At 40.8% G+C, this 101,318-nt stretch overlaps 7 protein-coding genes across 10 annotated transcripts; 3 read left to right on the forward strand and 4 right to left on the reverse strand.

Moving 5' to 3' along the window:
- Window positions 1–11,992: 11,992 nt before the first annotated feature.
- Window positions 11,993–21,733, forward strand: slc5a1 (solute carrier family 5 member 1). The gene is made up of 15 exons (XM_033647395.2): window positions 11,993–12,210; window positions 12,738–12,809; window positions 13,178–13,282; window positions 13,514–13,573; window positions 14,455–14,559; window positions 14,660–14,765; window positions 15,161–15,241; window positions 15,338–15,546; window positions 16,528–16,663; window positions 16,769–16,876; window positions 16,982–17,132; window positions 17,223–17,391; window positions 19,336–19,551; window positions 19,656–19,761; window positions 19,848–21,733. Exons 1-15 carry the CDS (start codon window positions 12,073–12,075, stop codon window positions 20,060–20,062), a joined length of 1,977 nt encoding a protein of 658 aa, XP_033503286.1. The 5' UTR covers window positions 11,993–12,072; the 3' UTR covers window positions 20,063–21,733.
- Window positions 21,734–25,521: 3,788 nt separating this feature from the next.
- On the forward strand, window positions 25,522–40,042 carry rnf208 (ring finger protein 208). Of its 3 annotated transcripts, XM_078161848.1 has the most exons (5): window positions 25,522–25,633; window positions 25,703–25,798; window positions 27,359–27,497; window positions 27,594–27,775; window positions 37,808–40,042. In XM_078161848.1, exon 5 carries the CDS (start codon window positions 38,892–38,894, stop codon window positions 39,666–39,668), a length of 777 nt encoding a protein of 258 aa, XP_078017974.1. In that variant the 5' UTR covers window positions 25,522–25,633; window positions 25,703–25,798; window positions 27,359–27,497; window positions 27,594–27,775; window positions 37,808–38,891; the 3' UTR covers window positions 39,669–40,042. The 3 variants fall into 3 exon arrangements, with proteins under 3 accessions (XP_078017974.1, XP_078017975.1, XP_078017973.1); XM_078161849.1 differs by lacking the exon at window positions 27,359–27,497; XM_078161847.1 differs by lacking the exons at window positions 25,522–25,633; window positions 25,703–25,798; window positions 27,359–27,497; window positions 27,594–27,775 and adding an exon at window positions 30,013–30,801.
- A 1,275-nt stretch (window positions 40,043–41,317) lies between these two features.
- On the reverse strand, window positions 41,318–46,616 carry LOC117270031 (uncharacterized). 2 transcript variants are annotated; one of them, XM_033647443.2, is made up of 6 exons: window positions 45,887–46,616; window positions 42,938–43,090; window positions 42,562–42,745; window positions 42,354–42,436; window positions 42,115–42,212; window positions 41,318–41,815 (listed from the first exon to the last, which is right to left on the reverse strand). In XM_033647443.2, exons 1-6 carry the CDS (start codon window positions 46,535–46,537, stop codon window positions 41,728–41,730), a joined length of 1,257 nt encoding a protein of 418 aa, XP_033503334.1. In that variant the 5' UTR covers window positions 46,538–46,616; the 3' UTR covers window positions 41,318–41,727. The 2 variants fall into 2 exon arrangements, with proteins under 2 accessions (XP_033503334.1, XP_033503333.1); XM_033647442.2 differs by having other exon boundaries at window positions 42,929–43,090.
- A 2,781-nt stretch (window positions 46,617–49,397) lies between these two features.
- On the forward strand, window positions 49,398–55,926 carry cimip2b (ciliary microtubule inner protein 2B). Its single transcript, XM_033645985.2, has 6 exons — window positions 49,398–49,496; window positions 50,911–51,119; window positions 51,864–52,018; window positions 52,456–52,582; window positions 54,223–54,435; window positions 54,506–55,926. Exons 1-6 carry the CDS (start codon window positions 49,432–49,434, stop codon window positions 54,592–54,594), a joined length of 858 nt encoding a protein of 285 aa, XP_033501876.2. The 5' UTR covers window positions 49,398–49,431; the 3' UTR covers window positions 54,595–55,926.
- Window positions 54,712–72,271, reverse strand: LOC117269163 (AP-4 complex accessory subunit RUSC2). The gene is made up of 10 exons (XM_033645983.2): window positions 72,011–72,271; window positions 65,518–66,919; window positions 63,751–64,045; window positions 62,628–63,629; window positions 60,295–60,371; window positions 59,975–60,149; window positions 59,780–59,885; window positions 59,626–59,672; window positions 58,085–58,760; window positions 54,712–57,951 (listed from the first exon to the last, which is right to left on the reverse strand). The coding sequence occupies exons 2-10, from the start codon at window positions 66,862–66,864 to the stop codon at window positions 57,840–57,842; spliced, it is 3,837 nt and encodes a 1,278-aa protein (XP_033501874.2). The 5' UTR covers window positions 66,865–66,919; window positions 72,011–72,271; the 3' UTR covers window positions 54,712–57,839.
- A 3,625-nt stretch (window positions 72,272–75,896) lies between these two features.
- LOC117270104 (liver-expressed antimicrobial peptide 2) lies at window positions 75,897–78,231 on the reverse strand. Its single transcript, XM_033647558.2, has 3 exons — window positions 78,075–78,231; window positions 77,805–77,944; window positions 75,897–76,352 (listed from the first exon to the last, which is right to left on the reverse strand). The coding sequence occupies exons 1-3, from the start codon at window positions 78,138–78,140 to the stop codon at window positions 76,319–76,321; spliced, it is 240 nt and encodes a 79-aa protein (XP_033503449.1). The 5' UTR covers window positions 78,141–78,231; the 3' UTR covers window positions 75,897–76,318.
- Window positions 78,232–79,806: 1,575 nt separating this feature from the next.
- On the reverse strand, window positions 79,807–100,246 carry scarb2c (scavenger receptor class B, member 2c). Its single transcript, XM_033647115.2, has 12 exons — window positions 99,989–100,246; window positions 98,507–98,664; window positions 94,024–94,168; window positions 93,526–93,717; window positions 93,313–93,404; window positions 91,801–91,920; window positions 88,094–88,272; window positions 87,818–87,936; window positions 84,342–84,415; window positions 83,972–84,023; window positions 83,650–83,802; window positions 79,807–81,537 (listed from the first exon to the last, which is right to left on the reverse strand). The coding sequence occupies exons 1-12, from the start codon at window positions 100,109–100,111 to the stop codon at window positions 81,499–81,501; spliced, it is 1,446 nt and encodes a 481-aa protein (XP_033503006.2). The 5' UTR covers window positions 100,112–100,246; the 3' UTR covers window positions 79,807–81,498.
- Window positions 100,247–101,318: the final 1,072 nt, after the last annotated feature.

Below are 101,318 nucleotides of genomic sequence, written 5' to 3' on the forward strand. Positions count from 1 at the left end.
TTCAGTAATGATTCCAACAATTGTGCCTGCTGAGTATGAAAAAACAAGTACAAATGTCAGTCACATCTGTGACAAATTTGAGACGACACAGTTGATGCATCCGAGGAGCCTTAGGAAATTTCTGCACGTGAGTGAAGATTTTATCATACAAAAAGCAGAGGACATGAACTTAGTTCAAAATTTAAATTATGTACTATGAATGTGAACTGGTCTATTTTAATCTGTGTGAACTGAACTGTGAGCTAAATCCTGTAAAGTGTGAACATGCACAAAGGTGATGGTTGCATTGTTATCTTTATAACCCCAATTCAAAATACCATCAGAAATTTGCCATGGTAGAATAAAAAAACTGGAATCTAAAGAAATGTATTGGCTACTTGTCACCAGATAGTGTTTCTTCTACTGTAAAGGCCCTACCTGGGGATCAGGCAATAATCAAACATTCACACTTTCAATCTTTTAATGGTAGCGCACTACCACATCAGAGTCTCTCCCAGCACATAATAGGAAAAAGGTATGGTACACCCTTGACTTGGTCACCACTCTTCTCTGGACCACTCTGAAAAGTTCATCTGAGCTACAATCCCCACCGCTGAGCACCTTATTTACCTCAGCATTCAGCAATTTTCACCTGTTCTCTCCGCGCCACTGATCAATTTTCTACCACTCCACCAATTTTCCACCATTCCCTGCAGGCGCCACTCAGGTCAGAGGTCAGTTTATGCACAAAACAACATGTTCCAGTCAGTTTATCTTATAATTTCATTTTCAGTACCTCCTTATTGAAATGCTACTTTCAAATGTCTCTCAGTCACTTGTACAGAGGAGATCAAATCCACAGTCGAAGGCATTTTTCAAGCCACAATGTCACACATTCATTGGTTCCAGCTTCTCTACAAAACTACATACATATGAATTCGGGTCTGTCAGACAAACAAAACACGACAGGCAATTGTCTCTTTTTCTGTCAATTTATAAACCAAACAATTCATAGATTAATCGAGACATTAATCAAAAGATTAGTAATACATTAAGGCATCCAGACACCACAAAAGCCCCAGGTTCACTGTGCCAATTGGTCTGTTGTAATTTAACTAACAGTAAAAAGGCCTTTCTCACAGCAGTCATTTTGACATGTCGCAGCAGGGAAATCACATGTGTAACTAATAACATTAATGATGGCTACATTCCATTTCAGTGAGTCCAGGTATTCTGCACGCTCACTCACATGGCTAGGTTTACTGGGACACCATTGTTAAGTTGTTGTTAAAAGTATTAGTTCCACCTGTGCTTTTCCTGCTATATGACAACTCAAAACATCTGCTGCTTGTCTGGGAGTCTGCAACACTAAAACACAATATTAACTGAAATAAACGGGCCTTAAAATGGCTCCTGCGTTATCACCTCATCTTAATATTTTAGCTGGTGTAATTTTGTGCTCATATGGCATATGTTCCTGCTTAATTTTGTGCTTAATCAAATTGCCACACATTAATTGATACATGGCAAACATGGGGTCAGGCGGGACTACTGATTAAATGGACTGATTGGATTCCTAAGTTCAAGAAAAATTGTAATTAAGCTGCCATGTAAAGTCTGTTGTTTCCACTGACAGGTACTTGATGGCGACAGGGTATGGGCAATCTACAGAGAGTGGAAGGAATTGGGGGGGAGGAATTGGGGGGGTCATGCTTGCAGCTGGGCCCCATTAATGTGGTCATGCAATTTTTGCAAATTGTCCTTACATGTAAAATTGTCAAAGATTACAATGTAATAACACCATGGGGTAATATTTTACAACTTGCACTGAGCTGAATAATTTTCTACTCAAATACATCTTTTCTGGTTAAATGATTAAATCAACTAATGAAGTGTTCTAGAAAAATATAATACACTTTGACTTTTATTTCTCTTTGTTTAATATTGTGATAACAACACTCCTTTGATGAAAACAAGGAAAAACATATCAAATATATCTTTACATATTTCATGAGTTGGTCGACTGATTCTCTTATTGTGGCTTCAAATACTTTTCAAAAGGTGAAAAGGTTTTGCATATTTCAGGCTTCTCTCTACAGTCGACAAAGTCCTAGAGTTCCCCAGATGTTTTGTTGTAATCCAGAGATCAACACTGATCAGATTGTGGCCAGAAATCTTTGACCGATGTAATAATATTGATCTACTCTTAAGGTACCCTCAGCCTAAATGTTCAGCAAGTGTGAAAGGCTAAACTCAACACAGATGTCTTACAACATGACAAACAAGCATTATGTAGGTGGTTGTTAAAAAAAGACATCTGTCCTTATTAGGGCCTGGTATCCGGTATCGACCGAAACAGAACCAAGGTGAATCGTAACTTCTCAAGTTAAACCATACCTGCATTTGGTCCTTTTTTGTTCCCAGATCTATTACTTAAATAACTATTTGTATGGTTTTGCCCACAGCCGATCACCAATTAAGCATCCTTTGATTCAAGGCTATGTGTGTTTGTCAGTTTGAGTTGGCAGTTTGGCATGCTGAGATGCCACCAAAATGTTCAAAATATGGTGGCACATTATGCAACTTAATGTTCCCATTTAAATTATGCGTAGCAAATGAGGAAGAAAAGAAGTAGGTATCGAAGGAAGTACTCTGTTGGTATCAGTATCACATTGACGGTACTGGTTTTGGACTGGTATCACAATTTTTTAAATGATACCCCGCCCTAGTGCTCATGCACCACTTAAAGTAGAGTTTTAATTTCTACATTTCAACAAACAACATGTAGCACACAGCTTAATAATGAGAAACAAAGTTAAGAGCAGCTACATGTAAGCTTGCCAAGGTACAGGTTACTTTAGCAGAGATTACATATCACTGGTAGGAAATCTGATATGAAAAGTCAAAGAGTTCAATTGGCAGGTGATAAGCAAGCTTGGGTACATAAATGAAATATACATTTTAGACTCAGGAGTAAATCCAAGAGAACCACTGCCATCATTAAAGCGTTGTTTCATGAAAATAATTTGCTTTGTATGTGATATATCCTACAGAAAATAGAAAAAGGTTGAAGATGACGGGGCCTTAAAAGCAGGAGACAGAGAAAAAAGTTCCTGGAGTTCAGACAAGACAGAAATTAGTTTAACATGTTTAACAGACTGAATGAGACTGACTTCCTATATATGATCTCCTGTCTGTGATGGAAGGGTCACTTCTGTTCTCACATCTGTAGCTTTAATCTGATTTAATCAATGTGTTCTCCATTTAAATGCCTTTTAAATGCCCATTAAAATCTGAAATGTGTAGTGGGCAACCATTTCCAGCAAGTAAAAAAAAAAATCTGCTTAACTGCACTGCAACGTAAGCCACCTGCACAGCAAAACAGCTAACAGGAAAAATAGCAAGTCTAACATCTAGCTTGCACCAAGATGGAGTCAGTGGAGACCAAACAGCTAAATAACTGCTGTTAGCCCCAGCTTGGATGCTACTATCACACTGTGTAAGTTGAAGTTGAGTGTTGTTAAATCTTACCTTTATGTATTGTCCTTGTTAATTACAGCTAGTAGACTCCAGGTTTCAGTCAGTATTTCATCCATGAGCTCTCCTGTCAGGTTTCTTCTTGGCAACAGGAAGCTTTTCTTCTAGTGTTAGCATTAGCATCCTCTAAGCTAACGTGACGTTCTGTGGACGCCATGTTTCTTGACCCACTTAACCGTTGACCTCTGTATTTCTGCCACAGCAAGATTTCAGATGATGTTTTCTACCTTTTTCTACTCTCCAGAAATTAATTTCCCTCATTGCAGCAAAACTAAAGTGAGCAGAACAAACTCCTGTACGTTAAACTGCATTTAATGACCACATTTTAGGCTAATTAGCGGACAAATTACAACTGGACGGATGAAAACTCGTTAGCCTAGCAACATTAAAGCTACACCCGTCCCTGAGTTTAACCGGCTCACTCGCGCCATCTGCTGGTGTAAAAGGGAACGACAGGCAGATTGAAAACGGTTTCAGGGCAGAAAAGGTAATGTCACACCATGGTATGGTGTTTAAAATGGACTGCCTACACACTTTATGATTCACAGCCGTCAACACAGCCACTTATGACAATTTATATGTTAGATATTAACCAGTGCCACACTAAATCTGACACTGAGTTGCTGCCTAACACTGCACCAGCTGAGAGGTAGCCTTTGGCCTACTGTTTTAAAATACATAAAGAAATATAGTTAATGGACTAAGGCAACATTTATAAATATAGATTCCTATCTAAGTGTGAAATGTAATATCATTTTTGTGTTACCATGCTTTTTCAGTTTCCTCTCCCTCACATCACAGTGATGCACCATTTCTGCAGTGTTGTACTACCGTGCCACCTTGTGGCCAACATATCCTTTAAAGTGTGTTTTTTATGGGTTTCTGTTGTTAAACTTTGACTTTTTACACATCTTAAGACAGAAGGTTGTCCTGACATATTGACAGTTAAACCTAAAACAAGATGTGTGTCTTCATAGTTTGTATTTGACTGACAAAACTCTTAAAAAATCTCTTTGCATGCTGTACTTAACATGTTTTGTTATGAATAAATTTGCTACCTCAATCTTGATAGCCTTGCCGATATCAAAGCAAATCAGTAAGACTTTTTTCACAGCAGACATTTTGACTTTTTATAGCAGGGGAGGCACAGGTGGAACCAATAACGTTAACGATGGCCAGTCCAGCAATTTTCAAGGCAGCAATTACGATTATACTCGTTACAGCTGTGTTTGACAAGTCAAAATGGGTGCCATGAAAAGGCCCTCAGAACCACAGCGCTAAGGCGCTGTTTCCTTCCTTTTCTGTTACCCTCATTAATGCTGAGGGTAAGTGCCTGTTAATTGATGAAATAGATGAGGGTCAACACGTGCAAGTCCCCAGCTCCCATGTTTTAGCTCACGTGAACACTAGTGTGATCAAATGGAGGGGGGGTTGTGGTTTTAAAGGACAGGGGAGCCTCACCTATGATGACTGCCATGGGGCCATGTGCAGGCTCCAGCTAATCTTCTTAAAACACTCCCCTTCACCCTTCCCTGTATGGCATGAACAGCTAACCATGGCTGAAAAATCCACGGTCTTTGTCACCCCCGCCAAACACTAAATCAGTGATAGTTTGTTATCACAGGTGTCACTAAAGTCAAGGATATTCAAGTATATTCTGATCATATTCTACAGTATCTATGAGTGCCTATAAGGTTTTTTTCACAGCAGACATTTTGAGACATTGTAGGAAAAGTACTTAACCATGTCTCTCTCAGGTGTCCAAGTAAGTCATGACAGTGTGACAATGAACCAGCATGCACAATACTATGACCCTGACACTGAAGTTTTTCAAAGCATCACACAGCATTTTTCATTTGATGTCTTTTTATTTAAAGCAGCTGTTTTCTATTAATGTGTTATGAAAGTCAGCAGACTTGCACAGACTTTAAACTTGCCAGAAAAAAGTAATCCACCCTGGCTGACATGTTTTTTGTTGTTATTAATGGTTCTCTGTGAGATCAGGTGATCATGAGATGATGCTGGAAACAGACAAACAAGCAAACTTGGATGGTATGAAAATGATAATGTAAATTTGTTAGCTTTGTGCCCTGATTTTAACAGTTTATTTAAAGGATTTAGGGACACCTCTTTTCAGAAATAGTATGTAATATTCATAACTATGTTCTCATTTGTTTATAATCACGTGAAACTAAAAACTGTTGTTTTCGCTACCTTAGAATGAGCCGTCTATATCCACATGTGGAGCCGGTCCTCTTCAAAGGCGTCTGCCATGTTGTTCTACAGTAGCTCAGGACAGCCATTTGCATTTTTGTGCTTTTGCGTCATCCACTGTAGTTCTCCTACATGCTTGGCACACAAGGGAAGTCAAGTGCCACTTAATCCTACATAATCGACCTTTAACACAGAACTATGGACTAAGTACACTGTCATCTGTATAAGTCAGGTCTCTCAATATGCAGAATGTGTAGGCGACGGGACAAGACTTTGGTATTGGAAGTGTTCTGGTGGTTTGTAGTCCGAGTAGTATTGACCAATCACATTTGAACAGCAGGTAAACAGTCAGCGTAGAGAAGTAGAATGCATTTGCTAAAAAGCAATCACAACTGATGACAAGTTAGCTTTATATTAGCTGTTTTTTTTTAAATTGATGTGCATTCACGTGCAGATATCTGTTCATAGAGATTAGCTGAAATTACCAGTACATGGAAGAAGAAGTCTTGGCCCGGATGTTTGCTGGCTACACCGGATCAGCCGGAACTATTGAGTAGATATAGCTGCAGCTGAAGAAAGTGCAGGACCTGCCCACCAATTAACCGACTCTCCCACCATACCTACAAGCTCAGCCCCCTTCACTCCTTAGTTCAGAAGCAGAAGCCTTGAAGAAAATGCTAAGTTAGTGTTTTGCTAGCTATGAAGTGTTAAGTTAAAAGAGAGGAGGTTAAGTTTGGGTGTAGGGTTAGGGTAAAGGTTACATCTTGTCACTTATTAGGTGAATCACAACTTCATGTATTATGAATAAAGTAGATGAGTAAAGTGGATTATTGCTGCATTGTGCTGTAGCATGGGGTCAAATAAATGTCTCGTTGGTGGGTTTGTCTTATAGGGTACTGGTATTGGGTGCAGTTTGGAGGGGCCTGTCGTGTAGGCTTTAAATGGCTGTGGCTACAGCTACACATGGCTCCGAAATATTGGCCCTCGCCCTCAGAGGCTTTATTATCATCAGAAAACAGCCGATGGGCTCTTAGATTGAGCACAATGTGAAGCACTCACCACTGGTGTTGAAGTCACAAGATATTTACTGTCCATAAGTCTGTTTTTTATTTTCAGTCGTCTCTGAAAATGCTGAATTCTCCTCTGATCATAGATATGTAGACACAGGGCAAAGTTTATGAGACCCAGTTGTGTTTGTGTTGACCACAAGACACTCAATCACTGCTCTGTTTGCCAAAGACAACTGCAGTATTTTCCCACACAATGGAGACTTCTATGTGTGACTCCTGCGAGAGATCAATTTCTCGCACTAATCAGCAGGGTTTGTTTGTGGTCTCGCTGCCCTGAGATGTGATCGGAGTGTGTGCAGTGTGTTTATGTTTTATAGTCCTTTCCTGAGTTATGATCAGATTTCAGTCTTGGTGAACATAGAAATAAACTGGGCCACACAAAAATTAAATAAGTTGGAGAAAATCTTGACCTGTCTGGAGATGTAAGAAGTCCGAAGGCTCCTCTCAGGTTTAAAATCAGGACTGAAATCAGCGGGTGTGACCGAGCCTTAATCCCCACAGAGCGTTGGCCTCATTCCAGTGATTGATTCTCATTCAAGTGAATATTGATTGTCCCCATTTAGAAATTTCAAGCAGCCATTTGTAACAGTACCAGTCTGATAACTCCCCCATCTCACTCCCTTACAGCTCTTCCTCTCCAGGGTGTTACATGTCTGTAGGAGGCTGTGGTGGTCACTGTAATCATTCGCTGTTTTTTCATAAGAATTCAACTGTTTTGATGTGAAACATTAACACAATAGAAATCACACGTTTATGTTTTGGCTCCCTTTTCACTCTGATTATTGAATAAATCTAAAACAGTAAGTGTTTAATTTGATGCCGCCCCTGCCTTCCTCTTCTGATCGGGAAATAATGAACACTTTGTTATTATATTTTGTAATTCATAATGATTATAATTCTGCAGCACTGTATTGGAAGTTCATCAGTTCATCAACATTTTATATTGCAAGACATTTGCAGACCTGGAAAGAAAATAAGTAACATCTGATTATTAACAGTGATCATTAAATAAAAGTTTTAAATGTTAAGCATAACCTACAAAATGTGTCGTTTTAAATATAAATCCTAAATTTTCTTGTTTATTACACACACAGAATTTATATGTGTACTATACAGTTTATCATAAATCATCTTACCTTTATGCCAGACCGTTTTTTAATTTCCTCTCCTCCTTTCTCCTCTGCTTCATGCCCAAAGCAGCAGCTGTGACAGAGCACTATAACCTTGGGCATGGATGTCAGCCTTACAGTGATAGATAAAGCTGCGAGCGGCAAATTACTGGGTCGAGGCAGTCCGGAAACACTGGGACATAAGTGGTGAAAGATGACGCAAACGTTGAAGGTAGGGCCGCCGTATGAAATGTGGTGCAAATTGGATTTTGTGCAGCTGGGTTACCGCTAGATCTTCTAGAAGAGTTTAAATGAACTCATCTGTACGCTGAGTTGCGAGACTGTTAGGTACACCTAATGCATTTCAATAAAACATCCTTCAATAAAGCAATCACTGCTCACTGAGTGCAAATTAAATGTTTTTTTTTCAAGTGATGATTGCTCAAGGCCTTTTAATTACAGGATTTGATTACTTAATTACTTTCTTAATCAAATTAGGTTATAATTAGAGTGAGATGCACTTACTATAAGGTCATTGTAGAACAGCTACAGCTGGGTTTAAACCTTGATGGATGTTTTCTATGTCTTGAACCTGTAACCACACAGTTTATTACAGGTAATGTCCTGTGTCTCACAGCTTATTTCCCCAGTCTATCATTACATCATTGCTACACAACCGAAAAACCTTCACAAATGGGGAAAAAAAAGTAACATACTTACTATTGCTCTCATAAAAAGTGTGTTGTTGTTGTTGTTGTTGTTGTTGTTGACCATTTTGTAAAAGTACTGAAAATGTAGACATAAAGGTTGCTTTTCTGTTCAAGACTAAGCCAGAGCCCACTGCATGCCACCCCAAAGACACATCCAGACCGTCAACCTCCAGTCAAGTTGAAGCTGGGTGTAGCTATGCTGGGAATTACCTTACATCACCAAACTGTATAAGGTAATAGCAGTGACAACAGTGTGAACTGTCCCACCCTAACCAGAGAGTGAGGGAGCTGTCGATTATGCATAGTCTTTAGAAGAGGTCTCATTAGGTAACATAAGTGAACACACCTGTGTGGGTGGATTTTGTATAAGGTTTGTCTCTCAGACGTGAGGAACAAACAGTAATAGGAGACGTTCCCAGCTCTTTTACTTAAGTAAAAGCAGCAATATATCAGTGTAGACATACTTTGTTTTAAATAAAAGCCCTATGTTCAAAATTTACTTAAAGGGCCATTTCACCCCAGAATCATACATATTGTTCTTCTCTTACCTGTTGTGCTATTTATCAGTCTAGATTGTTTTGGTGTGAGTTGCAGAGTGTTGGATATATCAGCTGCAGAGATGTCTGCCCTCTCTGAAATATAATGGAACTAGATGGCACTTAAAGCACCAAAATAATACATTTGGAACTATTTTTTTCCTGCCAACAGTATCACCATGAACAGGGAAGCGTGCATCTACTGCTAGCTCACCTTGCACCACTGATCTTGCTAATGTTACAGCTCAACCAAGGAGGATGCCATTAATGTTTACATCTTGCACTGTCCTGAGCATGTGCCTCTCATCTGTGAGTAGATGCTTCCCTCTGCACAATGATAGGGTTGGCAGGTGTAGTTTGGTGGAAAGAAAATAGTTCCTAAATGAAACTGCTCACAACAAGGTCTGTGGATTATTTTGAGCAGGCATGTCCAAAGTCTGGCACAGTCGTTGCCAGTGGACCAATTGAAAACGTCCCACAGCCCCGCACAATATTAGTTAATTATGCAAGATCACTTTGCATTTTTTTCCCCTACATCTCCCAATGGCAGAACTATCATACAGTTTGTAGACATGCATCAAGTAGGAACTATGCAGGTGGAACTGATGTGTTTAATAAGCAGAGCAAACAGAAGGGTAACCTCACAGCAGAAATGTCCTGCTTGGCAGCAGACATAGCCACGGCAAAGAAGCATAAAGCCAGTCATGAGGACCACTGCTTCTAGGAGCTGTGAAGGTTGAACACATTTTAACTGAAAGATGAAATAAGAAAAAAATTTAATCCATATTTTTTGTAACCCGTAATGATAAAATTGGCTGGCCCCCAGGTATTTTCACATTATCTTATCTGGCCCTCATTCAGAAAAGTTTGGACAACCCTGAGCTTGAGTAACTGGGTCATGATTTCTGTAAAGAGACATTGCTGTTGAGTTTTTCAAATGTACTTTTTTGGCACTTTGAGCACCACAACCCGAGTGCCATCTAGTTCCATTATACTGGAGAGAAGGCAGACATCTTTATGGCTGATATCTCCAACACTCAGGAACTCACACCAAAACGATCTAGATTGATAAATAGCACTACAGGTGAGAGGAAAAATCATATTTTTGACTTTAAGCAAAAATACAAAAATAGTAGGGTAAAATAACACCTATCATAAGTACCAAGTACTGTATGATATATTATTGGATATAATTATTGATGCATTATTGTGTACATCTGCATCACTATAATGTTGCAGCTGGTCAAGGTGGGGCTAATTCTTATTACTTACTGGGTAGTTTGTGAATTTTCCCTCAAGGATCAATAAAGTTTTATCATAGTGCATCATACGTTATGTCTTGATTATATTTCGAATGATTTTTCTGAATCTACAAAGTAACTAACCTATCAAATAAATGTAGTAAATATTTGAATTTATCCTGAATTGTATTGACGTCCTAAGTTCTATAAAACAAGAATACCCAATTAAAGCACAAGGAGCTTGAAATTGTACCTGAGTAAAAATATTTAGATATTTTTCACCATTGGGAACCAAACTTTTTAAACAATCTGTTCCTCATTTGTATGAGCTCATAGTCGCCTGAATCCTGGATTAGTTTCACTGTCCTGTAGAGACACCTTGTGGCTTCTCATAATACTTTCTTTATATTTTTTATACATTGATGTCCTTTAATTTTCCAAAAATCATGCCTTTTTAGAGGTAGTTTACCACAATGACACCTGTATCAGCTAATGATCCTATGTTTTCAGTCTCTGTTGTTCTTCAAACATTCGCCTTTAGACTAATAATTAACACACACATCACATAAACAGTCACGTCCTCTCTGTGGGTGGGGTGAAGTCGGGGTTAAGTGCCTTTTATTTGTACTAGGCTTACAGTAAATGAGAAAATAGTTCCTTGTTGATGGAGCTATTTGGAGATCAAATGAGATTTTGCAAGATTAATAATAATATTTACAGTCACTCGTTTGTGCCTCTCCCTGGATTACTCTGCTTTTGTATGAACATAAATGGCCAAAAACGTCCTCTGATACTCTACTTATGAGTGAGGTGTGTCATCAATAGCTGCGCTGCTCGGAGAGTCCTGTTGTACTTATTGACAGAGGTGAGCTCAGTGTGAGGGAGCAGTGAGAGGACTACGTGACAAACATACAGTACATCTGGTTTTTATAAGGAAGCAGCAGTTGTGGAAGAAGTCTTTTATTTTAATACCACAGTGAGGAAATTTAGTTATGAGTAAAGCCCTACATTGAAGATTTCACTTCACAAGTACAAATGTATTAACAGCAAAATGCCCTTAAAGTATTAAAGTAAAAGTACTTGTTGGGCCCTTTAAGAGAGTTCTATCATTATATACATGATTGGATTATTATTATTGATGCTTGAACACATAGGTTTAATGCCGCAGCTGGTGGAGTACATTTTCACTACTTTATAAGTTCATGGTTTAATCCATAGAACAGTATTAGAGTTTGGTTTTGGATGGTGTTATTTGTCCATGTGTGTGTTCAAATTAAGTTGAAGTGAGTTGAATTTAGTTGCAGTGCTGATTTAGTCAGTCCTTTGTTTTAAAGGAACACCTGTTTCTTCACTTGTGGTATTTCCTTGTGGGTTGATCATTAACAACATGTTTTTAATCACCTGAAAGGTTACACATTTTAACACATTTATTTTCACAAATATGTGTCAGCAAAGTTTATTTGCGCATCCAGATACACTTGAAATCAAGCACAATATTTGGTCATTTATTAGACAAACACAATCTCCCCTGCCCAGCCCCCCAGTTTTCCCACACTCTCTCTCACACACACACAAACACACCTCAGCCAAAGGTACATAAGTGTCTGTGCAGGTGCTTCACTCAGAGAGGAGCGACTCCAGCGACACTCCTTGTCTCCGTTAACCCTTCCAGCAAAATGTCTCGGGACTATTTTGGATTCTCCTATATAAGGAGCAATGCAAGAAACAGCACGGCCACCGTGGCTCTTAACAACCCAGCTGATATCGCCGTTATTGTGATCTATTTTTTGGTTGTCTTGGCTGTCGGAGTATGGGTGAGTCATCTTTCAGTTTGCCATTCTTTAAATCCCTCTTCCCTGTGAATAGTTAACTTCTCACCAGTTCTATAGTTGTTGTATATAAGAAAAAGAGGAGCCTGTCTGAGCTGCAAGAGAAAATCTAACAATGATTTAAATGTTTTTAGATGTTTGGGAATCCAAGATAATGATAATAATTTACATACTTAATTAAGACATTTTAGCACCTTTACAGCAGCATTTTGTAGGAAATTATACACAATGGAGTGAGTCATATTGTGCAATCACAGCATCTCACTCAGCAGCCTGGGTCGCAGTATTTCATAGCAGATCAAAGTATTTTTATGAATGCATATGAGGAGTAATTTTATTGTCACACTACTGAGTTGTATGCAGTGATTTTATCAGTCACTCTTACAGCAGCTATATATGAAATAAAATGTAATCATTCACAAATACACACCGACGTTTGAAATTAAGTGTGTTGCTGTTTTGCACTAATGCATTTATGGATTTTCTTAAAATGTGCCCGTCTCCCGTTGCAGGCTATGGTCCGCACAAACCGAGCCACTGTCGGTGGCTTCTTCCTGGCAGGGAGGAGTATGGTGTGGTGGCCGGTGGGTATCTTATTGCTGTGAATAAGACAGAAAGTTTCTTTAATGCTTATTGAATGAAGATCTGTCTTGTGGGGAATTACGGCCGAAAGACTGATAAGTTTTTATTGTTTTGTGCTGGTTTAAAATATGAATCAAAGTGGAATCATTTGTGTAATATCAGGAATTATTAGGGTAATAAGGTGTGTAAATCATTTTTCCTTATCTATTTCACTGGTGACATGACATGGCATAAAAAACAGCTGTCTGGAAACTTCTTTGATATCTGTTCAAAGCTGCTCTCATTATCAAATGCACTTGAAAAAAAAGTTGTGGCAATTCTCAAAATGATCCATGCATGTTATTTATAAGTATAATAATGCACTCCACAGATCGGAGCATCGCTGTTTGCCAGCAACATTGGCAGCGGCCACTTTGTCGGGCTCGCTGGGACTGCTGCAGCTGCAGGCATCGCCATCGGTGGCTTTGAATGGAATGTGAGTAATTACGCCATTATCACTTCTTACATAAATGTATTTCTTACCTGTGACAGATATCAGTTATCTGTGTCAGGTGAGCTGATAAGTGTCGCTTATCTGGTGAGTTTTACCCTGCAGTGGATGGAAGGAAACAGAACAACGACAGAGGTTATAGTTATAGGGACATTTTGAGTTAACAGTGGCATTAATTATTAATTGGTTGTGTCCTTGTATGTTTGTGTGTTTCAGGCTCTTATAGTGGTCGTCATTCTGGGATGGCTCTTTGTGCCGATCTACATCAAAGCTGGGGTAAACAGAACACACAGTCTTTAAATATTAATATCTCTATCCAAATATGCATTCATAACCAATCTAACTTATAGTCAGAGGTGGAACTAAGCAAGTTACTAGAAAGTCTCAAGTTTCGCACTCAAGTCCCAAGTCAAGACTGAAAAGTCCCAAATCCTACACTTTGAGTTTTGAGTCCTAAAACAAGTCATAATGCGTCCAAGTCAAGTTGCAAGTCTTTTTTGATTTTGTCAAGTCCAGTCTGAAGTCACTAAATTAGTAACTTGAATCTGACTTGAATCCACACCTCTGCTTACCCTCCTGGGACCTGAACTTTTGTTTGGTATATTTAATTTCTCTTGATATTTGGGATCAGTAGGACCTGAGACGACAATAAAGTACTTCCTAATTAACAGTGTCTTCACTTGTTACTGTTGCTAAAATTGGTCAAATTTGTTGCCATATCAAACTACAAACATTATTAACCATGGATAAACAAGTTTCAACCATAAAATCTGATCAGGTTTTGGGCCTTGTCCACTTTTGTGTCAGGATCAGCTGCAAAGTGACTTACATGGATTAGTGTGTTGTGCTCTTACTACCACTAGATGGCACAAAAAAAGCGTCAGCGAATAAGAACAACAGGTCTAAGTTATGCAAAATAAAGTATAAGGTCAAGTAAACCCAAAATGTGATGTCCTGATATGAGGACAAAGGGTCTCAGGAGGATATATCTATACGTTTCAGTCAGTGAGTTCCTAATATATATTGTATCTTTAAAGGCAGAGTTTCTTTTTCCTGCAAAAATGAAAGTGGGAGGTCAGAAAAAAAAGTAACATTAGAGAGCAAAAGTAAGTAAAACAAACACAAGTAAAAATCTAATTGATCATGGATGTGTTCAGGTGGTCACCATGCCCGAGTACCTGAAGAAGAGGTTTGGAGGACAGCGTATCCGCATCTATCTCTCTGTGCTGTCCCTCTTCCTGTATGTTTTCACCAAGATCTCAGTAAGTCCCCACGTGTTAACCCTCACTGCGATGTCCTCTGTGTCAACATTGTACCAGTATTATTGATCGAAATGATGTGTTTTCTCCTCTCTCCTCTCAGGCAGACATGTTCTCTGGCGCCATTTTTATCAATCAGGCTCTTGGGCTGAACATCTACCTTGCTGTTGTCATGCTGCTAATGATAACTGCGCTGTACACCGTCACAGGTCTGTCCTCATGCGATGCTTTCACCTTCTTTTCCACTTAACTCACAGATCACTCATAAACTAAGGCAAGAAGTCTTATCTACCTTACAGTATGAGACGATTCACAACTGGGGGTAAAGTCTTCTGGGGTCCATATGTGGAGATGTACATACACAGACACTCTTTCCTCCTGGATGACTTATCAGTGGTGTGTTATTGCGGTTAATTACCCGTGAACTGTGATAAGCAGGAAACGGCCTTCTGTTGCTGTTTTGTAATAAGGCATACACACCTAAACTTTAGCTTTACAGACTCTAAAACACTGAATTAGGTCATGTGCACACTTTTGATTTTATTCTCTCCAATAGGTTCAGTTATGCACATTAGAGGTGATATATTGTGTTGATGTATTTCAGGTGGACTGGCTGCAGTGATTTACACAGACACGTTACAGACCATTATCATGGTTGTTGGATCATTCATCCTTATGGGCTTTGGTAATATGGTATTTTCCTTTTTTTTAACCTCATTCATTGTGACAAAAGCTGTAAAAAATGCCTGTAAATTAAATTAACTTTGACACATGTCCTCAGCTTTCCACGAGGTGGGAGGTTATGAGAGCTTCCAGCAGCGCTACATGGAAGCCATCCCTTCCATAACGACCAACATCACTGCGGACTGCTACGAGCCTCGGGCTGACTCCTTCCATATTTTTAGGGACGCCATTACAGGAGACCTGCCGTGGCCTGGCCTTGTGTTTGGACTCACCATTCAGGCCACCTGGTACTGGTGCTCAGATCAGGTCCGTCAAGCACAATTGGCATTTGAATGACCCTCATGGTTACACAAACACACACAGAGACACATTCAATTGATTCCCAACACATTTGTACACACATTTACAAGCCTTTATCTTCCTGTTTTTGCCAGACTCACTCATGCGGTCTGAGGCGGCCTGCTGTGAGAGGAAAGACATGCTTTTAGTTAATACACTTTCAGAGACTGAGATAAGATTAACAGGCAGACTGTTGCTGGATCGCTGTGGAGATGCTAATTGAAATGTTGACATCCAGCACAAAGATAAACACATTATAGTCTTTATTTCTGCTCAGTTAACAGGGGAGAATACTTACTAGCAAGGGTCAATTTTGCTTTGTTGGCTTAAAGGGACAGTTCACCCCAAAATCAAAAATTTCTCTTCTACCTGTGGTGCTATTTTTCAGCCTAGACTGTTAAAAGACAGTAGCTCCCGTATAAAACTGCTCACAACAAGGTCTGTGGATTATTTTGAGGTGATTTCTGATGATTTCTGGAAAAAGACATTGCTGTTGAGTTTTTCAAATGTCTTTTTTTGGTGCTCTGAGTACCACAAGCCAGATTTGGCCTTAGTCATTAGTTCAAGGTCCACACAGTTTAATATATTCAGCGTCATACTTGAGTTTGGGCATGTCGTTGAGCTAGTTTGCTGTCTCTGTCAAGTAGCTGTCCGTGAGTCACTCACTCTACAGCAGGAGACTGCACTTAAAAAATAAAAGCTCTGTGCCAGCAATTCACTGTACTTCAAAAAAAGTGTGTTTTTGTGCAAACTTGACACGTTAAGGAGTCACTTGTGGTCCATTCAGAATGGCTTCATGACCCACTTTTGGTCCGGACCCACCGCTTGGGAAGCACTGGTTTAGAGTCCACTATAACCTGTTTTTACATACATTTAGCCACCCTGTTAACTGATTGTATGATGGCAGACCTGACCTTTTCTCATCTGTGACATGCTGTTTTTCTGTAGGTAATTGTCCAGCGTTGTCTCTCCGCCAAAAATTTATCTCACGTTAAGGCAGGCTGCATCTTGTGTGGCTACCTGAAGCTGCTGCCCATGTTCCTCATGGTTTTCCCCGGGATGATCAGCAGGATCCTGTATGCTGGTGAGTGCTACTATTGTAGCTCGTGCACATCTTACCACTGACATATTGGTGGATTTCATTATTTATTTATTTAACATCCTGCTGATCTCATTCATTTTATTCTAGATGAGGTGGCATGTGTGGACCCGGAAGAATGTGAGAAATACTGTGGTGCCAGTGTGGGCTGCACCAACATCGCTTATCCAAAACTGGTGGTGGATCTCATGCCCAACGGTGGGTGGCTAAAGGCCTCTGTCTTGTGAGCTGAGAATGCAAATGGCAGCCTCATTTCACAAAGTTACCTTCCCCCATTTTAATCTGTTATCCTATTTATTGTAGGTCTACGAGGTCTCATGCTGTCGGTGATGCTGGCCTCTCTGATGAGCTCACTCACCTCCATCTTCAACAGTTCCAGCACTCTCTTCACAATGGACATCTACACTAAGATTCGCAGCTCAGCAAGTGAAAGGGAACTCATGATTGCTGGCAGGTAAATCACACTGGTGTTCAGTTTGATATGATTTCTGATGATGAGAGAATTCCTACCAGCCTCACTGCCACTGTCTTTGCCTGTGTCTAGACTGTTCATTTTGGTCCTAATTGGTGTGAGCATAGCATGGATCCCAGTGGTGCAGTCGGCCCAGAGCGGTCAGCTCTTTGACTACATCCAGTCCATCACCAGCTACCTCACACCACCTGTTGCAGCTGTCTTCATGCTCGCCATCTTCTGCAAACGTGTCAATGAGAGTGTGAGTTTCCCCTTAAGTCTTTAATTCAGTTCATTTCAACATTTCAAATCAGTGCAGTCTACTGCCTGTTCCACAGACACAAGACTAAGAGTCTGCAGCCAGCCTGGCAGCTGGCAAGATGCATGTTCAACATCTTGGTTTAGTGTATTAGCATGCTAATTAGCACAATTCACACCTGAGGTACAGCAGAGGCCAATGAAAACTTAACTACTAGATGTTTTTCCCTGATGATGGCACTAGCTGAAAAGTCTAGGGAGCTCAAACGTGATTACAGTTCACCCTGAGGGGGACATGAATGTGTGCACCAATAGATATCTCACCCAAAACCACCAATGTAAACCTCATGGTGGTGCTAGAGATGAAGTCAGGCGATCACCAACGTCATTTGGATTCATGCTCTGAGCACCAAATTTCATGGCACTTAATCTGATACTTAGCGAGATATTTCAGTCTTGACCAAAGAGGTGGGTTAACTTACAAACCAACAGACGTTGCCACCCATAGAGTCTCTAGTGTGGATAAAAAGGCTGTGTGGTCAAATGCAGTCCATTATAAAGATCTTAAGTAATTACTATCCAAAGGTCTTTAGTGACACCTTTTTACTGCTTGCTCTGACTTCTTGTGTAAGTGGTTGTCTTCTGACCATAAAGCAGTTGAGTAACCTGGACATGTGACCAGAGGAAGGGTGGCTGGGCTCAGAACACTTTTGTTTAAAAGGTGGCGTGAGCATGGACCCCCCCCCCCCCCCCCCCCCCCGTTGATATGGTTCCTACTCTCATGTCACATTGTTTTAAGCAAAACACAGAAGTTATGCACACCATCAGCTGATCTGTGTCAGTCATCAGCCGATTCATACGATTATAAGTCACAGTCACATAAGCCAGTACCTTTAAAACCATTCTAACATCCCCTTCAGCCTCAAATGGAGCGACAGCGTTGCCAGGTGGGAAATGTAGGATTATCATACCAGAGACTCAAAATTATCGTATTTTGAGGAAATTATCGTACACCCGTCATAACCAAAATAACAAGCCTACTGATGCGCTATAGGCAAATGTAGTCACTCTAGTGTTTACTTTTTTGGTTTACTTTTTTGTCATAGAGAAACATGATAACAGACAAGAAAATAAAGAGTGATCTGGCTTCACTTAGTCTCCTCTAGTGTTGTGGGGTGGACGCAGCTGACCATCCAGCCAATCGTGCTCGTTGTTCAGAGACAAACGTCACCCGCATGTCTCGCTAAGCAAAGCGCGATTGGCTAAAAACATGTCACATGGGAAGAAATGTCTTCAGGGTTCACAAAAAAACTCTGGTATACTGATTACAACCACACATTCACGAAATGGTCAAATTATCATACATTTAGCCTTTTTTGGGATTATTGATCGTACATCATACAGAGGGCACTTTGCGCTGCATTTTTAATGTATGAAAAGTGCTTTACAAATAAAGTTTGAAGTTTGAAATTATCGTACAAATATGATAATTATCGTACACCTGGCAACGCTGTGGAGCAACACCTGCAAGCTAGTCCAGGCAGTCAACTCGAGCCGCACTGATTCATACATACAGGTCATACATCACTCCATATGTCATCAACAAAACACACCCTCCCAATGTGGCGGTCTAAGCTGCAAAATCTAGAGTCTAGAGGCCAAAGTCTAACTATGTTCTGTTGTTGAAATAAACATTTAAAACGTGAGTTGTCTGACTGAACTGTACTTTGTGTGTGGTGCTAGCAAATGTTAGCATGCTAACACACCTAAACTAAGACGGCAACCATAGTGAACATTACACTGAGTAAAAACTAGCATTGTCATTGTGAACACGTTGCCATGCTAGTGCTAGCGTGTAGCTCAAAGCACCACTCTGCTGCTAGCATGGCTGTAGTCTTGATAATACGTAATTAATATACTGATAGTTTTACCTATCTTCTTTCCTCAGGGTGCATTTTACGGCCTCATGATTGGCCTGCTTATCGGCCTGTCCAGGATGATAGCTGAGTTTGCATTTGGGACAGGCAGCTGCGTTGAACCCAGTAACTGTCCAACCATCATATGTGGAGTCCACTACCTCTACTTCTCCATCATCCTGTTTGTTATCTCGTGTGTCTGCATCCTGGGAATCTCCCTCATGACCAAACCCATCGACGACAAGCATGTACGAGGCCGGATAAATTATTTATCTCCCTAACATAACTGGAAGACACTGCAAATACCAACTTTATAAATAATTTGCTTCACCCCCTGTGTTGTGTTGTTTAGTTGTATCGACTGTGCTGGAGCCTGAGGAACTGTACAGAGGAGAGGGTTGACCTGGAACAGGACGATTGGGTTGACAACACTGAGTCCAACAATATGGACATAGAGGGTAATCAGCAGAAATACAGTTTAAACACATATAGATGCATTTACTTTAGTAGATTTTCCTCATCGCCTTTGTCTCCTCCGTCACAGAGCCCGACGAGGAGCCAGGCTTGTGCAAGAGGGCGGTGATGTGTTTCTGCGGCCTGGAGCAGAAAAAAGCCCCCAAGCTGAGCAAAGAGGAGGAGGCGGAGCTGCAGAAGAAGCTCACAGACACCACAGAGGTGCCGCTATGGAGGAACATCGTCAATGCCAACGCCCTTATCCTCCTCTGTGTGGCTGTCTTCTTTCACGGTTTTTACGGTTAAAGAAACCACAGTCGCTCTCAGAATTTATATTTAAGTGACAGGGGTTTATATGAATGTAATTCATGACCACATAAACTATTGCCCACAAAATAACAGACAAGAGACCTCTCTATACTGTATCATTATTACTGTATGTAAGATATGTGTGGCTACTGAACTTCTCCAGGACATAAAATATATTTTTGTAAAGTATTTGCCTGTCTAAAACTCTTAAAAATATGTCACTACTGTGCACACATCTGGCATAACATTTGTTAATGTACATAATCTTTAATTTTTATTATTTGTGCAGCTGAAGTAAACCAGTAAACCTTACTGTAACATATAAACAGTGTTGGGGAAGCGACTTGCAAGTTACTAATTACTGCACACTGGAAGAAGTTGAACCACAGCAAAGCTACCCTAGGGAGAAATGTAGTTTTGGTAATTAAAGCTACTTAGAGATCAAATACTCGTCTATTCATGGGAACCTTTGCTTTGGTTTTGTACACAATATCCATCAGTCAAACACCTGCCTTTCAGAAGCAGGTCTCGGTGTGGGTACTGCATCAAGCAGGATGACTCAGTTTTCCAGGTAACTTCTAAAAAATAGCATCCAACAGCTTCTTTGAACATTTGTTAGCAGTCATCAGTACTCTTAACACCTAATTCAAGTTTAGTTTTATAAATCTGTCAAGGCATGCCTTCACAGCTTACAGTAGAGAAACAGTTGTAAAATAAAAATCATTCTGTCCCTTTTATGGCCTAAAAATGTTTGTAGTTTCAGTAGTTAACTACAGAAAAACAATAATATAACTAAACAGCGAGTGTAATTATGTGTAGTAACACGTAATACACTTAAAACATGTCAGTATTATGCATAAATATTCACATCTGTTGTCCTGAGTGACCCTGTGCACAGTTGCAGATCTTCCAATGATATCTATCAGCTCTCTTACTTGTCTTTACTGTTGCTGTTTATGGTTGTAAGCACGATGACAGAGGGCAAGAGTGACTCTGTAAATCTAAACAGCTCATGAATGGAGCTGGACCTTGAAAGAGTGCACTCACGCTGCTCTTAGTAGCAGAAATATAATATTTAATTTGTGCTAACACACATAAAATAATCAGAATGCTTTTAGTTAATGTAGTAATGTGTGACCATCTTATCTGATTCAGTTCAGCTACAGTACTTCTACTCATGCAGCTGCTGATATATAAATGCTTCTTTATTGTGTCATGGACTTTCTAGTTTACATCCAAGTGACAAGAAAGTGAATTTAGTCATTTTTTAATACAGAATACTGCCTTAAATCATAAAAGAGAGATATCACATGTTAAACAAAATATGTAGCTTACCTTTAATTAAAAAATATGTGGGTTTCTGAGAGGATTTTAAAATTCCTGGTAATTGCTACTGTTTACTACCTCATCCTACATACGCCTTGTTTTTCTCACAACATGTGCTCAAAGTCCACAAGTGCTGTAACTTCTCACATCTCTGCACCTTACTGTATGTTGTTTTAGGTGTTAATGAATAAAAACACCTCAGGGAAGAGGGGTTGTAAATGACTCAGAGCACTGTTTGACTCTCTTTGCTTCCCTCTAGTGGTTCACTGTGAACATGTCAAAATCATTGGTTTGCTGTTTATTTTACTGCGACATTAAATTCCTGATAAAAATCTGCTCTCACTGGGGCTGCATTGTGTTTTGTATGTACCCAGTAAAGTCATTCTGAATACCAAACACGCATGATCACTTCTTAATGTACCGTAAGTCATTCCCATTGTGACACACCTATCTTGCTCTTATCACCGACTCTGTGGTTAATGTGCACTAATGTAGGCCTTGAATATGTGCGTGATGAATGATTTATGAGCTCTGCCTTGAACTTGCATGCTTTTGTCCCTGCCTAATTCTCTAGAAGCTGCATACGACTTTATATCAGCTCGAATCAAACCTCTGGCAGTGATCCTGTTGGCCTGTATAGTGACTAAGTGCAACAAACCACAGTCAAAGGTCAATACGGAGGCTCGTCTTGCTCTTAGCAGTCAGACGAGGCATTTTTCTTTCAGCGGTGAAACCCAAACGCCATCTGTCAGCCACCGTTACCCACAACGATGAGTCATGAAGACATGACATGTTTGGAATTCTTTGAAAACTGCAACCACGACTGAGTCGATTGTGACAGATACGGACAGCCAGAAGAAGAAGAGCCTAAATAGAATGAGAGTGCTGATCCCATTTTTGTTCAGATTATAAGTCATATTATATTTTTTGAGGAAGACATAGTTATGTGTTACTTTTTTTCATTTATGGTTTCTAGGTTTTGTTAACCCAGGCTGTTCTCTAAGCAGTAAGTCACCGTGTTAACTGGAGTCTGAGACATAGGTATGGCTTTCCACTCCACAGGGGCCACCATAGCCAGCTGAGTTTCAACATGTAACGTCTTTCAAAATATGGCATCCAAAAGCATTCTCAATATGGGATGGAAATAAGAGTAAAGAACAAATCAGTAATAAGTAACCAGAGTGTTTAATTCACATATATGGGGCAGCTGTGGGTCAGAAGGTAGAGTGGTCACCTACCAGTAACAAGGCTGATGTTTCAATCCCAGGGCCCTGAATCTACGCGTCAAAGTGTCTGTACTGTTTATCTGATGAGTAGGCGGCCTCGGCTGAATGTGTGTGAATGGTATTGTCACCCTGTGTCATAAACTAGAGCTTCATTTCCATCATGTAAAAAAGCATCAGTGCACAGAGCATGAGAAGATGGCTGCAACACAGTGGCCCCCTAGTGGCACAAAAGCCTCATTACACAGACAACATTACTCCAGGACTGCAGATGACCAGACAAGACAAACTTTAAATGGCTTTAACCTTTCTATTGTACAAGCTATTTAGGTTGCAGTCAATTGGACTTTGAAGGACATATCAGCCATCACACCTCAGGTCCAATAGTCCATAAATAATAGTCGCATACAGTGCATTTACTGCAACTGTGCAGTGGTGTTCACTCCAGCACTTTCTTTGAAGTGCCTGGCCACTTGTTTCAAACTAATAGGAGGCAGCATTTCACCTCCAAGCCAACTAGTGCAAGCTCTCTTAGCTTTTTTAGTCTAGTAGATAAGCAAAATAAAATCACAGATGTCAAGAAAGAAAATATTCCTCCAGCTATTTTTCTGTATTAAACATAAAAGCATAGTATAACAAGGATAGGCGTCAAGATTTGTTTAAATTCCTACCCTGCCTTTGTTCTGTAACTTTTTCGTTATGTAATTAGACGAGTTTTGCCTCTTTTTGGGTGGCAGGATGGAAAATTGTCATCCTCCACATTGTCGTGTGTCAGAATGACAATGACAATGAAAGACAGTTGGAGAACAATAGGATGTAGGCTCTACAGGATGATTTTTTCCTTGGCAACTACCAAATGAGGTGGCACTGTGGTGCAGTGGTTAGTTTTGTCGTTTCACAGCAAGACAGTTCCCTTCTGTGCGGAGTTTGCATGTTCTCCCCATGCCAAAGACATGCAGGTTAATTGGTGACTCTAATTTGTCCTTAGGTGTGAATGTGAGTGTGCATGGTTGTCTGTTTCTATGTGTCAGCCCTGTGATAGTCTGTCCAGGGTGTACTCTGCCTCTCACCTCAGCTGGGATAGGCTCCAGCATACCCATGACCCCTAACAGGATAAGTGGTTACAGAAAATGAATGAATGGATGCATATAGGTGCCATAATAGGAGAAAAATCTTCCCAGGGGAGCATGTCCGCAGACCCCCGTATAGGTTTGGGCCGAGCCCCGAATGTGTCCACCGTCTGGCTCCACCCCGATTATATATAACTAATGCTTCCTCAATGACAACGCATGATTTCTTGTCCTCCTCAGTCTGGCAGCTGTCTCACAGGTGGAGCACAAATCAGGGCTTGTTGAGGGAAGTGTGCCTCGGGGCATGTTGGGCCGTCTGTGCATGTGACAGGTCTTATTGTCCCAACAGCTACAATTACAGGGCTCTTCAGTTCCTTACAGCTTCCTCTGAACTGCACTTCACCTCTTTTGACAGCACTAAGAAAATTCTTAGGAAACAACTCCAAAGGCATTGACTTCACTAGACCTCTTACACATAGCTCATGGCCAACTGAGTTCACACTGCCATAAACCTCCCACACACACACACATTGTTGTAATGTTTTAGTCTACTGACATTTGTTCATGAGAACAGCATTCTTAAGCTAACAAACATTTTGCACTGCAAAAAATGCTTTTCATATATTTACAAGGTGAAAACCTGGCGTTTCCACAAGTTGTTCACCAGTATTTTTGCTCATATCCATGGGATTATAATGATCTAGATGAATAGAGAAAACCTGAGGTCCTCCTCTTGTGCTATGTAGTTGGATTCAAATATTAAAACACTACTATAGGTCACAACTGGTGAGGTCTATTTGATCCACAGTGCCACAGCTGGGTGGTAATAGATACTGGGGCAATATAGGCTCTGATTGTTAATGACTTCTGAGGACCTAAAAGGTGACACAAGAAGAACTACTATCTGGGATTGTGATGAATAGGATCTCAAATCATCACTTTTAAATGGAAATTGTAGAATCAGGCAATCCATGTTTTAAACTGTTTTAAATGTCCTTTTATATTAAACTGCCTTGTCTGTTGCATGTCCATTATGTCTGTTTTCATGTGAAGCACCCAGTGCTTCTAATGCCCTTATTGTAAAACACTAAAGTTTATGATGATGATTACTAATGACAGATTGATAATTTATAATGGCACTGCACATTTAAGAATTGGAGCTGTACATATAAAGGGCATGATAAAAGAAAAACAAAATGAACATATCCATCAGCCATGACTTTAAATCTGATGGTACAAAAATTGATTTATGTGTTTTCTTTCATTACTACTTCTTCAAGAAGAATTAATGCTTCTGAAAATATATTTTGTTAATCATCTTCTTGCTGTAAACAATTATGCACACATAAACACACAGCTTTCTGCCATTGTTCAACAAGTTTTTGTTATTTCAGTGTTATTTTCATTTTCCGTACTTCTGTGTACTTCAGAATGCTGTACCTTTGAAACAAAGTCTGATGACAATCGTAGAGTTGCTACTAATATTGTCATGCAACTGTGGGTCAAATCTCATCAACGCAAGGGGCAGATCAGCTGACTTTATGAGAGTTTTAGTAATATTTTTTTTTATTAATAGAGGATTTTTGTTTTTTTCAGGAGAGTGACTTTGACTGATGCTTCATAAACAGTGAGCCAACTTCTTGAAAATTAGGCTGCTCTTATTTCTTGCTAAAAGTGTAATTCCAGTACGTTAGCAAAGCAATGTTGCATCACATCTGACTTCAGTTACCTTGCGCAGCTCCTTTAAAACCACCTTTGAGCAACTTCAGAACCACATGTTGCCTGAGGAAACACAGAAGGAGATATTGTGGTTTAAAGAGCAGTTAGTCTGATGTGACACTTTGGGGTATTTACCAACCACCATCAGCTAGCTTAGCATCAGCCCTGGCTGCATGCAGCCACAGAGGTCCTGTCCTCACCATGAAGTCTCCAAGTCAGAACAAAAGCAGGTGAATAATTAAACGTAGTTAAAACAACTTTGGACTTTTAGAGTGTGAATATTTCTTCTTTTTTTCCAGAGGCAAGCTGCTTCTTCACGTCAACCTGCATCTCTGACCAGTGTCTGACTGAGCCCACACAGAGGAAACTGACATCAGGGCTCCATCTAATTCCTGGTAAGACTGCAAAACTGAATATGACCCCACAATTCAAAGGTAATGCAGCATCACTGAGAATAGTTTCTAAAGTGTAGTGACTTTCCCTATTTAGCAATTAAATGCAGAATACAATTATAACACTATAATGTGGGGGAGACTGGGGGCTGTTGTAACAGTTTTTGCTTTTGATGTCATAACTACAAAACATCTTGAACTATTTGGATGCAATTTTGATAAAACTAAATCTGCGTTCTACTTGTACACAGTATTAAAACAATTGGTTTTAAAAACAACAACAACAACAACAACAACAGAAAACAGATTGTGCAGGTGAGATGAAAAACTCCTTAAAGGGTTATAAGTTATCTCACCTAAATGTTCAATAAAACAAAAAGACAAAGATTTAAAATTGCCTTTAAAAAACTTGTTAACAGTCATAAAAAGTTTTTACAAATCATATTAGCATCACAATATTGCCTCCATGTGCAAGAGCGATTATTAGCCTATATAAATACCCTACCAAGAACCACAATAAACTCCCAAGAATAAAGATAAAGTTTAAACAATTTATATCCATTTGGAAATTAATTTCAGTTTAATTAAAACAGTATAATCAATCATATCATTATACAAATATAAAAACATCAGTTAGTCCATTGGCAGGCAAAGAGGGACATGTTTCATCTGCAGCTCAACAGTCAAAGTACTGGACATTTATTACCAAACTGCAAATGAACAACCTAGCTAACAATAAAACATTATTTGCTTTCAGTTACATGTTGTACATGTGTTATGATAATATAAATCAATAATTCAGTAATAAAGAAACAATTAGGAATTAACTTGTTCAGAAGAAAAGCAATAAAATATTGTATGACATTGTAAAATAATAATAAAATGTACAAATTAACATTCTAATCAAACTAGGGATGCACCGATTTTGAAATTCTGGGCCGATGCTGATACCAATGTTTAAAATAACAATTTCGCCAGAAGCCACTCTGATGTTTTTATATTAGTGTTTCTTTTGTTATTGTTGTTATTTATTCTTCTTTTGTGCCAGGGAAACACAGAAATCTACACTATAAAAAAAGAACAGTTTTAAAGTCATTCAGTCCTTCATTTCACTACTTTTGAATGAGCACAAATTCAATATTACACATTAATGAAACAACCTTTAACATAATCTTCTTTCACATGGAAAACATCTTTAAAAAATAAGCTAAAAGCCTTTTTACTATATATGATACATCATAATTCCCTCTCTAATATCTATTTTATAGTGCTGTGAAGACACCAACAAATGTCTCCTTCAAACAGCTGGATTTGTTCAAGTTTCTCTCATAAAGCTACATTTTACAAGAATACAATGAACACATCATGAGAACGTTACAATTTACCTTCGCCTAATACTCATTTTTACTGAATAGACCTTGAACGCTTCACAATGTAAATCAATGCAACCCCTGTTTATGATTCGTTGGGTCCACCTGCTGCTTAGAGGTAACGATAACTAGCTCTCCTCCTGCTGATTTCAACGTGGATTTACTGTTGTTTTCATGTTATTTGTCTCCACAGACACTCCTCTCAGTAGTGTAATGTTAGATGAGTGGGCAACAAAGAGATTTTGTCGAGTGTTTTAGTGTTTTGGGGTTCACGTGACATCAGACCACGACGCCAAAGAAAGGCCTCTCTATCATGCAGTAGGCTTTGCTATGTATGTATGTTGTTGTGGTCTTATGTAATATCTCAAATTAATAGTAAAAAAAAATAGTAAAAGATAAACATTTTGGGTTTATTTTCTTCCCCCAAGTGTGGCACCTCCTATGGATGAAGACGCCCTTAGCATTCGGGTGTGCTGCCTATGCCACAGGCCGACACTGTTCACATGTTCTGAGCACCGCTCTGCAGGGAGAAAGTCCTGTGTTTGGTGACCCATCCACCACCCCAACCTGCATCCTCGTGGGGACTGCTTCCTTCTCTACTCCTGTCAAGGTATTGGTCACATGATTACAGCCCTCCAAAATACATGGCTAATGCAGAAATCACTGCCTCATAATTACAAGGGATATGTACGAATTGCGGTGCATTACTTTTTGCATTGAGCCCACACTGTAACTAACTGCACTCCCTGAAGAAATATGATCATATTTTTGGAAAAACGAAACAGTGATTCCAGAGAGAAGCAGACAGAGGGGTCTACAGTCTGTGTTTGAAGGATATATCCAGGATGTCAAACTGACTCAGCAGCAACAACAGGTTAAAAAGACAAAGATAGTTAGAAGCTAAAGCCAAACTATAGGCTACAGGTCATAGTGTAAAAGTGAACCACCACATCACTGCTGATCGCCACACAAGACAATGAATATAAAGGGAAACTTTGCTGATACTGAACCAGCTGTGTGGCATCACAGTGTGTGCAGATGAACGGTGTTTGGCCCTTCACTCGTTCCTGTACAGCAGGGTCGGCCTTTTTTTCACTGTTATAATCATTAAGAAGCAAAAGCAGCATGTGTATACATTCAGTAGGCTATATCTTCAGTAGCTAGCTAGCTAACCCTACACTTTTCAGGGTTTGATTTTGGTTTTGGAACAGGGAAGAAACGTATATCTTTTTCCACCTTCTTCAGGTAACGAGTATCATTAATACACGATGTGCCCCAGGCACAACATTTAGCTCCAAATCCACAAAACCAGCCTGAAAATGAAGGATATCTGGAACAACTGCATTAGAGTCAATGGAGCACAGCTGTGTTGTTGTCGGACCCAATGCTACGCTATGATTGGGTGGGACTTAGCGAAGGGTCAATTAACCCTAGTCTACCCTACTTGTAAGCAGCTATAAGGACATTTTTAAGTGCTTGCTGATGTGCAGTGTTCATCAGCAGCAATTAAAATATTGCTACAACTGTCTTTATATTCTTATTCAGTATCTGCTGCACCAGCCTCCACTTGTGTGCCCACAGGAGGAGTTTTAGCTGCAGTAGTTTCTGACAAACACATTATTATATGAATAAATTAACACATACATTTGCTCACAGCTACAATATAGCATGTAATAAACCATTTATCAGTTTTTATATACTGCTTATTAATGCTAAACAGGGGGACTTAAAGTGTTGTCATAATCCCTCATGTAAAGAAAAACATGACTAATATCATGAATATTTAATGTTAAAGAGAAGTATTTGTTGTTTCCTAGGAAGGGGTGCTGGGTAAGAGAAATGAGAGATACTACAAGATACCAGAGAAGTGAACACCAGACATCCTCTGAGTTTGAGGAACTCATATTGCGACAATGACGGGTTGAGCACATACTGTGAGTCTTCCTCAAACTTCTCACAGAGGAGCAAGTGTATACAGCGCTCACAACTAAGGCCCCTTCAAACAGGAGCTATGTGGCATTCAGATTATCTCCCATTACATTATGCATTCAATGCCCACATTACATAAGCATAACCCTCTTACACTGATTGAAAAATCGCATCATGTTTTTTTCCACTTTGATCTGAGGATTATTTATCGGTCAGCATGAAGGCTCCAGCAGATACTAAACTTATTAGGATCCTCGTTATGCAACATCGCTGAATGAGCAGATCTGTGGCAGGAGCTTACACGATGCTGCTTTCAAGTTTCTGGGTGAGCTTATAGAAACTCAGCAGAGTCACTTGTAATGTAGCCTTTTTTTTTTTTCTTTGAGCGTTGAGGGGAAATGAATACAAATGGCACCTCTGGGTTGCGACGCTGTCAACATTGTTGTTTGTGGAAATCCATTTCTGCAAACATGAGTGAGATACATGTGCCTGATGTTGAATATGATGGATCTGTTTTCCAAAAAAAAAAAAAACAACCTCCCAGTCAGCAACCTAAGAGACTATTAATATAATATATGAGTGGATTTATGTTCTTTTTTGCCTTGTCAGATTTGCTGCACTCCTTTAGATTAGATGTATTTGCACCAGCGGCCTATATTTCCTGTAGCTGCTGTGCTTAACCGTGTGTGTGTGTGTGTGCATGCCTCCTTCACATTTATGCTCACCTTATGCAAACATGCTCATATCTGAGACGTCCGTGTGCATGTTTGTGTATAAATGAGCATATGTGTGTGTGTGCATGTATGTTTAGACGTGGGGGGTGTGGGGGTGGGTATAACGGTGTTACCGTTCCTCATTGGCTGAAATATTTTCTCTGGCAACTAGAAAACGTGATCCTGCCTGCAGAGGCACTGCAGTGTGTGCTGCAGCGAGAGAGAGCAGCGAGAGAGACAGAGAGGGAGTGTGTGTGTGTGTTTGTGTGTGTGTGTTTGAGAGAGAGCGAAAGAGAGACAGAAGGGGGTGGGCAGGCAAAACAAGCCACATGCATAAGGAGGGAGCCAGAGGCACAGAGACAGAGAGGGAGAGTGTGTGAGTGTGTGCATCATGTATGTGTGAAAACACTGCGCATGTGTGACTGTGAGGCGCACTGAGCGGAGCAGACGGAGACGGAGAAAGAGGAGTAATGAGCGGCAGCTGAGGCAGAAGGAGAGATAACAGCACAGGAGAGGGAAAGAAGGAGACGAGAGGTTCACCTGGAGAACAGAAGAGAAACACAGGAAGAGAAGAGCGCAGAAGCTTCACTGCACAGAATAAGCTGAATAATTTGAGGTTTAGGAAGAGGGATGGAGAAGGAGAGACCAGAGGGAGATGCTCAGCGACAGCTCGGAGGAGAAGGGGTAGGAGAGTGAAGGACAAAAGGTACCAGAGAGGAGAGGAGAAGAGGAACAAGGGATGCGGAGCTCGACGAAAGCAGCCCGAGACATGACGCATCCACCTTGCAACAGCTTCCTCCATCTTACACCTCCTCCCTCCACTGCTGCTCGCTGTTCATCCTGCTAGAATCGAATGGGCAGGGGAGAGCATCCTCCCCCCGAACAAAGAGACCGAGCGGTTTATCTTCAGAGAGCAGTATCAGCAACGTCGACGGCAACGGCTGGAGCGGGAGGCGAGAAAGGACTGGAACAAGACAAGTGCGCAGTCACACAGGTGAGGATGAGAAACGGCTTTGCGTCTGCATCCTGAGGTTTTCTGTTTGTTTTTATATCCTGCATCTGTGTGATGTGTGTGTTCCGGATCTGTGAGGTGTGGTTGCTCGATGTCGGGTTTCATACTAATGCTCTTTTCTTTCTAGCTTTCTTTGTGCGAGACAGAGGTGGTCACTGCCTTTTGTTACGTTAAGCTGGGATTTACATGGTTGTTGCATCATGGCCGTCCATTTTGCAGACGCACACATGGATGCATGAATGGAGACGCACAGATATGCCCACAGACACACACCTGCACGCCTGCGTATCTGCATTGAACACAAACAGAGACTGTGATGATGTGTGAGTTTGGGTGTAGATGGTATCTTCAGGGTGTCATGTCTCCAGCGGTTATGACATTTGACAGACCTCTGCACAGACAGACAGCAGGGGGGGGGTCGGAGGAAGGGGGGGACGGGATGTGATAGGGACAGGGCAGGAACGGCCTGTTCTGTAGCTGTCAGCAGCATCAAGGCATCTCCATATTGGCCATACATCGGCGCTGCAGTGCGAGTGCTGGGTACACCATGCTGCGATTGCATAACTGCTGCTCCCAAAGCACCCCTCCCACATGCTAAAGCCGCTCCATCTCGCACGGTCCAAATGTGTTGGCCACCTTGCCTCTGCCTCACAGTAGCTCACACAACATCAACAACGCCATCCACCTTAACCTCTGTGCTGAGGCAGCCTCCTTAAAAAGAAAAAAAATCAATCACCCTCATCAATCAAGTCTGCTGTTATCGAAGAGCCGGACATTTGCTGAACCCTTTCCCTTATAAATCTTCCATGAGGTCTGTGTCAGGCAGAGCGATGATGGTTATTGCTTTTTAGTTTTCTGCCCGTGTGCAGCTCTGCCATGTTGCTGTGGGAGACACGGAACAAAGAGCACTTGGCTGTAATGAATTGTGAGGCAAAATGGCCGATGTCTGCCATGAATGACGGCGGGCTGAATTATTAAAAACAACACCTCCCTACATACTCACTAAGCACTTTCTGAACATGCGAAAAACCCAAACATCACACTGCCATCATACAGTAGCCTATGGAATAACTGCATGTAACCGCAGCTCGATGGATCGACTGTAAATATAATAATTATAGCCACACCAACATCATGTCTGCACCTGAATCCTGGGAAAACATGTCCAAATGTATTTAAATCCTGCCATTTGAATCATGTCATGTTAACCTACTGTATGTTACATGTGAAAGAAATACATGTTGTTTGAGAATTGGAAGCAAAACCCCATTGAGTTAAACATGTAATTAAAAAAATACACACATATTTGGCTGTAAAAGACAAATAGAAAACTGTAGGAACATAAAAATAAGCAAAACTCAGCGTCATCTGCATCTATATAGCACCACACATACATCTTTCAAATTGTATAATCTGCCACAGGAGCAAATCTTCCCATATTCAAATCATTCACAATATTTCACTGACTCCTCCGATTTCCTGAGAGAAGCTGCAGCCAGCAAACATACAGTAAATCTGGGGATTTGTCCTCAGATCACGCTAAGGTCACAACGTGTTATGCAATCAAAATACAAGCACAATATCCCACGCAGCAGGTCCGAGGAGAGATGTGCCTCTTTTTTTTTTTTTTTTCACCAGCCGAGGCATGAATGTGGATACGCATCTCAACATAGCTGGCATACCTGACATACTGCTGGTGTGTGTGGTGTTGGGGCACAAAGACCCGGACCGTCTGCTCTGTCCAGACCGAGAGACTGCTCGTATGGATGGATGGATGGATGGATGGATGGAGAGATAGGTTTTCATTGAGAGAAAAGGCGGTGGGATGGGCAGGGTCTCTATGACTCATTCAGAACATGGTGCCCTTCCCGTGCTCTCCGGTCTGCACAGGTGGATTCTATCAGTGTGATCATGATGACCTGAGTGTGTGTGTGTGTGTGTGTGTGGGGGGTGGGGGGGCGGGGGTTTGGGGGGGGGGGGGGGGGGGGGGGTAGTGTGAGAGGATAGGAATGTTCTTGGCGTGTGGAGCTGTCTCTCTCTTCAGGTGTGTGTTTGTGTCGGTTTAATCTGGACTGATAGGAGACACATTTAAAAATATTCCTGTTCGAGGCTCCTATCTGTTTGTTATCTGTTTGTTTGTGCGTCTGCTTGAATGTAGAGAATGGTGCCCAGTATGTGATGGGAAGTCGTCTGAGGGTGAGAATGTTCTAGGATGTGTGTGTGTGTGTGTGTGTGTGTGTGTGTGTGTGTGTGAGAGGGAGACTTTATTTGGTGTATGCAGCTCTGTGTGTGTTTAATGCAACGAGGAATGTGCTGCCGAGACGAACTCCTCCGACATCCCTGTGGTCAGCTCTCCTCTTCCTCCTCCTGCCTGTGATGACGAGGTCAAATGCCTGCCATGATTTCATTAGTGTAATAATTCCTCTGCAGGGAGAGGAGCCAGTGTTATGCATGCACACACACACATCCACACAGTCAATGTGAAGACTGTGGGAGAGCTGCAGCACCGTGTTAATATGGTGTCCGGGTCAGAGATGAGCTCCTTACGTAACAGGAGAGGGCTCTGTCGATTAGGAGGAGGCTGCTGCGCCAACACCAGCCCATCAGCAGGCAGCCTGCATCAGTTATCAGCCCTTTTCATAGCACTGTCACCAAATTAGAGGGTAATTTTAGCTGCTTCATCTCCCCCAGGCTCAAAGGCTCCTCGTACAGCCTGGTTGCTTTATCAACTCGACCCCTGCTCACTGCCAGGCAGACGCGCTCACACAAGCTGTTTATATCCACAAACAGTGTCTAGACATGTAATATCTGAGATGATTTTTGAATACTGGTATTATGTGAGAGTTTGAAGACATTTTATCGTTTTTTTTAACACAGACATAAAATAAACAGACACTTTGATCCCTTAAATTAGTGTGTATTCTGCAGTTGATGTAATGGCGACACTGGTTCTGGAGTACCTCCACACATCTGTACTCGTACTTCTCATTATTTATTTGCCCATGTATACACTACAATTCAGATATATCTGCAATAAGCTAATGTCAGCAGATGTATCATCCTGACAGATTCATCTGTCTCACTTTAATTCAAACCATCATTTGTATAGTTTTAATACAATTCAAAATCCAGGCCTGAAGTGGGGCAAGACGGTAGGAAGAAAATCAAATATGAAGCTATTTTTGACCAAATATGTTGATATCAATATTTCAACGATGTTGTAGGATTGACTATCGGTGCTTTGACAAAATATTTACACAATGACATTTTTGATAAATAATTGTTAGTAATGTGACTATAATGACTAAGAGGGTAAAGGCAAACAATTACATCCCTTTGCTGTAATATAGCCTTCAAAACCAGGAAAAGACAATAATATTACAGTATCCAAAATCTAAGATGATGTCTAGTGTCATATCATGATATTAATATAATATTCATGGCTATATTGCCCAGCCCTGACCTGAAGCCACACTCCTGTACTTATATAAGCATGTATAGGGCTGGGAAACATTGTTGTATACTTTAGTACCATGTACGTTATATTTCAAAATTCTTTGATGAATTTTAGGAGAAATATCAGCATGTTAAAATTTCAATAAATTATTTTGATGAATACAAACATGATTTCCAACATGTTTTTATTTAACAAAAGCCAGAAATCTTAAATGTTTTCCAAAGACAAGCAAAACTAAAGGATAAACAGCAAAAGCAAAATTGTGATTTAAATCGCTGAATATCTGATTATAGAATGTTCACTCTAGGATTATTTAATTTAATTTAACTTTATTTTATTTTATTTTATTTTATGTTGTTTACCAATTCTCACTGTGCATTTCTACTACTCCTCCATTATCCTTCTGACTACTCCTGGCTTTTAAAAGGGGTCTCTGGGATGGGATGAAATTGGATTGGCCAAAGTGGGTTCTCTTTGTAAATAAACATACCAACTGATTTCTAATTGTACTACGAATCACTTTTTTTTCAATAAAATATTTCATTAATAAGTAAACAAGACTAAGAATCTAATCAGGAACTCAATACCAACATTTGGCACTTAATAGTTTTAGATACATCATGTCATGAACAACAACATTATTATATTGTGTGTATTGCTTTTCATATGTCCAAGTTAATGATTAAAAGGAATGAAAACATACATGCTAACAAAACTATTAGCTAAATGTTTCTGTGTAGAATATTTCTTCATATAATACAAAACAGTGGAACACAGTTAAGTACATTAAATATCATTCTTTATATCTTCATATAATTCTCATGTGTTTTGGCACATATCTGCCATGTTTGTGAATAATATAAATATTGAACAGTTATCAGAATATTGGAATATAGGAAAAAAGGTCTTTTTCTGATCCTACAGGCTGAGTTATCATTACGTAACATACATTTTCTAGGATTTTGTAATCATTTTTCTTCTTGCTGTTGATGCCCGCACTCGTAGGTCCATCATATACACAGTCATGATGATTGTTTCTTAGAAATATTTTTGCATAATCATCTTCTAAAAGCTCCTAAATATATCACTATCTGTATGAAAGGTGTTTGAATGCATACTGCGAGTGCAAGAGGATGAGAGCGAAACAGAAGCTATTTTGGGAGAAGTGTTGCAGCGCTGCAGAGCTGGACGAGCACATTTGGTGCGATCGCGAGTGATTCTGGCTAACAGCTCTGTGTGTTTGAGTGGGGCTGAACAAATATGTCAACAGACTCATTGAGAAAGGATAAAGGGGAAAAACAAATGTCTGCCTGCTTGCCCAACATGGCTTGCTGCATCACGTGGGCCAAAGCACTTCCGCCTGTTAGGTACATCTCTCTCATTCAGTGTGAATCTTCAGCAGGGGGTTGGGGGCAGGAAACCACTGAGAAGTGAATAGATAAACAAACCATAAATAGAAACCAGGACCAGCACTGTGCTCTCTCTCCTTTCTTTCTCTCCCTCTCTTCTTCGCCATGTAGGTCACCTCCTCTGCACAGTTTTTTTTTCCTCTCTAATGAATCATCACTGTTGACAGCCGTGGAGAGAATGAGAGATGTGTCATCCTCCCTCCTCTGCTGGTTGGCAGCTATTGTTTTGGTCAAGCTTAAAAGCTCTGAACGTACACTTGTTCTTTTTCAGAAACCCACACACAGTATGACACAAACCCTCAATGCAGAGTGGAACCTGTTCCCACGCGTGTTAGAGTCTAGCTGACGCAACTCACCAAGATGTGACAGGAAGCAGAGAGCATGACAAGAGCAGGACCGCAACATGTGTCACAGTCATCTGCTCTGACCAGACTGCGTGGCGACCTTTGGCTTTTAATTACCTGTCTGTTGCACTACTGGTTTTGTGCATCTTAAAGCACTCTTTACCCTCTATTAGTAATGATTTTACCACGTCTTTAAAGGGTTTAAATGTTTCTGGTGTTAGCTGTTCACACTGCTGTGGTCGGGGGTGCAGGGGAGCTCATATACTCATGACCTCAGTGTTTCTATAATCCCCCTTGAAACATACACTAATAATCTTCACTACACTAAGTGAAACAAATCTGTGTGCTAATACATGATAAATAAATATATTTTCAGACAACCTACATAATGATAAAAGCTCAAATGGATAAATAAATATCATACATCATATTGTATATACACTCAGTGGCCATTTTATCTGATACACCTGTACAACCTAATGCAGGCCAATACAACAGCTCTGCCCCAACATCTGGGGTCTCATTTATAAAACAGTGCGTCGCCAGTTTCCATCTCCAAAATGTTCCGAAGCGTGGCTCAAAGTTTCTTTCATCAAGTCTGAGGTTTTTTGGGGTTTTTTTTTATCTATCACAACTTCTGCGTAGGAAGTGGCGTATGCCTCTTTCAGGCCTTGTTTTGTGCATACACAGTGGGCTACAGATCACAGTGTAAAAGTGAACCACCACATCACTGCTGATCGCTACAGAAGACAATGGATATAAAGGGAGACTTTGCTGATATTCAACCAGCTGTGTGGCATCACAGTGTGTGCAGATGAACCGTGTTTGTCTTTCCCCTGTGCCGTGTTGTTGTCGGACCCTTGTCGGAGCGGGCCAATGTTATGCTCGGATTGAACGGATCACTTAACACATCTAGCCTTGACAATAACTGAACATTAAAGGCATCATATGTATTGTGCTGTCTTATGTGGTGTGTGGTGCGTCTGTCATTGTTATTTTATGTCTACCTGCCTGGGGACAACAGCTGCCAAAAAACTATCAGCTAACTGTGCTGCAGTTAATTTTAATTGTGTGCTATCCCTGCAAAGATAAACAATATTATCAACAGATGAACAGATGATCAACAGAAAACTGAAAACAATTTTAAGAGCCAATTAATTAATAATTTATGAAACAAAAAATGCAGAATATTTGTTTTTACTAAAAAAAAAATATATATTTTAAATTAATGAAAGTGGTCATTAGTTGCTACCCTGAAAAGCACATCATTTAGGTGTTCTGAATTACACTCACCTCAGACAAGAGATGCACAAACAGCTTTGTCATCGGGCCTAAACACACAAACATAATCTTCCGACTTTGTAGCATGCCGATTGTGTTCAGTCAAATGAAAGGCGTGCTCTGTGCTGTGCCCTGGTGCATGTGGCAGCATGACAATGATCTCACCCTTTAAAGAAACACCTTTGGGCCGAGGCCAGGATGCAAAGGTGACAGCCTCCGTCATTGGATAAACACAAAGACACCAATCTTCATATGGCTACAGTAGATTCTTTCAAAGTCAGTCATACACTGGAAGATTATTGTGTCAGAGTCAAACAGATAATATACTTTGTATGAACACAATGAAAGGGAGTGCACCTACCTGCCTTTTCAACAGTGATTTATTCATTGGTTTATGTATTTGTGAGAAGCTGATGTTGTCCTACCCACTTGTATTCCATCTTAAATGTTATGAAGATTCACTAAATCTTATGCCTATGTCTTTATTGTGTTGACAGGTAGATGGACCAAAGGAATCCTGAGGGCACGTTATGAGTCCGAGACACTGAAATAAGGGAGACAAGCACAGAGGCATCTTTCAGACTGTTATCACTTCTTCTGCTCAGTTGGGAGGACTAATCTGAAAATAAAAAAAAACCCTCCACTCCCACCTCTGAGGAATTCAGGAGCCTTGGAGCTTGAAGGAGTCATTCCAACAGCTTTCTGGAGCATTATAGGAAACCTCCCCAAAAAAAGACTTCCTCCCTGTTTCTTATCAACAATCCACTGAGAGGGTCAAACAGGGTCGCCTGGCCAAACTGGACCAAGAGCAGAGAGAAAGACTGGAGCTTGCTCTTTCTCTCTCACGCACTCGAGTCGATGTGTAACACACCCGCAGCCAAAAACAGGAAGTAAAGCGGGCGTCTAAGTGAGAACCACGTGTGAAGGCTAGTTTGAGAAGGCAATGGGTTTTCTTGGCAGGCCATAGGATATAGTTTAAGACAATACCTCTTGGACTTCTCTGAACTGCCTGAACTCAATTCCCCCCTCTACGCTGTGAATGCAGAAATCTACCAACCTGTACTGTATGTGTAAATGTGAGCATCTGTGTGCATATGAGATTATTTATTAGTGTCATCACTGAGTGAGAACATATCTTTGTGCTAAACTGTCCTTGTGTGTGAATATACATTTCTGCAAATAGCCATCAGAGACAGCACAGGAACAGAAACATCAGCATACGTGAGTGAAAACAACAAAAAAACTACCTTTAAGTAGTCAACACTGGTCGCATACGGTAAGCTGGACTGTTAAATCATCTGTACATATCAGCAGTGACAGAATAAGAGCTTCAGATTGTGGTGCTCTGGCTGAGCTCCTCTATCTGTCTTCCCCTCATAAAGACTCAGGCTGACAGAAGCGCCCACCAGGTGGGGGATCTCTGAGGGAAACATGGAGGCAACCATCCGTCCTCATGTCCCCTCGAATGGCTGACTTCAGAGAAAGAGCCTAATCTTTTTCCCCGTGCCCAGAACCAGGCAGGGGTGTCCAGTGCTGATTAGAGCCACAGCCCCTCTCTCTTCCACCTCCAAAAACGTGCGAATGTCCTGCCTCAGGCGTCAGCCCGTCACCATCCCCATGGACACCGTCAAGATCATCCAGTCGGAGAAGTTCCCCAGAGAGTGCCCTGTGCCCGTCACCCAGCCGCGCTACGCCCCACCCCCCAGAGTGGCTTGGGATGGCGGAGGTGAAGGCGAGATCATCGTCAACCAGGCCTGCAGTGACCTGACCCTGGACATCACAGGGTCCCCCCGGCCTATGGTGTCCCCCTCGGCCCCCGTGATGCGCAGGGAGCAGAGCTTCCTGGCGCAGCGCAAAACCAGTGCCAACGAAATCTGCTACCACCAGTTCCACTACAAGATGGAAGACGTCATAGTCAACCAGTACGTGCTGCGCTCCTCCTCCACCTCCTCCTCCACTTCCTCCTCCTCCTCCTCGGGACCCGTGATGCCCTGCGAGCCCCTGGACTGCCCCACCTGCGGCCACACCTACAACTTCGCCGGCAAGCGTCCGCGCATCCTCTCCTGCCTGCACTCGGTGTGTGAGGAGTGCCTGCAGATCCTCTACGAGTCCTGCCCCAAGTACAAGTTCATCTCCTGCCCCACGTGCAGGCGCGAGACAGTGCTGTTCACTGACTATGGCCTGGCTGCTCTGGCCATCAACACCAGCATCCTGAGCCGCTTGCCCTCTGACCCTAACGGGCCAGTGCAGTGGGGCGGGGACGCCGACCGCAGCTGCTACCAGACTGTGCGCCAATACTGCCAGTCAGCCTGCACCTGCCAGATCGCCAACCCCTTGTCCTCCTGTGGCATCATGTAGACAAGTGGGGACACTGCAGACACCCCCCCCCCCCCCCCCCCCCCCCCCCCCCCCCACCACCACCACTCTTTTTGTCTATAAGCTATACCCTCTTTGCCAACTCCCTCTCTCACACACACATACAGTAAATAAATCCCTCCACAGATGTTATCTCTATATATTTAATAGCACAGATGGATGCTATGTGGGACTTATGGATGCCGGTGGTTCAATAAATAGTAAATAAATGTATTTTATGTATGGACTGGAATCCTATTCACCCTCTCTCGTTTGGTTGGACGTGTTTGTCATTGACATCTCTTTACATGGGAATGCCAGGGGAGGTCTATCCCCCCAACCTAGGTGAATAAAGATTAAATAAATGATAAAAGTAACTCTGTGTGGCCTGCACTTGTTATCTGTCAAGCAAGGGCATAGGCTTTTTTTTAACCACTAGAGGTTGGTTGGAGTGAGGGGGCAGGGGGTCTGACATATATGAAACTGGGGCCATTGAGGTCCACCAGCAAAAATTTGAGTATCAAATACCAAATTTCCTGCATTCTAGTGATGCTTTATGCACCAATTTGTGCCTTATCTGTATCAGTTTACCATGTAAATGTCTTGAATTTTGTCAAAATAAAAGTCCTCTGCTACTTTCATGTTTTTATTGAGGGGGATAAATGCATATGATTTAAATATTGACAGGACGTGTCCCCTGCGTCCCCCCTAAAATCTACACCTTCAGGATTCAGTTGCAGAATTATGGCTTTCTCTTATTTAGACTAGTGCACTATAAAGCTGCCTTGTTTTCTGCCTTGATTATAGAATTTAAGGGAATAGTTAATGGATTAATTAGACTTTTGATGGGTTTTCTATCCCTTCATTTACACCCTATTTTTGCAGTTAAGATGAAAATTCAGAACTGGCTTTGATGCTTAGAAAAAAATCCCTTTTCTCGGTTTTTGATTCTTTGAAGATATTTTTACCCCCCACAAACCCCTTAATTTATGTAGAAAACCCACTAAAATTATTTAAGATAACCCATTAATTTATCTGTTAATTTACTGCAAACTAAAACAGTTACTTAAGTGATTAGTCAACTGAACATCTTATCATCAGGAATTTTGAGACGTACTTCACCTTAGGCTGTGGAAAGCTATTGGACATTTTAAAGACCAGTTGTGTCAAACTCATTTTAGTTCATCGACCACTTACAGCCCAACTTGATCTCAAGTGGACCGGGCCAATAAAACCATTACATAGTAACCTCTAAAATAACAACAGCTCAATTTTTTCCCTTTCTTTTTGTGTCAAGAAGTACAAGAACATTCTGTAAACTTTCATCCATTCATAAAACAGATGAACAACCTGAGATGTTTTAAGAAAAATAATGACCCGATTGGACCAAAACCGGCTCACCAGAGGGTCCAATCCGTGTTGTTTGACATTTTGATTGATAAGATTAATTGTTGCTGCCCCAATTAAGACTTACTTGCCTCATTTGGGGTACAGATATATTTTTATTTTTAGCAGGAAAGGCGACACTTGCAGAAAGTGTGCGGTGCAGCCATATCAGATTTTTATTTCATACTGTATGTAGACATACAGCATTGGGGTATTTGGTGGATATGAAGCATCTTTGTTGCAGAAAAACACGAAGACAAAGTGAATAAGAATGTCAGAAGGTTATATTTACATTATATTACATGTATAGTGTGATATACTGAACAGCGCATACCCGTATTCTTCACCAATTTGCAGCATTTTACAGATACAAATATGATGCTTGTAAAATGAAATCAAGCTTTGTAGTGCTATGACATGACATGACATGACAGAGAAATCCCATTCTCCATCACATTGCTATATAGAACATCATATCGTCAGTATAAAAAATATAGGCAAGTATACAGCAGATAGAATAAATACACATGGCAGATTGCTTCATCCCGTGAGCTGAATAGGGAGTCAGTTTGAAAGCAGCAGCGACAGTGCTCAGACCTTTAAAGGAGAGCTTCCTCCTCTTCAGAACTGAAACCAAAAATGTCCCAAGCATCTCAACAGACACGCTGTGGTCCGTTCACACAGGCTGAGTTTTCCTCCTCCACTTGAACAGCTGGCTCAGCCGCCGTCGGGCCGAGTTTCTCTCAAATGACTGCATCTGTTGGCTGTACAGATAAAAAATTCATCAAACACAGCTGAAGCGAGCCACTGTAGAAAGCTGGAAGCAGCATGTAAGTCGAGTTTCATGAAAAAAAGGAGACAAAATGTTCGAGAGGAACAGGCTGAGAATGAACTCCCACCAAAAGCCTCTTCATCTACTGTGCATTAGCTCTGGACCACTGCGTCAGTGTGTGGCCGGCTGCCATGTTGGAGCAGCACACACAATTCCTCAGAGCATCACGCATCATATGAGATTAATAACACTGCCCCCTTAGAGGTTACAGCTAGAAATGCAATGTCTCACCCCTTCTCATCTTTCAATCCAGAGTCCTGTTTCGACCAAGACCCAAATTTTAACCTCCAGTTCTTGTTTTTTTTATGCGTCGCCTCTTTTCCAGACTCCTGAGAAGACAAAATTAAATATTTGTGAACCAAAATAGTTGAATATTATGAGGTTGAAAAATAACAGTTACAGTTTATTTATTCTTTATCTGTGTTTATTACTTTAGTACAAATTCATTGTTGTATTTGAGTGTATTCTACCTGCTTTTCATATTCTTCCTCTACCTCCTCCATCAGGTCAGTTGTACTCATATGCTGCCCTCTGCAGTCTGCATCCAAATTTCCTGCACCAAGCACACACACATAATCACATAGCTGCAGTGCACACAATTTTTTTTATGACTTGCAAAAAACTTCCGTATAAGAATATCTTAAATATGCAAAACCACAAAAGGATTCTGTGACTCACTTAAATGCATTTTTGAAAGATTTGTGTCTGAAGCTGATCTCTGCCGAAAATGTCCGTAATGAAATTCTTTCTGCTGTTGGGGTACACTGGAAGTCTGCTCCTCACTTTCTGTATTTCCAAGACTCTGACAGGAAGTTAGATCCTCCTCAGCAGCATCAGAGTCACCCTGACAAGTGTCGGGAGCCTGAAAGAGAGTCAAGTGATGGGGAAAACACTGTCAGCGCGGTTTGAACCCTCAGGCAGCAGGAAGACATCTTGTCATCACCAGTTTGACAAGCGTATGTCATGTTTATGAACCCAGTGTAGTGTGGAAAATGTGACAACATCTTAATTGCCTTTCAAAGACGTGACACATGAATGTCTTCACCTGGCTCACCTCCATGTCTTCATGCTCCTGCAGGGTATCCATCTCCATCTGTAACGCTCGGCTGTGCATCTGTTCTCTGGCAATTTTCTCTAACATTTGGCACACGTCCTCCAGGTAGCGAAGCCCGGGACTCATTCCTGTCCTCGCCTCCTCACCAAGGTCCTGCACACATCATTGGGCACGAAGAGCTTGATACAATGACAATGCAGTGAACAATGCAGTGTGTTTAGTTTAGTTTAGTGTCTTCACTGCTGCTTTTCAAACACTCTGAAAGCATTTGAGAAGCAAAATTAAGCACATCAACAAGTTAACATTGTGAGCATGTTAGCATGCTGAAGTTAGCATTTAGCTCAAAGCAAACCAATGCCTCTGAGTACAGACTCACAGACAGCGGTGCCCCCAGAATGGGCCGCTAAAAATCTTGGGGTGACACACCAAAAGTCATACGTGAATTTCAGGAATTCTGTTACGCTATTGGAGATTGTGGACTCATTGAAAACAATGTCAAAATGGAGAGTTAAGGAATCACTTCCTGATATACTTTGTTTTCTCATTTTACAGTTAATATGATTAATTATCTGATGTGTATAAACTGAAATCAGTGCATTTTGAGTTCCACAACAATCCTGTTTTAATGTGTTATGTATCTATACACGTTGACTCATTGTTCCACAAGGCTCCTTCTCCTTAAAAATAACAATAATAACTTTAATTGTAGAGCACTTTCTGAGCTGCTTTCTAAGGTAAAGAAAATACAAAACAAAAGTGCCACTAATAAAACATAAGCATATACATACACCTACACCAACATATACACTTTAACACATATACCTATAAGCATGCATACATACACACATAGCTGCATACATACACACACTCCCATACACACAATAAGTCTATCATCTTTCAGGAGAGGCCATTCTCTAAAAGTAAGTCTTCAGATGAGATTTAAAGACGTGAACAGAGTCAGCTGATCTGATGCTCAGTGTGAGGCTGTTCCAAAGCCGAGGAGCAAGAACTGAAAAGGCTCGATCACCCTTTGTCTTTAACCTGGACTCTGGAACAGTTAGAAGACCCAGACTAGCAGACCTGAGGGGCCTGTTTGGGCGGTACGGTGTGGGAAGCTCAGTTATATACTCTGGTGACAGATCATTGAGAGCCTTGTATGTGATTAAAAGAACTTTGAAAATGGATTCTGAAAGAGACTGTAAGCCAATGCAGGGAGGCCAAAATAGATGTGATGTGAGGATCATTTTGTTTTGGTTAAAAGTCTAGCTGCTGAAGATTTGGAGCTGAAGTATAGTGCAAAAACAACATCTATAAAGCTTTAATTTGAAGGACCAACAAAACATTTACTGGGAACAAGCCTTCTCAAGTTTATGGGGAGACCTATAACCCCCTTTTTATTCAGATATCTTAAGGATGAGAGTTCAAGTTTGAAATTGGCTGTGCCTGTGCTATGTTAATAGCTTGTACCATTGAATGCCTTAGCTTGTCTAGTTTCACAAGATACCATTAACTTTACATTAGTTTAAAAAAAAAGATGAGGCCACAGCCTCTTAAAGACAGTAATATGGGCCTCTGGTTATTTTTGCCAGTGGAGGGCAGTGGGGGGCCCTTAACTGTATCAGAGAGGGCTCCCTGTAGAGCACCACTGCTAACAGAGTGAGGCTGTAGATTCGCAGTGATTTTGATGAATTTGGTATGCAACACAAGATTTTTTTTAATTGTCAGTTGATCAGTTCAATATTTTTTCAATGAATCATCTGCTAAATGTCAAAAAATAGTGGAAAAATACTCATCACGGTCCTTGTTTTTAAATTAAATATTTTGTCAAAGAAATTCAGTTTATAATTATAACCATTTTCTATAATTCACATTGATCAACGAACTTCATTCAGCACGAACTGGAGAAGAATAGAAATGAACAGAACAGAGTTAAAGATGAGTAATATGTCAATATAATATCAAAATTATAATGACAATAAACATTTTATGAGAGTTTGGTACTAATAATATCAGAATATGAACTAAAGCAATGTTACAAAGTTGGTCTTTCCCATGAACCCTGAGATGGACTTCGAGTCAGAATACACAGATTTAGCTGCCTGACTGACTCTTTCATTTGCCATTCATGCATCTGCATATATATGCCATGAACTTTTTACTGGGATAATAAAAGTATAATTACATTAATTACAAAAGTATATAATGACATAATTATGTTTACTTGGCATCGTACATCCTTTCAGTGTTGCATTTGTCAAAGCTTTTTAAATCTGGCCCTCATACAAGGAAACAAACAGAGTGCACACACACCCACAGCCTAAAAAAACACCGTGGACATAATTAGACACAAACAGCACAATTAATCCTGTTGATTCTACACCTCTGTGTCATGCCAGCATGACCTGATTTTCACACTAACTTCATGGCAGATGTGAAGAGGAAAATTCAAACTATTTTGTTTCTATCATTTGTTTAACAATATGTCTGTCACATGCAGCAAAATCCCCACAGACTGCCCAGCTTCCCCTGCACGCTTGCATCCATTCCTCTCGTGACTGTGGGCGTAAAGTCACCTGGGCAGACTGGTTTACGATCCCTCACACCGCAGACGAGCGCATGAAAGAGATCCTGTATGAGTAATGACATGCCTGTCCTACTTTGAATTTGAGAGCGACTTGGTGAAACGTGTGTTGCAACCCTCGCACTAAGGTTAAAGTAGAGGCCTCGTTACACTCCTGGGGCTTTCTTTCAGGCTTTCCTCTTACACTCAGGAGCCTGGGCTGTGCAAGACCGTACATGTTACAGTGAAACTTATGTCATCCTGAAACTAGACCAGGAAAAACAGAAACCGATATCAAACAAAGTGTAAAGTGTTTTTATCTCTTCTGTTTTTAAAGGATTTTTAGAAATTTGAAGAAAGCTTGGTTTGTGTCATAATCAGTATCTCACCTCTGATCTCATCTGGGCCAGCTGCATGCCAGAACCCACTGACATAGGCCGTCTGCACGTATCTGACATCTGTCTCAAGAGCACTGATGGATGGTCTGTCCGCCTGAGGATAAAACTCTCTGACCTTTGACCCCTCACTAACTCTGATGTGTGCCTTTTGGGCAAAAAAGGTGCTCGAGGACGTCTCCTGAGCACCTCCTCCACTGTAAGGGGCTCTGGGTTTTTCTTTTGACGTAGAGAGTCTGTCTTCTGCAGCGCTTGCTCCACTTTTAAGTGCAAGGCCGTTGAGTCCTCCTGAAGTCTGCTGGGAAGCAACTGTGGTGAGGAAGACGGAGGAGGGGAAGGCACAGGAGAGGAGAGGACAGGAGACTGTGATGTTGAAGCTGGAGTGAGTCCTTCTCGTTCTGGTGTGAAAGCCTCCATTTCTGCGTTGTCTGTTGAGATGGAGCATGGTGTAGGAGGGAAGGACATTACAGAGCTGGCTGTCTCCACTCCAGAGTCCACCGATTCTGAGCGCAGGTTTGTCCCCACATCGGAGGAAGGTGTAGGAAGGTCTTCATCATTATTTCTGACCCATTCTGGTTCCAAACACAGGTCTCCATCAGACACCCAAGCCTCCATTAGATTCCCAAAGCTCTTGTATAGATTCATGTCCCCTCTGTCCTCATGAAATGCAGCAGGAGAATGAGCAAGACACCGGCTCAGTCGTCGGCTGAGGTGAAGTGGTGAAGTAGAATTCAAAACATCCCCTCTGATCCGCCTCTGCTCCTTCACCACGCCTCTCCCCATCATCTGTCCTGTCAGAGCGCGGAGCTGCGTGTTCATACCTGCTCCTTCCTGTCACTAAATCCTGGGAAAAAGGGTGACTCATCTGTTATTTGAAATGTTTAATTTGTCCCCACACCTGTAAGAAATCCAAGACATAACAAGAACAAGCCATGACATGGACTCATAGATTTCACCTGCGTATTTACAGGCAGTACTTATGAATAAAACAACATATAAACTTCAGTTATATAGTGCTTTTCAGATTGAGTAAAACAAAGGAACACTCATACAAAATGTTTCCCACAAGCTGAGATGGAAACAAAACTCCCCTCTACATGCCTTAACATACCTGACCCAGTCATTCATGAGTGTGAGCACATATGAGATGCGTAATACAATATGTTAAAATTCCTCAGTGGATATACAGCGTTATGGTATGTGTGTGAAACAGTAAACGCCGTTTCGTCATTTCAACAAACCAAGATTTATCTGAGAGCGGAGGAATGTGTAGAGTGGACACTCCTGTCTGCAGATATGATCTACATTCCCCAGGTGAACACAGCGGCAGCATCTGATCAGACACACTGGATCATTCACAATCCTGGAAACAAAACACAAGAGTTATTTTGAGCCGGTGCCCACAGTCATGTCTATTGTTGTCCTGATGAAAGTTAACTGTGACTGAACTGCCCCTCCAACAGTTACTTATGTGCTCATTTTTCTGTACTTTTCCATAGAAAGGCCGACGTCCATGCTCACATGTACACAGATCTATACCAGATTACATTATTCGTCTGCCAGTTTGATACATAAGATGACTATTCTACCTGGGATACATCCAATGTGTCCATGTCCACAACAGTGCTTACACACTATGTCTTATCCCCTGATATTTTTCATTTGTTTGTATATAAGTAAAACAGAAAAAGCCTCATCCCACTCAATAACCAACTTAATAACTATCCCGCAGGATTGCCATAGTGTTTACCTGCACCTTTGTCAGATAAGATAAGTGTGGGATAGGTCCAGATTTCAGGTCACAGACGTCATCCTTGGTATAAGTTCTACAGTAGAATTGATAATTGAATAACACATGGTCAATGTTTTATGGACTTTAAAGGTAGGATTAAGTGGCATCTATGGTGAGACTGCAGAACTAAAATTTCTCCTGGGTGCTAAGTGTATACGATTTGAAAACACGAATGGCACTATTTAGAGCAGTGTTTCCCAAGTGGTCCAGCCACAGGGTCCAGATTCCTCCTTAGTCATTAGTTCAAGGTCCACACAGTTTAAGACATTCAGCATCATGCTTGTGTTTGGCCATGTCATCAAGCTAGTTTGCTGTCTCTGTCAAGTCGCAGTCTGTTTGTCACTCACTCTACAGCAGGAAACAGCACTTTATAATAAAAGGTCTGTGCTGGAAATTCACTGTACTTAAAAATAAAGTGTGTTTTTTACAAACACGTTTGCAAGTCACTTGCAGTCCACTCGGAACGAACCTGTGACCCACTTTTGGACCAGGACCCCCCAGTTGGGAGCCACTGATCTAGAGCCAGTGTTTGGTTTGTCTGTTCTGCAACATGGCAGACTTCATGGAAGAGCCCCTGCTCCGTGTGTTTATATAAACACCTCACTCTGAGGTACTGAAAACATTCTTATTTTCAGGTGATTATAAACTAATGGAAATATAATTATGAAAATGATATACCATTTCTGCCAATAGATGCCCCTCAATCCTACATGCTGTACCTTTAATATGTTTAAAATCTGACTTCCTTTTAGCAAACAAATTGATAAATTCAATTCCATTCAGTTTCACTGATAAAGCCCAAAATTTCAAATCACAATTTGCCTCAGAGGGCTTTACAGCATACAGTAAAATACACTCACAGCAGATAAGGAAAAACTCCCCCCAAAAAAGTCTTCAACAGGGAAGAAAACTGTAGTAACCTCAGGAAGAACAGCAGAGGAGGGATCCGTCTTCCAGGACAGATAGATGTACAATACATGTTGTGTGTGCAGAACAGATCAACATGATCTGAAGAGAGATAAATGCAGAGGTGATTCATTTCCCACAGATTTATTGTTATCATTTTGTTTCTGGCAGGATGTAGAAGGTTTTGAAACAGTGTGCTTTCAGTACTTCCCTACAGGGACACACTCAGTGATATATCTATTTATTTATTTAAGTATGTTTCTTCATATATATTGTGTCAGTGTTTTTACTCGACCTCAGCTTTTTTCAGCATCCTTCATTTTTAATTCCCTCATGTTTATTGGTGACTGTAAACATTCCTCCTCCCCCTCCTCCTCCTCCTCCTCATACTGTTAGAGAAAACAGATGAAGTCGCTAGGGGGCGTCGTTGAGCATTTCTCAAGAATGTCTATAAAAGTCACTTAATACAGGAAGAATCTCACCCCTCTTTATAACACAATACATCAGAAAAATACAAGAGTAGACTATATAATTTTTTTTTTTTTAGTTTGTCACATAGTACTAAAAGCTGAGAACAGACTGACAACAGAACAGTGACTGATATATTTTTATAAGTACTGTAAGTGTGATTCTGTGTTCTCTAACAAAAATACCCTACTATTGTTTACATAATAGTAGCCTGTAACAGAAAACAATAGTGCCTCTGTCCTTCCAGAAAAAGTTTGAGTGCACACATCAGTTTAATGACACTGAGCTCCATCAGTGTGTTTGTGTGTGATTCCCTGTAGCAACCAGCAAACACCGCGCTCTGCACAGCGACCTGCTGCTACACTGGGTCAACATGGAGAAATACGCCCCGAAGTTCAGCAAAGTTCTGCTCACACCTGATCCACATTATATACCGGGGTGAGTATATGTCTCGATACGAAATATCCTTTTAATACAGAAGATAAAATAATAGCAGGAGTGCGCAGGGTGTAATGGCTGCATGGGCTTCTTAATACTGTTAAATTATTAGTTCAGTTCGTAGGAGGAACACATGTCAAATATAATGTAATGTAATGCAATGTGAAATTATAATAAAGTTATTTTATTTATTTATGTCTTAGTTTTGTCAGAGTAGTGTTAAAGGGACAGTTCACTCCAAAATCAAAAATACATATTATTCCTCTTACCTGTAGTGCTATTTAGTAACCTTAATTGTTTGGTGTGAGAGTGTTGGAGATATCCGCCATTGAGATGTCTGCTTTCTCTCTAACATAATGAAATGAAGTGCCAAAAAAAATAAAATAAAATAAAATAAAATAATGGAAACAATTTTTTTTAAAGAATTTAAAAAAAAAAAAAAAAGTGAAAAAAAAATCAAAAAAGGAAAACAATGAAATAAAATTTGAAAAAAATTGTAAATAAAAAACCACAACAACAGAAAAACAAAACAGAACTCATGCCCCATTTACTCAAGATAATCCACAGACTTTGTTATAAGCAGTTTCATGTAGGAACTATTTTCTCTCTACCAAACTACTCCAAGTCTATGCAGAAAGAAGCATGTTAATCATGGACAAGAGGCTGATGCTTGTAAACATTAATGGCGTCCTCCTCAGCTGAGCTGTAACGTTAGCTAGCTCAGTGGTGCTAGGTGAGCTAGCAGTAGATGCACGCTTCCTTCTGCACAGTGATACTGTTCGCAGGTTTGGTAGAAAGAAAATAGTTCCTACATGAAACTGCTCACAACAAGGTCTGTGGATTATCTTGAGTAACCAGGTTATGATTTCTGGAAAGAGACATTGCTGTTGAGTTTTTCAGGTGTCATTTTTTGGCACATTAAACACCACAAGCTGAGTGCCATCTAGTTCTATTATTTTGGAGAGAAGGCAGACATCTATATGGCTGATACTTTCAACACTTAGCAACTCACACCAAAACAATCTAGACTGATAAATAGTACTACTGGTAAGAGGAAAATCACTGGGTTGTTGGTAGCATAGTGGATAGTGCTGGCGCCCCATGTACAGAGGTGATGCCTTGACGCAGTGGTCACAGGTTTGAGTCTGGCTTGCAACCATTTACTGCATGTCACCCCCCGCTCTCTCTTTCACTCCATTTCACTCTGTCCTATACATTAAAGGCAAAAAAAGCCAGAAAAAATAATCTTTAAAAAAAAAAAGAAAAGAGGAAAATCATGTGCCTTTGATTTTTGGGTAAACAGTCTCTTTAAATCTAAGCCATATAACATGCAGTCGTATTTGCTGGTGTTAATGTATGTATGGAATAAAGTGTTCCTGTTAGTTTTGTTTACCCCAGACTCTATTGTGTTCAGGTATGCAGGGTATTGTCCGCAGCTGAAGTTCAACGTGGGGAAGTCTTACGGCCAGCTCACAGCCGAGCTGCTGACCAGTCCTCAGGTGCAACACTCCAGTCATCTGGTCCTCCACACGGGTCACGTCCCCTCCACAGAGTCAGATGCTGGTCTGACACTGAGAAGCTTCTCTGACAGTAACTTGAAGAAGATGATACCAGGATACACAGGTAGGTATCACACACACACACTAACACACAGGGGTCAACAAAGTAACTAAACACCTTGGTGAAAATATTTCATACTGGGGACAAATTTGGGAACATTTATAAAGACAAGTTGTTTATGACCTAGTTATGATGACTAAATGATAACAGCAGCGTCAGTTATCATTGAAATCTGCCTTTAAATGTGAGTTTTCACAGCACAATAACATGAGACCTTGAGAACATGAAAATAATCTGTGTCCATCTGCTAAATTATTAAACATAAATGACCAGTTAAGTGGAACAGTGTTGAAAATCAAGATAACATACACCAAACGGCCATATTCATAGCATTGTCTGCAGTGGCAATTTTAAAGATAAAGGAATTTTTAAAGTCTTTATGTTGATTTTTGAAAAGTATCTGGCTGAAAAATAAATCCCTCACATGCAGCTTGTACACATCTATGTGCAGAGCATTTTAAAGGGTCAGTTCACCCAAATTACAAAAGAAAAATTAAATTTTCTCTCAGAATATCACACCATTTGGACTTCTTTTGGTTTTATTTGTTCTGTGGATCAACAATTGGTGGTGTTGGTGATATCTTTTTGAAAATAGAGCAGACAAACACAATCTATTTACCTCCATTTTTTGGGATGGAGGCAGAAATCTCAAAAACTGAGCACATAAAATCAAGACTATCGTCATGACTAAACACTGCTAAAAATGTGGCTGACCTGATGCTTTTACGTCACTTGTTGCTGTTTCAGGCTTCATTCCAAAAAGTCAGAACCACTTTGCCTGCAGCTACTCTGAAACATGTCGTAAAGCGCTGACTGAGTTTTACCAGGACAGGTGTGCGAAGATGCAACGGCAATCAACAGACCTGCCAGCTGTTGTCAACTACACCAACCAACAGTTTGAAGTAACTCTCTCTCTGTTACACACACACATGCCCCGGCTGTACCACTCTCTCTGTCTCTTTCTCTTTCTATTGCCCACACACACTCACACATGTTGACATGGCACCTTTGAACAGGTTCACTCTTGTTTAATTATCCATGGTGGAACTCCAGTGTCAGCTCACTGTAATATAATCCACCCTGACAAAGACTGAGAGGCAGCACTGGTCAGCTCTCACAGGAGGACCGACCACAGATTCACCTATTGTGTCCCTGAGATTCACCATAAATAACCTATTCACTTACTTACTGGTATAATTTTTACTGGAAGCTGTGTTACATATTGTAATGTAGAATTTGTGTTACCTTTATAAACTCCCCAAACATGTTTGTCATGTGATAATTGTATGAACTCTGAGTCATGCATGTTTGAATGGTTTCCTGTTATCATCTGACCCAGAGACCAAGACCCCCCTTGACACCAATCTCCAACAAAGTGTTCTCCTACAGGCCCTTGAAGTCCTTCACCCCCACTGCAAGACCATATTTCATGGATGATGACAACCCACACAAGTACTTCATCTCAGGTACAACAGAGAGGACTTTAACAGGTGTTGTTAAAAATGCATCAAGCTTAAAACCTTAAAAGCAGACTTTTTGGGGGCAGGGTAAGACTTATGAACACAACATATCAACTTTGAAGTTCATATGGCAAACTTATCACATCAAGCAACTGGCTATTTCATCAAGCAGATATGTGAAAGAGTAAAGGAGGGAAATATCTGGCTCTTCATCTGCTAACTTTGTCTGCCGTGTGTGCTGAGCAGGTAGAGCTGCGGTGCCAAATCCAGCTGGCTCTGCGGCCAAAAACCACAATATGAGAGCAGTAAAACTGAACCAGTATAGAATGCTGTGGGCTGAAAAGTGAAACCATGAACCGAAAGACGCTAAAATGCTCTGTAGAGCTGCGAGAAGTGCCACTAAAAAGATATCTCTCTGTGGGCTCATCACCACAAATGGCTGCTTTCACATTTGCACCTTTGTTAATATAAACTGATTGATTATTTAGCCACTTTAAAGCTGCATTAATGAATTTTTGGCCCACAGGGGTCAGAAAAGCTCCATAATAAGATGACAGATACACAGTACTGAAATATGATCGACCAATAATGGCTAACATTTCAGTAAACAATTAACATGTCCATTGTACAGAGAGCAATAGTAGCCTATCTTAGCATTTGATTAATGTTTCTGTCCACCTGGCAAATACAGCAAGTAAGATTATGTCAAATTTATCTGGGTCTTTGTCTGCTAGATGTCTGACTTTACTCTCCAGGTGTTGTATACTGTCTGCTTTTTGGTGCTGAGCAGCAGTGTTGTGTACGTTCACACATCACAAGAGCTAGCTCAAAGTTCAGTTCACATGGATTAAAATAAATAAGTTCATGTTTATAGTTCACAATATCAATTTTGAATTAAGTTTACAGTCCCATAAACCATTTGTTTTCAATTAAAAAAAATCTTGTGATCATAATTTACTTGAAGATAATTCCCAATACTGGTCAGATGCTTCAACTCAGTAAGTCATTTCAAATTAATTGCTCAATTCTGACATTCAGACTTAATTTTCCAGACCTGGTCAGCACAATTTTGTGAGATTTTTCCATTGTAATCTGTTCTGATTTGTTCATAAAACTCCCTAAAATAACCCTATGAACTGGCTTCAGTTGTGTTGTCTGAATTGCGTATTGCACTGGCTATGCAGGTGTTGTGCTGAAGTCTGTTCCCCCGTAAAATAGTGTTTCCCTCATGTTAAAATGCATAGCGCCCCCCTCTGTGTTCGGGTAAAAGGAAAAGGTTTGGTTCAGCTTTGGGCAGCGGGAAACACATTGCTGGGCAAGCAATCTTCAAATCATGACAGGCATGCAGGGTGCCGTAAATCTTTGGGTTCTGTAAAACACAGTGTGCGCGCATGGTTAACTGTTTTGAACGGGTACATTCAGTTCACTGTTCACCAAAAACCTGAACACGTGCTGCTGAACACAGTGTATTTTTAGAGCACATTTGCTAAAAACGGCTGCTTGCTGCAGCTGGAAAAGCAACCAGGTGGACTGCCAGAACATGTATACAATACTGATACCAGCTTTTATACCTTTTTTCTTTTGCACACCATGCCAAAGGATTTACACAATACTCCAGCAGCTCACTGAGTGATGTCTTTGTACAGGTTTTACAGGGCATGTGCCAAAATCTCGATTCCTAATTGGCAAAGGTTTCCCCATCACTACAAACCAAGCATTGATCCAATTTGGGAAGCAGCGGCGGACTGACCCCATGTCCCAAGGAAACCCAGTGAGGGAGGACAGTACAGTATCTGCCATGCCCACAATCTATCCATCAAATAGGGGCATGGTGCCATCATTCACAGGTCACATCCCAGGTCAGTGTTAGCAACACATTTGCTTTATGTTTAGCTATTTTACAAAAGTTAACTCTACATTGTCCCACAGGATACCAGTTCATGTATGGACGTACCTATGGTCAACTTTCCCAAAATGCACTGGAAAAAAGTGGCATCAAGAGGATCCTTCAGTCATAAAACCATCAAAAGAAATGATCATTACTGGCAAGATGAGGTTGTAAGATAAGTCATATCTGAGTAGGAAGTCCTCACATTGACATGAAACACATGAATAAACATTTGTGTTGTTCACTGTTGGCATAAGAAGAAGTCTTTATTGACAGACTTTGATTGTCACTGGGCATCAGAGGAAGCATTCAGAGGTTATGGTTAAAATGATGCTGGGTGAAATAATTACACAGACCTCACATTATTGCAGTACAATAAAAATTCTGTATCAACACATCTCCTTTTGTTCCTCCCTCCAATCTAACCACCAGTCTATCGAAATGTAGGTCTACCTGACACACACTGAAATACCTGAAACAGCCACAAGATGGCTTATATTTGTGCAACTTAACAAATCTCACTGGAAGACATATCACTGCATATACCAAACAACTCTACACATTTCAAAGTTCATCGCCAGAAAAATTCCAAAACCCGACTCTACAGCTATAAAAACATTAAGTTAAGAGATCTAGTACTGAAGCACCTACTGTATGTTTGTTACCTCATGCACCTACAGAAAACCATGCTGGGGATTTGCTCAAGAAAGCCGATTACTGGAAACAAAACATCACCGAGAATCCACAAGGCTGGTGTAGTGTCATATTTGGCACTAGTAAGAGTGGACTGCTTCTATTTTTCCACCTACAGATGAAGGTACAGCTATGGAGAGAATGACAGTGAAATATGAGAAATGAACAAGTTTTGCACCACGAGAATGTCCAACAGTCTAAAGCAGGTCAATATTCACATTTTATGATTGATATTCGCCTACAGGAAATATAGAGGAACGTTATTCCAGAGTGCAATTGCAAATGGAGGAAGTGGCCCTCATTCATCAAGAGCTCAGGATTTACTGTGGAGCTGACTCAGCCTCTTCTGATCGCATTCAAGCTTTATCTCACGACTAATATGACCACACATTACAAAAGTACACTGATGAAACAACAACCAAGGGACATTTTAAGATCAGGAGGCAGTCACACCAGGAGCCTGTTGCACCAGCTGTTCGAAAGTTCAGACTACACCCATTTATAACATAGTTTAAGTGTTTATTTAATGTGGTTTAAGTGTTAATTTATGTCTCACTAAATTAAAATATGTTGCACCTCAAAATCTAGTTCTTACATACAGAGTTACTGCAATATTTATGGCGCGTTCCAGGCAACCTGTAACTCGTGTTTTTACAACCTTCTACCCGTGAAAGTGCACTGGAATGGCAATCAAACCCGTAACTTACCACCCGTGAACTCGTACCGGAGCGATGTACTCCCAGTTACGCTTTCTGACGTCACACAGCCCTCTAAACCAATTACCTTACTCCTCCAAACAACAGGCACCCCCATGGATGCGGTGTTGATGCAGGTGATACATGTTGAGAAATAGACATAAAATAACCCTAATGTTAACGCATTATTGGCAGCTGGTTTCCAGTGCAAGAATAAATCAATACAAAATACGTTTCCAAACACACAGATAACATAAAATAAAAAGTATAATAGCATCTGTGACCTTATGCACTGTTTCTCTTCCTCTGTTTTGCTCAAATGAGGAAGGAACTGGTACCTTTGGTAACAGAAGTGATCATAAACAAACATAAACCCCACATGGTCCGCCATGTTGCTTTGAGACTTTGGCGTGACTTGCCTGGAATGCTATGAATTTGTGAATCATGACTTGAAGCGGTGACTTACGGGCTCAGAAACTTGCCTGGAACGCAGCATTAGACCCAGTAACTTCTAGGTGTTATTGTAGCGTTAGCTAACGCAACCAACTGAGAAAGTTAACGTTAGCTTGCGAGCATATGATCTGTTTAGGTTAAAATGTCAAAGATAATATGAAATATGGTTGAAATATCTGAAAGCTGTTTAATAATGAGGTCATCTGGGAAGATTTTAAATGACATTTAAACAGAATACCTTAACATAACAAAAAGTTATGCCATAGAAATAGAATATGTAAAAATAGATTAGCATTAGCATTATATTTTCCCCTCATTATAAACTATCTAAATATTATATTTAACACAAACTCTATACACTTATTTCTCCATGTACAGATATATAAAATAGAATTGGGCCCTCCTAACATCTACAGTGAATGGCAGTTAGATATAATATTAGATTGGATGTTAAAATTGTTATTTTTGGCAGTTATGCTAGTTTGTGATGCTACAGCAACTTTCTGTTTACAGAGTTGATTGGACAGCCGTTGTCCTTGTACACACTTAAGTTTTACAAATTAGTTTAAATGATGCAACCTTATTTATTTAGAAACTAGCTGATCCTAAGAACCTCAAAAGGAATCACAAAACTAATGGCTGATTTACGGAGGGGCACCTGACACTTTTAATGAGTGTCGCTTGACAGAAATGACCTATTTTTGATGGAAAAGTTTCCACTAATGTCGTGTACCTGGAGGATTTTGTTATGTCACACATACTCATATTTTGTCCTGCAGTTTTATTAGGTAGTCACATTGCGTCACATTTATTCACCCTGTAGCTCCCTTGTTTGGTTCAATGGATGCACTGACCACCTCCTTTTCTTGCACTCTTGTTTTCTCCTCAGTAGAAGTGAGTTTGAAATCTCTGCCTTGGGCACCCAGTGGCTTAGTGGGTAGAGCAGGCATCCCATATCTGAAGGCAATGTCTTTGCTGCAGCAGCCACTGGTTTGTTGCATGTCATCCTCTCTCTCTCCCTCTTTCATGCTTAAACTGTCCTATCCAATAAAGGCAAGAAGCCAAAAATAATGTTTAAAAAATAAATCTCTTCCATTTCAATTAACTAAAAAATACAAAAAGAAACAAAGCAGGACAAATATAGATACAAAACAAACAGCTGTCAGAAGAATCTATTTCCAGATTGGGATGACACAAGCCGGCTGGAGGACAGCGTCTGGTTACCACGGAGACAGCTGAAACCTTCCACCAAAGCATAAATTCCAAATGCCGCATGGCTCTTTAATTTCTGTCGAGCAACACTCCTCAAAAGTGTCAAGCACCCTGCCATCAATTAGGCTTTAGTAACGGATTTATGAATAGCTGGTGCAACACAAAGCGTGATGAATGCGGGCCATTGCCAGGCAGTTAATCCTGTATTTTATGTGCTTTCTGATCAGTTCAGCACTATGTGTTAATTATCATGCAGTTAAGACTTTTTGTTTTTACAGTAAATGAGCTCCACTCAGTCCTCCACCCACAGAGGGTTCAGTTTTCAGCAGTCCTTGTTAGTATGCACTCCTCCGAGCTTCATCGCCCTGATGGATTGAGCCAACAGTCCGAGTTGCGATCTGTCAAAATGCAGCCACTGTGATGGTCGCCTGTACCTATGAAAGCAATGATATAGAGGTATTGGTATAGAGTAGGGAGATACAAGGTCAGTCTTTGATGGATCTAGATCCCAAATCAGCCAAAGAGTAGTGAAATCAAACAATAAAATCTGTACTTGCTGGTTCTTACCTTTTGGTTTGTGCTCCAATGTGACTCTGAGATACTGTCTCTGTCCGGGTGGGCATATCAGCTGCTCCAAACAGTTTGGCCCAGCGCAGCCCACCCTGACATGGACTCTCAGCCTGGACACAAGTGGACGCAGTTGGGGTCTCATTGTCTTTCTCTCCCTTCCTCTCTTCTTGCCTGCTGTCCATACTTATTTGAGACCAAGTATCTCCATAATTATGGCTACAGTCCTCCCCTTCAACCACACCATCCATAAGGTCAGGCTCTGTCGGCCACCACTCTGGAATAGGAGCTAACAATGGACTCCTGTTCGTCTGCATCCCTCCGCAATCCTGCTTGACACAGTTCTGAGAAGTGGGAGACTCTTGGTGATGCAGACCTGTGTGGTGTGAAATCTTAGTTTGCTGACTGCTGTGGCTGCTGTCTGCCTTTTTGTCTGCTTGCAGTAGTGGCCAGCTGGTCACTAGGAGGGCTGAGCACGGCGGAGGTGGAGAAACACCCTCTTCCTCCAAACACAGCTGTCTGTTAAGTAACAGTCGGGGCTCCAGGAGCAAGTTGAGGTCGAAGGGCAACACGGAGAGCGGCTGCAGCAGAAGTAGCAGCTCCTGAAACAAGGGCTGACACTGACCCAGTGACATGGACAGGAAGCCCCAAGAATGGTAGTATGTTGTCACCACATCTGTGGAGACAGTAACGAGCGTGAACACATACACTGTACAGATCCAAAACATATGCAATAACTTGTTGGTTAAAGGTGCTGCAGGCCGACATCACATTCAGAGCATTATCATTAGCAGCCATTTATTATGGACAGATATAGTGGTGTAATGGTGTCCTGAGCAGAGAAGGAAGTCACACTCCTTCTGTGTGTGTTGTGATCTGAGCTTCTTTGCTACATGTGTATGTTATACCCTTTTCCACTACCACTTTTGGTTGCGCCGAGTCAAGCCATGCTGCACAGATCTGTTTTTCCATTATCAGTTCAGATAACTCCAGGCCGGAGATGGACCAAAAGTCTGCTCGTCCTAAAGCGGGTAGCGGTGACATCTTGCCCACAACAGCCAACTCCCGATGACCCCCCCTCTTGAAACAAGCCATGTGTGTTGCAAAACTTTACTCACTTCTCTCTCCAGGAGGTCAGAGAGACAGGCGTTTGTAAAAATCTCTGTGTGTTGTGTAGAAAGGAATCATGTGATCTATCAGCTGACTCCCTTCCATCAATCAGCTGCTCTATCAGTCGATTGGTTGTCGGAGATCAGCTGATGTAGCTGGGATGTGAGCTGAGCTTGAAATGGTGTCCTGTCTGAACTAACGCTATGCTCAGTTTTTGCTGAGATGATTTGCTAATTAGCACTAGCATTAGACAAACCAATATTTTGACCCTGTAAAGGAGCATGAATATTTGTCCTTAAGTTCATGACAGTCCATTCAATAGATCTTGAGGTACTTGAGTATAGAACAAAGTGAGCGACCAACTGACTGACTCAAATTGCAATTTGGCATTTTGCCATGTTGCTAGAACAATAAATTGACTGTGCGCTCACCTTTTTGACTCTGAAGGTGACTGAGCCAGAATTCCAAAGCTCTCAAGCTGAAAAAGAGCAAATACCCAACAAAAGGTAAATTACTATACAGTATGGGCAGAACTTTTATAAGCATTCTTTATCATCATAAACATGATCAAAGGTAGTCCTTTACTTCAGCAGGCCCATGATGAAGGCTCTCAGTCTCATGCAGTGGTTGGTGAGCTGCGGACACTGTCTGATTTTGGAGACGAGGCTATAAAGGACCCTGGTGGATGGACCTGTTGTAGACAGAGAACAAAAAGAGTTAATTAAAGAGCCCACAACAAAGCCCATGCATTCATGACACAATCACTCCAGTTACATTTACCAATCCTAGTAGAGACCTCCACCACACTCCAGGAGTGGTTGCGGCGCTGCCCTATAATGAAATCCAGCTTGTGATCCCGCAGACCGTCCTCTAAAATATTCTGGATCGCTGGACACAAATGTTCCAGCACCAGACCAGCGATCGTGGGGCTGCGGGAGCTGTTACCCAGACGCATCTGTGGCAGAAGGAAAAGAAATGTGATACAGTGTATTTCCTGCTGACACAAGTTATTTGACTCCAGAATGTAAATAATTTCAGTCTGGCACTTTTCCATTGTGACACATCTTTCAAGCTGCTCAGCTCAGCTGCCAAACGCATACCTTTTCTTCAGGGTCTCTGCTGCTGCCAAAATGAGCCATGATCAAATCCACCACCCTGCTCACAGACCTCAGCAAGCCTACAGAGGAAAGAGGTTGGACCAGTTGTAATTAATGCTTCATGCATTGTTTGGGCACGTATAAAACACTGATGTTTTCATATGTACAATACATGTTACATTGTAAATCCCATCTTAAGTCATTTTAGTGCTTTATTCACAAAAAAAAACACAGAATCTGCTTGTGTGTTGGTATAATTCTAACTAACCTGTTTCCTGTACAGTAGTGATGGGTGGACTTATTATTTATACATGTAAACACACTGAACCTTTCCAAACTTTGAGCTTACTTTAAGTTACAGTATATGCCATTCGACAGCTGGTGCTGTCCACCTCACAAAACTTCTGTTCAATGCATTCCCATTAATAAAGATAAAATATTAATCGTAATGCACTGATTCAGCATCCCACTTGTATGTCGGTAGGTTATGTAAACAGAAGGATGTTACTGAAATGACACTGACCAACAATGTGTCGTTCTGTGTGGGGCAAGTAGCAGAGGTCCCAGTTATTCATGTGGTGTCGGAATAAAAATTAGTTCCCTTGTTGTACACTGCTCAAAATAATTAAGGGAACACTTAAATCACACATCAGATCTTGATGAATGTATTCTTCAAGTTTAAACTCGTTACTAATGTACATTGTGAGCACAGGTCCCACTAGAGGGCGTTGGGCCCTCATGCCACCCTCATGGAGCCTGTTTCTGACAGCGTGGTCAGAAACATGCACACCAGTAGCCTGCTGGAGGTCATTTTGTACGGCTCTGGCAGTGCTTCTCCTGTTCCTCCTCTCACAAAGGAGCAGATAACAGTCCTGCTGCTGTGTTGATGCCCTTCTACGGCCCTGTCCAGCTCTCCTCATGTAACAGCCGGTCTCCTAGTGTCTCCTCCATGCCCTTGAGAGTGTGCTGGGAGACACAGCAAACCCTCTTGTGACAGCACATGTGGAGGAGCTGGACTACCTGTGCAACCTGATTGGGCTGCAGGTACCACCTCATGCTATCAGTAGTGACAAGGACACAAGCAGAAGACAAAACTAGAGAAGAATCAGTCAGGAAGGATGAGGAGAGAGCAACTGTCTGTGGCCACCACATGTAAAATGGACAGATTGATATCCCTTAAGTTTAACTGACTTGGTGTTAGACTGTGACAATAAAGTGTTCCCTTAAATTTTTTGAGCAGTGTAAATACCTTGCTGTTTGAACTCGAGTCCTACTCAATTGCTTCTTGTTAAGTCATCATAGCAGGCAGCGTAAACAGTACCCTGCGATAACAGCAAGTGGGCGAGTGGGAAATGTCTGGGATTCATGAGTGCTAGAAGGTTCATCAGGCTGACCCGATACAAACCAGACACTAAAAAGACCTGTTCCTAAAGATCAGATTGTTTATTTTTGCCTATCCTCACAGTACAAATTGTGTCTTGATTTTATTATTCTGTTGCAGTGATTTCTCTTCTTATGTCTGTCTTGTCATTTATGGAAAATTCTTTAAACATTTGCGTTGGAAACAGGCTGAACAGATGTTACTGCACTGTCAGATGTTTTACTTGTCTTAGACTCAATGATGAACAGACTCAGAGATAAGACTTTCACCTCACTAACTGGGTCAGTGCATAGAAATATGAGAGATTTCTTTCAGGGTTCATTATCATCATTGCCAGAATGCAAATGTGACAGTGAGCTGAAGATGAAAGAGTCCATTTTAGCAGCAGTTCTCATTGACTTGCCTCCCCCTGCCTTTCTTTCTTCATCTCACACCAACTAGCCTCTGCAAATGTCACGGTAAATTCTTTATGCATGTTGATGCTGCCTGCAGTGCTGCACCTCACTGACTGTACACCACAGTGTCTCCACTGATTATCCATCACAAAAGGCTTATATCTATACTATCAGATTTGCAGCCAGTGGCCCGTATGGTAAAACAAAATGATTAGGTGTGTTGTAAATCATTAGCACTGTTTCTACTGCATCATTCTCCTTCTTGGAGCTCGCAGTCACACACACATAGGCTACAGAGCAGAAGGCTCAGCCAATCCCGTACAGGGAGAGTTAAAAATAGGTCATGTTTGAGAGGAAGCCCCTTCGGGGTATTGAAGGCACTGCTGCAGCACAGAGAGTTTGTATTGCTGCTCTCAACAGCTCAGCTCTGGATAGACAATCCAATCAAGGAGGATTCCTGTCATTATTGTGACTGGGTCATGTTTTTTTACTCCATTCAGATTTCAGTGTGTATACAGTATTTAACATGTTTTACACACAGTAATATTCATTATCCTCACCTCTCCTCTGAAGATGGCTGATAGACATAGACTCATAAGACGTATCTGGTGAGAGGCAGAACTCTGTGGGTGGCTTGTCACTCAGTATCAGAGATTCACTGTGTTGACTCTGACTCGGCTTCCCACTGAGCACTGCAGACTCCTGGATTTGCAGCCCAGAAGCAGCCAATGAAAGCAGAGAACTCAAAGACGAGAGAGGAGCTACGGAGGAGAGGGCAGCTGTGAAACTACCATGAAAAAAGCCAGAGTCAGCTGCAGGTGCAGCTTGGTACTGAGGGAGCTTTTTTTCTGGTTGTACAGTAGTGGGAGGAGACAGGGACACCTGCAGGTTTGGGTGATTGGTGTCAGTGGTTAGGAGTAAAGTGGGGGGTGTATGAGAGAATACTGGAGGGTAGGGGGTGTGGGACTTCTTGGGAGTTTTGGGCTCACTGTTGGCATGACCCTGCGCAGGGGTGAAGTTAATAAGGTCCTGGTAGGTGGGAATTTTAACAAGGTTGGACTGAGCTGAAATCAGATTTGAAAAAGTGTTAGTCAGAATTTTGCCTGAGTAGGGGCTTGTTTTATCTTGCTCCTGGGCCAGTCTGGGCTTTGGGCTGATGTGCATTGGATCCAGTCTGCTTTTTGATGCACAGGGACTTGGACGTCCGTGGCCTCTGCTGGACTGGCTCCATGCACGTCTGCGGCTGAAGCACTCTGGACTCGGCGTGCAGGTGGAGCAGGTGTCCGAGCTCGAAGGAGCCTCCAGGAAGATGGGGCAGTGATTGCCCATTGGGGATGGCTGAAGATTAGAAAAGCACTGACTGCTTTTGCCCTTGAATTTGAGGCCTGGTTGGGAGCTACCAGACTTGTTGCTCTTCTGATTCATGTACTGCTCTAGAAGACAGCCCAGGTGCTGGGTCTGGGGTTTGCCTGCAGGGACCAGAACGAAGGGCTGGATGGGCAGCGAGGTTGGTCTTTGGGCCTTACTGTAGCGCACCACTGCATTTTCCAATGAGCACGCTCCTGAGATAACGGTAGAGGATAAGGAAAATGAAGGAAAAGATGTTAAATTCACTTTCATTTTTTCTGTTATTGTATCTAAAACACCGACAAATAAACAAACAACTCTTATCCATTGCTTTACCCTTCTCAGTAGCATCAGTATCACAGTGCTCCTGGTGCAGAATCACAGATGGCTGTGTGGACGCAGTGCTTGTGCCTTGGCATTTGCTGCTATGTGGGCTACACTGGCTGGGGCACAGCGAACAGGGCGTGTGGGAGAGGTTTTGGATGCTGTCTGTATGTTTCTTCCTGCAGAGGGCTTGCTCAGTGGAGGTGGAGGCAACTTGGTAATCATAGGTCTGAAACTGAGAGCATTCAAACTCGGCGCTGTACTGAGCAGAAGAGAACCTTTTTTCCTTTTGTTGGTCCTCTTTCTCCTGGTGGAGATGCAGAAAAGACAGAGCTGCTTAAACAACCAAATCACATGCATTTTTACACAAGATGCTGAAAGCACTGTCTAATAACGGTGTTTATACTGTAACTGGTGGCTGCAATCATTTACTAATTCTTTATACATCTGTTTTAAGTCATGTGGTAAATCATTAATTAATACTTTCTCAAACTATCAATTGATTTTATTATTTTTCATTCCTCCCTTACTATTTACACCCAGTTGTTTTGGGGGTTTCTTTTGTATTTATCTGGAATAGGTGCATTATTATTATTATTGTTATTAGCTTTTTAAAATTTTTTGCTCCTTACACACACAATCATGCACATAAACACACACACACACACACCACATTTAACAAATTTACCTAAATTTGACTGTAACTGCGAGATAATAATAATTGACTTATTATTATTTCATTCTTTTGTTGCTGTTGTTGTTTGTTATGCTATATATATTTTCTATGTCTGTCCTTGAGTATTTTCTCCTGTTCCTATCATTGTTGTACCTGTTTTACGCATTTTTTTTTTGTACCAATAATAAATTAAATTAAATCTCCCTTAATGATGACCCATCAAGTCAGCAGTAGTAACTGTCGTTCATCAAAATGTTCCACAGGCTATTAAATCTGCAGAGAAGCCTTATAAGTCTCTACTAAATGGATTTTGGACTGGGAGAAACACGAGTCAAAAGATTTTTTACCCAGGTGCTCTAATAAATGGCTTATTATTATCTTTACATTTTAAGTATGTGATTTATTGACTATCAGAGGTATACTATGCAGGATTTTCCAGTTACTGTTTGTAAAAACACTCATCAGCAAAAGTGAAAGTTAAGGCCAACCCAAGGTAAAATATCATTTGGTGATTTGCCTCGCCCACCTGAGTGCTGTGGGGGTACATGCCCATAAACGTCCAAAATACAGGAAACATAGGTAGAGCAGAGTCTCTGTAGACATATACACCACCACACACACCACCACAGTGGGTCATAAGTGATGATTGAGAGGGATTAATTCTGTATCAGTGCACTGTTTTTTTAGGGTAATCATGCATAGTATATCTTTAATAAAACATAAAATGTAGGAGAAAGTGGTACTCAGATGTTCAAAGCCTGTAGGAATGGTTATGTTCCCTCTTCAGGCTACAATACAGTGCCTTTGTTGTGCCATTGTTCATGAGCTAAGACAAAAAGCCTTATTTCAGATTTGTGACTATGCATTTTTCAGATTATCTTATATGGTTTTAAATAGTTTATATTGCTCGGGAAGTAGGAAAATTTTACTAACCTAAATGTTGGAGATACATAGTTTTCATTGGACAGCAATAACCCTATTTTTTTAAACCCTTACGCATTGTGATTCTGCATTTTTCCCTATCAGAGTGATGTTTAATATCCTAGCTGGCCTAAGTCATTTAATTCAGTACTAAGAGAAGAGTTGTTTTTGTGCAACATTACCATCTTGACTTCTTTGTCTTGTCCTTCTTTCTCATGATCAACACTGAGGTGCTCAGACGGAGGGAAGGGGCTACTCCTGCACTGACCCTCAGTGCAGCTGGTGAGGCTGGACCAGGCCGGGCTGGGCGACTGGGAGGACAGGTCACAAGTCACAAGCTTGTAATACTTCTGGTTGGTCCCTATGGCCAGTGTGGCCTGGCTCTGGAGACAGGCAGCCAAGTCTGACACCTCCAGCGAGGAGAGACCCGGGGGTAGCGGCTCCAGGGAGTAAAGATTGCAGTTAGAGTCGAGGCCCTGAGGAGACCAGCAGGAGGCTGAGGGTGTCGTGTCAACTTCCTCTTTAGGGGGGGAGTTCACTGTCATGTCGTCATGTTGGAGGTCCTCGGCTGGAGTCTGAGGAACAGGTTGCAGGCTGAGGAACACAGATCCCTCAGGTGACTGAGCGGGGTGAACTGCAGGACTGCTGAGGTCATGAGGCGTGGCGGGGTTGTTGCTCCTGTTATAGATAGTGCAGAAGTTAACCAAGACGCCGTCGGAGCTGTTACAGGAAGAGTCGCTCACGTACTCTGTGTGATTGTTGGAGAACAGCTCTGGGGAACATTTGTGTTGGCTGTGGATGCAGCAGGACATGTTATCCTTCAGTCTGTCTGCATCCTGCTCTCCATAAGCCATCACCAGGATGCCAGGTTTGATCACATGACAGCACTGGCATTCAGTCTGCACTGAGTCTGGGTGATGAGGCTGGTTAGAGAGCCACTCTCGGTCACTCTCAGTACTCAACATGGTGCCTTCATGGCCCCATTCACCATCCATGTACCCATGGGACATTGTATGATTCCTGGTACCATTACTCAGAGGCCAGTTGGTGTTTCCATGCAACACAAAAGATGAGTCCTCATGATATCTGTGTAGATTATCTCCATCACTATCCTCATCTTCCTCATCCTCATCAAGCTCTGTATTGGGGAGAAATGAGTTGTGTGAGCGCAGACTGTCTCTAGCTCCAGAGCTTTCCTTCTTCAGATGGGAACTCGTCTCCTCTGGTGATGAATTGGAGTCGTACCTCCCGCTGCTGTCGCTGCCCCCCTCCTCCTCAGCTCGGTCCTCGTTGAGACTACCGTAGCTGCTGGAAAAATGTCTCTGACCACCTTTGAAGGCATGCTCTTGGTTCAGAGAGTCTTGCTCTGGGAGTGACACAGCTCGGGTCAAGCCCACTGAGCACAGCCGGCCAGGCCTCTTGGCCGAACTGCACAGGGCCTGGACAGGAAGTTGCCAGGTGGGAAGCTGGACCACAGGGAAGTGGCACGCTATCAGGGTGTCCCCTGAGAGGCTGGACGCTCCAATCATACTGCTGAATCAGGCTGGCGCATGGAAACTGTCCCCATGTTCCTTAAACTAAATCCTGAAATAATAAAATAAAATAAAATCACTTATAAGTACAATGAATCTGCTTTCAGTGTGTTATCCATGGTGTACAAACACATTCATGATGATGCACTGGAATGCATAGAAGAGCAGAATGGCAGATTAAATGAGTGGATATAAAAATATGTGAAACAATCAATTGCCCAATGTTCCTGCACACAGTGTGGTTGTCAAGGGTGATGAAAAATGCACTGAACATGAGTATAATGGTAATTAGAAAATGCATTAAATCAGTCACAAGTATTATGGCTTCTACAACACATTTCCTGAGGCTCATTAGACAAAGCAGTAAAAACTATTCATATCATTACGTTGGATGGAAAATAATTAGATTCTATAAGGGATACTGTAAGGGAAGACTTTAGATGGAAAGACTTTAAGGAACATTTCACCCTTCAAATGATCATTTATATGTCGGTGACTCACCCTGTGTTACGTTGAATTTGGGACACAATTAACCATTTGATTTTCTTGTGTACCTTCATGTTGAACAAAAAAAATTCAAAAAACTCTCGATGAACTGAATTTAAAGGGGGCTGCATCTGCATTAAACTGTAGTAAAATTACACCAAAACATCCGTTTACAACACACAACTCATGCTGTATAATCCAAGTCTCATTTATCCAGTCATAGTTTTTTTAATGGCGGCCCCCCATGACTTAAATTCATCATCATCTCTCTCACTCTCAGATTCTGGAACGTTAGCTCTTCTTCATTTGCCAACATTCATGTCATGTCACTATCTTGGCTTCCTCTTCGGAGCCTTTGTGCTCCACTGTCTCGGAGGTTTCCTCTGATCATGGCTACGCCTGGATTGTGGGTCATAGTTGTGCGACTGCCATGGTCCTGCCTGATGCCTCCTACTGCTGCTATTATTATCAGTCATACTTTACTATTATTAGTGTGATTATTATTATCACATACATGTACTATTATATATTAATATATACTTACAACATATATGCTTCCAAAATACTATTATTATGATATTATGAGTAAAATTACTGTTATTGTAGCTACTGTCAGCAGCACTGTGGTGCAGTGGTTAGCACTGTTGCTAAACGGGAGGGTTCCTAGTTCAAACCCAGGGTGGGGTGCCAGGATGGAGTTGAATTGGTGATTCTAAATTGGCCGTAGGTGTGAATATGAGCATGAATGGTTTTCTGTCTCTATGTGTCAGCCCTGTGATAATCTGGTGACCTGTCCAGGGTGTACCCTGCCTCTCACCCAATGTCAGCTGGGATAGGCTCCAGCACAACCACGACCCCCAACAGGATAAGCGGTTATGGTGGAAAATGAATGATTGAAAGTAACTATTGCCATTACTGTTTGCTCTGCATTTCTGTCTGTCTCTGTCTCTCTCTATGTATTTGATGTATATCATTTTGTCATATGGATTTATTATGTTGATCTGTTCTGTACAACATCTATTGCACGTCTGTCCGTCCTGGAAGAGGGATTCCTCCTCAGTTGCTCTTCCTGAGGTTTCTACCATTTTATTTACCCCATTAAAGGTTTTTTGGGGGAGTTTTTCCTTATCCCCTGTGAGGGTCCAATGGACAGAGGGATGTTGTATGCTGTAAAGCCCTCTGAGGCAAACTGTGAGGTGTGATATTGGGCTTTATATATAAAATTGAATTGAACTGAATCAATAATGTTCGCCTTTTTGGATTCTTCGTTCACCTTGGAGGCATGTGAGAAAAACAAAGTTTTCTTCATGAATTTAACATAACATGAGTTATTATCATACAAATCATCATCTGGGGGGTGAAGTGTCCCTTTAAGTGCAGGCCTGGCCCTATGAGCAAAGGTATCATCATGGACCATCATGGCATTTAAGCGATAATGTTCTCAGTGTTGCACAGTTGGACCATGGGGACATGTTTTAATGCTTCATGTAAATGTAATCAGTATAGCTTTTATGCTTGTTGTTGGTGTTTGCATATGAAGTGTTTAGATGTTTATCTCCCTCTGGATCCGCCTCTTTATTTTTGGACTCAATGACCCTCCCAGCTGTAATGCTGTGACAGGCTTAAAGCACCAGGGACCTCATTACAGATTTTAGTGGCTAGTAAAAAAGAAGTGCATCTTTAATTCTGGGGTAAAAGCATCCCTACAGACTAGAAAAAGATAAAAACATGAAACACAACTGCAGGCTACTGCTGTCAGTCTGCTTCCTCACTCCACACCACTGGTCCTCCAGTCAAAGTCCTACCGTGCTGTCTGCTTCTGGCCCTCAGCAGAGCCTACCCTCCATAATTCAGTCAACCGTTAATAAACTCCTCCTCTCGCTGCCTGGGCCAACCACAGTCTCTCACAGTTACTCAGCTGCTCTGTAACTAGGGCAGCTGCACTGCAGAGATGCTCCGCTGGCACTGCTAAGAGTAAATACATTTTCACATCAGTTTAGTTAATTCAATGTGCTCTACATCCTCATTTAGCGTCTGATTTTACAGACATCTATACACAGGAGGCAGCATGACAGTGATCATTATCCCTCGCTGAAACACAACCACGAGGACTACAGCCAAGTCAAAATAAAAGTAATTACAAAGCACATAAAATATTTAAACCCCGGAGTGTGGATGACATTCAACCACAAAATCATTTATTGAAGTTATTAGTAATAATTAATGTTGCTAGGATACAACCACACACACATTTCATGAGATCTGCAGTCTTGTAGTCTTGGTGCTCTGTGGTGAATTTAAACTAGACTGAAAACCATGTTCAGACAATTCAATATTTAAGACGCAACATCCTCAGTCTTCAGACACAGTTCGGGGGCATTATGTCACACATCAGGCAGCCATCCGTTCAGAGGCATCACATTGTTGTGCTACTGTCTGGATGCAACGTGTGTAAACAAACAACATCTGTTGCAGATGACCATGAGGAGGTAATCCTCTTTATCATCAAATCGCAATGATAAACAACATCCTTACCATGGCAACGATTAGGAAATATGCTCAGAGATAGAAACATCAATGTGATGGAAATAAAAAGTGGATGTGGCCTTGCTGTGAACCTTTCTTTAGCGCCCCTATTTTTGTCTACAAAAGCATTTTAGAGGACTTATAATTCTGTCCTTCAACACCAGAGACAGGTTTTTATTATGGTAAACTCAAATACTGCATATATTCCACACAGTCAGACTATTTCTACTCTAGTATTTCCGGGTATAACCTAAATAAATTGCACTATAACAGCAAAAAAACCTAAAACAGCAGATTATTGTTTGGCACCTGGTTAAATAACTGCACAGTAAAAGCTCAGGAGGTAGCGCAGGTTGGCCCGAAATCATGGTTAGTGTCTTGTCCTTGAGCAAGAAGCTGAATTTTCAATGGCTCCTAGTGTATCTGTAGGTGTTTGCATGAAACCGATTTTTACTTTGCTCCAAAAAGACATGATAAACAACATCACACATTTCTGTGGAGGAAGTGCTGTTGACAGAATCCTTTTAAATCACTACGTTGACGTTTGATTGTCAAGATTATTGTCTGTGATAATGTGATAGGAGGGAATATAACACTGGAGCTTATTTTCAACAGTTCAATAGTTCAATACAGCAGGAAAGTAGGCCAAAGTGACTGACTAGTCGTCTGCAGGGGACTAACAATTTCATTGCAAAGCGGATATGTCTCTCGTGAATTATGGCCACTGCTGGAGGAGGTCCCCTAACATGAAGCTCCGTCTTCTGGGCACTGAGATGGCTGTGATTAACTGATTTCACTGGAAATGTCTGTCAGGTCAAGTCAGTGTCTGCGTGGTTCTGTGAAAGCAAAGAGTCTGAGGCCCACTCTTGTTGTTTTTTGGTTGGACGCAGAATCAGATCATGATGCTGCTTGTTATCAGTGATGTCTCTGATAATGAGACTTCGTTACAGCTCAGCAAAGTTTCAGTATAAGAACTCAATAACAATATAACATCTGCGACCTGCATTTAAAGAGTAAAAGATGGATGTAGAGAGAGTAAGGTCAAAGATGGGGGCTGACTGCACTGCACTATGTAGCCAGGTACCTAGTCCGGGGACAATTAAAGGAAAAACACGTATGAAACAGTGTAGAAACATTAATTGCTTTCATGAATCAGGGTCACTGAGTGTTTTGGTGAGTATGATAACGACATAAATCAAGGGCGTAGGTTTCGTTTCAGCATTGAGGGTGTGGGACACATATGAAACAGAGGGGTCCTTTGTCAAAAAATGAGAGCGTCAAACACTTGTCTTTTTGCATTTTTCTATCAATTTCTGCATTTTCTGCATCAATTTATGGTGTAAATGTCCTTAATTTTTTCAAAATAAAAGTCCTCTGCAACCTTCATGTTTCTACTCAGGTGGGCAAATGCACTTTTTTTTTTAAATATTGAGTGAGACATGTCCCCTGTATCTTCCCTGAAATCTACACCTATGATGTAAAACAGTCACCAGATCTTAACACCTATGGAATATTTTGGCATGTGTAAGACAATGCTCTCCAGTTATATAATATAAACTTTCATCTTTAAATCTATTTAGTGATGTCTGTGATTGTCTCCAATGCTATATGCCCTGCTTGTTTTTCTTTCTATCTGCTGTATTCTCACTTGATCTCAGTAAGACTGCCTGATTACAGTAAATAAATGTTGTTTATATAAATGAAGGGATGTGGTTCATCCCTCTAATACACTTCCACAGACTTGGCAGGGAGCACTCAAGCTGTTCTGGAGGCTTGTGGTGGACCACAAAGACACTTGATGTTGGTTTTGCCTTCAATCTCCTCACCCATCTGCATGTGTGTGTTGGTGTTCATAATGAAAATGAAATATTTAAAGTGGCTGAATTAGGACATGCAGACAATCAGACATGCACACGTGCCAAAAGAGCCACCCATGACAGAAGTAGCATCTCCCTCTCTCAGGAACACACACACTATCACACACACATGCAGACTTAAAGCACAAATAGGACAGAAGATCAGAATCAATACAGATGAATTATTGACTTCAAAGTAGACAGAGCTCATGAAAAGACACGCGCTCGTGCACCACCAGCCAGCCTCCTCATCTCCTTTTAATATTATCACCTACTTGATAGGAGTGCTCAGCCAAAGGTGATGTCCATCCTCCTCTTCCAGGTGATTTCAATAGGTTAGATCCAATATCAGACAATTCTTAATAAATATAACGCGAGTCCTCGACGCACCTCTGACGTCAAATGTGCTCTGGAAAGCCAATATTTAATATGAAATATAATATTAATATAAAACTAAAGCCTTACATCGGGGTTTTATAACTCTATTGCAGCGTAATGTGAAGCCGGTCCGACATTGAGGTCCGGACAGATACAGCTGTCCCCACGCCGCCGCTTCAGCACCGCTCAGCCTGACGAAGATGTGACGTCACGCGGACTTTAACCAATGAAGAGGGAGAAGCGGCTGCCACTCAAAGCATCCAAGACTCCGAGTAGGAAAAGAGTTCATTATAAAGGCCTGTGGTTTTTTTTCTTCTTCTTTTCAAAGTATGATAAAAATAGACATCAGGAGCAGGCTGGTAACCAGTGTTGGCACAGTGACTGGAATTATGATTTTCTATTTTATAATGATGAGACACAAATATGAGATATTAAATCATAATTTTGACGTATAGAAAAAACATGATTATAATTCATTCGGCTATCAAATCAAGGGGAGACACCACAGGTTAACATTATTCTTTAAATGTACTGGTTAATTTGGAGATTTTGGGCCATTTTGCTTCCATAAGATGTTCTTTAGAGTACTGTAAGGAAAAAGTCCACACAATACACATTCAGGTGTTTGGTTTAAAATATGAATTTTACAATACATATCTAGGCTTTTGCTCAAAACGAGTTCTTTTTTTCCTCACAATTTGGGCCAGGTGCACAAACATACACCATATCCTGAAGGTTTTTACTGAGGAGTTTGATTGTGTCATTTATATTTATACAGTACAGGCCAAAAGTTTGGACACACCTTCTCATTCAATGCGTTTTCTTTATTTTCATGACTATTTACATTGTAGATTCTCACTGAAGGCATCAAAACTATGAATGAACACATGTGGAGTTATATACTTAACAAAAAAAGGTGAAATAACTGAAAACATGTTTTATATTCTAGTTTCTTCAAAATAGCCACCCTTTGCTCTGATTACTGCTTTGCACACTCTTGGCATTCTCTCCATGAGCTTCAAGAGGTAGTCACCTGAAATGGTTTTCCAACAGTCTTGAAGGAGTTCCCAGAGGTGTTTAGCACTTGTTGGCCCCTTTGCCTTCACTCTGCGGTCCAGCTCACCCCAAACCATCTGGATTGGGTTCAGGTCCGGTGACTGTGGAGGCCAGGTCATCTGCCGCAGCACTCCATCACTCTCCTTCTTGGTCAAATAGCCCTTACACAGCCTGGAGGTGTGTTTGGGGTCATTGTCCTGTTGAAACATAAATGATCGTCCAACTAAACGCAAACCGGATGGGATGGCATGTCGCTGCAGGATGCTGTGGTAGCCATGCTGGTTCAGTGTGCCTTCAATTTTGAATAAATCCCCAACAGTGTCACCAGCAAAACACCCCCACACCATCACACCTCCTCCTCCATGCTTCACAGTGGGAACCAGGCATGTGGAATCCATCCGTTCACCTTTTCTGCGTCTCACAAAGACACGGCGGTTGGAACCAAAGATCTCAAATTTGGACTCATCAGACCAAAGCACAGATTTCCACTGGTCTAATGTCCATTCCTTGTGTTTCTTGGCCCAAACAAATCTCTTCTGCTTGTTGCCTCTCCTTAGCAGTGGTTTCCTAGCAGCTATTTGACCATGAAGGCCTGATTGGCGCAGTCTCCTCTTAACAGTTGTTCTAGAGATGGGTCTGCTGCTAGAACTCTGTGTGGCATTCATCTGGTCTCTGATCTGAGCTGCTGTTAACTTGCCATTTCTGAGGCTGGTGACTCGGATGAACTTATCCTCAGAAGCAGAGGTGACTCTTGGTCTTCCTTTCCTGGGTCGGTCCTCATGTGTGCCAGTTTGGTTGTAGCGCTTGATGGTTTTTGCGACTCCACTTGGGGACACATTTAAAGTTTTTGCAATTTTCCGGACTGACTGACCTTCATTTCTTAAAGTAATGATGGCCACTGGTTTTTCTTTAGTTAGCTGATTGGTTCTTGCCATAATATGAATTTTAACAGTTGTCCAATAGGGCTGTCGGCTGTGTATTAACCTGACTTCTGCACAACACAACTGATGGTCCCAACCCCATTGATAAAGCAAGAAATTCCACTAATTAACCCTGATAAGGCACACCTGTGAAGTGGAAACCATTTCAGGTGACTACCTCTTGAAGCTCATGGAGAGAATGCCAAGAGTGTGCAAAGCAGTAATCAGAGCAAAGGGTGGCTATTTTGAAGAAACTAGAATATAAAACATGTTTTCAGTTATTTCACCTTTTTTTGTTAAGTACATAACTCCACATGTGTTCATTCATAGTTTTGATGCCTTCAGTGAGAATCTACAATGTAAATAGTCATGAAAATAAAGAAAACGCATTGAATGAGAAGGTGTGTCCAAACTTTTGGCCTGTACTGTATATATATTAAAAATTAAATATTATATATGTATTTTATTTTATTCGTTATGGACGTTGGCTTTTTATTTTTATTTTATTTTATTTCATTTTATTTTTATTTTGTTTGTTATGGATCTTGACTTTTTTTTATCTTTGTTTTATTTCATTTCATTTTACTTTATTTTATTTATTTATCTATTTGTTTATTTATTATGGAATAAAGAAAATAATTTAAATTGATAATGCCACATTTGCATATGTAAATATACAATTTCAGAATACTTGTAGGCTAAAACAAAATAATTGTCTTAGATGCTGAAGTTTCATGGTGATTTCTAGTGGTTAAAAGTTTTACCCTATTCACTTGTAGTGTCATTCTATAACATCATGGCCATATTATTTATGAAAGATCCCATTTCTAACTTCTCATCCTTATTATTATTTAAAATAAGTCTCATTTTAGATCATTATCAACATCAGAAAATAGAATTGTAAGAATAAATCATCGTCAAATCAATAAGAAATAATTTTAGCGTGCTTGTAGAACTATTCAGTGCAAGTGTTTAATCGTGAGACAATGGTGCATTAAGTATATAAAGATTAGTTTGTAAAAAAAACACAGTTAGTTGGTCATATCACAAATGTGCTGTTGCCATATTCATCTCACTAAACCTGGCTCAGCTCGTCCTCCAGTGGTTAAAATGATGCATGCATCCTCAAGGGCGGTTGTGCAATATGTGTCATGTGGTAACCTCTATAATATATACTGTCAGTAACCATAATCCGCATGGTGGTAATGCTGGTTTGTGGGTATCAGAAAAAGAAACTCCCAGTGACACAACACACCAGGTTTGTCTCTTCTTTCATAACATTTGGGTGGTTGCAATAAGGTCTGACAGTTAACCAACCTCAACATGTAATGCAGAGCATCAAACTCATGCGTGCATGTATTCCAGCATGGTAAGAGAGAGGAGGCTTCACTAAGTCTGCCATGTTTAGGTGCTGGCCTGAGCCACAAGCATCAGCACAGCAGTGGGCAGGTATCATATAGGTTTATGCATATTTTTTTTATATTTGATGGTACTTCATCACAAGAGCTTTTGATGGAAAACAGCAATAAAAATGCAATAATTCAAAACATGTAAAAGCAGCAAGGAAAAGCTTGTCCCTTGGTCAGTGAGGAGTTGGGAATCACTGCATCGCCACCTTGTGGTATGTGGTCCTTGGTGATTGAATACAGAAATATTTTATTTGAATTTAAAAAAAAAAAAAAAAATCCCATTCATTTTTTTTTTTAAAACAGCCAATATCTTCTTCCATTGCATTAAACGAGAAGGAACTGTGAAGAAAATTTTAATTTGTTCTGAACTTGCTGACAAACAAAATGTGGGCAATACAACCTCTTATAAAAAGTATATTTAAACAACTACATTCTTTACAGTATGTACAAATAAATATATAATAACAGCATGAACCAATAAACTCAGAGCATCTCATAAACTTTGCATGAATATTTATATTTTCTTATTAAAACATGTTACATAGCCTGTCTGATGTGCTGTGTTATAGACAAACTAGATCATAAAAATCAATGTCGCTTTAGATGGAGCCGTTTGATTGTTCATGCAGCATTTACAGCTCTGTTTTGCTGCAGTGCAGTGCCAGATCAGATTACTTTAACTGACTGCCTGATAAAGTGCCAGCAGGTCAAGCCAGGATACCACAGCAGTAATTTCATAATTTTGAGTCGGGTCGCTTTGGTCCATGAGGTGGATGTTTGCTCTGTCACCCTGATGGATTGTTTTGTTTGTGTGTCCTCTTCAGGTGGAGTTCCTGAAGGAGCAGATATTTTTCCTGCAAAGATAAAGAACAGCTTCATTATTTATCTTAGTATACTTTCTGACTGTCTGTGAACACTGTGAAAGGGAACATTAAGTCTGTTTGATATCACAGAATGTCATTTGAAGGAACTTTTCTGGTTTCACATTAATGACAATTCACTTAAAGGAACAGTGTGTCAGATTTTAGGGGGATTTAGTGGCATCTAGTGGCAAGGACTGCAGATTGCAGCCAGCTGAAACTTCTCTCAGTTGGAATTCCTTCAATATTAATTGTTCAGGAGGTTTTATCTGAAGCTGAAATATCCATGGAGCTCTCTTCCTCTCTGAAACAAATGGACCAGGTGATTAAAATCACTAATAAGACTGAATAATGCAGTGTCATGTTACAAATCAGTGTTTCTCCTATGCTGTTTGGCATGTCATGGACAGGCTGTTAGCCCAGCACCTGCTAATGTGTGCACACCTTTTTAACTTAAGACTGAGACTTTGAGGAGGCTTTTACGAGACGCCTTATTATCCGCAGAGGTCTCTTCCTCTCCAAAACAAATATACCCACTGATTTAAACCAGTAAAAACACTCAATAAAGCAGTTTTAATGTTAAAAAAATTGTGTTTCTCCAACACTGTCATCACAGAGGGCTGCTAACTACAGTGGCTGATGCGAAAATGTAATTGGCCCTATGTACAGCCAGTGTTTGGCTTTTTCATTCATTCAACCTTTATTTAAACTCGGAAATACATTGAGGTAGGGACCTCATTTACAATGTAGTCGAGTAAAACAATAAACAAATAAAAGCACTTAGACACAGAAACAACCAAAGAGAAACTTACATAAGAGTGGCAACAAGAATAAAAAACACAATAAAACTGAAAAAAAAAAAAAAAAAAAAATAACAGCACCAATAATGAATAAAATACTTAAAATGTAACCCACCATAATCAGGTTAGACAGGAACATCTAGAAGTAAAATGTGATACAGTTAAAGATTTAAATTGCCCAATGGATAAAAATGATTAAAGTTTTAAATGGTTCTGCAAGTTGTTCCACGTTGCAGGTGCACAATACGAAAAACTGGATTTTGCAAGTTCACTAAAAACAGTTGGTACCTGCAGTGTAATCCAATCACTGGATCGAGTCTGATAAGAACCCACATTAAAAGAAAGCATGGCACTGATATAATTAGGTAAAAGACCAATAAGAGCTTTATAAATAAATAAAACCCAATGGCTTGTTCCTTCCTATACGACTATTTTTATTTTTAGGTGATCATACACTAAAAAAATACTCTTATTATATTATATTCCATCTCTGCCAATATATCATCCTAAATCCTACACACTGGACCTTTAAGAAATGCAAGTATTAATGGTAGAAGCCTACAGCAGCAGTGGGAATGTTTGAGTTTCCTAAATGTCCCAAATGTCTGATTACAGGCCTCAACAGTTCTAAGAAGCTCTACTGTACCTGCAGTATTGTGTGCCACACTCTAAGTTATCCCTGCAGCTGGCGCCCACAGGCTTCATGCTGTTCCAACGCCACAGGAGTGACCGCTTGGTCCGCAGGATCAAACCATTCCAGTCTTCAGGTACAGGCAGTGAATTGACCTGTGAAGGCAAACATGCAGTAAAATCCTTTAGGAGCTGTGATGAAATCAAAAGACTTGATGTTCTCTTTTAGCTAAAAATAGATGAAGCAAACTCTCAGGACATGAATAGTTAAAGGTTATGAACTTACCTGAACAGCACAGATCAAACAAAGAAGGACGGAGAGAACAATGATTCTTTCCTGAAGAGTCCCCATGCTGTTTGCAGATCAAACTCAAGACAGAAGCAGCTCTGCAGTCCATGCCACCTGTATTAAAGGCTGTAGTTGGGTTGGGGAGGAGTTACCCTTTGAAAGATATGAAGGATTGATTCCCTAATACTCCACTTTAATGACTGAGGCTGAGGTTTGGCAGAGAAGCCGATCTCAAGTCAGAGCCAACAATGCAAACATATTTATCAGTTTTGTAACGGCAGCTGTAGTCCAAGTTTATCTGCAGGCAGCCAAAGTACACTTTAACCCTGTAATTAAGGACAACTCCACGTCTGTGATATCTAACTGAAACCTTAACATGTGTCACAGACTGAAAAGTGTATCCCTCCACCTCTTTACTTCACCCCTGGAATCTCCAATTCATCCAAGCTTCATGGTTTGGACTGCGGGAGGCAACTGCATGATGTGAAGTTTGAAGCTTGTTTCAAGCAGCAATGTCACTGAAAATACTATATATTGTAGTTAGGCGCTGACATAACTTGAGGCAGTGTCAGTTGGGGCTGAAGACTGGCTAAAAATTTTGAGGAAACAAATCTGGGAGTCTGAGTTGGATCTGTAGTTGGAAATAAGTGAGTTTACCAGGGCTCTATGACCCGCTCCTCTGCTTAAGGCTATCAACCTGGGGTTGCCGTATCTCAGTCCAAAGGGACTTGGACTGGGAACTGGAGGGTCGCCATTTCAAGTCAAATATGGAGTGTGGACTGGTAGCTGGAGAGGTGCCAGTTTGCCCTGTGAGCACTGCCAAGATGCCCTTAAACAAGGCTCGGGCCCCTAACTGCTCGGGCTGCTTGTCTATGGACAGCCCCCTTGTTCTGACATCTCTCCATTTAACGCATGTATAGGTCCTGTTTGTGCATGTGTATGTATTTTGTGCCTGTGTGTATATGACAACAGAGTGAGAAGAATTGAATTTCACCTCAGGGATAAATAAAGTATATCGTCTTCTTCAGCTTGAGGCTACATTAGCCACTACTAGCATAACACACCTACCATACATCACATACCAAATAGTTGGCAGTCAAAATGCATTGTGGGAGGAAAATGAAACTAGAATTACCACCCGGCAGCTGTATGCCTCTGCCAACCAGTCAAACTGCAGTCTACATCCATGTCTGTCCAGACTCATATAACAGGCTACATGTAGTGAAGACTTTGAAGGAATTTAATAAAAGGTATTGAATGTATATTAAGTGCAGACACCGAAAATTAGTGTCACCACTTCAACATCTGACCAAATGTTTCCCCTTTTGTTCCCCAATTATGATGTTGGGAAATTGTCAGAGGTGTTTCTGCAGATCATCATGATGTCACAGTGAAGTTGACCTTTGACCTTTTGGATATAAAATGTCGTTATTTTATCCCTAATAGACATTTATGTGACCTTTTATCATAATTAGGGTATGAGTCCAAGTGGACGTTTGTGCCAAATTAGAAAAATTCCTTCAAGGTGTTCCTGAGATACCGCATTTACAAAATGGGGGATGGAAAACCCAAAGACATAATGCCTCTTGTGTGTTTGTGTGTGTGTGTCAAGTGCAGCTATAATTAGCAAAGTTTCAACACCGGCTTTCAACATCTGCAAATTATAAATTAGTCAGACCAACCCCTGAAGTTCGTCACAAGGCCATTCATTCAACACGTCTTCAGAGAATGAGAAGCACACCAGGTTTATTGAAGCCGTAGCAAATGACAAGACAATGTGTAAACGGTTACACGTGACCTATTGAGAGTATGTAAACAGAAATTACATATGAATTTTACTATGCAGGTGTAGTAGTGTAAACAATACTGTCTGTTACATATGAAACAATGACCAAGACAGTGTCAGTAATGTGTGTGAAGCAGTGGTTATTAAAAAGACAAAACAAATACACATTGCAGTGCAGATTCTGTGTAGTGCTGCAAAGAAAATCACTTATATTCAATTTTTAACCGCACAGTTTAAAGGTATACCACGCAGTCCCCCCCTCACCTGCACTCTTTGCCCAGAAATGTCCCGCACACAGCAAAAAAAGCAGATAAACACATTGCCACACACTTCTCGTGGGGTTACAAGTGATGATTGAAAGGGATTACTTTTACATGAGTCTATACATTGCTTTTTTTCTGGGAAAACCCTGCATATTATACCTTTAAATAAAGATACAATAAACTCATTAAAAGCTGTTTAAAAGTGGGATTTGTAACCATAAAAATCATGAACAATTCCTAGTGGTTAAAAGGAATAAAAACAATTTTCTATTTGACAAAACATCTATCAGTAGTGTCACCAGCATGAAGCCATCCACACACTGATTTCTGCTGAATATCAGTGCAATAATTCAAAATCACACATTCATGGTGACAAATTGGGATCAGGGGGAAAGAAAATATTGCACATTGCTTCACACCATCATGGGACAAGACATCGTACCACGCACCAGGCAAAACCCTTCCCTTTATTCTGTGACTGTTGAAGTAATACTATTTGGATGTAAATCCACATTATACTGTTTGCATATAATGTGGATTACTGGATTTCCACTGGAGGTTACAACAGAGTACATGGTTTTAAAAGGAAGATGAGCTCACTATAGATTTATGACATAAAGAATAAACATGCCAGCAGTCGTTTCACACAGCTTGACTTGGTTATTTACTTGGCTTATGCTTGGAAACAATACAAAAATGTGAAATATTGACTTTTTTCTTGCATTAAAACAGCTTTATAAACGTTCTTCTTACTAAAGCCTCAACAATCTCACCAGACCATGCTGAAAACTGATGACTGGGCCATTTAAAAAAAAACACACATTGACAGTGTTATGGACACACACATACACACACACACACACACACACACACACACACATTCATACACTCAAACACTCAGAAAAGCAGCTTTTTCACACAAAAACATGGGCTATGCTCAAATAATGGCACGATACATTTTCACTTCAATTCCTGGAGGTCTGATTACTTCAGAGCTGACCTTCTCAAATCATATTTGGTGGGAGATTCAATTTACTTAATTCACGTAGTTTCAATTCAAAATCCCATATTAATAAAGTAAAAAAGAAAAATATTCAAGATTTCAGATTTATAATTTAAAAAAATATGTCTTTCAGCATCATTAAAACTGACGTGTGTGGAAGACGACAGCCCCAGCCCTGTAACAAACTCTTCACCTTTGATCCTAAAGCCATTAGATTTAAAATAAAAGCTGATTAAAAGGTGGGATGGTTATTAATGGAAACTATTAACTTGGGGGTTAATGGTAAAAACTGCAGATCCATTGAACCCATGAAATGTGAAATTATACTGCAGATGGGCAGTCCTCCTTCTTTCGACATACTATTCGGTGCTATGATGAGAGCAGGGGCTGTCGTTCAGCTGCAGTGCTCTGAAAAAGAAAACCAGACACAAAAACATTATGTTAGGTTACTGTTGAAAAACATGCCTATTAATTGACGTAGTATGTACAAAAATATCTAACAAATTGAATGTACAATATTACATATTTAACATTGGCTTTATTAATTTGCCACTGTAAAATTATCTCTGAATATTCCAATGTTTTGACAGAATATTAATAATCAATTGATAACGATTCTGAAAATCAGTTAATCATTACAGTAGTAATGTAAATGTTTGATGTGATTTTACTTTGAATGTTTTTGGGTTTTGGACTGTTATGTCAGACAAAACAATTAATTTTAATATTCCACAGGCTAAACCACAAACTGATTAAATAAAAACAGAACCAACTGTTTCAATTGATAATGAAAATAATCTTCAGTTGCAACCATAGAAACAGAAAAAGGGTAGAACAGACATACAGGTGGAGGCATGGTAAGGTCCTTACAGAAATCCCCAAATGGGTGGATCAGCAGAGGGTCAAAGCAAACAACAACCCAGCATCACCATCCAAAGCTGTCACTTTCCTAAGTGAAGGCAGTAAGAATCCTACGGCAAGAGCAATGGCCAAGAACCAGCCTCCCATTTTGCAGCGTGCTGCCGACTGGGCAATACAAGTGGATCTAAAGTGAAAACTTGTCTTCCCGCAGGACATGGCAGTGACCTCCCTCCAGCCAGACATGCCTCTATTATCCAGGAGCACAAAAACCACGTAGTAGTCAAACTTACTGTGCCCTGGGAAGACAGGCTAGCCACCTCTTCACTCAAGAAAGCCAAGTACAAAGGATTTGATTGATAAAGCTCTCATCGAAGTCAGCCACTGTGAGTTCCCAGCAACATCAGTGCACTATTTCCTCCAGTTGGTCAGCCTGGAGCCCAAACATCTGAAGAGAGCCACCAGGGACACAGCCTTGGCAGCCAAGACCAGCTCAAGATGGCTGTAGCTGATGAGAGCCCACAGTTAGAACCTTTCTGCAGGTAAGGCTAATTGGTCTTTGCTGCCCCACTCAGGTGAGGCATACAGGCTACGCCTGGCCCTGTTGCAGATTGTGTGCCCACCACAACAGAGCGCGAAGGCATTTATACTTGGCGCATTCTCCATTGCAGTATTCGCTGCAAAGACAGGGGACGGTAGAGAGAAAATACTATAGGAAGAAGTAGAAGCAGGCAAAAAACAGTAGAAATAGAAGCAAGTGGAAAACAATGCAAACAGCAATGATGGCGGCACGAAAAGTATGGATTGCAGAGGAGGAGAAATTGTTATGTTTATGGCTTTTGACCAGATAAAAGCATTGCAGAAGAAAATGGTCTGTCCACCCGTAGATGAAGAGATGCACTTCAGCTAGTCTTCTAGCTAATCCTGGTGGTGTGCGACCTTGCGAAGCGCCAGTGATTACATCATTATGGCGCGCGAACCTCGCACACTCACGACTGCATCGAGCATAAACTAGGCTTAAGGGGTGAAACGCCTGTGACCCTGAGATACCTGCTGATGATGCAGAAAGGTTTCCAGTAATGTGGATGCTCCAAACACCAAAGAATACCACTGCAGAAGAAACTTGCATCACCATATCTTGTGTAGCTCCTGCAGGTCCTGCTTGTAGCAAAGCATCTTAGATGTTTAATTTACCCCCACTCAGATTAACATAGCAGGATGGTCAGAGTGGCAGCCATTTTTATGTAAACCATTGCCACTGCAAAGAACTGTCAAGGTTTTAGCAGGGTAACTTCCATTAAACTTCCATATAAACTGACTTGCAGCAAATCAAGGACTCTCTGAGGGTTTGCAGTAACAACCAAACAAGCAGTGGAGTCGTACAAAGCCTGGAGAGGCGTCTCTCTCTGTTGCTTACTGCCAGAGAGGAACTGAGGATTGCTGGATTTGATTGCTTTAAATTTCTTTATTGGTAAGTAATCAAATTCTTTTCATGAGTTTTCCAAACTTGTGCTGTCACTGCAACGACTAATCTCGATTTTCTTATGAACCAGTCAAATGACCACAGAAAACAGTTTAATGTCTGTTCTGCTCTCATTCTGTTGCCATGGTTGCAACTCTAATAATCACGCAAACGTATTTATGTTCATCTCATACACTCACCTCAGGGACCTTCTGTCGACACATCAGGAACATGAAGATTCCTCCCAGAATGATGCCTAGACCAATCAGCATGAAGGGAATGTTCACCACCACGTTCTGCTCAACCATGATCATGTGCAGCTTCGTGGCCGAGGCGTCGTCAATGACAACGCTCTGAGGAGATGGTGAGGGGGTGACATTAGAGGTTCAGTACAGCAAAAAAAAAAAAAAGAAATTGCCAGAGCTAGATTATCTGTTCAAGTAAACACACTTTGTTTTGTCTGCCATCTCATGTCTCATGACTAAATGAGGAAACAGTGTGTGTGCATGCGTGTGTTTATACCTCATTGAGATAAACCACAGGAAAGACCACAGTCCTCACGTTTCCTGTTTGACTAAAGAAAAAAAATATACTGTTCGCATATAGAGTACATTTCGTCCATGTACATACAGTTTGACAACATGTACATCTGTCTAGACTTATATCAAGATTGTTTGTTCCTGCGGGTGCCAGGCAGATGCACAACAAGTGTCCAAAAGTCCACTCCTAATGATGATGGTGGCATAATTGCTTTACAGATATCTTCCTGGCAGCCCTTCCTAGGCTTACATCTATTACAGCTTCATTAAAGCCAACATAGTGACAGCTGGATTTATGACAACACGTAGGCTGGGCAGTAATAAGAGACTGATGGAGGCAATGAACTGATTACCTGAAGGTGGGAATTTTCTCGACATACACGTTGACCTGCAACCGCTTTGCTGCCTGCAGGATGATTCCTGTGAGCTGTTAAACAGAATCACACATACATCTTTACTATAAGTGGCCCAAATGAAAATTCTCCCTGAAGCTGGCAGCAGGGGGCGTTTGCTCTACCCATGACAGGGCACCGCAACCCAGTATTTATGACAGAAGTCACAGGACTTTGACCACTCTCAGTAATCTCATGCAGTGGCAAAGTGTAAGAAGGAGGATAAACAGCTGAAACAGTAGCTTGTTTACTGGGTTCAAAGACTGCTTTCATCTTATGACGCCACCACCTTACACATTGGTGTTAATGAAGCATTAAGGATTTGGTGTGAAATGAAAGTGTGTGTGCCACAGTTAGATAAATGACTAAATTTCAATAGACTACATGTTCTTGTCCACATATTATTTACATTAACTTTTTCCTGAGATATTTCATCACAATCAAATGACATTTTCAATCATGTACCCCCTTTGAGACTACCCCATGACCAGTGCAGAATATTTCAGGTGGGAAAAATATATAATAGATAATAGCCTATAAAAAGATGTACAATACAGCGCTACACCATCAGTGTCAGATTTACTGAACAACCTTGCTACTGAAAAACTTTTAAAAGCTACATTTCAAATGTTTAGAATTCAACACTAAATTCTTGGACGGCATTGTAGTTGCATTGAACTGCGCCTTTTTGAAGTTGCACACAGTTTAGTGATATAATTACTCCAGGAATTATGCATGAGTGATATTTGTTAAATTAACGTTTTAAACACATGTGGCTCTGGAGCCACATGTAGCTCTTAAGACCCTCTTCACAGGTTCCCTGTGGCTTTGACATAATTAAATAGAAATGAAGTACAGTTATTTTTTTTAATATTCAGATGTTAATTTATCAATGTTGTAGACCTAAACTGATTACTGCATTCTACAACTGTAAAAATGTGTAGCCGATACATCCAATTAAAAAATGTTTAAGCGTTTCATCAACCATAATGTACATTATACTGTACATCGACGACCTGGTGCCTTTTCCTCTAAATATTGTTGAACTTCAGTAGTGGTGGCATGGACTCTCTCTAGCAAGGCTAGCTATGGATTCTAAATCTAAAATCCTAACCTAAAATCTAAAAAAGGAAAAGTTTTGGAGGAAATAGAGGATTTAATAGTGTGTGTGGACAGATTAATTTGCTTTCACCACCAACACTGCAAAGTTAAAGAACTAATCATAAACAGCCCACTGCAGAGGAGCCACGTTTAAGTAAATCATATTAATGAATGCTCATTTAGACCTATTTGGAATACTGATGGGCTAATTCAGACTTAATAGGCTGTTAGCTTTATTCAAATATGATTTGCAGCTCCAGACAGATTTTCTTTTCTGTTTTTGGCCCAATAAAGGCTCTTTTCATAATAAAGGTTGCCGATCCCTGCCCTAGGAGCACATGTACCCCATTTTAGCAACACTGAGATAATACACAGCAATTATATCAATGTAGTTATCTACAAATAAACGGCAACACACAAAAAAAAGTTGAATAACACAATAATGCAAAATAAACACTGTGTGGCTGCCCGAGACAGATAATCTTTAGAAAGACTTATAATTATACCATTACTTATTCCTCTCAACTGTTTGATTCTTTACAGTGTGTCTGCTTACTTGCAGTGGTCCAATTAGTGTCATAACCAGGAAAAGGAAATATAAAGTTATACATTTTGTAATAAGGGTTAATCATAATGAGCAATTTATTAGCTCCTATTTTTATGACTGTCAGAAAACATCCTCTGATATGTGGACTATTACATTACAGCATCATTTACAGGATATATTTCCTTGTCTGCATCTTTGATTGCATCTGTCAAATACTGTTAGCAATATCTCTTATGGATTTCAATATTTTTTTAAAGTAATTAGGTGCTAAATATCACCACTGATACAATATCTTGCACTAAGGTACAGTACGTGATGCATCACAGAACACAGCTCTTTATTTCTTCCTCAAATTTAGTCCATTGTGACAGGCAGTTTATATCTGCAGGGTTTCTCCTCACATGGTAACCTCACTTCCACATATTCACAGAATTAAAATCTGACTAATTCTAAGTATCAGGATAAACAGCTGTCCTGCAACACATTGTGTTGCTCCTGGGTGTGTTTTTGTCACTTTGCTTCCCTTTATGACGGATTACCACATTTACTCAACCAAGTTATGACAGTATTACACATGATAAGAGCAGATAGAGCTTATCTTTGGTGACAGCTCCGTCCCATGCACCTCTGATTAATCTTTAACTAATGTTTTAAAAAAAAACACAAGCTATGCTTTGTGGTTAATTACAGGCTGTTACAAAGCTAAGAAAGTTCACCATCTAGTGGTAAACATGAATGTCACTGTCTTTGTGCACTTTTTATATCAGATTTCTATACTGCAAATTTTTTACATGGAAAAATGAGTCATATTAAAGGGACAGTTCACCTCAAAATCAAAAATACATATTATTTTCCTCTTACCTGTAGTGTTATTTATTAATCTAGATTGTTCGGTCTGAGTTGCCAAGTGCTGGAGATATCGGAACTAGATGGCACTCAGCTTGTGGTGCTCAAAATGCAAAAAAAAAAATACATTTGCATAACTCAACAGCAATGTCTCTTTCCAGAAATCATGACCTGCTTACTAAAGATAACCCACGGGCCTTGTTGTGAGCAGTTTCATGTCGGGACTATTTTCTTTCTACCAAACTACACCCACCAAACAAATCACTGCGCAGAAGGAAGCGGGCATCTACTGCTAGCTCACCTAGCATCACTAAGCTATCTGAAGCTCAGTTCAGACCAATGATTCGTGATGAGACGAAACCGTTTTAGAACGTTGCAGAGAAAAGTTGCGGCTTGTCGTGAAGTCCGCTAGTCATCAAAATGTTCTGTCTTCACTGAGCCCTCTGTTTCCGTCCTCCGCCGGTTATTATTGTGGCATATATATTATGAACACAGCCATCTGATGCTCATTTTAATTCTGTTTTTTGACGTTTCATCACTACTACAAATGCAACTGTAGCCAGTATGTCACTACCACTATCCTCATTCGTATTTTAAGAAGTTACAAAAGCTACTCAACCACACAATAAGCCTCAAATGGTGCAAATCAGAACAGAAGTACAGAGAGATGTTGCATAGAGATGATACACCGTCTCATTTAGTTACACTGATGTGAAGCGGCAGGTTTTTGGAATGTTGCAGAACAACTACTTGCAAAGTTGTTTGCTTCTTTGGTCTGAACTGGGCTTAACATTATAGCTCAGCCAAGGAGGACGCCATTAATGTTTACATCTTGTGCTGTCATGAGCACGAGCCTCTCATCCATGAGCAGGTGCACTGGTTATCAAACTGTCTTAAATCCTGTCTGGAGAGGATCTTTAAGAAACAGAGTTCAAGTTCCTACCGGATTAATATCAATTGCAGTCTGGTGCTGCTCCTTCTTGGGCTCCATGCCAAATATATCCTGAACAAATTTCTCATCTGCCTGGTAGAAGTGTGGTGAAGACATTATGATGGGAGCTCCTAAACACACAAAGGATTCAGTTAGAATGACACCATGAAAGATATTCAGCTGAGCAGATTCAGGAAAACAACAGTTCATGATGGAACAGCTTTCTAGATGTGACACAAACAATCTTCTGGTTTTTCATACAGACCATCTGCTTAGTGCACCTCCTACCTTGTTTACATAGGCTGACATTCAGCACGCCAGAGCCCAGGCAGTTTCCAGCAGGGACACAGAAGCCTGCGTTGGCTGGGTTCACGGTCTGATTGGCAAACACCTGGCTAGGGGGACTGAAGCGATACCCAGGGATCCCCTTCACTTGCACATCCTCCTCATACTGAGCGTACAGAGACCTTTGAAACAGAGACAAAAAGCTGCTTAATCTTTGCAGGCACAAATAATTTCTGCAAAGCTGTGAGTGCATGAGCTTTCATACGAGCTTTGTGATAAGCTGATTTACTGAAAACCTGCACTGCACAAGCAGGTTTTACCCAAAGTGTTTTAAAGGTTGTGCCGGTCGTTGACATGTTACTGCCTCATAAACCGTGGCTGTCTTTTCACAGCCTCAGTCAGCAGTTAGCTTACCTGTATATGCTGCACTCTCAGTTCTAATGTAAGAACAGCCAAAGTGGGCTGATATTAGTTGTTTTAAGCAGCGCTAAATAGGTAGTAATCTAATTGTAACCTCATTCAAGAGGCCAACACTGGCCAGGCAGGCTAAATTAGCATCCATAATCCCATATCAGACACAAATAACGCAGAGGGAAAGGCTTAGGGAGACATTCTTAGGATGACTGAGGGCAGAGCTGTTTCACTTGCCTACTCAAGCCAGGCAGACAAGACCAGAGAAAGAATGACTCACCACTGAAACATGAAGAAGCCGCACTGGTCTGGTCGCCCTAACAATCGCTAAAAAGACAATTTTACTGAACTGGAAAACCAGAAACAACCTCTCCAGATCTCAATAGCAAAACAAATAGCTCTAACTACCCCTGTAACATACACATGCATGCTCTTACTCTGGTGAATACCTTCTCTTTTTGCTGGTGACTCCGATGCACCCACCAACACACACCTACACATATTTCAACTATAAAGTAACCAGCCTTCAACATCTGCTTCTCCTCCATTGGTTACCAACTGTAAACTTGCTTCTAAAGCTTCTCAAGTCATCCCATTGGACGATGGGAAAAAGGATGATGTGGGTCGCTTTTTCAACTCTAGGAATTCAGAGCGCTCTGGCAAAAACGGCAGGTGTCTAGAGCACAGAAACACAAGGAACCTCGCGACATAAAAACTGCAAGCAAAAAGCTTCATTCTCATTAAAAAAAATTACAAAAAAACGCTTCTAGCTGCTAAAACGCTTTCTGTGTAACCAGGGCTTACTCTGCTCTGATTGGCTTCCCCCAGAGCATGTGAGCGAAGTGGAGCTGGAGCTGAGCTGAGCAGGGAGCGGAAGGATTTTGTGTTGAGTGAGGAGTGGCTATTTTTTTTAAAAGGTGGAGTGGAGCCTTATCTCTCGCTCCAATTTCGCTCCGGTCGCTCATGCCCCACCGAGAATGTATCTTTGCATCTGCGCACACCCACACTATTTTCTTTCAAAACTATGGAGTTTACTGTGTACTTCAGAAAAGAAACTGAGAAGAGAAGCAGCGGTACCTTGGAGAATGGTCCCTAACTGCGGGGAGAGGCGAGAGGGCTTCCCCGGAGGTCTGCCGCTTAACCTGGTCCGTCTCCTCCACACTTTGACTTATTTCCACCCTGCCGACAGCGGTACCATGGACAACGGTCCCTAACTGCAGGGAGAGGGGAGAGGGCTTCCCCGGAGAATCTACCAAGCTCATGTTTTATTTGTGAATAGAAGATTACAGGTTAGGGTAGTACGACGCAGTTTTTTTGAGCGGAGTGGTGAGCGAGTGGAGCGGGATAAAATTTATGATGGAGTGGACCGGAGCGGAGCGAAGAAGGCGCAGAACCAACCGGAGCAGACGAGCGGTGCAAAGTGACAGGTCTGCGAGCGAGGAGTGGAAATTTTCACTCAGTCCGCTCCGCTCACATGCTCTGGCTCCCCCTGACATTCTTACCCTAACCAATCCCACTTCTCTTGCCTAAATTCAGCCAACCCAACCAATAAAGGCAATGAATGGGAGAGTAAGGCAGGTCATTCTTTTGCTATCTTAGGATTTGCAGACTGAAATTTACAGACTTGTTGGTAAATTTCTCAGACCGTATTTGGCATCTGAACTAACGTGTCCTACTTACACATGGTTATTTTCCCTTAACATATTGAATAATATAATTTAAAGGGCCAGTGTGTAAAATGGGTTGAAAACAGTGACATCGGTGGTCAAATTCTAGATTGCAGGGCTCACTCGCTCACCCCTCCCGTCGGGTAAATGACGGCGGCCTCGTAGGGACAAAAAGCCTTGCGCACAAGTTTTTCAGGAGTAGGTCTATCTAGCGACGAGGTGAATATTTATTTAGAAATCTAAGCCATGTTACGATATTGTAATGAATCCCTCACGAGCAGGAGACCAGAGGAGTGTTCGGGAAAAAGGACAGTTTATTTGAGCACTCCAAAAACTCCGGTAACACTCCAGGGGGTAAAAGACTCCGTCCCAAACTCTGACTCTTGTAGCGTAACAGACACACTTCATACACACATACTCCTTTACCATCCCGAGTGGGCACCCCCTCCCTCTCTGCTCCACCAATCTCCAGCCCGCACACTGACTGACAGCATAGCCGGTAAACAGAGCTCAACTGTTTATTTAGCCTAGCAATATCTCCGGACTATAGTCGCTGCAGTGGACGACTTTGAACACGATTTTGAAGAGTTTCTTGTAGCGGACACAGACCCAGAGCCATACCTGTTTGAGCCGGAGCATACAGATGAGGAACTCCATGTGTTTGATGCTGAGCGGGCGAGAAGAGAGGCTGAATGCACAGAATGGGATTCAGTGCTACTGCTACCATTGCTGGGGAGATATATCACCAGGAGGAAAAGCGCTGCAGAGAGTGCATCACAAGGAGTGAAGTTGCGTTTTCTTTTCCTCGCAGATGACGGTTCGGGTTCATTCTCTCCTGTTGCGTGGTAAGTGTGGTCCATTCGCAAACTTTATAACTAAAAAAACTTTTCACTACTCTCCATCGACAAACTACTAACATTCTCTGCTGTTTCCTCCTTCTTCTTCCTTCCTTCCACTGTCTTCGTTGGTTCATTTATATACGCGAAATGCGTTCTCTGGCTGGCTGGACTGTCCGCTCGGTCTGCCGTACATACATGGCGGCGCAAGATGGCAACCTCTCTAAAGCAAGGCCCTTGCTATATATATATATATATATATATATATATAAAAGCATAATTATAAGACTACGAAAACCAAACAAATTTTATTTTATAGCGATTATACACTTATAGAAACATATTAATGGGTAGAATATTCAGATTCAGATTCAGATTGACAATAAACCATGCCAAATATTACACACTGGCCCTTTAAGTGTTCCACCCATATCTTGTAAACTAATTTGGATGCAGATGTACAAATTTGGTTCTGTTAGAAGGCACTTTGGGCAAAGTTGCGCTGACTTTCAGGCCTAGAAGCAGCTCTACACAGGACTGTGCCTTCAGTAGCTCGCTACACTTGTTGACTTGCTTTCGACGACATCAAACTGGCTCTGGCCTGCACTCTAAAAAAACACCCTACTGATAGGGGCAAAACAGAAAACAGAATAGGGGCAATAATCTGGAAACACATTTTTTCTATACTCTCTTTTCTTGTTTCCATAGTTATCCAGACCTGGAAGTTACTAAAATCCAATCCCATACTTTTCCATACTGCGTAGGAACCTTGTAAAACACTTTGCAGTCAACTCACCTGCACAGATCAGAGGAGAACATGTAGAGCGTCTCATTCTTGGTGACGACTGGATGGAAAGATGCTCCGTTGGTTCCATTGATCATATTGCATTCATCAGACGTCCACCAATTCAGCGTGCTGTACGCATACACACATAGAAAATATATTAAGACAGTTTTTGTGTTTTAACAGTTTGTCATGTCAAGTTTCTGGGCGTTTAGAATGACAAGCACCCAACCATCTTATCAGTTTTCTTTGTCAGCTTAATTGAAGGACTACTAACCAATTTGTCAGATTAAAGTCAAGATCAGGATTTACTTTATTGTCCCACACAGAGTGGGAAATTTGTCTTGGGCCCTACACTCATACTGCAGCCATAGAAATACAACATAATAGTACATAGACAAATCAACATTATACCCAATGTAAAAATAAGAAACACAAGAAGATAAATAAATAAATAAATAAATAACAATCATACGCTAAAAATACCTCTACAAAAATGCAAATCAGCAAATCATCATAATCCAATGCCAGTTCTGACTTTATCTGCCATTATTTCAAAGCTTTACAGACATAGGAATGAATGGATTCTTAAATCTGTTCAGTCTGCAACAAAGCACTCTAAATCTCCGGCCAGAGGGCAGCAGCTCCTATTCTGTATGCAGAACATGAGAGGAGTCATTGATGACCTCATTGGCTTGACTCACTGTAGCCTGTTCAAAAATAGTCTGCACGGAAATGTGCTCTTTGACACCAATTGTAACCCATGCAGTGTGAATCAATAAAAACAGTTTAACTGCACAGAAAGGTTACCGAACCAAGCTGTGATACTGTATCTGATCAGGCTGATCAAGACTGCCTGATAAAACATTAGGCATTTTAAAAAGTGTGGGCTCGCAGCGGATCAGATCAGATCAGGTCAGGTCAGGTCAGAAAAAGCTTGGCTAAAGCTGCTGCTCCTTCTCCAGAACAGCAGTCCTTTGTGTGTTTCAGGAACAGTTTGACATTTTGGTCTTTGTGCTAACGGACAGTATGAGAGTGACATCAATCTTCATCCAACTCTCCGCAAAAAAGCATATTAGTGTATTTTCCAAAACGTGAAACTACAACTACAATGCCAGCTAGCTAGCAAATCCAGTATGGAAGGTCAATATTATACCCTACTGACTGACACAACAAAAGAGTCTGAAACAACTGCTGTAGGTTTTTACAAGACAAAGATGAAAGAAACTCTTCAAGTGCAACAAAGAGGATTAACATTGGTGTGGCTTTCTGACATGATTACAGACACACATTAACTGTAATGGCAGGGAAACTCATCAGGACACTCGCTTTGTGATCCCATAATGTTATCAAATGGGGTGAAACAAGCTTTAATCATCTATCTGCCTGATACAATCCCTTTTTACCTCTCATCCATTCAAACTGCACATATCAATGATTCTCACTGATTGGATTCAGATAGCAAAAGATAATTCTCATTCATTCATTCATTGCCCTTTTTTCCTAGAGGTGAGTGACAGTTACCTTTCACCCTTCCATGTATCCACTCTGGCAAAGTCCTTATAGTTTTGCTGACCAGTGAAGAAGACATATTCACCATCATTGGAAGCATTGCTCTGTAAAAAGAAAGTTATATGTTCAATAAACTTTTCTGTGTTATTATCTTGTAGCTTTTTATGACTGAACACACTCAAGTCTGTACAAAGTGTACAGTAATGTATTCATATGCTTGGAGACCTTGTAGAAGAGCCCAAAAACATCATCCAGGTCAGGTTTCATAACACTGAGGGCTTTGAGCAGGGCGTCTTCATAACCCCACAGCAGCTCTCCCACTGTGCGCGTGATGAACAGGCCTTCACCACTGGACCTCATATAGGCGGAGATCAGATTGGCCATAATAGTCGAGTCCTTGAACTGCTCCATCACCGTCTACCAGGAGAAAGACGGGAAGACAAAATGTTGTGTAAAGCACTCAATTGCACAAGTTCCATAAAAAACTTAATAGAATGAATCATTTACTTTAATAACATTTTAAAATATCCTTTATGAGAGTTCAAATAGCTATTCACCACACACAAAAATATTAGGAAATACTGAAAACTCATAAAATATTACCAAACACAATTTCCTTATTTGTATGTTGCTGCCCAGCAAAATAAATAGATCTAAAAATAAAACGACTGCAACTCATTGATGTAATGGAACACTTGTAGGTCATAGGTTTCTGTGGCTCACCATTGCAGGGATGTTGACCGTCCTGATGAGGTCACTCTCTGGACCTCGGGACATGTTACGCTGGAATATGTAGGTCTTTGTGTTGACAGCTGCGACTTTAGTGCCATTATCCTGGAAGTCCACTTGTTCCATGGGCCGGTACTCTCTGTGGAGGAAATACAACAACTGGGTTAAGGTTGACAGAAGTTAAATGTTGGTAGCTCTTTGTTAAGGTGCTGCAGCCAAATATAATACCTGCATCTCAGACTGCAGAGAAAAGGGTATTCTTAAACAATTATAAAGATGTGTATTCATATAAAGTCATATATTTGGTTTAAAGATGAGGTTGGTAGTTTTCAAGAAAAGGCAAGACTGCTTCGCCGGGAGGGGAGTGGGCAGCAGCACCAGAGACGGACCTTCAGTCAACGGCTGGAGTTTGCGCTGCCTTAATGCCAGTTGCCACAGCTGCTGACTGAAGGTTCGTGCCTGTAAACAGTGTTGGGCAGTAGCGTCACTACAGTAGTGGACGTTTGTAGTTTAACTACATTTCTCAGTAGCTTGGTGGTAGCGTCGCTGTTTTCTGAATCAAGTAACTTCTCAGTAGTTAAGCTCTTTTATTGATCACTTAGCGCGGTAGCGTCCACACAAGCTACATTTCCAAAATCATTTCTGAAGCTCAAACGAGGTGGGGATTTCTGTTATAGACTGAAATAAAACTGTCACCGCTACCACACAGTCACTTCCGCATGAACCTGACGGGGGATAGCCCTCCATTCCGAAACACTGCCGTTCCGAACGACCCCCACTCCGAAATTGATTTTCAAGTCCATATCGAGTTTCCTGCATCAAACACTGCCGCCCGCTCTCCGGCTGCACTCGCACAATTCTGAAACTCGTTGTACTACAAAAGCTTGAAATGAACGTTCAACTCATTGTTTTTTATTGAAAATATGTCACTGTCTTCATTTATTATGTATAATTTCTCTAGCAGCAAACACATTTAAAAGAAGACGCTTGTCAAGTCTTTTTACGCGTGCCGTCCGTGGTGCTACTCTTGCTGCAGCTGCCGCTCTCTGCTGACAGCAGACCGGGGAGAAAAAAAAAACATTTCTTTGCTCTGTGCTTTCAGAAAATAACCAGGGTTAGGGTAAGAAAGACCAACAGTCTGTACAGCAGTCCCACTGTGTTTGCCAGGGCATATCAGGCTGTGTGATTATGCGCAAAATTTGGTTTAACGCATTGGAGCAATTTCATACAATTTCGGACATTTAACGTGATAAACTAATTTCAGTTCAACATGGTCATTTGCTTAGAGGATTCAGCTGAAGCATAATGAGTGTTATATGTCATTAAGATGAAGTATTTGCTTGTTTTGTGGTTAATTATGCACATAATCCATTTGACCCCATCATGAATGGGATTTTTATTCGTTCCTGCAGACAGAGGCAAAAGGATCAATGCGCAACCTCCGTTTCCTTTGCGTCGGTCTCGTTCATTCAAACTTTGTAAACACGGTTGGGATTTGTAGGGGACATGTGTATGCTGCTCACTATAAAATGTGTTTACTAAAATGTGTTTACTAGCCTCATTTCTAGTCAAAACAAATCTCTTTACACTTAAAAAATACTTGTTTCAAGCAAATTTTCACTTGAAATAAGTATGAAAATCTGCCCATGGAGCAAGATGGTTTTTTTTGCTTGCAATAAGAAAAAAAAAAAAACTTGCTCCATGGACAGATTTTTTTTCTACTTATTTCAAGTGAAAAATTTCCTGAAACAAGTGAAAATTGTATAAAAACAAGTTACCTTTTAGGTGATGAGTCTTATTTCAATTGTAATGAGATTTGTTTTGACTAGAAATAAATATTCTTGGTAAGATTTTGAGTTTTTGCAGTGTACGTACACATACATACACGCATGTACGTTTTTGACCATGTTGTGACTGTTTGAAGCAGGTCTTCATTCTTGCTGTTGTGGTTTGAGTCGTGTTGGGAGTTAGTGCAGCTCACTGTTCAATAAACAACTGAACTTAACTTTCTTACCTGCCTATCTGTTTGACTGACAATTTTATTGATCAGTAAGATAACACTGACTTGGCACGAAGTTGGTTCAATTTAGTAAAAAGCTTGGATGTAGTTGCACTAGTTACTTTCATTTTGCTGTAGCTTAGCTTGCTACATTTCTGAGAGTGATAGCTTTGATGTAGTGAAGCTTCATTTAATATTAGAGTAACTAGTAGCTTAGCTCACTACACTTTCCAAGTAGCTTGCCCAATACTGCCTGTAAAGCACTTTTAAGCAGGATTTATACTTGTGCATCAGCTCTACGCAGAGCCTACGTCGTATCCTATGCATGTGGTGAGCATTTTTACTTGTGCTGAGGTGTGTCTGTGTCACTCTGCAGTTACACCTCCAAAACACTAGTCAGTTTCTGTAAAGTGCTGTAAAATGTAGTTGATTCAAAACATACCTAGAACACACATTAAACATGGCTTAATAGCAACAATTTCAATTACAAGCACCCTAATCAGCTTCACTATAACTCACAGCATTCACAGACAAAGCGCTTGTCTTTATCTGGACACATTTTCCCCACAAATACAACATGCTAATGTTATTAGCACAAGCCTATAGCATTTTACATTGCATAAATTAGGCTAGCAGCTAGCAGACTTTTCCTCTACTCATATGAAGCCAGGGACAACAGCAACATTTAACAATGGTAACATTACAAAATTCAGCTCCATTACAACTCACAAGGTTCACCAACAAAACAACTGTCTTATACTAAACACTTTTTCCAAACTAATACAACACACTAACATTAATAGCACAAGCCTATGGCATTTTACATTGTATAAAGTAGCTTAGCGAGCGGAGATTTCCTCTGCTCATATGAAGCCAGGATAAATTACACACAAGACTTAAAATGCTATTTTGTGGAGGCTTTATTGTCTTCACAATTAATTGTTTCTTATCAGTGAAGTTAAAATCAATAAAAGCTTTGTTTCCACTGAGGGAAATGGTTTCAGATTACAACAACACACAGGAGGTCTGCGTTGCACCAACATGTAATTACATTACATACATGGTGTTGAATCGACACAGAAGTATAAATCCTGTTTAAGATGATACACTGATTCCAGGCTCTAGTTAGCTACATAAACACCAAGCTGCAGCTGTAAGCCTATACCTCCAGTTAATTTAAGGCTTTACTATTAGCAGCATTTTCTCTCCATCTCTAAAATGCTTCACCATTATAGACATGTGTTTCATTTTCTTTATTGTCAGGCTCTCTTTGAGACTTTTTCAATAAGCCTGTTTTTCTGTTTTGGGTTGCTTTGCAGAGGAGGCAGTTGTTGCAAATGCTAGATAGCATCTTTCTCTGCAGGACTCTCTGCCATTGAATCATCCACATCTGTAGAACAGGCATCCCTCTATCACAGGCTAGATCTTCTAAAGCCTGAAAACAGAGCCCGAGAGAGGGTGCAGAAGTCGAGCTTTCTCTCTGTCTACCTGCACTACATTATGCTGAAAGGTTATTGTGGGATTTTTGCCTAATGATACCAAAATAAAACTGCCTACCCCAGCTTTAATTATAGCATCATGTGGGAAGAGGAGGTTTTCTTTAAAGTCATTTCCTTTCCTGACTCAATTCCATGTGACTGTCATGTTTGCAGTTGTTGGGCAACGGTGAAAAGCTGTGAGGCACTTACTGACTTCCCAGGAAAATGAAACTCGTCTCCACAGAAAGTGAATCTAAACTGCTCTGAATAAATTATCATCTCAGAACTTGAGGCACGTTGATGTGATCATTTCCGTCAGGAAGTGAGTAATAACAGCCTTTTCTCTGGTCCCTCAATCAGAGATTTAGCTGAACATCTTTACAGAAAGATCTGAACAATAAATCAAAGTATAGAAGTGAATGGGTCAGAGGGTTGTGTCAGATAATGGACGGGCAAATAAAACCGCTGTTGTACCATCAAAGTAAGGAGCCGCCTTTTGGCACAGTAAAATGTTTTTGGCAGACAAGAAAGAAGGAAAATAAAAATATCTCAGCTAAACAAATAGGCAGCTGTGCAAAGCTACTGTGTCTGTCCTTGCTGAGAGACAAACAAGCAGCCTCAAGCTCGCCAGAGACAGGACTGCACTAAGATCTCTGCTTCTGTCTCTGCAAGCCATCACTACCATTGCAAAAGACATGTATTATATGTTGTCCACATATCACTGGGTCTTTATTTCCCCTTTGTGCTTCCACTGATCTAATCATCAGCTAATTAGCACCTTCCTTTGTTTCCACTGCATGAGCTGTAATCAGTGTTGATTGCTTTTTACTGACTTGACAATTTAGCTTCATCAGTTTATTTCTATTCAATCCCTATTGCAATGGCTTCTCCGTCCCCTTGCTTTAGATCCATTTGGCCTTTTTTTTTACTGTAACATTTGCACTTCTGTTTTATAAAATAGAGAAATAAAACTAAAGTCTTTGTCCTCTTCCTTTCTCACCTGTACGTATACGGTCCGATCTCCACCACAGCAGGCCTATCCCCCCCCAGCACCTCCTCTGGGTTGGTCAGGTTAAAGAAGTAAAACTGCATGTAGATCGGGGCCGGTGGATCCGCCCAGGCCTCGAATGCCTCCGTGCCATTCTTCAACACCACTTCCTATGGGGACAAAGGGCAGTGGGTTACTTATCCTGTGCAGCTGAGGAAAAATACGTGACTTCAGACGAATTCTTTGCTGCTGACTAAGCTGTCCTCACATCATATGACAAACGCTGCTGCTGCTGCTGCATAAATCTGCTGTAAGATATGTCACAATATGCCATTTATTGCATGTTAAAGTAAGCCAATGAGGTGAGGGTATCACAAAGCAGAATAGATTACATATATAACATAACCAGGTGACAATGATTCTCACATGTAACCTATACAAAACAAGTGTATGATAATGCTACTGACATAGAAAATGTCTCAGATATTTCATTTTTAAGGTCAAACTGAAAATCACATTCCCACATGTGCATTTTTACTAACACGTTTAACTTAGTAAGTCAGCTAAAGACCTAAAGCAGTCCAGCAAACATGATCGTCATGAAACTCAGCAGACGCTGAAACACAGCAGATTATGGCAGGCCTTCAAACATGTAATAACTAGCCTGGATATAAACCCTGTTCCAGATATCTGTATTTCAATTCTTCCTAGTCAACAAGAACATTTCAGATACCAGCTATGACGTTCTTCCTGTCCTTAATTATCATTTCAGATATCAACACCATCATTCTCCCTGGAGAAAAATGATGCCACTTTCATTTTCACATACGCACAATTGCATTTATCTGAAACAGAATTTTTACAGGAAGGACTTGCAAATCAAATATCTACAAATATCTTAATTTTCATATCAGAAATCTAAAATGATTTCGATATCTATTATGTAATTTCAACAGATATCCACAAAAGCATTTCATCTTAGTCATTATTTTAATTGTAGATATCTTAAATTGCATATTTACTCGACATGATGCCAATTATTTGTACCTGTAATGACATTTTTACTAGTAAAAATACATTTCTGGATGTTCAAAATGTAATTATGGATATCTGAAATGTTTTATTTCTATATGTTACATTAAAATCATTATGTAAATATTATCTTAAATTAGTCTGGACTATATAATCGAAGTTTTAGACATCTTAAAACACTATTTCTGGTAAAATAAAATAAAAAATGTTATTGTGGAAATCTTAAATTACAATTTTGACTGGGATAAATGCTGTTATGTCTCTGATACCTAGGAGTGTGTATCTACAAATGTCAACGGCTTTCCATAACACACTGTATTTGCTGTTCAGTCAAATTAAAGACATGAAGCTAACTGATATTAACTGTACCCACAGTGTCTACCGTTAGCTTATAACGTGATAACGACTACCTACCTGACGTTAACGCCTGTTAAAAAACGTTAGCCTGAAAAAGCCTTTTACCTTTTCAACCATGGACTGTAGAAAATGTGGAAACACGGAGGATAAGACCAGAGCAATGCCGCAGATCAACAGTAGTATAGACAAAACTCCGGTGCTGTAAATGCAGCATGATTTCAGTAGCATGGTGACACAGCAGTTTGCTATTTAACTAACAGCAGCAGCTATAACTGACATTAGCCTCCCTGTGTGAGGGGTGTTTGTGTTTTCATCGGCCAGGAACTTTCTCGGTCAGTCACAGGCAAACATCCGGAGCGAAATACTTCCCTATTACAACTTCCGCTTTCTTCGACAGCCGTCGGCTTCCTGGGGCACGGACCCTTCACGGATATATTTCAAGGATTTTAAATTTAGAAAAGCACATTTTGTGGAAGTTGTGATTTATAATGCGGAAATGTGATAGTGCTCTAGTATTTATTAGATGGCAACAAATTACGTTTATACACACTGGATGGTTGTTGAAGGCCAAATGTAGAGAAAATATCTGTCTTGTAGATAAACACTCTTTGGGTTTAATCTCATGACAATAACGTCATTTATTAAACCTTAGTCTTTTTAAAGATATTTTTGAGGCCTTTTTTGCCTTTATTTGATAGGACAGTGTTGTGTGAACGATTGTGTTTAAAACACGCGCGCACACACACACACACACACACACACACACACACACACACACACAACACTTCTTGATGCAGTAAAGTGAACACATGGCAAGGCAAGTTTTACATTTAGACGCATATATATATGGAATTGTCTTGTCATGTGTTCACTGTAGTGCATCAAGAACCAAATTTAGACATTACACGCTTAATATATACAGCCAAAAAAAGTATATATATATATAACAAGATAATATATATATATATATATTTATATAGAAATGTATATATATAACACAATTAAGTTGCTTACTTACTTACTTGCTTACTTACTTACTTGTAAAATTTGATTTTTACATACAATAATGTAAGTAGTTTGAACAAAGACTTGCCCTGCGTGACCTACATAATTATCTGATGCAAAAGAAATGTAAAACAAAAAATGATAAAGGTATATATAACATGATATATATATATATCATATAAAATGATAAAGGTATATATAACATGATATATATATATATATATCACTATACTTTTTTTGGCTGTATACATTAAGCGTGTAATGTCTAAATTTGGTTCTTGATGCACTACAGTGAACACATGACAAGACAATTCCAAGTGCATTACAGGGGCATAGAAATACATAAGATATAATACATTAAGAAATGTTCAAATTGCATCAAAAGACGAATAAAAAAAGAACGCCAAACATAAAACACCATAAAAACGGC

Source organism: Epinephelus lanceolatus, chromosome 19 (assembly GCF_041903045.1).
Source record: "Epinephelus lanceolatus isolate andai-2023 chromosome 19, ASM4190304v1, whole genome shotgun sequence".
In the NCBI taxonomy this organism is placed as follows: Eukaryota; Metazoa; Chordata; class Actinopteri; order Perciformes; family Serranidae; genus Epinephelus; species Epinephelus lanceolatus.

Bases quoted from the DNA above. Each gene is read 5' to 3' on its own strand.
- slc5a1 (XM_033647395.2), top strand. From the start codon at position 12,073: ATGTCTCGGGACTATTTTGGATTCTCCTATATAAGGAGCAATGCAAGA. The intron at 15,547-16,527 runs GTCCGTCAAGCA...GTTTTTCTGTAG, and splicing joins GGTACTGGTGCTCAGATCAG to GTAATTGTCCAGCGTTGTCT. The intron at 17,133-17,222 runs GTAAATCACACT...GCCTGTGTCTAG, and splicing joins GAACTCATGATTGCTGGCAG to ACTGTTCATTTTGGTCCTAA.
- rnf208 (XM_078161848.1), top strand. From the start codon at position 38,892: ATGTCCTGCCTCAGGCGTCAGCCCGTCACCATCCCCATGGACACCGTC.
- LOC117270031 (XM_033647442.2), bottom strand. From the start codon at position 46,537: ATGAATCTATACAAGAGCTTTGGGAATCTAATGGAGGCTTGGGTGTCT. The intron at 43,091-45,886 runs GTGAGATACTGA...TGATGTGTGCAG, and splicing joins TGGCCCAGATGAGATCAGAG to GACCTTGGTGAGGAGGCGAG. The intron at 42,437-42,561 runs GTGAGTCACAGA...TGCTTGGTGCAG, and splicing joins TCTTTCAAAAATGCATTTAA to GAAATTTGGATGCAGACTGC.
- cimip2b (XM_033645985.2), top strand. From the start codon at position 49,432: ATGGAGAAATACGCCCCGAAGTTCAGCAAAGTTCTGCTCACACCTGAT. The intron at 52,019-52,455 runs GTAACTCTCTCT...CATCTGACCCAG, and splicing joins ACACCAACCAACAGTTTGAA to AGACCAAGACCCCCCTTGAC. The intron at 52,583-54,222 runs GTACAACAGAGA...GTCTTTGTACAG, and splicing joins ACACAAGTACTTCATCTCAG to GTTTTACAGGGCATGTGCCA.
- LOC117269163 (XM_033645983.2), bottom strand. From the start codon at position 66,864: ATGATTGGAGCGTCCAGCCTCTCAGGGGACACCCTGATAGCGTGCCAC. The intron at 64,046-65,517 runs GTAATGTTGCAC...CATCTCCACCAG, and splicing joins AAGACAAAGAAGTCAAGATG to GAGAAAGAGGACCAACAAAA. The intron at 60,150-60,294 runs GTATGCGTTTGG...CTTCTGCCACAG, and splicing joins GCAGAGACCCTGAAGAAAAG to ATGCGTCTGGGTAACAGCTC.
- LOC117270104 (XM_033647558.2), bottom strand. From the start codon at position 78,140: ATGGGGACTCTTCAGGAAAGAATCATTGTTCTCTCCGTCCTTCTTTGT. The intron at 77,945-78,074 runs GTAAGTTCATAA...TTGCCTTCACAG, and splicing joins GTTTGATCTGTGCTGTTCAG to GTCAATTCACTGCCTGTACC. The intron at 76,353-77,804 runs GTACAGTAGAGC...TTATCTTTGCAG, and splicing joins TGTGGCACACAATACTGCAG to GAAAAATATCTGCTCCTTCA.
- scarb2c (XM_033647115.2), bottom strand. From the start codon at position 100,111: ATGCTACTGAAATCATGCTGCATTTACAGCACCGGAGTTTTGTCTATA. The intron at 91,921-93,312 runs GTAACTGTCACT...GTATGCGTACAG, and splicing joins GATACATGGAAGGGTGAAAG to CACGCTGAATTGGTGGACGT. The intron at 87,937-88,093 runs GTAGGAGGTGCA...TTGTGTGTTTAG, and splicing joins TGTCAGCCTATGTAAACAAG to GAGCTCCCATCATAATGTCT.